The 134646-nt window shown below is 37.5% G+C and overlaps 10 protein-coding genes and 2 non-coding genes across 15 annotated transcripts in view; 6 read left to right on the top strand and 6 right to left on the bottom strand.

The window, feature by feature from the left end:
* commd9 (COMM domain containing 9) overlaps positions 1-1728 on the bottom strand; it is a 4686-nt gene extending 2958 nt beyond the window's left edge. Inside the window, exons 1-2 of the mRNA XM_005795808.2 lie at positions 1623-1728; positions 492-608 (exon numbers count right to left, since the gene is read on the bottom strand). Coding sequence (XP_005795865.1) covers positions 492-608; positions 1623-1676 — 171 coding nt within the window. The 5' untranslated portion in view covers positions 1677-1728. The remainder of the gene's footprint in view (positions 1-491; positions 609-1622) is intronic.
* A 580-nt stretch (positions 1729-2308) lies between these two features.
* Positions 2309-10858, top strand: LOC102236550 (endophilin-A3). 2 transcript variants are annotated; one of them, XM_005795901.3, is made up of 10 exons: positions 2309-2957; positions 4272-4340; positions 5330-5402; positions 6269-6412; positions 7144-7277; positions 7400-7558; positions 8466-8569; positions 9199-9323; positions 9913-9966; positions 10168-10858. In XM_005795901.3, exons 1-10 carry the CDS (start codon positions 2913-2915, stop codon positions 10377-10379), a joined length of 1119 nt encoding a protein of 372 aa, XP_005795958.1. In that variant the 5' UTR covers positions 2309-2912; the 3' UTR covers positions 10380-10858. The 2 variants fall into 2 exon arrangements, with proteins under 2 accessions (XP_005795958.1, XP_023202427.1); XM_023346659.1 differs by lacking the exon at positions 2309-2957 and having other exon boundaries at positions 5266-5402.
* A 2243-nt stretch (positions 10859-13101) lies between these two features.
* On the top strand, positions 13102-17237 carry rps17 (ribosomal protein S17). Its single transcript, XM_005795807.3, has 5 exons — positions 13102-13148; positions 14112-14263; positions 14353-14458; positions 16082-16147; positions 17036-17237. The coding sequence occupies exons 1-5, from the start codon at positions 13146-13148 to the stop codon at positions 17111-17113; spliced, it is 405 nt and encodes a 134-aa protein (XP_005795864.1). The 5' UTR covers positions 13102-13145; the 3' UTR covers positions 17114-17237.
* Positions 15186-15312, top strand: LOC111606597. The gene has a single exon (XR_002752132.1). It is a non-coding gene; the product is annotated as a small nucleolar RNA SNORA71 (small nucleolar RNA).
* On the top strand, positions 16833-16961 carry LOC111606598. Its single transcript, XR_002752135.1, has one exon. It is a non-coding gene; the product is annotated as a small nucleolar RNA SNORA71 (small nucleolar RNA).
* Positions 17238-18000: 763 nt separating the features above from the next.
* LOC102233725 (cocaine- and amphetamine-regulated transcript protein-like) lies at positions 18001-21549 on the bottom strand. The gene is made up of 3 exons (XM_005795806.3): positions 21299-21549; positions 20489-20572; positions 18001-18249 (listed from the first exon to the last, which is right to left on the bottom strand). Exons 1-3 carry the CDS (start codon positions 21413-21415, stop codon positions 18142-18144), a joined length of 309 nt encoding a protein of 102 aa, XP_005795863.1. The 5' UTR covers positions 21416-21549; the 3' UTR covers positions 18001-18141.
* Positions 21550-27764: 6215 nt separating this feature from the next.
* On the bottom strand, positions 27765-31887 carry c2h15orf40 (chromosome 2 C15orf40 homolog). Its single transcript, XM_005795900.3, has 4 exons — positions 31582-31887; positions 30015-30150; positions 29809-29936; positions 27765-28727 (listed from the first exon to the last, which is right to left on the bottom strand). Exons 1-4 carry the CDS (start codon positions 31885-31887, stop codon positions 28638-28640), a joined length of 660 nt encoding a protein of 219 aa, XP_005795957.3. The 3' UTR covers positions 27765-28637.
* Positions 31888-40224: 8337 nt separating this feature from the next.
* LOC102233466 (synaptic vesicle glycoprotein 2B-like) lies at positions 40225-68560 on the top strand. The gene is made up of 15 exons (XM_005795805.2): positions 40225-40400; positions 47332-47815; positions 49676-49902; positions 54231-54411; positions 56173-56324; positions 57048-57181; positions 58694-58783; positions 59603-59716; positions 60873-60961; positions 61511-61586; positions 62053-62141; positions 64448-64581; positions 65380-65580; positions 65655-65814; positions 66727-68560. The coding sequence occupies exons 2-15, from the start codon at positions 47580-47582 to the stop codon at positions 66908-66910; spliced, it is 2067 nt and encodes a 688-aa protein (XP_005795862.1). The 5' UTR covers positions 40225-40400; positions 47332-47579; the 3' UTR covers positions 66911-68560.
* A 781-nt stretch (positions 68561-69341) lies between these two features.
* LOC102236040 (aminopeptidase Ey-like) lies at positions 69342-86393 on the bottom strand. The gene is made up of 23 exons (XM_005795899.3): positions 86105-86393; positions 85590-85687; positions 83971-84087; positions 83128-83314; positions 82918-83060; positions 81404-81540; positions 81110-81236; positions 80861-81015; positions 80673-80786; positions 79264-79407; positions 78144-78209; positions 77978-78043; positions 77701-77873; positions 76373-76449; positions 76164-76294; positions 75991-76046; positions 74296-74443; positions 74115-74206; positions 73024-73134; positions 72358-72525; positions 71477-71617; positions 71141-71222; positions 69342-69916 (listed from the first exon to the last, which is right to left on the bottom strand). The coding sequence occupies exons 1-23, from the start codon at positions 86242-86244 to the stop codon at positions 69761-69763; spliced, it is 2829 nt and encodes a 942-aa protein (XP_005795956.3). The 5' UTR covers positions 86245-86393; the 3' UTR covers positions 69342-69760.
* Positions 86394-88770: 2377 nt separating this feature from the next.
* anpep (alanyl aminopeptidase, membrane) lies at positions 88771-104553 on the bottom strand. Its single transcript, XM_023326416.1, has 21 exons — positions 104220-104553; positions 102894-103197; positions 101897-102039; positions 101543-101676; positions 101266-101392; positions 99574-99728; positions 98789-98902; positions 98554-98697; positions 97629-97694; positions 97461-97526; positions 96409-96581; positions 96202-96278; positions 94737-94873; positions 94606-94661; positions 93713-93860; positions 93523-93614; positions 92285-92392; positions 92032-92199; positions 91676-91816; positions 91154-91235; positions 88771-89804 (listed from the first exon to the last, which is right to left on the bottom strand). Exons 1-21 carry the CDS (start codon positions 104527-104529, stop codon positions 89655-89657), a joined length of 2895 nt encoding a protein of 964 aa, XP_023182184.1. The 5' UTR covers positions 104530-104553; the 3' UTR covers positions 88771-89654.
* Positions 104554-110639: 6086 nt separating this feature from the next.
* dnaaf4 (dynein axonemal assembly factor 4) lies at positions 110640-121121 on the top strand. 3 transcript variants are annotated; one of them, XR_002753677.1, is made up of 10 exons: positions 110640-110872; positions 112054-112201; positions 114321-114454; positions 114760-114961; positions 115039-115184; positions 115590-115699; positions 116154-116307; positions 116934-117039; positions 117508-119259; positions 121052-121121. XR_002753677.1 is itself a non-coding variant. In XM_014471974.2 (9 exons), exons 1-9 carry the CDS (start codon positions 110750-110752, stop codon positions 117624-117626), a joined length of 1242 nt encoding a protein of 413 aa, XP_014327460.1. In that variant the 5' UTR covers positions 110640-110749; the 3' UTR covers positions 117627-119445. The 3 variants fall into 3 exon arrangements, 1 of the variants encoding a protein (XP_014327460.1); XR_002753678.1 differs by lacking the exon at positions 121052-121121 and adding an exon at positions 120047-120091; XM_014471974.2 differs by lacking the exon at positions 121052-121121 and having other exon boundaries at positions 117508-119445.
* LOC102235276 (homeobox protein DBX1-B-like) lies at positions 119839-128506 on the bottom strand. Its single transcript, XM_014472055.2, has 4 exons — positions 128153-128506; positions 127210-127287; positions 120976-121187; positions 119839-120286 (listed from the first exon to the last, which is right to left on the bottom strand). The coding sequence occupies exons 1-4, from the start codon at positions 128475-128477 to the stop codon at positions 119999-120001; spliced, it is 903 nt and encodes a 300-aa protein (XP_014327541.1). The 5' UTR covers positions 128478-128506; the 3' UTR covers positions 119839-119998.
* Between the last annotated feature and the right edge of the window lie 6140 nt (positions 128507-134646).

The following is a 134646-nucleotide window of genomic DNA, read 5'->3' as shown; positions in this document are numbered from 1 at the left end:
CATAATTTATTTTAACCATTGTTGTTTACATTGTTTTATTTATTTTGGATATTTTACATGATTTTAATTTCCAGTGTTAAATGTTCTTCACCACTGATCTTCCAGAGGGAGTACTTGCCTTTAATATTATTATGCTAATTGAAAATGGTCTAAAAATTTGATTATCAATAAACACGATAATTTCTGGGACAATTTCTTCTCCAGTAAAATTTGTTATGGAGGCAGGCCTATTAGTATGCAAACTACGATATAAGAGATGATGGATGTGGATCTAAAAATCTCAAGCAAAAATAACTAATTAAGTTCAATTATAACATATTAACAATTAATTAAAACATTAAAAGCAACCATCTTGATTAATGTACAGAGCAGTTTAGTGCACTATTAATGCTATTAATGCTACTGCTAACTTCAATTCTCACAGTGCAGTTGAGTAAACTGCGTGTGTGTGTGCGTGGGGGCGTGTGTGTGTGCGGGCGTGTGCGTGTTACCTGAGCTGCTTGTGCTGCAGGGATGCTGAAGGTGGCTGCAGTGTTTTCCGTCAGCCTCCGGTTCGGGGTTCTGTGGCTCTGAACACAGACATCTCTCACTGCGTCTTTAGATGGAGCCTGAAACACACACACAAAAGAAAATAATCAGAAAATAAACATAGCCTTCAAAGGACTCTTTCACTAAAACCACAATTCAGAAATCCAGGAGGTGAGATAAAACCAGCCTTGACATAAGGTGATCAGTTGGTTGTGGTTTTACCTGTTTCTGAAAGACCAAACCAGTATCAGGGGTGCAGCTACAAAACTTAAAAACATCCTATTCATACCGTCATTTGCTCAAATGAAAAAATTTGAAATAAAAAATGAACAGAAGTAGTAAATATTAAAACGACAGCAAATTTATTCATGTTACTCTGTTTTTGTTCCACATCTTATCAATATTTATAAAGAACTAACATGACAATAGGTCAAGGTTCAACATAAGAACAATTTTCAGTACCTAGTAAAGATTATACAATGTAAAAATGAACATGTATTAATGACTAAGATCCTTAAATAATTTTACTTAAGTTTAACTTTCTGCTTGAGTTGCCATGCTTTTATGTTGAAGGGACAACTTCCTGTTAACTGTTAGCGCAAATGGAGCTTACCGGAAATCTAAAGACAAGATAACTTGTAAAAGAGCTTAAAATGCATCTTGTTAAAAACAAGCTTCTTGATAGAGGCACAAGGTATGTTTATGACGTAAATAAGAATATGTTTTAAATATGATCGATCTGACTGAACAAATGAAGCTCCAACGTTTCAGCTAGCTTCTTCAACAGGCTAGCTGAAGGGGATAAATCGCCATGGTAACGTATGAGCTACTGCGTTTATGAAACCGAGTCGAGATCTTAATTCAACCGGAAAATCCAGGGTTAATCCGCTATCCTGGTTTTGTGAAATAACCCTCCTCATAAGAACAAGTCTTGTTTTCAATACAAAAAACCGCAGATAAAGTGCTTAGAGCAGATTAAAGTAAGCAGATAACCGATATTCCTATTTTAACCACGTTTTCTAAAATACTCAGAAGACAATTACACGTTTTCCATCAAGTCTCAGTTAAAAACAATCAAAAACAACGTTCATTACCTTTAGAAGGAGCTGCAAGTTGGTGAAATCTTCACTGGTTAGCGCAGCAGCCATGTTGACAAGAGAAGAGTCATGTGACGCAACGCTGGCTGGAGCTATGACTGATGGGAAATGAAGTTTTAACCAAGATGTAGGTCAACTAAGAATCAGGAAAACATCTCGTTTAGCAGAAAAAGAAAAGTAATTAAATAAAATATATAAAAAACAAATCAATAAAACTATTAACCACAACTGGTGTGGATGCAAATGTCCATGTGTAACATCCCACATTTTACAGTTTATTTTGTAATTATACTAATAATTTCAACAAAAATTATACATTGACTTACCAAAAATAATTTTGGTCAAAACAACAGGCAATAATAATAATAATAAAAAAATACAAATTAAACCTAAAAATAAAACAAAATTAAAACATCTATTAAAATAACTAATATTAAGCATATTAGGCAGAAAAAAGATTAAGCTCGACAATATTTCAATAAAATGCGATTCAAACTTTATTGACAGACCTCTGATAAACAAATTAAAAACAACACAACATAAATACCATAATAAAAATAATAACATAATTAAGGATATAAAAGTAATTCTATGTTATTATAAGAAGTATAATATTACTATGTAATATCTAATTCAGTACAATGTTTTGCTGATTTTAATAACTTTATTTGGACTGAAAGACAAAAAAAAAAACAGAAGTGAGAAAAAGTTGTAAAATATTATGTTTTATTATATTGTTTTGAATCCTACTATGTCATAGGTTATTTTATATAATTTCATTATATTATATGATGTTATCTCATTTTTCATGCACAAGGACAGGAAATTGAAAATCAAACTAATCACAGCTACTGTGTTTTATAAAATACATAAATTATGTAGTTGTTTTAAGCTGATTTATGAAATAATTGAAGTTTAATAGAAGATCAACAAGATAAATTATTGGAAAGATTGGCTAACTTTAAATGAAAAGCAAATAAACAGATTTGACACAGAAAAAATAATAAATATGAAACATCTGGCAAACTTCAAACTACAGCATACAAAATGAAATTAATTAGACTGTTACAAGCTGCAGAACTTTTTCTGTCCACTTCTTCGTGGTAGGAAGTGTTAAACGGAGTTGTTTCCGGTCCAAATTTCCGGTCCTGACCTCGTTGTGGTTGCCGAGGTGTGGGCAGGTCCCTGCAGAAACTCCCTGCGGGGGGATAAAGCATCGTAGACGGGCTGAAGGCTGTCCGGACCCCGGCGGTAGCAGCAGCAGGTCCGCCGCTTGGAGCCGTCAAGATGTCCGTTTCCGGAATGAAGAAGCAGTTCCACAAAGCCAGCCAGGTAAGAGCCGAACCGAGCCGAACAGAACCCGGTTAAAACGAGTGGAGATTCAAGATGTAGGCCGTCGTGTTTCGAGGCTCCACTGCGACACAGGGCCTGGTACCGATCCACCTGGAAACCTTCTCCCCAGGAAAGATGCAGGATGAGGGTCCGCCTTGTTTATGTTTATTAAGGTTTTTATTCCCGGTACATCAGAGTATGATGCAGGCTGCACTTTGCACTTTGTTAGGGTTGTAATTATAGGTTAAACATTAATTATCAGAAAGAGATTATGCGTTTATCCGCTCCAAAAGGTGGAGGGAAAGATTATTTTAAAGCTCTGATTTTGATTTAACAAGGCCATGCAAACTTTTCCTCTGAACTTTGTCACTAAAATATCACAATCTGACTACAAGTAAAAAAAAAATCTCCTGAGCTTCAGTGTCACAGTGGCTCTTGTAAGTTGCAGATTTACTCCTGAAATAAATAAGATATTAAAAACTTAAAAGTTTTCCAAATTCTAACAACAAATGTGAACAAAAGTCTGAGATAAACACTTTAATGGGCGCTCTGTTTATACTTTTTTCTCTTCTTTTCTTAATTTATCCTTCAATGCTTCAAATAAGTAAGTCATTAATGTTTCTGGTGACAAAGTTGCCTTTGTCACCAATTCTGTCCATAACCTTTGTGGACAAATTTTCTTGATGCAGTTGAGGTGTTGAGTGTTGCGGTGCAGCGATTTATCGGCCAGCCGATTTATTGGCGCAGCTTTTCTTAATTTTGGAAGATCGGTGATACTTCCATGTGAAGTTGATCTTTTCTACCTCTAAAAATCAGCCGCTCTCCTCTTCTGCTCTGCAGTGGGAGAGGTTTGACTGACAGACAGGTCATGTTTGCAGTTAACAACAGTCACCCCCACTGTTACCAACTCAGCGCCTTTCTTGCTATATTTAACAACATTTCAGACAAAAAAATTGGCATTGGGCAAAATTGGAATTGACCAGTCAGCCTTTTTAAAGATCGTTAATCGGTGCTCGACAAGAAAACTGCAATCGGTGTAGCCTTTGAAGGAATGTGGTTCTGTTGGCTTCATCAGACTGTCATTTCCAGTTTATCTGGATCAGTTCAAAGCTGAGTGATCAAACGCTTTACAATGCAGTAGTTCATACAGTTTGTGTCAAGCTAGAGCAGTTATCAATCTAAATTTGAGAAGATTTTCCATCTTTCGGGACTTTCAGAGACTGAAAGTTTCAGGAATTTAGTTTTTGATTGATTTCTGAAAACTGACTAGTTTTCTGGAGCTCTGATGTGTTTTAACCTGATTTTTGTTGGCAGCTTTTGAACGAGCGCCTGATGGGAGCTGAGGGAACCAGACTGGATGAAGATTTCCTGAAGATGGAGAAGGTGAATATTTGAGTTTGTCTTTATTGAGCAAAGTGTAATAAAATAATAATAAAAATATAAACAAAGAAAATAAATTTAGTACAAAAGCAAACAAAAGAACAGCAGTAAAGTATATTTACATGGTCATGTTACACAAACCCTTAGCCCTGAAAACCTTCACTGTAAAAACACACGTCTTACCAATCTTATTCTTTGTGTAGCTTCTAGTGTAAATATCTTAGTATACATGAAATAATACAAAACTAGCTTTCAAGTTATAGGAGATCTTATTTTGCGCCAGTAATTTCTTAATATTGATTAAAAAGTACTGGGTCAACTAGAAGGGCTGCACGGTGGCGCAGTTGGTAGAGCTGTTGCCTTGCAGCAAGAAGGTCCTGGGTTTGATTCCCAGCCCGGGGTCTTTCTGCGTTTTCTCCCTGTGCATGCGTGGGTTCTCGCTGGGTACTCCGGCTTCCTCCCACAATCCAAAAACATAACTTTTAGGTTAATTGGTCTCTCTAAATTCTCCTTGGGTGTGAGTGTGTGTGTGCATGGTTGGTTGTTCTGTCTGTTTCTGTGTTGCCCTGCGACAGGCTAGTGACCTGTCCAAGGTGAGCCCGCCTCTCGCCCGGAACGTTAGCTGGAGATAGACACCAGCACCCCTCCTGACCATCCATGTACAGAAAATGGAAACTGAAACTGGCAGATTTTTTTTACGCAAGACATTTTTTCCATTTTATAGGTGAATAAATCTGCCAATGGAACTAGTACCTTTTTTAAAAAATCAATACTAAGGACTAATTGATCTAAAACAAGCTCATATCTTAATATCTCATATCTCCTAAAAAGTTAGTTTTAAGTTGTTTTTTTCTTATTTCAAGTTTACCAAGATATTTGCAATGGAAACTAGACCAAAAATATGTGGTGTAATTTTGTGTTTTTGCAGTGTACCTCAGAGATTGAAGATAAAAACCCGATTGAACTTCTTCCCTCTGTGTGTTTTTCATCAGACTGTCGCAGTGATGAATGTTCTTCTGGGTGAGCTGATGTCCAGAACCACAGAGCTACTCCAGCCAAACCCAGGTACCAGATGATTTAACACACAAACTCACAGTCCAACCAACATCTGAACCAAAACAGAACTTGTAACACATTTTTACATAATTACATGAATAATGGAGATGCACCAATATGAAAAATCTTAGCCAATATCAGTATTTCATATTGATATTATGACTAATTAGTGATACCTACTGATATTCAATTGATATTTTATATATTTTTCTATCCTTTCAAAGTGGAGAAAAATCACCCATTGCTTCTCCTACACTGTCCAAACACATCATCAATAAATACCAATGTTGATGCATAAATGTTGTGCATCCCTAATTAAAAAGACAAAGTTCTGCTTATTACAGATTCTGACAGAAATTAGCTTAAAAAAAGTTAATATTTGGAAGGTTGTGAGGTGTAGACATGAGGAATAGATTTCATAATTTCAATATGAAAGCCAAGCTGAATAATGATTTCGGTCCAAGTCTCTATGCATGAAAAGCAGAAAATCTCCAAATTAGCACCAAAAATGTGTGAGAAAAAAGTTTATTATTGAAGGATCAAAAGAAATTTGGATGTTTCTCCATAGATCAGAATATTACTAATTATACTTTAGATTTGAAGGAATATGGAGGAATTTAATGGAGAAATGTAACTACATGGCATGACATTTACAAAGCCACATACAGAAATATAATTCTTGGGAAAATATTCCCATTTGAAATAATCTTCTTCAGGATGTCACTTATTTAAAGAAGTGGGATTTATATCACTAAAATGCACAATAAAGCCCACGCTTATCCTCAGTGGCAAAACTTCTTTTTCTTGAAAGTTTTGCATTCAGAAATGAAATTGATGAGACAAATTAAAATGATTAAAATGTTTTTGTGTCTCAGCCTACAGAGCTAAACTGAGCATGCTCAGCACAGTGTCCAGGATCCGAGGACAGGCGCGGACGGTGGGATACCCGCAGACGGAGGGAATGCTGGGGAAGTGCATGTTGTTCTACGGCCAGGAGCTCGGACCGGCTTCTGAATTTGGTACACACAAATTAAAATAATTTTAAACAAATTAATGAGCACATGTGGATAGAGTACCTAAAAACTGTACTCAAGTAAGGGTAGCACTACTTCAACATATATGAAGTAGTGGTTAAGTAAAAGTAAAAGGTAACCATCCAAGAAATTACTCAAGTAAGAGTAAAAAAGTATTTGGTAAAAAGTCTACTCAAGTACTAAGTAATTGATGAAATTATCAATCATTTAATATTTAAAAATTACATCATCAGACGGACCAAAACATAAAGTTCAGTGGAAATTTGGGTATTTTAAGGACCAAAATGACATTTTCTCTGGCCTAATTTATTTTATTTTTTTTATTACTTATATAAATAAGTGTTTCCAAATCAGTTTCTTTCAATACAAAAACTGAAAATGAAACTTTTACAAAAACTGCAGGTGTGTGTCTGTGTCTGATTAATTTTTGGTTAAAACATGTTTTTTTTTATTCAGTGGGTAAAAAGTTAGAAATTTTACTCAAGTAAGAGTAGAGATACTTCATAATAAAAGTACTGAAGTAAAGGTAAAAAGTACAGCTTAGTAGAAATATTCCTAAAAGTAAATATTTTCAAAAATGTTACACAGGTTAATGTAACTAGTTAGTACCAGACTCTGTTAATGAGGCACCTGCAGATTTGTTGTGTGTGAACTCTGCTAGTCCTGACTCTCCTGCTGTTTTTCTGCGGTTGTCCTCTTCCTCGCCTCCTGATCAGGCGGCGCTCTGACGGATGTGGGCGGAGCTCTGCAGAAGGTCGGCCAGGCCAAAGACGTTCTGGACGTTGGCATCAAGCGGACGTTCATTGACCCTCTGCAGGGGCTGCAGCAGTCAGAAATGAAGCAGATCAAGGTGAGCAGCCACTAAATCCCACCTCGAATCTTTTTTCGAACTGAATTATATGAACTCATTTGTTATTGGTGCTAGAATCTAGACCAGCAGGAGGTCTGAAGCTTGTTTGATTGGTTCCTCAGTACCAGCTAAAGAAGGTGAACGGCCAACGGCTCGATTTTGACTATAAGAAGAGACGAAGAGGAAAAGTGTCAACGGAAAGTGTTCGGCTGGCGTGGGATAAGTTTATGACGTCCAAAGAGTTGGCAGAGAAGAGCATGTTCGTCCTGCTGGACAGTGATGTGAGCTGGAAACCAGATGTTTATTCTTTTACTATTTCTGTTTAATTTTGTTCAACCTGTACTGTAGGAAACCGTAAGACAAGTCTAAAGAAAGTTTGGGACTAATTACCAGAAAAAAAAATCTTCATGACCTGGTTTCCGGAAAGACAAACCAGGTCTTTTCTGCACTTTGAATCCCCCAAAATGTCCAGCCATTTTGATTCTTCTCTAATTTTCAAAATAAAATTTAAAAACGGTTTTATCGAGTAGGAATTTGAAACGCTTCAATCCTTCATAAAGATTTATTTTCACCAATTTTATTTTATTTTTTTCCGAAGAGTTTTTGCGGCGCTACTGGCTCGTATTTTTTGCGACAGTAGGCAGACAGGAAAGAGGGCGAGGAGAGAACATGCGGCAAAGGTCGCCGGGACTGGGAGTCGAACCCACGACGTCCGCGTCGAGGACTAAGGCCTCCAAACCCTCCGCCACCACTGCACGCCCCATTTTCACCAATTTTAACCACATTATAAGCTCTTAAAGCCTTAGTCAATTCAATTTAGACAAAAAAGATCATGCAGAAGGATTCAGTCAGTTACAATAATATAAATAATAATAATAATAATAATAGTAACAATGGGTTTTATTTATAATACCATTTATATCTTTGGATCTCAAAGGTCAGCAAAATAAAATTAATTTAAATAAATAAAATAATCATTAGTTGCATTTCTTCACATGTGCTCCAATTATTGAAAACATTGAGAATGTCCCAAATGTCCACATCAAACTAGGAAAGAAAATCAGTTTGTCTGTCTGATTAGCAGAGATGACTCAAAGGAGAAAATCCTTAGAAATGATGAGTTGGACTTGATTCATGCATGGAGTCAGGAAGCGGTGCTACCGATCCGCTCTGGTGTTTCTCCTGCAGGTGGATCTGATCCGCCCACTGGCTGCTCTGATCGCCTCTCTGCTCGATTTCCACCACAACGCCCAACGCATGTTGCTGGACCTGCAAAGCGACCTGCAGGCCAGGTGAGTTTGGCTTCATGTAGGAATGCACCGATCCACATTTTTCACTTGCAATATCGATATCTGAAGTTTGGTATCAGCTGATACCGATGTGATTGAGAGAAACAGTGACTTCAAACATTTCTTTTTTAAAAAAACCAGACATAAATGTACTGAATAACAACAGACTTAAAAACACAAATAACTTCACAAGTTTGGTCAAACGTGTAAAAACAAATCAACTTTAATTTGTTCAGTCAGAGCAATTGGGAGTAAACCAGCCAATGTAAAATAAATAATAAAAGAAACTGAAACAGACAAAAACAACAAGTTGACTACTTTGGTCAAACATGTAATAATAAACTGCTACAAACTTTCTTTCAAATGGTTCAGAAAGTGTAATTACAAACTTTAAATATAGTGTAAGAGAAATCATGAAGCATGGATTGGATACATCGTCACCAGTGCCAATCTAGAATTGTTTTCATTTTCATTTCCGATACAGATATTGATATTGGATCGATGCGTTTCTATTGTAGTGAGACAAAACCAAATGTTTATTGATATCCTCTTCCACGTTTAATTATCAGAACCATCAGAATTAAAGTGTTAAATCTGTCTCCACATAACCTTTGACCTCTCCCTTACATCAGGTTGACTGCTGCCAGTAACAAACCAGCGCTCCACTTCAGATCCGAGAAGATTCCCGTCGGAGCCGACCCCAGCAGTACTGTCGGGTTTTACTACCAGCTGTCAGCTGCGGCTCCTCGGTCCTCAGGTCTGTTCCAGATACTTCCTCCATGTTGAACCTTTTTAAAGGTGTTTAGAGGTCAACTTTCTGAACCTGAACAAAAACAAAACATCAATTACTCAGGTTCTGGAACAACATCATCTCACAGATGCTCTGGTTTCCAGTCAGTTGGATAATAAATCAATAACAATATGTATTACAGTAGACATGTGATTGATGTCAACAGACAATAATCAATAATTTCACTGAGCTGTTTGATCCAGAATGGCACAAAATTCTGGGGGAATTACAAAGCACTCTTTGGTTACCTAGCAACTCACTCATTCTTTGGTTACCTAGCAACGCACTCATTCTTTGGTTACCTAGCAACTCACTCATTCTTTGGTTACCTAGCGACAACCTGTTGAGTAACTGGCGCAGCAGCAGTTAAATGTTTTGCCACAAATACAAAAACAATGGTGTGGAGTGAATAACAACTGAAGGTCGCAGTTTTATAGGACTTAGGTGAGCTATAAAATCATTCTATGTGATTGGAAAACTCATAATACTGGCCTTTAAGGCTGATCTGCAAATGTCTTGTAAAACTTACTTTTGTTTTCATCTAATCTGGTCTCAGGAGAAGAGACCTCGGCGATAACATCCAGCCCAGACAGCTTCATCTCCAACTTTGGTGAGAAAACATCTTTTGGCTGTTTTAGCAGAGACCAGTTACCCCAGTGAGATTCCAGCGTCTTCCACTCATCTTGTTTTTTTGTCTAAGAAGTTTCAGAGTTTTCAACCTGAGTCCAGCATCAGCGATCAAAACATCTGAAGTTTAACTGGAGGTTTAACTGCATTTTTTCTCTCTTTTGTCCCTCTGATTTCCTCTCAGCTGACTGTAAGCTGCTCCTGAATCAGCCGTGTTGCCGGGCGATTTTCTCCTTCACGTCAAAACGCGACGACGAGCTGGACTTCAGCGAGGGAGAGGTCATCATCCTCACCGGCCAGGTTGACGGCGACTGGTACGAGGGAACGCTCGGGGAGCGATCCGGGCTTCTACCCGTCAGCTACGTGGAGGTGCTGGTGCCTCTGCCGTTACCGTGACAACGTCTCATCGAACTCTGGAGCTGGATGTCGGGTCCGACTTCTGATAATATGCAAGTTCTGACGCTTCTGTTTGCACTTTTCTATAAGTGAATCAGTTATAAAGAGAAACAGGGTCGACGGGTGCCTTCAGAGAATCCTTCTCACTGCGTTTTTGTTCTTTTTTTTATAAATCTTAGTTTATAAAAACACAAAGAAAAAAAAACTTCACATAGAGTCTGTTGAGTTCCCACTGAACCTGACTTAATGCTCAGCTTTTGGTCTTCAGAGGTACAACTTCTACAAGTACCAAGGTTTTATCTCTTACACTGAAAACACTCTTCTTCTTACCAAATATTGTTTGATCTAGTTTCTAGTGCAAATATCCTAGTGCACTTGAAATAAGACAACCCACAGGTAACTTTTTACCAAGATATAGGAGCTTATTTTAAGTAAATGTTGATGAAAGAGTACTAGTTCCACTGGCAGATTATTCAACTTATAACAAGTTTTTAATTGAAAAAAATGCCAGTGGAACAAGTTCTTTTTCATCTATATTAAGGAATTACTGACTTAAAAGAAGCTCTTGTATCTTGCTGAAAAGTTACTTGCAAGTGTACTAAGATTTTCGAGCTAGAAACTTGACAAAAAAATACTTGGTAAGTATAGTTTGGCCTTCAGTGGGTCAAAAAGTGGCTCAAACTAAAAAAAACGATCAAATAAGTGAGCAAAAATTTAGAAACTATGTGTGAAACACTTAGTTCACCACAGGATCCATCAGCTGGTAGAGCCACATCCAGCAGGAAAAGCTTTCAGCAGGATTTTTTTTACTTTCCTGTACTTCTTTGAAGGTCTCATTGCAGCATTTCAATCAAGTTGAGGTCTGGGCTTTGAGTAGGCCAGACATACACATTGATGCTGTCTTAGATTTGCTGCTGTGTTTGAAGTCATTTCCATGTTAATGACCAAACTTCAGTTGTTGGACGGGTGGCTTCACACACCTTTGTATACGGAGGAGTTAATGGTTGCCTTGGTAACTGCGAGGTGGCCAGATCCTGGTCCTTATGGTGAATTTGGTGGGTTTTCCACTTCTTAAAAGATTTTTGTTTTCATCAATCTTTCTCCATGTAGAATGATTGACTTTAATCTGTAAATAATCTTACCTTGCAACTCTTTCATGGGTAGCAGCAGTTGTTTCTCTAAAATCATGCTGATGTCTTTCTGTCTTGGTACTGTATTAAAACGCACCCATGTGGTTCATAGCAAAGAAACTGCCAACACTCTTTCTTTTAGTACTTACACTGATGGCTACCGGTAAATCAGTACATCTGATGGCTTTATTTTTCCTTCTGAAAACTCAAAGCAGCAAGAGTGGGGCTCTTTCAAGGAGAGCTCAGGGAAATCCTGATAGAATTAGACCAACAGTAAAGCCTAAATGGAGGAAGCAGTTGGACAAAACCAACTAAAGAATGGTTTGTAAGGTAAATAAATCAACGTTTGCTCTTAGGAAGTCGAATCACTGAAAAATCCCAATGAGCCCTGCAAATGTAACTCTTATTGGTCCATTTTGTCTTATTTGCATGTATTTTTCCAAAAAATCAAACAAACAATGTTTAATGAGTTCTGTTTTTCTTGTATTTTTTCTCAGTTTTATACTTAGACTCCATTGCTGTCACATTATCTAGATGAATTGCTACGCTTTTTTTTGTTTAATTTGTGTGACTTCCAATAAGGTGTTATAAAGGTAAAAGCACACATTACAAGAACAATGCATGAGGTTTAAAAACAGTTGAGTTCTGCAGAGGCTAAAATCAGGGAAATATGTGGTTTGGTTTATTGTAAACGAAACTAAATCTCAGATCTGTTCAATTATTTTATTTTCATTTAAACACTGAATAAGGTACAAATGATCACTTAGAGCCAGAAACTGTAAATCATGCAATAATCCTGAGTATAGTCGCTGAAATGTTGGACTTTCCCTTTAATAGAAAGCTACTGAATGTATGTTAGCTAATATAATAAGCAGTATTGTTGTGTACATGTTTTGTAGATTTATTTTACACTAAATAAATGAGATCACATGACTATCGGATTATTGTGGTGCATTCTTATTCATATGTTTTTTTTACTTTGAAAGAGTTCCTCATAAATCTAAACAGTAAACTGTTAGAAATTGATAAGGAAAATAGGACAATGGTTGTAGCCAAACTGCAATCATTATTACCATTTAAGCAGAAAAACAAGGTACTTTCTGGATAAAAAATGACATACAGTTTGCCACTTGCACAGGAACATCAAGGTATATGTGCACTGGAATCGTAATACTATAGCATTCCCTGATACTAACAAACCTGCCTAATTATTTTATAAATACCAAACAAGTAAGTGAAAGCCCCTCAAATCATCTAATTTACATTCTGGCTTTGCAGTATTAAGGGTTTTGCATATTTCATGGGAGAAGGGATCAAACTGAAGGACGGCCTAATTGATAAAAAGGGGTATTTTTTATGTCAAGTCCTGTAAGAATTCTAGATATTAGAATACCTGATCCTGATTTGTTTGAAAATAATATTTTATTTCCTACAGTAGGGACTTTTCTTCTTCATACTAGTACCACTGATTGAAATTAAATCACTCTGAAGTGTGATTTAATATTTTTAAGCGTTATATGGCTTTTGTTTTTGTAGTTTCAGCTTTTAGCCACAGGGTGTCACTGCAGTTAAACCTCCGTCGGTTTTAAACTTCCACCGGAAGTCTTCTCGGTCTCTTCTACCAGGCCGATCCAACATGGTGGGTGATAATTTCACGTCTTTCTGTTTTATCCACGTCAATCCTTCCGTTTTATCTCTTTATTCATCCTGATAGTCATATTGGTAAACGCCGGAATGCTGAAGCTTGCGATTCACCGCATTATTGACATTAGATTATATAATTTAAGCAAATTATTGTCAGTTAAACCTAGCCGACGTTAGTCTGAATGAGCCTCGGGTTCAGACGTAGACGAGGCCGCAGGTATCAGGTTCTTACTTTTGTGTTTAACACCGGCTCGTAATGTGGTTAAATCAAAGTTGCGGGAGTGTTTCGGTCTGCCGCGGAGACAGCGGGCTCGGTACCCCGGACAGAGTAGCCGGAGGGCGGATCAGACCTGGAGCTGTGCTGCGGAGGAAGTCTCCTGGTTTCACGTGAAAAAGTATAAAACGTGCCGTATTTAGACGTCCTATATCTTGTCAGGTTAGATAAAAGCTACTGCACTGGTATTAAAGCTGTCAGAAATTTATTTGAAGATTTGAAGCTATTTTACTTCAAACTGAGCTTCTTTTTTTAATGGTTTTCCTGATGCAACCTTACAGATTACAGCAGGGTGATACGGTTTACATGCAGCTCATTTTTTGAAAATTACAGCGTTTATGAAGTTTAAAAGGCGGAATAACATGCTGTCATTTTAAAAATCTAGAAACAAACTGGATTGGAAACTCGGAAGCATTATTTCGGATTGATAGAAGTATCAGGAAGAGATGCTCCCGTCATGCTTTGTTCCAACAGTTTAACCTGTAGGGGGCAGTATTATTATCTATAGTCTGCAGGTAGAAATGTTCTGAGGTCAACTGATTCTGAGAATACTACATGATGTGCTGGTTCTGTTACTCTTTAGTGACCTGAACATGCATTTAATTAAAAATGTGAAGGAATAACGCAGGAGTATTTTCCAACATGTCTTCCTAATCACCGAATCTGAAATCTTTGCACCTGCAGGGACGAGTCAGGACCAAGACGGTGAAAAAGGCCGCCAGGGTCATCATCGAGAAATACTACACCCGGCTGGGAAACGACTTCCACACCAACAAGAGGGTGTGTGAGGAGATCGCCATCATCCCGAGCAAGAAGCTCCGCAACAAGATTGCCGGGTGAGTCAGCGGATCGTAGCACGACGGTCAGATCGCAGCGCGGCTGCGGACAGGAGGAGCTAAAAACCAGAGTGTGTTTACTCCTGCAGGTATGTGACACATCTGATGAAGAGGATCCAACGCGGTCCCGTCAGAGGAATCTCCATCAAGCTGCAGGAGGAGGAGAGAGAGAGGAGGGACAACTACGTTCCAGAGGTCAGTGAATGCATCGTTAGAAATGTCGCTGGTGATTCAGGCGTTTTGTTTTTGTTGGAGCTGTTTTGGATTTTTTTTTCTTTACGTCCTTCTGTCATTTATTTCCTTCCCTTCCTTCTTCCTTGTCCTTTTACTTCCTTCCTTGTGTCCTCCTTTCCTTTACTCTGTTTTCTCCTTCTGTCTTACCTCCATGCCTTTTGTCCTTTGTCCCCTCCCTTCTTTTTGAAACTCATTCCGTCTTTCATGTTCTTACTTTCCCTCCTTTAGCATCTACTACTTTACTTCCTTTCTCTATTCTTTCTTTCCTTCAATCTTATGTTTTTCTTTTCCGCATCCCTGTTTTAGATGTCTTGTCATTTTTGTAGAAATGTTTTCCACAAGTCAATGGAGAAAACTTCAGTGTTTTATTTTATTAATAAACGTAAAGGACTGAGAATTGTAAAAGTCTGGACTATTTTGCATGAAAAATCTCGACTTGCAGATAATTTGTAGTTTTTAGTTCAGAGTTTGGCCCAAACACGTTTTATTTAAAAAACAAAAAAGACTGTATTTGCATCCTGTCATTAAAACTTTTCACTCTTTGTGAAATAAAACTTTGTATCAACATAAACAGTGGAGCTGTTTCCTGAAGTTCTGTTTAATATCGGCCTGATTCCCTGTAAATCCATTCCTTTATATTTATTCTGCTGGTTTCTGTCTGGTATTTCTGCTCCTGCCGACAAGGGGCTCCTGTATCGAAAGTGATCATGGCGTGTTTGTTGCCAGGTCATTGATACTACAGGTACATAAACCTGGGAGCATTTCCCGTGTTTGAAGGACTTCCTGTTCCTCTTGAACCCTGGCGCTTCCAGACAACATTTTAACTATCAACGTTTAAAACTGCTGAGAAATGCGGCATTTTTACTTTCTGAGGATTTTAAATAATGAAACTAATGATTATTTAATCACCACGATTAATCGGATTTTAAAAATTAATATTCTGCATATTTTTTTAACTACGTAACTTTTATGTATATATCCTAGAAATGCATTAAAATACGCAAATAAATTCCTATTTTAAATGAAAAAAATAAACATTTTCACAGCATTACTTCAGTAAACACTTGTTTGTAACAAATGATGCATCTGCAGTTAAAAAATACTTCTAACATCTCAGACCTTTCTGCTTGAATTAATATCAGTACTGTAGAGATGATCTGTTTATCGATTAATTAAATTAACCAAGTAATAATTGGATAGCAAAAGGTGCTTAATAGATTTTTTTATATATATGTACATTTTTACAGAATTGCGAAAATAAAACTTCAGCTTGAAAGCTCTGGATAGACCATATTTACAGAAAATGATTTTTTTTTTCTTTTTAAATGCAAATTGTTTACATTTTTGTACAGTTTTGGCTTAATTTATGCTCTGAATATTTAGTTTTTTGTCAATTGTTGAATTGTAAAATCCAGTTAATGATTTATCAATTAATAAATTAGTTGACGATTATTTAAATAATTAGTTAATCGCGATTAATCGTTTCAGCCCTGTGTGAAGCGTTTCACTGTTTATCGCCGGTTTTAAGGCTTCAGATCCTGCAGATCTGCGTTGTGACCATCTGCTTTCCGTTTACCTGTGCAGGTGTCTGCTCTGGACCAGGAGCTCATCGAGGTTGACCCCGACACCAAGGAGATGCTGAAGCTGCTGGTAAGTTTCCACGCTCGTCTTTTCCTGGATCTCTGTTGGTTCTGGACCGGATGAGTTAAAAGGAAATACAATTTTTAAAAAACTCCCAGAAGATTAAAGGTGCCTCTGTAAGAAGTTGGCGTTTGGCGGCGCTGAAGGATGGTCGGGTCGTTTCTGTGCTCATTAGCGACATCACAGACGGAAAGTCGAGGGTTTGGATCAGACATCAGAACCTCGGGGAACATTCTGTGAAGTCCGCTTGGAGATAACGACCCTGGATGTTTTATTACTGGTTGTCTAATGGCTGTTGCCGTGGTTATAGAGAGAACAGATTTTCTCTTGTTTTTGACTGGGAAAAACCTACTGGATCCAGTTAGCTCCCAGTTAGACGCATTCAGAAAGGCTGAAGTTGTGAGATTAAGGAAGAGAAACTTAATTAATCCTCGACTATAAAATAAATAAAGCATTATGTCGCTCAGAGCACAAAGCATAGAATTAGACTGAATATATCCGCCCTTATAACGCATCAATATCCAATCTAGAATTTTTGTCCAATATCGAACCGGTACAGATATTAATATCGGATTGTTGCATCTCTTGAGAAAATGTTTGTCTCTTCTGATTTCAGCTGCAAATGTGGTTCAATAATGATCTAAAATGAGATTAGGAGCAGATTACGTCTAGTGAATTTGTGTTTGTTTTGTCCGCCTGTATCGAAAGGTGGTGGCAGCGTCTTCGTAGCTGCTGTCATTTATTACTACAGGCAGATCAAACAGAGAGCTTTCCCGTGTTTGAAGGATCACTCGTTCCTGTCAGACCCTGACGCTCTCTGACAAATCCTGTCCCAGGAAAACCGCTCACCTGTCCATTTCTCACACCTGTCCACGTCTTCTCTCTGTCTTCCTGCAGGACTTCGGCAGTCTGTCCAACCTGCAGGTCACCCAGCCACCTGTCGGCATGAACTTCAAGCAGCCCCGAGGGGTCTAGACGTCTGTAAACTTTATTCCTAATAAAATCCGTTTGGGACAAAAAAAGCGTTGGCTGTGCGGGACTGCTGATTTCTGATGTGTTAAATTATGTTTCACTGGAATAAATTTAGATGGAGTTCGAATCCTGTCACTTCCAAGATCTTCGAATTGACGTCTTCAGCTATATTCTATACATATACAGAGCAAATCCCAATCTCGTTGTAATCTGTCGATGACGATGACAAATAAATCTTATCTTATTCAGTATGTTTTATTAAAACTTTTAACCAAACTTGTTTGTTTTTTAATGTAGCCAGTAAGGCTGGGTGATAAATTGATTTTATTGATTGTACTTTTATCTTTTGAAGATTAAATCTTGTTTTTTCACCAATGAACTCCTCGGGTTTCCGTAGTTCAGCTATGTCAACACGCCCAGAACCGCCATCTTGTTTCACAAGCGTTTATTACAACTTCTGTTTGGACTTTGAATTCAGGTTAACTTTACAACAGAATATCAGGGCCAGGCTACAATTATTATTTTTTAATTACAAGAAAAAAAGTTAAAATATTTAAAAAAAAAAAAACAGTTGGAATAACATGAGAATAAAGTTGTAATATTAGAATAAAGTGTAATTTTACAAAAACTCCAACATGAAAAATAAAAATATTAAAATGAGGAATATTGAGAATCTTGTAAAGTTACACTTTGGTATAAGTTTTACAGATACTATTTGATAGAAATACTTAACTTTTGAAAATATTTTCTGTCTTATTAAAACAAGTGAGGGAAAAAAATGCATCTGGTATGTAAAAATCAGTTTATTTTGAAACCATATCGCCCAGCCCTAATAACCAGTTAAATTTCTGTTTTTATCCAGTTCATGTGGATTATAAAATGAAGCAGAGTTTCAGTTTAAAGCAAAAACATCTTTAATGCACAACACACAGTGATTCCACACTGAAGGCTCCTTACATGCAGCCTGGATGTTTGTCTTTCTAATGGAAAATTTACAGCTTTACAACACACTCTTGATGACGTGTTTTGGCTCATAAGCACTTCAGCAGGAAGAAGTTGCAGAAAGCTCCTCTGGGACAATCGCACATCTTCCCGATCCGAGATCCTTTCCTGATGGCGCAGTGCTCCCCGAGGTCACACTGAACACAGAGGAAGAAATAAAGAGTCAGGTCGCGTGTTGAACACCTGAATAATGACAGTTAATGATGTATCTGATTTATCATACAGATGTGAGCACTAATGATCAGAGGGAATGTAAGACATTCATTTTTCACGGTGGAATAATAAAGCATTCAACTGAAATTATTTTAGAAGACAAGAATTAGGTGCTCAAGTTTGAGTTTGGGGGGATTTCTTAAAAATCTAATCCACATCAAGGATGCACAATATACCAAAGTTAATATATCGACATTAACTTTGGTATAAGCTGATGTTGGTCAGAGAAAAACCGTAGTGGTTCGATAAGGGAAAAACATCGTTACCGTTTATTTTTTGCAGGGTGTCTTAAATTCCTGTATCTAAAATTAAGACCTTAAAATATCTTACATTTATTAGACAAATATAAGTTGACCTTAAATAATCACTATTTTAAAATTTTGTCATAGCAGGACTATTTAATCTCGCATAAGATGTAATTTTTTTTATTGTGCAACTTTTCTGTCAGGCGAAAGTTTAAGTCACCTGCAGACATTTTCATTACGTTTTGTGTTTCAGGCTTCCGCTAACTAGCTGCTAGCTAGCTGGCTTTTGCTGTAACGGAGGAAAATACTTTTTCGAACGCAATCACGTTGTAACGTGATAATTATATTGTTTAATAGTGTTCAAAAAGTATCTTCCTCCGTGACATCAACACGCTTCTGTACTTTATTGTATCTCTGATGTAAATCTATTGGCAGTCGGCTAAACAACGTTTGTCTTCCCCATTAGACCACTTCTGTTGCCAACTCACATGTTGCTAGGTGCATTCTGTGCTAAAAACTTGGCACTACCATTATAAAACATTTCTGTTGAATATTTCAGTAGTTATATAGGTGTTAGATTTAATTTGTAACGGTCTTAAAATGGTTTAAAATTGACTTGGTGAAACCTGAAGAAACCCTGTTCTGAACGGGGTCGGCCATTTTGTTTCGCAATGTTAACAATCAGATGGTCCAAGGAACTTAATGAATACCGCAGAGGGAGAACTGTTGATTAGATGAATTGAGAATATTTTTGTAGCCAATTTTAAATCAATTTCAGGTTGTTTTATATAATACTTGGGAATTTGGACAGGATGGCCAAGTCTGAAAACAACTGGAACGCCAGTGTCCATTTTTGCACGGAGCTCAAACACTTAAGTTACAGATAAAAAAAATAATAGCATAAATCAGATTGAATGGCACAATTAGTAGTATCTGCTCTAAATTCAAAGCTTTCAGCTGTCCAGATGGTCAAGCTTGATGACTTCAGGGGAAAAGTTTTAGGGTCTGACAAGACAAAGATTTGAGCTGATTGTCCTCGAACCTAAGAACCTCAAGCCACCTGGTGGCTGCATCATCCTGTGGGTCTGTTTCACTACCAATGGTACTGGTGCATTTCATAGTGCAAAGTCTTCACCTAACCTCTAATCTACAGTTAGTTCAACCTTGGACTGAGGTGGATGTTGCAACAAGGCAATGATCCCAAGCTGGCATAAGACTGAATACAGTAGAGCTAACATTTAGCTTAAGTGTTAGCTTCCTGAAGCACTCAACTCTGTTGAAAACTGATGAATTACGGTTAATTAACTAGTTTAGGTGAACTCTAACCATCACACCAAGAGCAGAGGTCAATTATCCACCCAGAATGAAGCTATTTTATTAGCTAGCGAAAGTTTGGATAATTTTAACAACGACTGGATTTGATCAAATCCATAAATTGTGCACTCAGCTTTTGTCTTTAAAAATTATTACTATGTTATGCAGTCATTCCGCTTTGGAAAAAGAACGATTCGCATTCAAAGTCATTAAAAGACAAAAATGAATAATATTTATGCTGATCATGTGCAGCTTTAACACATATAACAGAGCAGGGAAACCTGGACATAACCTGAGGTATTAAATAATTATTCAAATAATTTTGCCTTCATGAAAGTGACTGATATATTCATAAAAACACAACACTATTTAAACCTAATATTGGTTTTAATTGTAAAATGTATGCTTTCACGCCATCTACTGGCAAAATTGCGGCATTGCAACTGGTTGAAACAATTTTGTTGATTTGTTTTCCAGATTGCTTTTAATAATAAATCTGATGCGATGTTCTGGATTCTTTTGTCAATAATGTTTCAGTTTTAGTTGTACACTGAAAATTTCTGAATATTTTTCAAGTTGAGGAAAAGGATCTGCAGAGACTCACAGAAGGAACCTGTCCGTATTTCTTCTCCCAGGGATTGATCCTCTTTGTCTGCAGCTTCTCCAGAACTTCATGCAGCGCTCCGAGCTGACAAGAAAAGACAAGAAAAGTGAAACTGCAGAAGCATTAAGGCAAGAAATACTTGACTCAGAAGAGTTTTTGATTAGAAAGATGCTTCTTTCTTGGAGTCATAAAATCAAATTTTATTATTCTCCAGTTTATAAAGTATTTGAAAGAAGTTTAAACATATTTCCAAATAAATAAAATTTACATGTTTACTATTACACTTGCTCTTTAAATACTTTAATTAATTTATTTAATGCATTTTAAAATATATTTCCATGCTTTTTGCTTTTTAAACTAAGAATTTAAGAAATTTAAACAAATAGAAACATCATTAAAAAATAAAACATTAATTAATACATACAAAATTCTTATGATTGGAAGTAAAAATAATATTTTATAAAGAAGTGGATAATCTGTGTAGGGAGCAAAACATTAATAAAAGCAAATTATTAAAACTATTTTAATTCTATAGTCCTTTTTCGTTAATGTATATAATCTTTTGAGAGATGCGTATCTTATCTCCTATCAATAAAGAATTATTAGTCAAAGAAAAATATTTTTTATAGTTTTGAGACATAAAATATAATAATATAATCTAAAAATGACTATAAAAAGGCAACTTATGTAGTTTTAAAATGTATAATATTAGTTTATGCAAATGCCGAGATTTAATTTTAAAGAGATTAAACTTCTATATGCGTCTCTTAAGTTTATTTTTAATGCATCTAGTTTTTAGGAGGGGCTCACCAGTCTGTTGGAGTTGCTGTAGTCCTGCACTTCTCTCTCGTCCCTCTCGGCTTCCGTCGAGCCGGCCGGACACAGAACCGACAGTAGCGCCGCGCACAACACAGCACGCGCCCACATGCCGACAAAACAACAAATAAACAAGCAAGCAAACAAACAAACAAGCAAAGTGCGGGAAAGTTAAAGGTCAGATCGCGAGTTGACTTCACCTTCCTCTACCTGGTGTCTCACGCACTGAATGCCGCGCGCTCCGCACCGCGGGGCATCTTTGGACCCCCTGATGACGTCATCGACGTGACGCAGAGGCCGTTTTTTTGTGTTGTTTTTGTTGCATTAAATCAAACACTTTGACTTGTGCCTAAATCTAAGCACTAGTTGTTGTTTTTATTAGAAAACCTCTCAGTAGAAAATACAGGAGAAGAAACAGAATGAAGATGAGCTTCAGGGAAATAATCTGGGTGTAGATATTCTCCAGAAAGACAGAAATCCAGATATAATCCTTAGGATTATTTCACTTACAAATGATGTGACAAGCTTGCAGAGTCAGGTGGTTGTGTGACATAACAATACCAAGATGGACAGGAATAAGCACTTAGAGCAGAACAGAAAAGAATAGAACTATAATTTATTGTCCCACAGTGGAGAAATACAGTTTAAGGTAAAAGAATCACAAACTAAGATAAAAGAAAATAACCCAGGTGTTGCAAAGACCTAATCAAAGTTCACATGCTGCTAATGGGAGCTGTGCAGAAGTTAATGTCTGTCCTAAAATGCTTCTAATAATTGTGAATGCTTTTAATTTGTTTCAAATTAATTAACTTAATTTGCATCACTCAAGAAAAACTAATTGTTCATAGCTGCTGCACAGAAATGGAATAAAAGCTGATATCTTTGGTGCAGCAACATGTTTTCCTTCCTGATTAGCATCAGACTGATCCTCTAAGAAGCAGCTTGTTTATGGATGAACCAGTCAGCTTTGAGAAATTTACACACATTACTTCTCAGACACTTTCTGCGATGAAACAAACATATTCAACTCCCTTCTTATAGAACAAACTTTGAAACAGTGTAAGAGACGTGCCAGTCACTTTCTGGCTGCAGCACTTCTATTTATATTTCCCATCAGTTTGCTGGGATAAAGGTATTACTGTCGGCGCCATTCATCTGAACACAACTTAAACCCTTCTGACAGTCAGAGGAGCTGCATCTGAAAATCCTCGCCTCTCACACCGTAAACAAACCAGAAACTGGAGGATGTGTCAGTCTGTTGATCGCACCTCATTCATCACTGTCACAGCGTGACGACAATTAGCTTTACAGGACAAAAACATTCAAAATTTAACTTAACTTCTAGATAAGTTGTGCATTTGCAACCTTTCTTTGTTTACCTCAAGTCCAGTTTGACTTCACGACAGACACGTTCAGGTTCACTGTATTTATTCAAATAAGACAGAAAATCAGTATCTGTCCAGCAGTTTCTGCCAATCATTAAATAAAATACAATAAATAGCCCTAAATAAGCTACAGAGCAACAGAGCAGTTCAGTGAGCCGCTCCACTGAACCGCCATGTTGGTAGGCAAGTGCAGTACAAAGCATAGATGAACCATGGCTTTGAGACCAACAAAAGGAAAGTATATGGAAAAAATAAAATGTTAATATTGTTTATAAGTTAGACAGGACCCAGACAAAGCTAATTCTAAGCTTGTGCCTTGGTTATTGTTGTCATAGCAATTCCATTGTAACCGAAATGACAGTTAGTTACAGTTACCAACCAAGATGGCTGTCAGATGCAAAGTTCCCCGAAGTGTGACATTGTGTCAGATGAGAAGTATGAACAGTTCAAGGTAACTGTAAAATTAAACAGTTAAATTGCAAAACACATTATGACAAAAATAAAATAATACACAAATCATGTAAAAATGTTACATACACTGATTAAATTCAAATTTAAAATGTCAAACTATAATTTTTGTAAAGAAAACACAGTGTTGATCCTAATGAATGCTGCGGGTACAGACGTCAACAGAAAAAGGGGAAGGAGGTGTCCGTTACTGGTTGCTATGGTAACCACCAACCGTCAAGAGCAGCAAGAATTAATGAATAAATTTCGACAAACTTCAGATCTATAATATTATTAAAATAAAACCCTGTTGCACACTTTTCTCCCGAAGGAGAGGTGTTGAAAGAAGGAATGTAAAATCTCCCTTTTGTCTGTCAGATACCAACAAACCCACAAAAAAGAAACAATGAGATTTAAACCAGTCCTACTGTGTAAGTGAGAATAATATGACTTTTCAGAACATACTCTTTTTAAATATTTTGGCCAAATATTTTTTCTCTATTTCCTCTTTCTCTTCCCCCAAAATATTTAGTTCATGTTTTACACGCATTCATAAAAATATTAAAAATATGTGAACCTAAATTGAAAATACTCTTCTTCTTCTTCTTGTGTTATATAATGGTGGTTAGCAAACTACTTATTAGTGCTGTACCCCTCCTTTAAGTAGTTGATCGTAATATTGCTGTGGTATTTGCTGAAATTAGAGGTGATGTGCCACAGCTGTGGCTCCTGCAGATTGAGGTTTAACATTCAGCTGAACATTCGGCGTGTTTCTGTGGAGCCGGCTCCTTTGTGTTATGGCCTTGTGGTTTGGAAAAGGTGAGAAAAATTAGAGTGTTGTCAGTGATGTTCTTAGGAAGGTGCTTGGGAATTTGTTAATTCGTCAACCGTCTCAGAGACAGTTTCTACCCGATAGCAATAACAAAACTAAATGCAATCAAAAACAACCATTAATCATCATAAATGATGTATGTGAGAATGTGGCTGTTCTTTTTTATTTTTTTGCCAGTTTGTTGATTCTTGCGTTGTGTGTGAATTGTGAGACAGTTATTTTTTGTTTTTGGGCATGTGCACCGACTGATGGCACCCTTTGAATTTTGTTGTCCTTGTGACAATAAAGATTTATCTTATCTTATCTTATCTAAAATATCCTAACTAAAATTAGTACTCATTCGATAACACTCTGATGGGGTGTGCATAAGATTGACAAAACTCCTGTCATGGACGTGAAGGAGTCTTTATGAATGCCCGACTGTTCTCATGAAGTGTCATTTGAGAAATGGCAAACTATTTCTCAAATGACACTTCATTGGTACTTTACTTTCGTGCCTTGAAAGTAAAGTACCAACGTTGCATTAGTCATATTACGAAATGATGCAAATTTGGTAACGAAACAAAATTATTGTCTGCAGCACAACTGGCTACAAATGAAATGGAAATTTTAAGCGACACCTCCCACAACGTGCCAAAACATTAAACAAATTCTTAAATGCCTGCTATCACTGTCTTGGTGAATTTTTATCTGCTGGGGAACTAAGGCAGATAAAAGTCTGCCTTAGTTGAACATCAGTTGGGTTTTGAGGTCTTAGGCATTTCTGTATGCTATCGACTTCCACACTCTAAATCTTTCAATTGTTTTAATCTGAGTACAAATTGATCCGAATGTTTTGGGTTTCATTGCATGCCTCAAAACTTGATATTCCAGTTAAACCCTTTGCACATACAGGTCCAGCTTGGAACACAGGCTGATCTTAACGGGGACTTTAACTGGAAAATCAAGTTCAGTGTTAAATCAGTTCTGGGACAAATTCTTGGTCAGCATTAAATCCAAAATGGAAACTTAAACTGGTGCATTTTGGCTCCATCCTGCAGAGCTGATCTGTTTGACTGAAATCTATTTTGGCACAATCTGGAAAGGGTTCAAGCTTAGGTTATTTAACTTCACAATTCTGACAAACTGGCACCGTAACAGTTTTTGAGCCCAATATGTTCTTTTCACATGTAAAATGTTGGAAATCAAACTTGCAGTTTTCCTTGAGTGAAATTTAAAGTTTGAAACATTCTAACGTTATCTAAATCCATCAGACTGTCGGCGCTTACCGTCTTCTTGATCAACTTCCTCATTTTCATCCTAATCGCCTCATTCAGTCCTATCTGCATGGGCCGCTAATAACCTCAGGCTATCTTTTAATTGCATTTAACCAGAGTGACCCATCACTTTGGAGAAACTTCAAGGTTTTCAAAAATCCTGGATTACAAACATGTAGAGTTTAAAAGGTCACATCCTACACCAGACATGAAACCATTAAATTTCACAAGTGGCGTAAAATGCCTGTAAATTAGAGCATTTTTTGTAAACTGCTTTTTGAAAGACATGTGGCCAACTTACTTACTGTTTGTAGTAGTTTCATCCAAATCCTCTGGATCTGCTAAATCACTGTATTTTCTTGTCAGTCACATAATTTAAGCAAAATCTCTAGACCATTTGAGTAGAAAAATCGTTTCTGAATCGAATCGCTTGACACTTAAAGATTTGCATCTCCAGAAAAATGTCTGAATAATCTGCCAGTGGAACTGGCACTTTTTAAAAATCCAAATTCAGTAATTTTTTACTTCAAAGTCCTATATTTAGCTAATTTACTTCAAATCATATTTCAATTGATATTTGCCCAAGAAAGTAGACAAACACATTTGGTACTATCTTGTGTTTTTGCAGTGTGTAGCAGAAAATTCATGAGTTTGAATCTTTATGGAGTTTGATGCATAGATATGAATTTGATCTTGCAGTCTTATAATATGGTGCTGCATAAATAAACTACTACAAACTCCTACAACATGTGATGATTCCATGTTTCATAAGAGTTTAAAAAGAAGCGTTACATGGAGAAATGTTCATCAGACGCTGCAGAGGGTTTAACTTTGGCTTCTCCGGGACTCCTGGGGTTTCCGAAGACTTGAACGCCTCCTCGTTGCATGCATGTCTGATCAGCATCAAGTCATCAGCCTCTGAATCAGAGAGCTGTGAATTAGTGAAGCGGTAATGAGGCTCAGATTGTTCCTGTTCAAACTAAAAGGCTTCAGAGAGCGCGACATGAAAGGCCTAGCAGATAAGGACCGAATATCAAAGGTCCGCTGACTTTCTTTCTGCAGCCAGCTCTGCAAACAAACTTTCTGCTTGGTTTAGGAAGCTGCAGGATTACATAAGAACCACCTCAGAGTTAGTTTTTCCTCAGTGTCTGTCTTCCTCTGCTGATCCAGGATCAGCAGCTTTACGTCTGCGACTGTCAGGGTGACGAAGGTTTTCAGACTTTGCGCTAAGCCTCAAATGACTGAACAAACATTTTTCCTCCCAAATGTAAAGGATTCAGAAGCTTATGTGCTCAGAAGCTCCTCATCGGCTGCTGCTGGACCGTGGATCATCTCTGCAGTCACTTAGTGAAGGTTTCATCTTGGCATGTCTGCCGTTCAGCTGAAACTCACTGAAGGAATGTATAAGTAATTAGAAAGCTATAATAACATGGTTGCATAAGCGTTCACAGCTTTAAACAAAAAATGTTTCTGAAACGCCTTTAGTTGCAGCATTTAGTCGTCTGGATTTTACAACAGTGAATTTGAAGAACCAGAAATAAACCACAGCTGTGCTGGCAGGCAGCATTCCTTTTTTAAAATTTGCTTATTAACATCCTTTAAAAATAGTTTTGCAGAGAACTTATAGAAGATCTGAACATTAGTAGAGATGCACAGCTCTGATATTAATGCTTGAGTATCGATATTGAAAAAAATCTATATTGTGTATCAGTGCCAATGTGCCCCAGCCATATGGGCGAATCTATTTAGTCCAATTCTATGCTTTGTGCTCCACGTGATGCTTTATTTATTTTACATCATATTTATAATTCTAATTATACTTTCTGAACCATTTGAAAGAAGGTTTGTTGCAGTTTATTTTTGTCAGTTTGACCAAATTAAAGTCGTGCTGTTTTTGTAGGCTTGACCAAACTTGTGAAGCTATCTGTGTATTTAAATGTGCTGTTCTGGTGCAGAGTCATCAAATTTTGTAATTGAAGACATTTATGAAATTCAGGATAGTTTTTCTGTATTAGATCCGTATTGGCCAATACTAAACCTTAGGTGTCGGAAGTGGAAAACAGGGATGGTGCATTCCCAGTATAAAAGTATCTATCTGGAGAAAAACAGATGCCTTTATATTCCAGGATGTTGCATGTATGCCTTGGTACAGTGAAGGCTACCAATAATAATTGGAAATAATATGAAAAAACAAAAATATTACAAAAATCCAGGGATTTCTCCAATTTGATGAAAGTGGAGATGTTGTCAAAGTAGCACAAAGCTAAAATCTGTCAGCTAATCAAATTGCTTCAAAACAACCACAATTTCCTGTAAGGAATTAACCTGGTGCCAGATAAATAGGTTCAACTACTTTTAATTAGCATATTAGTATTTAAAGTTAATAAAACACAAAGCTATGTCAATTGGAAATCATGTCAAAGCAAATATGTGAATATATTCAATAAAACAGAATTAATTGAGTTTGTGAAAGAACAGAAAGATACATTTAATGTTTTTAAAAATGTATATTTATTTAGTTATATAATCAATTTGCTGTAGCTTTAACTTAAAATAAATCAAGCAACTGGAGTTTGAAGTAATCTAAAGGAATTTTATTTCACACTTACATTATAAACTTACCTTTTATAATGTGAACAGAAATTTAAAAAAGCAGTGAAAGGTGCTGGTTGAGGATTTTCTTTGGTTGTATACCAGCAGTGCATTATCGCCACCTACTGGATTGGATTTGTAAAAGCTATCATGTGTCATACCTAATAACCTTCAGAATTAAGTTTTGAAGCGGGCAAGTGATTAAAAAACTTAAAATCTTACAACAAAAATAAGTCATGAACCTGGAGCTCAGTTAAATATTTATTTGAAAATGACTTATTTCATACTGGAGCTCAGCTTGGGTTGCTAGGTGATGGGCAGAACTCTGCTGGAACTAGGGGTCACTAGGTGAAGGTCAGTGCCTGCTGATTTGAGATGTTGCATTCGGAAGGTTTTTGAAAATGGCTCATTTTCAAGACACCAAAATATATGAACTTATTACCAAAAAACATCTGGGCATTTTTAGAAGCATCAGAGATCCAAACGGAAGTACAGAAATGTGAACTTTGTATAATAGGTTCTGTTTTTAAGGATGGAAATCCACCTGTTTTCCATGATTACACACAACCCTTTCCACATGACTCTGTGGAAAAGCTCTAACCAGGGTCATGTTGCCACTTCAGAGACCTGACAGTAGTTTTCTTCTCACTTCATGTTTTTCCAGCTCCATCCTCGGAAGAATCTGTTATTTAGAAAATTGAAGGATGGAAAGATGATATTGATCTCAATGTGGGAGAAGTTCCAGTCCCACAGATCCATTACGGGTCCAGCTGACTGTTCATAAGATAACTAAAACCCTTCTTCCACCCAGTCTTTGCCGATCAGCTGGCTGCCTGCCGGAGCCTCTTTAGCACCTCCTCTGGATCCAACGAGGAGTCCACCTTGATGACTTTGTCTCTGGATCTAGAACCCTACAGGGTGAAATGTTGTTGATCCATTAGAATAAAATTCACAAGTTAAAAAGAAAAAATCTAAACAAGGAAAAAAGAGTTAACCCAAATAACGAGGCATTAACTGTAGCTTAAAGAGCTGCTGACTGAAAAGCTATCCAGTAAATATTAGTTATGCTGAATTTTATGAAGATAAACTCCTAACTTTATCTATATGTCTTTACGTTTTAAATATGGCTGTGACTTTAACGAATTAAAAAAATTAACTCAATTAATCACATTTGTTGTTTGTATTTTTTCTTTTAATGCAAAAGTCCAGAGTCGGAACCTTTGCTGCGTGTTTCTGGTACACCCGTAAATCTGACGCACAAGCGGAATCTGCGAACAGTAATGGAAGATAAAGCAGCTTTTCTAGTAAGGGTAAATTTCTGCTTCAAAAAATATCTGATGTGACGCTGGAAAATACTTTTGTTGTGTTGATGTTATGCTAAAAGGGGTTAGCCTATTAGCAAAGCTATTCAAGCCTAAAGTAGCATTTATGCTAACCATGTAGCAGCAGAAGAGCCGCCCCCAACGCCAATGTTGGCGTCCACATTTATAAACACGTTTTTATTTATTTATTTATTTTTTTTAAAGAAAGTTACATGAATAATCAGGCATTCCTGAAACACTTCAAAACTGAATGGGTTTTGAAGTGAAGTATAAAAGTACGTTACACCGATCTGACGGTTGAATAACTTAAATAATAAAAATCTATATGTTGAGTTCATATATACATTTTTTTTTCAATAGTTTAGCAATAAAAAGGATGTTTTAAATTAAATGTTTGTTTTTTTGGCATAATGTTTTTAATTAAAAGTTGATTAACTTAAACAGATTGATAAAGGTAAATATATTTGTTGCTGAACTCATGTCTGTTCAATAATATAGCTGCAAAAATGTAAATTAATTAATGACTCAGTTGAGTCCTACCATTAGTTTTTAATCTGTCCTGTAATCTTTTGAAGTGTTTTTGTTCACTCGTATCCCTGGAAATGTTAGACTCCAATGATTGCTGAATAAACACATTAAAAACAAAAACAGATGTAGGAGTTTCAGAAACCTTGTCCAGTGAAATTTGGCTCTTCTTCAGCTCCAGGACTTCTGCAAGGTAGCGGACAAGCTCTGTGTTTGCTTCTCCGTCTGTAGGTGGCGCTGCAATGGAGACGCCAACAGCCTGAGTGGAAACATCTGGAAGAGAGGCAGAACAAAGTGTGACCTCTGTTTTAGTAACAACAGATAAGATGTTTAATGCAACGTGAGGCCGACCTGTGATGCTGCTGTGTTTGGAGCCCGGCTTCGCGTGCACTGTGATGGATACAGATCCGCTCTTGTCACGGGTTACCGGACCAGAGTCCGGTGTCTCTGCGGTTCCACCTACAGCTGCCTTCACCTGTCCTTTCATCTGTTTAACAGCACAGAGGTTACTGGATAGTTTTATTATATCGATCACCACGTTGGTAATACCCTCACTGTGTGACTGGACTGGCTTTTCTTTGTGTCGTTAAATTTATCTCAGCCTCCTGAAGCACAGTTTAATTTTTAATGTAAATTCAAGACTATTTTAGTCTTGATTATCCTCGAGAATTTAAGCTTATTTTGGAATACCTTAATACCTAACATTCACCCAACTTATCTTTTAGTTCAGCTTGCATTTAAGCCTCCGATAATGTAGCTTAATATGTTTTATGTATATTTGTTTTACTTGAACTTGCTTAAGGTTAGCTCTGCATAATTAATTTTTCATTATCATAGCTTAGCATATGCTACCTTATTCTAGCATCCCATATTTTGGTCACTTGTTTTCCAAACTAGTGTTGTGTGGTTTAGCTTATTCACTGTAGCTTACATTATCATAGTTTATTTGTTTTCATTTTAACTTAATTTGTCTTAGTGTAGCTTATTTTATCTTCCTATATCTTAAGTTATGCAGCTAAGCATTTCTTTGTTTTTATCCTGCCATTAGCTTGGTGTACTTTAGCTGATCTTAAAACAGTTTACCATACCTTCGTATAGTTTGTCCCATCTTAGCTTATTTTAGTTTATTTTGATTTTCTACATATTAGTCTAACTTCTTTTGGCTACATTTGTTTTATTTTCTCTTGTTTTGGTTAACTTGTTGAATTTTAATTTATCTGTGTGTCATATTGTGTCATACCATTTTAGAATCTTTATTTCTTTTTTACTCAGATTATTTAATATTAATTAGTCAGGAAACATGTGAGGCTGTCATTAGTTTGATCATTTGCATAAAGGGAAGAGGAAATTTTCATCAGTGCAGACAGTGCATGTGCATTGGTTAGTATGTAGTAAAGTAATGCTGTTACTGGGTCTTGACTGCAACATCTAAGTAGAACTTGTGCTGATTCTGCTGGAGTGACACATTTATCACTGCATATATGCTGTGTGTGTGTTTTAAACAACTGGAAGTAGTCTGTGGGAGTCTGGTTGAGCTAGAGTTAAAATGTGCATGCTGTAGTTTCAGATGAATAGGAAGGAGGGGTGCTGGACAGTTATTTTTGTTTTATTTATGTCTTTGCATCTTCCTACGCCACTGAAACGCGTAGTGTCTCATTTTAAAACACATATTTAATAATTAGAATAGCTTTCTACTGCAGGAGGTGCATTTGAATGCAACATGGAGCTGCAAGCATCTTTTCAGTTTATTCGGCGTAGAAAGGCACAGTTCATGATTAATCAGATTCGGTTCGGATTCAACGAAAATGGTTAAATAGCCCTTTAATAACAATGGGGAATTAAACGAGGATCAGTTAAAGATCCTGACAGAAACACCGAACCATCCACGCTTGAAGTTCAGACTCAGATTCTGACTAACCTCTTTCTGCTTCCGGGGCATCGCTGTGGTTCTGGAGGACCGGCGGGTGGACCAAGATGAGCAGCTAAACACCGGGACGGAGTCACCTGCAGGAACACCGGTTAGAGGTTCGAACCGAATCTGCTTGAAACACCTAATCAAACCACCGCCGAACCGGGGAAACATCTTCTCCAGGAGACCGAGAGCCTCTTCGCGTAGCGCCCTCTGCTGGACTGGAGGAGAACTGAACAGGTTCGCTCTGGGAGGAGATCCGGATACATACCAGCCTAGAACCGTTTCGGTTTGTATCCGAACCAAAAGTAACATCTAGTTTATCTAAACTAGATGCTAACATACAAATACATTATAACAGATTTAAAGATAAATAGTTTGGATATTAAATATTAGAGTATGTAAGAAATAAGGACCTGCCGTTTATTCTACAAAGATTTATGAGTTTCTTGATGCCTGAATCTTTTTCTGACCAGTAAATATTGGATAAAATTAAGCTTTTGTTAACAGTTTCTTCATCTTCCTCACTTATTTTGCAGCACCATGTGAGGAAAACCTGCTCTGACATGTACAGCTGGACCAGCTGTACTTTTTAGGAAAACGTTTAAACCTGCGGAGAAGCATTTTGGTTTTGATAATCAAACCAACATTTTTTCTTGTTCAGAATAATCTACAACCTGAATCTTTGTTTGTCAGATTGTGTCATTCGTCCTGTTCATTCATTTCTGGTTTCTCAAATCTTTTTTTCATATTTAGTTTGTCTTTCAGATTCAGGAACTGGTTGATTTTTATCTGTTTATCACGGAGCTGGTCTTATTCTCCTTGAAATGTTTCTTCTTTTTGACTGATTTGATTTACATTTGTTTAGTTTTTAAGTTTGCTCCTGGGTTTTTCTGTTCTCTAACAAGATATAAATCTGTGTAAAAGACCACAGATCTCCCATTTATTTAATAAATGTTCTCATTTATTGAACATTAAATAAACTAGTAAACTCCGTTTTATTTAGTAACTTTAATCGTTGATGTTCTCTGAATCAGGCTGTACATGTCTTGAGTTTTAGCAACGCCTTGTGGACTAAAAGGAAACTGCTTCAAAAGTGAAATTTGAAAACCTTTCAGGAAAATGACTTTAACCTTCCCTCCCCCCGACTTTTAACTTTACTATGATATAAAAGCAGTTTATGCTATTAAAGCATAAGGAAGAGTAATTGTATAACTCAGACTTTCCTCACTTATTAATTTGACATAAAACAGAAAATCTTCCAAGTTTTTGCTTGAAATCTGATCAAATGCGATTTCCTGTCTACTTCCCATTCTAATAAATATTGTATTTTACTATTTGTATTGCATTTTAGATCATCTTTGACATCCTGAGTTTCAAGTGCAAATATCTTAGTTCACTTGAAATTAAACAAAACTAACTTACAAATAACTTTTCAGCAAGACACAGAAGCTTGTCTTAAGTCAATAATTCATTAATATGGATTTTAAAAAGCATAGGTTCTGTTGTTAGATTCTTTCACTCATAACATGGGAAAAATGTTTTGTTGTAAGTGAAATAATTTGCCAGTGGAACTAGTATTTTTTATAAATATGCTAGGTAACGGTGCAGTACCTGCAGGTTTTTGAAATGACTCATTTTCCAGAAACTAAAAAATATTAGCTTATTGCCAAAAAACCTGGTGGGAGATTTTGTTTATCTTTAAGCGGTTGGGCTGTTTTTAGAAGCATCTGAGACCCAAATGGAAGTATAAAAACGTGCAAAATGTGATTTTTGTATAATAGATCCCTTTTAAAAATATAAATTTCTTCTAAAAGTTCTTTTAAAATCACATAAAAAATTGGTTTGGTTGAGGCACTGACTGAGCATCCCTCAAGGTCAGGTCCAGAATGGCATTTAAATATTCCTCAAAATACCAAACTTTGTCTGCAGGTAGCTTGAATAAATAAGAGATTATAATGAATTCTCAGAAGCAGCTGATTTAAAGCTGCGCTGCTGTGCAGAATGAGGTGGAGCGAGCAGGAAACCCAGGGAGCTGATAAGTATTCAGACCTTGTCTAGACTGCATCAGGACAGAAACGCCTCCCTCTCCTCTTCCTCCTCCTCCTCCTCCTGCTTCTCTCTCCATCGATGCATTGGGATCTCCTTCATCCAGGCAGGAGCAGAGGGAGGAAACCGAGGGAAATCCCACTCCTCTTCTCTCCGTCCTGCACTAAAACAAGGCAAGTAATCGACCTCTCTGTCATTTTTCATCCCTGCTCTGCGGCTCTCACTCATTTAAATATTAATATTTAATTTTTCTTTGGGAACTGCCGCATTTGGCTGCTTTAAATCCACATTTAGTTTGGATGAAGTTCTTTCCTTGGAACTCGCTGCAGTGATGCATCAGGAGAAACCAAACGTGTTTTTAAGATGCGTCTTCCAGCTGTTACGTAACGTGGCGTTTTTGCTCGTTTGCATGGAATAAAGAACAGCTGTTCTGCTGCTCCACATCTGTACTAAAACACACATAAAGCCGACTGTCAGGGCCATTTTTAGGCTCCATTCTCATTAATCTGCAGGCAGTAACAGCAGCTTGAGATGTTTATAGATGGCCGATATTATAATTGAAGTAGCTGCACTTTCTGTGGACTTTGAATGGATTTCTATGAATCAATTGCTCAGTAAGAGACACAAATTTTATTATATGATTAAAAAAAATCTTATTTCCAGAAGCTTTTTAAGGGGTGATAAAACAATTTAATGTAAAAAATGTCACTCTTTTCAATAGATAATGAATGTTCTTTTGGTGTTTTTTGGCTCTTGTCTGTAAATTTTCTTCCTTGGTGCATTTTGAGAAACTTCCAAATCTAAATTTATGATAAATAAATGGGCAGAGAGCCATGTTGTTTGTACTAAAAACAGTTGCTGTTCATAGGAAAGTGTTAAAATAATTTAAAACCAGTTAAAGCTTAGACAGTTACATAAAAATTGGAAATGCTAACTCATGATTTTACTTTACTTCTAAATATATCCATATATATATTTGTTTTTGATTTAAATCTTTTTTTTGTAATCTTCTTTTACACTTGCAGACAAAGCAGAGTTTGGTAAAAAATTGTACGTTTTATTAAAGTGGTTGCAATTTGTGATCACATCCATGAAGGAATAAAAATGTAAGAATTATTTTCTTACAGCTACTTTTTTCATTCAACACTTTTGTTTATATCATATGTGAACGAAATAAATGCATTTAAAAATAATACAGATCTTTATTTAAAATAAATAAAAAATAAGTGCTTCACATAAAAATCTAATTTAATCATAATATCAAATAAAATAACACATATACTACTAATAATAAATAGCTTCAGTGGATATATGTATAAAATAAAATATTTTGATTTTAAGAACATAAAGTTCTTAAAAACCTTGAGTTTTGTTGGCTTTTCACCAAAGACTGAGGGTTGTTCTTGGTTTTCAAACAGCTTTATTATCATTGCATTAATTATTCAAGCTTGAATTAATAGCCTGGCTCTATTTTTTTGCCTTTCTTGATTCCCAAGACAGGAAATTTTACAAAACATGTTGTCACAAAAACAACCGTTAAAACGATCGGGATGAAAAATATAATAATACAAAAATAAATAAATAGTAAGAAATGCAAACAAATAAATAAAAACACAGAAACTATTATTAGAGCGTGGACATGTTTTATTAAGGTTGGTCACTAAAAATAAAATAGGGTCTTCTGAGTTTCACAGTCTTCCCATTTGCTCCATTTTTTTATGCCATCTCTTTAATTTGTGCTTTCAAAACTGCAGTCAGGTGATACTTTACCTTTAAGAAACCAGTTTGGGTTTGTGCAGCAATCTCTTTTAATCTGCAGCTAGACTAAAAGGGGGGAAAAACCCCAGATTTTTAACACGTCATGGATTGTTTTAAAGGAATCCCGCTTCTCTGAATCTGCACTCCTCAATTAATGCCTGAGTTTTCTGAGGAGTGAGCCGACAGGACGGGGGGCTGCAGAGAGCGCTGTTTGGGCTCGGCCTGATTTATAATGCATGGAGAGGAAACAGACGGGGGGCGTAGTCAGAAGAAAAGATGAAGGCGGAGGAGGGGAGGAAAGTGGCTGTGAGAGGAAAGAAAGAGGACGGTAAATGTGGGTTTTATGATCCATCTGCAAGAAAGTGATGTTTGACACCGGAGGAGGGTTCAAGCAAACAGATACAAGTTCACATCAAGCACTTTTATGTTTTTATTAGAATATCTGCACAATTTCTGCCCATTTAGACCAAGAAAAAGTAAAATAACAGAATTCAGATGAAGAATAACAAAATGTGAGCAAACTTGTACTTGAATTAACCAGGTTCCCCTGGTTGAGGGGAGACCTGATGCATGATCCGAAGGCCGAAAGAAAGCAGCCAGCAGGGATTGTTCCAGCAGAAAAAGGGAGGGGTTGTATTTTAATCAGCATCCTGCTCATTGATCAGCGTTCGCTGCCGTCTGCTCGGGCTGCAGAATCACTTGGCGGACCGGTCCAATCCAATCTAATGTGCTGAGACGAGCCAAATCAGGGAGATCAGTCTGAGAAATTCCAGCTTTCTGGATCCATGACAAGAACTAACGTCCAGAGTCATGGATTAAGGCTGTTGCTAAAGTCAAGAAACTCAGTTTTGTTTTTAGCTCACTAATTAAGCTTCACTAATTAACTATGGGAGCCTGGAAGCTTTCAGTTCAGCTGCGGATACAACAGAAAAGTAAAGCATCTGCATTCCCTGTGATATTGAGAGAGTGTTTATGTGTTCAGACATAATTTAAAAGGACCAGTTATGCAAACTTCATTTTTTACGTTTTATACTTCAGTTTCGGTTTCAACTGCTTCTAAAAAAAAAAACCACCCAGCTGTTTTTTGGGAATAAAATCATGTTTTTTTTGGTGTACGGAAAATGAGCCGTTTCAAAAGCCTACAGAATATAACATCACAAATCAGCAGACATTGCCTGTTACCTAGCAACCCCAGCAGAACTCCAGTATGTTTGGTCAGCTGGTTTTACTGCTGTGTGCGCTGTACAATGGCTGCTGGAAAAGACAAGTGTTTTGTTGTTGACTTACCATCCAGAGACCACTTGCTGCATTCTTGTTGAATGTGCAGGAGGCTCTACTAATGCCTTTCAAAGATGTATGGTTGTATAATTTCCAGCCATTTTCACATGGGAGGTTAAACGTAGAGTTGGGGGACAGCAGCAGCTTATTTGGATTTAAAGGGACAAGACGCCCTAAAACAGCTGCAAGGTGTTCAAAGTAGGCAGAAATGGCCAAACCGAAGAATGACTTTGTGCAAAAAACGTTTTTTAAAGATCATAGCTCTCTCCTCGGTTGTTCAAGGAAGCATAGAGGGTCACCTTTAATGATGTCAGGAGTATCTGTATCTTCAGTCCTTGAGTGCCACTGTCCTGCAGCTTTTGGATGAATCAAATTAATGGTTAATGACCAAGTCTTTGCAAACTCACTTACATGCCAAAGAGGTAATTCAGCCTCTTTGATTCAGGTGCGCCGGAGCAGGTAGACAATCAACAGTTGCACTCGAGGAGTGGAGTTGCATCCCTCTGACCTGCAGTGACGCTGAGGTTTACAACTGAAATCCTGTGAGGTCACATGTGACACAAGAGCAGCGATTCGCTGTGATCTCGTAGAGTTTCCAGTCCGACTGCTTACATCCGTGTAATCCCTGCTGAAGTGTGGCGCTGGGATTATGGATGTTCCCCATCGCCTGGTTGTGTGTTTGAACGTCCGCAGCTGGTGGTCTGACCGCAGAGAGATTCCCTCCGATGGGAGTGAAAGGATTAGGGTCAGCTGGTCCAAACCAACTGCTTTTACTAGAGGGGAGGTCAGTGAGCCAAACTGTATGATGAACTTTAACCTTTTCCAGGATCAAATCTGGATCACGGAATTTTAATGTCCAGGGTGTGGATTCAATTTATGAGTAATAAGTAAATAATAATAATAAAACATATTTTAAATAGTTAAAATCACTACGTTTGGTTCCTTAAAGTGATCCTCAGTAGTCCTAGATGTATCCTAAGTGCACTAATGAGTGTTAGAACAGATCCTTCCACCCAGCAGTAATATCACTGCTTCCAACAATCTCAGAAATTAGTATATATTGAACCTAGTTATCCATCTGTCTAGATAACTAGCTAGCTTTTTGATATATGCACTTCTTAGACATTTTTTCACTAAATTACTTCACTGTAATATTTTTTTTATATCTGAGTATGCTATTATTTAATAACTGGGTATTTTTATTTTGCTGTGAACTTACTGTACGCTGTTCGGTCTTTTGTTCTTGTTTTTCATTCATGTAGTGTTTCTTTCTCACCCTGCATTGATTTGTTTTTAATTTTTAATAATAAGCCTGTTTCTCCTTTTTGACACCTTTTCCTCCACCTGAAGGTGAAAACAGCATCAGCATGATGAGCCCAGCAGAGCGGCTCCACATGGCCTGCTGTTAGGAAGGAGGGTTCGCTCTGACTGTAATCACTCTTAAAGCAGGATACAGACCCCAAATGCAGACTTCAGAGATTTTTCACCTTCAGATTTGATATGATTTGATGCATACAAGGTCAGAAAACTGCTATAACTCCAAAAGGAAAGATCTGAGGAGACAAACTGGGCTGTTTTTAGTCACTTTAACATTAAAATCTCTAAACATTAACCACTTCTACTTTCCATAAAGGGAATTTGCTGCCGTAGAGATGTCAATAGCAAATATCACCTTAAAATCAGTTCATAAGGTGGAGCAGCAGCTTCCACCTGTAAAGGTCAGTAAATCCTGTCTAAAAACAGACATCTGGGAGCCTAATATCACTTTTATTTAGTTGATTTCACTTTCAAACTGGTCACAGGGTGCTGCGCGGTCGGCAAGGATGCAAACCAAATGTGTTATTTTATTGTATAACTTTTAATGAGGAAAGATAAGGTGGCGAATGATGGCAATCATGACCTGCAGCCGTCGGTGTAACCGCGGATTTACAGCGAACACTTTTTACAAGGTAAGAAGATTAACTTTCTAATTCTGTATAACTAAGTGTGACTAGAAAGATATTAAATATCGCATTATGGAGAAGGTACATGTCTAATCATTGGTAACCATGGAGACGATGGCCCACCATCATGTAGCCTATATGAAGAAAAAAAGCATCTCGAGTTCAGTACGTTTTTAAGGCCTCTCCGGTGTAAGGAGAAACTTATGACATAGTGACATAAATCATGTTGTGTGAATTCAGGTAAAGTTGACAATTTCTTTACCTGAAAGAAATTCAGGTAAAGAAATGGCCTTTCTCCCCAAAGCACCTGCACTTCCTGTACTTCCTCCCTCCTTTGGTACAAGTCGGTTTCAAAGCTAGCTATTTAAAACTTTTATAAATATTCCAAGTGTGTTACGTTCACAGACAAATTAGCTTTAGTAGAACAAGTAGAAGCCACGACTAAACTGAGAAAAACAACTTGGGAAACCGATTAGTTTTTTTCTGTTAATCAATTCCGATGTCCATCATGGCGCCTTGAGTCAAGTGATGAAATGGCTACGTTCACATTGCAGGCTGAAGTGACTCCATTCCGATTTTTTGTCAAATCGGATTTTTTATTTATTTTTTTTGCCGTGGTTGTTCACACTTCCAAATATATGCCACCTATATGTGAACTGCAAACGACCTAAAAGTATTTAGCATGCGCAGTAAAGGGCGCGATAACGTCACAGATAGAGAGCGTGCTCAGTGTTTTCCCATCCATCCATCCATCCATCCATCCATCCATCCATCCATCCATCCATCCATCCATTTTCTAACACTCTTGTCCCTACTGGGGTCCCGAGATGCTGGTGTCTCTCCAGCTAACGTTTTGGGTGAGAGGCGGGGTCACCCTGGACAGGTCGCCAGTCTGTCGCAGCAGTGTTTTACCAACCGCCATATAAAAAAATGAGTAGCAGTAGTGCTCAGTGTTGGTGGAAGTAATCATGGATGCAAATGGTGAAGCATTTTTTACGATTTTGAAGTTGTTGTCCGACCGGAGCCAGCACATTAACAACTTAATCCTCATTATGGTTCCATAGTTGTTGTTTTTCTTCCCGTTTGTCGAGTATCAGTGACGTTCAGGTCGGATGAATGCGACCTCGCTGTACAGACGGGGGTCATATTTGAGAAGATTAGATATGTATCGGATATCCAACTGGCCTGGGTCACATTAAAAATATCCGATCTGTGTTGTTCAGACTGGCATGAAAAGATCCGAGTCAGGTTGTATTAAGAAAAAGAAATCCGATTTGGGTTGCTTCAGGCTGCAATGTGAACGTAGCCTAGTGTTGATGTGGATATGCTCGACACAATGGTGGTGACATGTCTGGAACGAATCAGTAAAATCAATCACTCAATCAAGAAAAGAGGGGGGAAAAAATCAAAGTGGTGATGCTTTTATTGAATCTAGAGCATCTCTACTGTAAGTCAACACATCTGTCATCCCTCCATCCCCTCCCACCAGCCAACCATCTGCCTCCTCAGGCCTCTCCTCCCCCCTCCTGGCAGGAACATAGCACGCTCCAGCTCATCTCGGTTCTCTGAGGAGGACTGAACCACTGAGGGCGTGGCAGGGTGGAGGGGTGGGGGGTCGTCGCTAGCAGGGAGGAGCGCTGCAGTGAAACTGGGAAAGGCTGGCATCTTCCTCCTTTAGTAATCCTTCAGTCCTGCCTCAGCGTGGGATGCTCTCTCTTTAAAGTCCACGGCAGATTTTTAATTTCCTGAAAACAATGCCACCAAAAAACAAACGGATATACTTCAAGATTATTTGTCCTGGTAAGAGAAGTGCTTTGTTGTTCTTCATTGTGTCAGTTGGAGGTTTTAAATTCTGTCTGGCTTTGATTTTATTCTGATATTTGAAGCATGTGAGATCTGCATCAGAACTTTTTCCTCTTGGACTCTCAGTTTTATATCTCAGATCTAATCAGAACATGGATGTGTTTCTGATGAGCCGCTGGAAGCTTTTGAAGCATCCGTTCAGCAGGGATTTAGTACCGACAGCCTTATGTAATCACACACCAAAGCAAACACTATTCTCACGTTTCAGAAATCCTTTTCATGCTCCATGCCAACTCTGAAAGAAACAGCTACTGTTCACTCGTCTGCTGTTTGCAGAGCAGAGAACAGAAACCTTTCTGGATAAGCCAGGGCATCTTTTTCTTTAGAAGCAGGATTCCCCGGTTTTACTCTCCACTGATGACCCAGAGAAAATCGGTGAATTTCTAGTTGCTGTTAGAAATTCAGAGATTTTAATGACATCTACAATTTAAACTCCCAGAAAGTTCACAGAGACTTTAAAATGAGTTCAGGCTTGTCACAAAAACATCACACAGTAACCAGTTATGAAACAAACAGTAAACATTACATTTGTCAAATAACATCATCAAATGCATCAATCAAATACACATCAAGTATATTGATCAAAGCTCCAGTTATTATTAGTCAAAGGGAATTCTAAACAGGCCTTGATTTACAGAAACTGTGTTTTGGCAGTTTTGCAGTTTTCTGGAAGTTTGCTCCATTAGAAGAGCATAGAAGCTGAATGCTGATTCTCCATCTTTGGTTCTGATTCTGTGGATGCGGAGCAGACCAGAATCAAAAACCTCTGAAGAAGACAATGAGCGCAACCTCCTTTTTCACAAAATGTAAACAAAAATGGAGTGGCGTCTGATTTTAGCGGTTGCAGTATTTCTCTTTGGTCAAAAATCCCAAGTCATTTCCCCACTAGTGCTAGACTTACATGTTTGCTTTGGTTGTATTTACCCAGAATGCACTGTGCTTTCTGGGTAGTTCACTTCCTGGTTTTGGAGAGGTCTCTGATCCGCTTGGCGTTCACATGTTCCACACCACAGTTCACTTCAACCGGATTGAGGCTGAGGTGGACTACAGTTAGCTTTGTTGATCTACGTCAGAGTTTGATGACTGATTCACAGCTCCTCAAAATAACCAGGCTTTCTAGGCAAACAAGCCAGAGTTCAAGTAACGCTAACTAAACAGTACTAAACAGTACTGTTCCTATATTATTAAACAATAATAAGAGGAAAAAATAAATTTCTAAATACTTTTTAAAAATGTGTCTCTGGTTAAGCCTGGCTGCGCTATGTGGCTTAGTTATGAAAAGACAAATACTTTGTGATTCACTAAATATTTTTTATTGTAAATTTTTTTATCTGTGATAGGTTTACCACAATTTCAAATAAAAAGTCTTCACCTGCATCCACCACCGATCCTGGACGGGACCAATTTGAATCATTCTTGGATTGCAGTTTGGGGCCACCAAATTAAGTCCAAGAACCATACAAGGTCCCGGGCCGCACTTTACACACCTCTGGTCTAGATAAAATTCATGTATGAACTTAAGCTTGGTATATCTTAATTTACTGAAGCTAACATTAGCAGAGCTTATTCTATTTTTGTTTAGCTTTTTTTTAAGCCAACAATAACATAGTTTAATTTGTTTACATAAATTTGTCTTATTTTTTATTGCCTAAGGTTAGCCCTGCATAATTTCTTTTATTTGGTTATGATAGCTTAGCATATGCTATGTTATTATAGAATCCCATATTTTCCACTTTCATTAAATTAAATTGCCTTTTGTATTATATTAAATTGTATTTCAACACGGGACACTTTTAGCTTTTCTTAGATTAGTGTGTGGTTTAGCTTATTTCCCTTAGTTTACATTATCCTAGCTTAACTGTTTTCATTTGAACTTATGTTACCTTTACTTGTCTTATTGTAGCTTATTTGATCTACTTATATCTTAACTTCTAGCTAAACATTTCTTTGTTTTTATCCTGCCATTAATTAGCTCGGTGTACTTTAGCTAGTGCTAGCTTGGTGTGCACCGAGGTAATTGGGAGGGAAGCAGGGCTGACATGACTAAGCTTATCCCATTTTCGCTTATTTTAATCTATTTTGTTTCTCTACATATAAACCTAGCTTCTTTTAGCTACATTTATTTTATTTTCTCCTGTTTTGGGTTAGCTTGGTGAAGCTCTTTGCCAAGCTGTAAGTTTCTCGGTCGGATTTAGCCTGCTTTCATCAACAACTGGATGTTCTTCTAAATGAGGTCATGTGAAAAACGTTGAAGAAAATCCATCCTCCGTCCGTTTAAAGCAGCTGCTTTCCTTCTGCTCCACTTTGAAGCAGAAAAGCGCCTTCAGTCCATGTAGAAAGAAACTCGATGCATTATTAATCTGCTCTAAATGACGGGGCTGACGCTGCTCTATGCAGCTGCCTCAGCTTCGCTGTGCTGTCTCTGGAGCGGGAAACAGGGCCAGGTGTTTTGGTGCAGGTGTTACTTTTATCTCCCAGAATGACACGGCTCTTCTTTGCTGATGGTGGTGTGCTTTGCATTCAGTCTGAACCCTGTTTCAGTCCTGATCTTGGACTAAAACTCTTCCTTATTGGTATAAAACACTGTTTTGGTGTTGAAGCATTTCCATGTCATACTCTTGGGCAGAGTTATAGGGAGTTTTCACACCTGATAGTCTGGTAGACTCGGTTCAATTGGGACCAAACTTGCAACATTTGTTACATTTTCAGCTGCTGTGGTTCGCTTTCACACTGAACTGTGTCAATCAAACCAAACGCTTTGAAAAACTTGTTCCCCTCTTCACCTGTTGGGGCGCTGCACCAAGAACCGCTGAAGGAAACGCATGAAAACCTCTGAAGGAGACACTGAGCGCAACTTTCTTCTTCACAAAATGTCAACAAATGGAGTAGTTTAGGTTTTAGCAACTGTAGGATTTCTCTTTTGTGTTCGATAAAAGACCACAAGGCATTTCTCCCACTAGCACTAGCCTCGCATATTTGTTTTGGTTGTATGTACCCAGAATGCCCTGCGCTGCACTCCACTTCCTGCTTTTGGAGCAGTTTCCAGTCCACTTGGTGTTCACGTATGCATTCGCATCAGGGTTCACTTCAACCGAACCGAGACTGAGGTTTGTAGATGCATCAGAGTTCACTCGTTTGGTTCGCATCAGAGTTTGATTCTGCATTCACACCTCCACAAATAAACTGCACTTTCTAGACAAATGAACCAGAGTTTGGTTGAAGAGGACTGAACAGGTCTGGTGTGAATGAACCCTAAGACTCTGCTCTCTACATCCTATTCCTTCTCCTTTCCCTTAGACTGTATCAGTCTCTCACGTTGTTGCAGAAGATTTTTCATCCTTTCTTCCTTCCAGTATTGATTTGGTTCTTTGAGGTTTTCAGGCATTTGTTTCTGCACATCTCTCCAAAGGTCCCACAGCAGCACTTCAATCAGGCTGAGGTCTGGACTTTGTCTTGATTCTGTTGTTTTTCAGACAATCTGCTGTGTTTGGGATCCCTGTCCTTTTGATGACCCATTTGGGCCACGCTTCAGCTGTCAGGCAGATGGCCTCGCATTTGACTCCAGAATTAAACAGCATTATGCCGTTGATTACAGGGTTTCCCCCAGTGTATTATAAGCCTGGCGGGCCACCAGGCTTTACTTGTGCTCCCACCAGGCTAAGCATTGCTTATTTACTTAATGCTTTTTAAAATGTTAGTATTTTTTAACATTTTGGTGTTCACATATTAATCTTCCAATATTTCAGTAACACATGATTATCAAGTGATATTTTTCAAATTTCCTGTCAACTTTAAACATTTTTTAACTCAAAAACACGACGGGGTGCTGGATAAATGACTGCACTCACACCCAACCACCGGGCTTAGCAAGTTTTCTGGGGGAAACCTTGGATCACAAAGCCGTCATGAACTGTAAGGGCTAACGATTGTGGCGTATAAAGAACAGACAGTAGGAATTGTTCAGCCATCTGATCTGCGAAATATGTTTGTCAGCTAAATTTTACAGTGGCACCCCGTCTCTTGTTTATAAACTGCTGAATGTAATGAAACACTGGACCTGCATGAGGATCATGTGGGGTTTCCCCTGTGGAAATCCCTAATGTCTTATACAAATGAATGATGTCAGTTTACTTTGTACTTTTTAATCCATATTCAAGAATTATTTACTTAAAATAAGCTCCTATATCTTAATTCAAGTGTACTGAGATATTTGGACTAGAAATTAGACATAAATACTTGGTAAGATTTTGTGTTTTTGCAGTGATCTCTTCAGTAGACATCGTTAAAAATGTTTGGGATTTGTTTGCTTCTTTTGTTTCTGTTCCTTTTCTTTCTTTTGTTTGCTTTCCTACTTTTTTCATGTTTATTCTTAGTTTCTGTTTTTACTTTTGATCAGTTCTTCTTAGTAGTTTAATTCTTTCGGTGCTAGATCATGTTTATTTCCTGTGTTTAGTTATTCTTTGTCACAGTTAGATTCATGTTAAGATGCATTCACACCCTCTTCAGTTCACTTTACTCAAACTCTGGTTTGTCTATAAAATCTGATTTGAGGAGATGTGAAACATGCAATTAAGAGTGCATCTAAAATCAACATTATGTGTACCGCCTGCAACTCTAAGCCAAACAAATTAAAAGTTGTGTTTGCTGGTGGAAAATAAAACTTAAATGATTTTTGTAAGCGATATTGCAATGCTACAGACCCCTTAACTAGTCAATATTTGATCAGCAGAACTCGATTGCTACTTTTCCTAGATCGTGTAGAGCTGTTAATTCCTGAAGTTATTAGCAACAAAATGGCAAATTATGCATTTTTCTTGAGAAACAGTCCGACTGAAGCGCTGTTCAATCATGTGATACATTCAGGATGAATAAGTCTGTTTTAATTTCCTGCTGAACAACCCGTGGCTGTGTCATTGTTGTCAGATGGTTTCACTAAAGACTTCCTTTATCTCCATCTACCTCAATTATTTGTTTATTTACTTGTGTTCTGTGATGCCTTTTATGAATTTAATATTATGACAATATTCGTCCTCCTTTGGTTCATCTTCTCCTTTGATTATTGAAGCTTTCAGCTGTAGACACATATTTGTTTTAGTAAGCCTCACTGTAAGTATAAAAATAACCAAATCCTCATTATTGTCACTGTTAAATGCAATAAGTTTCCAAAGACCTGAAATTTATTATTAAGTAATTAACACCTAAAATTATATAATATATTCTGTATTTGTGAATTAGATTCAAACAAACCAGAGCAGGTAAATAATTAATAATTAAAATGCAACTATGCGCATTGAGACATATTTTTGTTTGCCTTCAAGCAAACAAATAGCACACCTCCATTTTTTTTTACTAAGCATTGATCTAGTTTCTAGTTCAAATATATTTGTTCACTTGAAATAAGACAAAACTAACTTACAAGTAACTTTTGAGCAAGAAACAGCTTGTTTTAAGTAAAAAAATGTCTTAATATTGATGAAAAAGTATCAGTTCCACTGGCAGATTATTTCACTTATTACACTGGAAAAATGTTTAGTTATAAATATAATAATCTGCTAGTGGAACCAGTACTTGATTTATTCAGTATTAAGAAATTACTGATTTAAAAGAAGGTCGTGTATTTTGTTGAAAAGTTACTTAGAAGTTTGTTTTGTCTTTCAAGTATACTAAAATATTTGCACAAGAAAATAGATAAAAATGCTTGGTGGTGATATGTGAAAAAATGACTAACATCGGCCGATACCGATGTTGCATTCCTAATCTGGGGAGCAGAACCAGATTATGGAGGAAAACCCTGAGGGCAACACTCCGTTGAATTAACCCAACAAACCTCGGTGGGCGGATAAATAATGCTGGTTTGTGAGGAACAAAGTGCTGCAGTAACTGCAGCACTTCTGACCACTAATGGTTCTCTGCTGTTAACCTAATGGCATAAAGCTGTTTGATCACCAGCAGCTTTGGGAGGGAAGAAAAGAAACCGCAGAAGCTTATTGTTCTTATGGTCATCTGTTATATTGGGGACGAACGAAGTGGAAAACTGCTCAGTGTATCATCTTAACTCTCACCCTGGAAAACATTTGATTTATTCTGTGTGTTTGTTGAAGAACAACAGCCTCAGAGTTTGATGTAATCTGATATTGCTTCCAGATAACATGAAACCAAATATCCCATATTCATTGCCCCATTTCATTAAATTGGGATGAGAAGGAAGTTTATTTATAACATGGTTTGAGCCTTATGTCTTGTTTCCACTGAGATACACCATTTTGCATCCTTCCTGGCCATTTAGTTGTAGGTCCATTGAACAATAATAATATGTACAGTTAGAGTGGAGCTAAACACAACATAATCCACTGAATATCATCATGTTTGTATGGTGGTCTAGTAGGGACACTGCAAAAAGAAAAGGAGGAGTAAATTAACACAAAAAACTAGAAAACGTGAGAAAAGTCTGAGACATTTTCCAGAAAAAAATGAAAATGTTGGACTTTTTTTTGTTGTTTTTTGATTAAATTTTTGAGCTTCGTCTAAAAATTTCAGATTTTTTTCTTGCAATTTTTCAACCTTTCAAAATCTGAATTTTGTATAAATTTAAATCGTACAGAAAATTTCAGAGATTAATTTAAAAAGTTCCAAGTTTGTTTCTAACAAATTTGTCGCTTTTCAAACTCAGAAATATCCACAATTTTTTTTTTAAATGTCTGAGCTTCATTTAAAAATGTCAGATTGTTTTCTAGCAAATTTTTGACTTTTCAAACTCAGACATTTTCTAGAATAAAATTAAAATTTCTGACCTTTTCTCAAATTGATCTTTTGCTTTAGGCATTGCTGTTAAGGGAGAATTAACTAATGGGTATTTTTCTGTTTCCAGGGTCAAACTGATAAAGACTCCAGACTGGATTTTTCACTTTCCTCCAACAATACGTGACTGCAGCAACTTTGACTTTCTACTTTCAACCAAATAAAAAAACAAGCAAATGATGAGAGATCTCTGTTAGTTTTTGGTCACCAAAAAGTGCAAACAAGGACGTCCATTGTGTTACCTTTCTGCTAGAACATCAGAAGAGACAGCAAGCACGCCTTTTAGTTCCTGCATTATTAAATGCTGAAATAGCTGTAATGGCGGACCATTACCAGAACAACGTGTACCACCAGGGAGGCGGGGACAGCTATGGGAGTTACGGAGAAGGCGGCGGTCCTGACGGCTACGGTTACCAGGCAGATTATCCTCCTCAGGAAGAGGACGCAGCGAGCGACGTGACGGAGGGACACGATGATGAAGATCAGATGTACGAAGGAGAATACCAGGGGATTCCACATCCCGATGAGGTGAAGGCCGCACAGAGAGCCGCACGGTGAGGCACCACTCTTCGCTCTAAAGCTACAGTATGAAACTTGACCAAAAAATGTTTTTTTTTTACATATTTGTTAAAACTGTCACCATGTCGTGACAGTTCGTTATGAGTAAGACTGTTGAAATGAGAAATAAATCAATTAGTCCAATGACAAATTAAAACAAATTTGATAATTTCCATTTACATTCTTTATTGTTTTTCTCTTTCCACCAAAAACTGGATGATAAAAGTCTTCAGCCTGCTGCTTTGTCTCAAATAGTTTTCTCTTTTTGGAGGGCAATTTGGTCTTCATAATTAATTTGTGGTTTCTGTTGTTTTGTTTATTTTGTATATTTTAAATGTCTTCCAGTTCCGATGTTAAATATTCATTAGAATTTAACATTGATCTTTGAGAATGTGTTCTTGCATTATTATACCATTACATTATTGAAAATGGTCTCAAAACAACAATATTATCGTTTATTGCGAAAACTTCTGGGACAAGTTATAGTCCAGCAAAATGTGTTATTCTATATTTGACACAGATAATCTGTGAAAAGATCAATATGCTCCACTTCCTCCATGAGCTGCTATGACCGTCTAAAGAAATACACAAAAACAACCGACCAAAAACAACCAATCAGAGGCAGGAGGAGGGTCTTAGCGCTGTCAATCAATCTCATACTGGCATAGAAACATCTTGCCATTACAGGAAAACATGGCCTAAATAAATGAAAAGCCATTTAGTTTACAAACTAAATATTTGTAAACTAAATATCTAGTTTACAAATATTTAGCTAAATAAGCAAAATAATATTTAGGTTATTATAAATATTATTTATTTATAAATAATATAAAAATATTATTTATATTTAAATAAAATAAATATTTTATTTATATTTATATTATTTAAATATAATATACATAATACATTATGTATATTATATAAATAGTAATAATTGATAATAACTATTAATATTAGCTAATATTAATAAGTTTATAAACTTTTGCATCAAACTAAATATCAGTTTCTGTTGTGATGAACCAGCTGCAGCATAGCGGATGGAAAGGGGAAGGGTGTGAGGCGATTGTACTCGAGGATGATTGTCAGCACTAAGATTCTCCTCCTGGCTCTTACTGGTTGTTTCTGACTGTATTTCAGGAATTAGTACTGGGAGCTTATGGGACTTTTTCATATATTGTCTGTGAAAAAAGATATTTGTTGTCATATTTATGGCAATAAATATGTAACAAACATATTTTTTATTAAGTTTTAAAATATGTTTGGCAGCGTCTGGATTTGGCCTGAATGAGATGAAGACGAGGATGAGGCAGAGTAATTGCGTTGTTTATGGAAACAATGCTTCAGGACAACAGAGGACTACGGGTGCACCGGTTGAAGTTTTCTGGCCTATCACTAATTACTGATCTTTTAAAAGCCTGACCTGCCGATTCCGGTTTTGGCCGATACGGATGTTTTTTGGTCTGAAATGTTGCTAAATATCGCAAGGAAGTCGCTAAGTTGGAAACAGAGGAGAGACTATTGGTAACTTCAGCAGGCATGATCTGGTGGGCCGGTCTCAGTCAAACCTCTCACGGCAAAGCAGAAGAGTGGTTGATTTTTAGAGGTTTGGTAAAGTAGGTAAGATCAGGGGATACGATCGGCTTCATATGTAAGTATCGGCCCATCACAGATCTCACAAAATTAAGAAAACTCCTAAAGAGAATCCGTGAGAATCAGAAAAATAAGGCCGAAATGTTAAACACGCAGACGATACAGAGCACATTTTAGTAGAGCTTTCTGTGATAATACAGGGCATTATGAGATTATTCTCAGATCCCATCTTACTAACCATAGAGTCCAAATGTTTTCTGTGTCAGGGCAAAGTCCAGAGAAGGCGGCAGCGCCGCGTCCGAGCTGGAGGAGTTATCGGAGCAGTATGAGGACATCATGCAGGACTGCGGCCACGGGAAGTTCCAGTGGATGCTCTTCATGGTGCTGGGTCTGGCTCTCATGGCCGACGGAGTCGAATGCTACGTGGTGGCGTTCGCTCTGCCGTCAGCCGAAAAGGATCTTTGTCTGTCCAATGCGGAGAAAGGGATGCTGGGTAAGAGCTGAGATCATAAATCCCACTGAATTGATTTACTTGCAGCTCCTCTTTTCTGTTTAAATCAAGTTTTGTGACTGAAAGAACGACATCCTGACGCCTCCTGAATGAGTCTCTGTGGTGCTTTTCCAGTCACAGGCTGTGATTTAGTTCCTGAACAGGTTTTAATTAAGCTGCTGGACATTTTCCTCTCTTGTTCTTAGATTCTGGAGCCACTTTTCCCACTTAATTTATTTATATTTTATTACATTCTCAAAGGATCCATATCCAACCTCAATGTTTGAGTAAGTCAGTGTTTTATGTACGTCTTTGTGGTGTTTTATTTGATTTTACTTGGAAACTTCTACATAAAGGTAGAGAGTGGCCTTTGCAAAGTTAGACAATCAAAGATTAACAGCAGTAATGTGAGTTATTATAAATAGGGAATGGTTTTCACTATGCTGGTATATTCTTCTAAATTATAATTTCAATCTAAATATTTAATTAGCAAGTTAAATATTTAGTTCACAAACTAAATATTCTGATAAACAATTTGTTAGTAAGATAAATATTCATATCAGTATTTGTCTTTTTTGGTTAACAAGCTAAATTTTCAGTCTGTCAACCAAATATTTAGCTTTCTAACAAAATATTTAGTTTAGTTTACAAACTAAAATTTAGTTTGCAAACAAATTATTACTTCAGAGGTAAATATTTTGTTAGCAAATGTAATATTTATATCAGAAATATTTAGCTTGTTTACTAATTATTTAGTTAACAAGCTAAATATTATAGCAAATTAAATATTTCGATCCAAAATAAATATGTAGCTTCAATCTAAATATTTATTTAGCAAGCACACTATTTTGTTTAATAACTAAATGCTTAGCTCAGAGCTAAATATTTTATTAGCAAGCTAAAAATTTAATTTCACAAAGTAAACATTTAGTTCTTTAGTTTGGAGCTGACTATTTAGTTAAATTAAATATTTGGTTGGAAGCTCAATATTTAGTTTTTAACTAAATATTTAGTTTGGAGTTTATTTATAAATTAAATATATTTTCCAGTTGAGAAACTAAATATTTTGTCTCTCAATCAATATTTAGCTTGCTAATTAAATACTTATTTTAATGAGCAAATCATTGTAAATTAATGAATAACATGGTGAAAATATGACTTAACATAAACTTACATTTTTGTCTCTTATCACAGGCTAACTAATGCCAATTATTGCTGTTCATCTTTGATTGTCTGACTTTACAAATGGCTCCCCTTATAAAGGTACCGAGTAACAGAGCCTCATTTTGGACCTCAGGTTGGGGGTTCTGGGCAGACCCAGAACTCTCTGGACTCCTTCTGATTTTCCAGTTTCTGAGTAGAACCTGGAAAATAGGATTTTTATTTCTCTAAAGTCGTTAACCTGCAAACATTTCCTCAGACAAGAGGAAGTTGATTGAAGGGTGAATGATCTGAGAGTCAGAAGTCGTCCTTCATAGGGAGCTTAATTTGCTTTACTGACACAAACACAAACAAATTTACTTGAAAATTGTGAGTAGATCTAATAAAGTCTGAAAACAGAGTGGCTCTGATGTGATTGACGCCCTGAAAGCTTTTCAGAGGGAGCTGTTCATTTGCTCCTGCAGCTTAATTAGCTAATGAGCAGCAGTGACTCAGCCGGACGGATGGTGCAGAAAAAGAAGTGCGGCAGCCGTCTTCGACTGCTTACCCTGCTCACTGAGAGAGTTTTTATTTAATGCTGCTGTGGCGAATCTTTGAGCGTCCGTCCATCCATGGTAATCGTTTCATTTATTTTAAAAAAGGCTTTTGCAATAACTGGTAGTGAACAATGTTGACCCACTCTTATTTGGAGAATTATTCAAGAGGGTTTTCGAATAAATTTAAGTTCAGAGTCCTTTATTTTGCAGTGTAATATTACTATAACTTACTATTTTACGTATTTATATGGCAATAAATAAACTTCAGTCGCCTTATGGGCAAATTTGTGATTCCTCTGAGTACTAACCTTTCAGTACTCAGAGTCCTTGCTGAAGATTGTATGTTGAGCCATAAAGGACTTACATCCTTTTGAATTTTGGAGATTACAAGTGTAGCAATGTGGATAATGCGTGGATATCAGTATTTTATCAATATTATGCAAAATTCTCATTTTGCTTGTTTTTATACTTCCATTTAAGTCTTAACTAAAAACATCCGGCTGTTTTTTGGGGCAATAAGTTCATGTTTTTGGTGTCTAGAACGATGGGCCATTTAAAAAAATTGTTTGATTTTTGAATTGAATGTTAAGTCACATTTTACAGGTACTGTGCCGTTACCTAGCAACCCCAGCTGAGCTTCAGCACATTTGGTCAGCTTGTTTTACCGCTGTATGCGCTGTACAATGGCTGCTGGAAAAGAGAAGTGTTTTGTTGTTGATTTGCAATCCAGAAACCACTTGCTGCATTCTTGTTAAATGTGCAGAAGGCTCCACTTCTGCTTTGTAAAGACATGTGGTTGTATAATTTTGCATTTGTTTGCAGCCATTTTTACATGCAAGTGTAAATGTTGAGTTGGGGGCCAGCAGCTTATTTGGATTTAAAGTGACAAGATGCCGAAAAACATCCAGTCAGAACTGATCAGACTGAAATCTGATTATCTAAGAATAATTTTGTTGAAAATAATGAGAAACAGGTTTTGTGTAGGACATAAACCTATCTGAACTGGTTCATGAAAGCACAATAGGTCACCTTTAAAACATTTTCTCTGTGCCAGCTTGCTACAATAAAAGTCAAATTTGTCATTTGACTTTTATTGTATGTCTTTCTTTAGGAAGAAATTGTATTCCCAGCATCTTCTCTAAACAACAACTCAGAGTTAAGTCTTGCCTCTTCATCCTCCTCTTCATCTATCAGATAGGAACCCTGCAGGGATCAAACTCTGTTCTGAAACTCTGATCTCCTTCTTGCTCGTCTGTCCCATGCCTCCTCCGTCCGCCCACCTTCCAGCGCTTCGATCCAGAGCCGATTCCACCTCCTTCTGTGTTTCTGCTCTGACTCAGCAGCGGACCGATCGATGGTGACCTTGAAAGGAGCCGTGCAGAGTCTCCTAAAAAACAAATACATAAAGAACGGGGTTTCATAACCTGGGATTCGCGCGCTGACTCACAGCGTCTGTTGCCCCCTGTTGCGCCACCATCTGACGAAACGTCGTCCACCAGCTGGTTTCTGGCATCGATCGGGTTTATTCTTGGCAGACAGGTCTGGAGATTTCAGAAAGAGCTGAGCGAGCAAACGTGACTCAGACTTGATGGGTCGAATCAGCCTCACCGTCTGACGAGATGAATAATGGTATTGAACTGGGTCGAGTTCATTTGTAAGTTCTGTTAGAGCACTTCGTATTTAACCAGGGGGGGCAGAGAGGGACTCTTTTATGTAAGTAAGAATATTACTGCTTCAACATGTTTTTACTCAAGTACAAGTAAAAAGTAGCCATCCAACAAATTACTCAAGAAAGTATTTGGTAGAAAGCATACTGAGCAACAGATCAAATTATCAATCATTTAATATTTAAAAATGACATAATCAGACAGATTAAAATATAAAGTTAAGTGGAAATGTTGGGATTTTAAAGACAAAGATAATAATCCATATAAGTAACAAATTCAGGCAAAATAACATTTTTCCAAATCAGTTTCATAGCAGAAACTGCAGGTGTGTCTGTGTCTGGCGAGTTTTTGGCTAAAACATGTTTGTTCTTCATTCAGTGGGTAGAAAATCCAGAAATTTTACTTAAGTAAGACAAGAAATACTTCATAATAAAATGACTAAAGTAAAAGTGAAAAATACAGTGTAGTAAAATATTCCTAAACTCCTGTTACTTTACTCACCCACCCAGAAGAAAACTCATAGAGAACCAACATTTAGTTTTATACATCCTGAATCCAGAGAAACATATATTAGTATATAAATTATCAACTACTTATTCTTATTTTTATTAAACATGGGGAACCAATATTTAATTTAGTACTTTAGCTTTTTGTCTTTCTTTTTTGTTTTGTTTGTATTTCCTTCTAATTCATGTACAGCACTTTGAACTGTCTTGTTGATGAAAATGTCCCATATATGTACCTTACCTACGTTTTTTTTCTTCCAGAAAAGTTACTCAAATAAATGTAATTGGGTAAATGTAACTTGTTATTACCCTACTCTGTTTTTAATGGATAGAGTTATTTCAGGCTGGTTTTTCTGAGGCAGTTTGATGCGAAGCATCAGTTTCTGCACCAGATGATCAGACATAAAACAAGACAAAAATAACTACATTTAACAGCCTTTAATGTGTGTGTTTCTGTGCAGGTCTGGTGGTCTTCCTGAGCATGATGGTCGGAGCGTTCCTCTGGGGCGGTCTGGCTGATAAAACCGGCCGTCGGCGCTGTCTGATTTTAGCTTTAGGCATAAACTGCATCTTTGCCTTCCTGTCATCGTTTGCTGGTGGCTACGGCTTCTTCCTCTTCTTCAGGCTGCTTTCTGGGATTGGGTAACTAAACTATCATTCTGTTACGTTTAATGTCTCTATCACCTTTATTTAAAGAAGACGTATCGCTTTAGTGCTTCCATTTATGTCTCTACTTCTTCTAAAAACAGACAAACGCTTTAAAAAACCACCCAGAGGTTTTATGGCAATAAGCTAACGTTTTCTGGTGTCTGGAAAATGAGCCGTTTCTAAAACCTTCTGAAAGTAACGTCACAAATTAGCAGCCACTACCTGTTACCTAGCAACCTCAGTGGAGCTCAGCCTGTTACCTAGCAACCCCAGTGGAGGTCCCAAAAACTTGGGACAAATTTCAATGGAGTTGTAAAATATATAAAAATAATTTTTAATTCAATTTATTGATACTTTTATAATTATTTATTTGAATACTTATACTTAATTGTCATAATATATTATCTTAGTATTCCTTTAATTGATTTAAACAATTATAATGTATTGAGTTCTGGTCCAGGAGAAGGGATTTTACAGACACCATCCACCTACTACAAAGTTTAAAGTACAAAATATTCAGCAAACACCAGGAAAACATACATTGTTGTTGCTCACATGGCCCAGGTTAGTTTAGTCAGATATTAGAAAAAATTATATTTTGTGTATATTTTATTCAAATTTTGTGCTTTATCCATAGGACCTGTTTTGTCCCTCTTCTCAGGAATCACTGAATTACTTCAAGTGAACTTATTGCTTTACACCTCTGTTAAGGTGTCCATGCTTTGCTATGTTAAATTAATCTGCATACGTACATATGTATGGCAAACTTATTGTCAGTAAATCGGTGTTGATAGTTAAGAATAAATCTTATATTTTATATAATTTGCTTGTACAGGTGTGGTTTGTAATCGAAATAGAAAAATCAGTGGCTGGTGAAATGTCTGAGTGGCCGGTAAAACCAGCCACTGTGGCTGGTAGAGAAAGTTTTTAATTTCCACCCCTGCTCATAAGTAACTTTTCAGGAGATGTTTAGAGTCAATAATCACTTAATATTGGTTTAAACGTTTTTGCTCCAATGACAGATGGAAAAAATGTTTTGTTAATGAAATAATCTGCCAATGTAACCAGTACTTTTCAATGTAACTAGTACTTTTCCAATGTAACTAGTACTTTTCATAAATATTGAAGAATTATTGACCTAAAGCAAGCTTCTACATCTTGCTGAAAAAGTTACTTTTAAGTTAGTTTTGTCTAATTTCAAGTGTACTAAGCTATTTGCACTTGAAACTAGACAAAAATACTTGGTAAGAGTTTGTGTTTTTGCAGTGCATAGTTGAAAAAGATACACAATTTAAAGAATTTTCTGTTCTTTTGTGAAAGCAATGAGAGCTGAGCTTTGTGCATGCAGCTGCAGCCGAGTCGGTGTTGGGTTGCAGTGATGCAGCAGAGTTGCTCTCAGAATAACTGTGATCCGCTGGGACTGAAAAACAAGGTCACAAACTGAGCTGAACAGTAAAAACCGTCTGCAGAGCCACTCAGGCATGCACAGTTTGCCTGCTGAATCTGACAGATAACATAAGGTTCTGACACAGAAGAGTCAGAAACACATCTTTACATTATCTTGGTTACATAGAATATCTTAAAGAAAACAACTACAGAATCCTCACCTTGAATTTGTCTTTCTTTTTTTACATCTAACTTGATTTATACCTAATTTCTTTCTGTTTTCCTTCCTGCTACCAGTACTGCATTTCTCCAGTTAAATCCCTTTCCTGACAGTATTTTATTGTCTGTGTTTTCTGTTGATGCTGTCAGCATCGGCGGCACGGTGCCCATCGTCTACTCTTACTTCTCCGAGTTCCTGCAGACGGATAAGAGAGGGGAGCATCTGTCCTGGCTGTGCATGTTCTGGATGTTCGGTGGGATTTACGCCTCATTCACCGCCTGGGGAATCATCCCGAGATACGGTACGAATCCATGCTCAGGACTTTATAATAAGATGACCATGACTTACTTTGTTCCTATTAAATTATCTGTATTGTATGTATACATTGCAAAAACACAAACTCTTACCAAGTATTTTCCGTCTCATTATACTTGAAATAAGACAAAACTATCTTACAAGTAGCTTTTCAGCAAGATAGAGATTGTTTTATGTCAATAATTTGTTAATATTGGTAAAAAAAAAAAAAACACATCAGTTTCAATGTCAGATTATTTTACTTAGAGCACTTTCCCATGCTATAAGTGAGATATTTTGCCATGAGCTGCGTTTCCATTGACAATTTTTAAAAAACTCACATTTTCCATTAAAAAGTGTTTGCAGTTGTTTTTCAGCTGTATTTTCCATTTTATCTTGTTTTATTTCACAATTGCTGTGTTTCCATTGAATAAGAAACTCAATTTAAATCACGTGAATAAGTTTGTTCACACGACAAGTCGTTAACAAACAGTATTTTACTTCCTGTCGTCGTCTTTGTCATTTCTGCCAGTAGTAACATCCAGTTCATGACGATCACATGATGTGATGCGAAAAACGTGTTTCTGTTCAGCTAAAAAAACAACTGCAAAAACTAAGATATTTGCACTAGAAACTAGACCAGAAATACTTGGTAAGAGTTTGTGTTTTTGCAGTGTAGAGGTGTTCTCTGATTGGCCGTCATCCTCAACATCGTTGTGTGTTTGAGCAGGGTGGGGGTTCAGTATGGGCACAGAGCTCCAGTTCCACAGCTGGCGGGTCTTCGTCATCATCGCAGCTCTTCCGGCCGTCACGTCTCTGGTTGGACTCACCTTCATGCCTGAGAGTCCCCGCTTCCTGCTGGAGGTGAGACCCCGCGGTTGCACCTGCTGGGAGCTTATTATGTATATGACTTTACTGCAGCTGCTGCCTTCAGGCAGCTTTGATGGATGTTGCTTTAATAGGAGCTGCATTAAAACTCTCAAAGTAGTTTTTAAATCATGTTTCTGTGGTTTCTGTGAGGAGTTTCTGCTGGGTTTTAATGTCATTTCCTCCACAGTTCACGAAGAGTTTGCTTTTTTCTGTTTGCTTTTAGACTTTATACCTACAGACGTTTGCTGTTGACACCAATCACTATGTTTTGACAGCAAAGTGCGCTCTAGTTTTACATTTTTACAAAATTTTGTTAGACTCGATCAGCTTTAATAAATTTGAAGTATTAATAAACAGAAAGTCTTACTTCACAACAAAACTTAACAAAACTGAACTTAAATTGCACCAAGAAACTGCGAACCTGGCAGACGATGCTAATATGAAGCAACATGTTTCGAAAAAATACTACTCAGCTGCTAATAAACTGAGTAAATTTCCACTAAAAATCTCAGATTTAAAAATAATTATGGAAATGTAAGAGTTTCATTTCAGTTCAACCTCTGGAGATATATATATTTTTTAATTGGTTAAAAAAATATACTGTGCTTCTTTCCGGGTGGACAGTACGATGACATATTAAGGCCACCGTAGATTAAAAAAAGAGTACGTTTCCACCACAAATCTCAGAAATTTACATTAATCTCTGAAATCAGAAAATTCCTGAGTTTGTAAAAGTTACAAATTAGCTGGAAAAAAAACTCAGACATTTTTAGATTAATCTCAGAACTTTTGAGAAAAAACATGGACATTTTTTTTTTCAAAAGTCAAAAATGTTGGACATTTGGAACTTAGAAGTTTCCAAATCTTTTCTTGAAAAAAATCTGTTTTTTTTTAAGATAATTTAATATTTTTATTTATTTAGGCAAAAATTTACTCCTGCTTTTTTTTAATTTTTTTTTTTTTTTTACAATGGCCATAATACATCATTGTACGGAAGAGGATTAGGGCCACCGGAAAAAAAAAAGAATTCTGAGATTAAAGTCAGAATTCTTTTTTTTTTTTTTTTACAATGGCCATAATACATCATTGTTTGTAAAAAGATGTATTTTTGTAAAAAGCCTCAACCTAGAGCCCCCAAAAATATAAAATATAGCAAGACATTTTCGGAACCAGTACTTTTTCATCAATATTAAGAAATTATTGGCTTAAAACAAACTCCTACATCATCCTGAAAATTTACTTGTAAGTTAGTTTTGTCTTATTTCAAGTGTACTAAGATATTTACACTGGAAAATAGACAAAACAAACATTTGGTAAGATTTTGTGTTTCTGAAGTTTGTTGTAAAAATGTAAAACAATTCACTCAGATTTTTGATGAAATAATGTGTCTCGGTCGTAGTTTGGTGGATTAAACATCGTCCTGAAATTTTCCTGATATACTGATAGACGGTGTGTATGCGTGTGTGTGTGTGTGTGTATGCGTGTGTGTGTGTGTGTGTGGAGCAGCATGCCAAACACGATGAGGCGTGGATGATCCTGAAGCAGGTTCATGACACCAACTGGAGAGCCAAAGGGAAACCGGAGAAAGTCTTCACTGTGAGTTCATTAAAATCATCAACAGAAAATCACAAGCAGGTGCAGAATCAGATAATCAGGAGATTGTTTTACAAATATTAGGAACCAAAAGATATAGCTGTTTATTTTTTAAAGCAAAGCACATGTTTCCGACTCAAAATAGATTCATGCGCATTCCTGCTGTCCCAGTTTTTACCTGACAAATAAAAGGAGCGGCTCGCCGTTCCTGACACGTTCGTACATCAACGTGATGTATTTTTAGGATTTAGATGCTTTTTTCTTCTGGCTTAAAAAGAAAGAGGTGCATTTTCTGTATTTGTGTTTGAGTGGATCTGCACATGCAGGGGACGTTAATAAGAGCTTTGCATTTATGCATTTAAATGCATAGCCATTCTTGTGCTTATAAGGTTTTCATTGTAATTTTAAAGCTAAAATAATATTCACTTATTCAATATTTATTGCACACTTTCATTTTCTTCTTTTCAGTTAGAATCTTAGAAAATTTGACAAAATTAGTTTTTTTTATTTAACTGTACAGTAAAATTTGTTTTTAACCATGTTTAACTTGACATTGATGGTAATAAAAAGTAAAACATTCTTTTTATGGTGCTTTTTTTTTCACAAAAAGCTATTTTATTGAATAAAAGACAGTTTTTGCATTATTAAAATGAACTTTTGGATTAGTTGGATTCAGAAAATAATTGTTTACTCCTTAATCTTACCTTTAACAGAAGATGTTCCATCAAATCACATTTCAGGTGGTGAAGGGGAAACCAGTTAAACCAGTTTAATTCTGGTCTGAGGCTCCAGTGAACCCATTACTTTTCTCCTGTTTCCCAGGTGACTCACATTAAGGCGCCCAAGATGGCCGAAGACGAACTCATCGAGATTCAGAGCGGCACTGGAACACCGGTGCAGCGCTGGGCCGTTCGCTCGCTTACACTGTGCAAACTGGTACGCCCGAAACACAAACTGGTTCAGACTGGTCTGGTTTCAACTGATTTCACAGAGGAGACACTCTTGATAGAGCGCTGAGCATCTTCTTCCACCTCTCTGATCCAGTATTTCATCCGACATTTGTACAATATCTTTCAATATCTGCTTTTATTTGACACGGAAAATAGACTTGATTAGATATTACTAATATATTAATTACATCCTTACAGAAAAGGATGAGGAAAAAAAGAATTTAGAAATTTTGAAAAATATCTGAATTCTGGCTTCTTTTTTCCCCCTCAGAATCAAAATTGTTTACATTTTTCTTGCACCTTGAAGGAAATCTAATCTTAAAACTCAAATCCACCAAATCTAACTGACAGGCTTTCAGTGTGGATAAAGTGCAAGTTTACAAATCCTAAGACAAGGAAGAAACAGTTTTCATGTACAAACAACATAACTGACATGCTTTTAAGAATATTTGGTCATTTATTGGGATTTTGATATTGATTGACACGGTTAAAAGTATGAGATTAAAGCCAGAAATCTGAGATTAAACTCTGAGAATTATGATGTGTTCACACCAAAAGTGTTTTGAGCGTCAGGCGCGTCTGGTTTGCATTTAAAGTCTATGTGGAGGCGCATCGAGGAGCGTGGAGGTGCGTCTCAAGCATCTGGCGCGGCGAGATTTGAACCGTTTGGAGTGTTTGAAGCATCCAATGGAAAACAACAGCCAGAGCTGACGCGTCTGATGCGCCTCCACATGGACTTTGAATGTAAACCAGATGCACAAAACAACAGGTGTAGAGCAAAATGTCAAGCGTCTGCATTCAAAGTGCACACACGTCGAACTTGAAGCGTCTTTTGACGCACGTAACGCTTTTGGTGTGAACGCACCATAAAAGTCTGAATTCTGATAATTAGTCATAATTTTCTGAATTGTTTTTGTTGCCTTTATCCTTTCCTGCACATTCTAGTCCTTCAGGTGCGTAAATATACATAAAAACTTTCTTTTTGTTGCCCGATTTTAAATGGGACAAACTGGATCAAAGCTGGGTCCCTTCAGACCTTTGCTGTGTTTTTTCTTCCCTCTGGTATTTGGCTGTGTTCACACCTGACGACCATCCAGGTGGAGTAAATGTGAAATGAACAGGCTCCGGTATGTGTGCTGCAGGTGCTGAGGAACATTGCGTCCCTGCTGTCTGCAGAGCTGAGGTTTGCCACTCTCTTCATGGCCATCATCTGGTTCTGCATGGCCTTCAGGTGAGTTCAACATTCAACATCCAGCCTGACTGCAGCTTACTTTACAAATGAGCACAAAACTTTATGATGTTTTGATGTTGAAAAAACACAATTTTGCAGTTGCAGTGTTTTGATTAAAGTATTAACACAATTAAAATCACATCTGAATAAATTTGCTCACTTGATAGTAATTAAAAATCATGGTCCGCCATCATCCTCTTCCCACTTCCTGTCGTCTTCTTCGTCATCTCCACCAGTAGTAACATCCAGTTGTTGATCACATGACTCGTGTGAAGCGAAAAAAGTGTTTCTATTGCAGTTTTGTAAAATAAACAAATTTCAATACAGGTGAAAAAACACGTTTTATCAACAAAACGTTTTTTTTTTTACTTAGCAAATTATTTTTCTTAATTCCAAGTTGCGCATTTATGAAGAAAGGAAAAGCATCTATGCTATAAACACAGAAAAATAATTCTGTTTTCCTTTAGTTTATCTCCAAATTTTCCCAAAATAAGTTAAATTTGTGTTGTTTTAAATCGCATGCGGTCGTCTCTGTTGTGTTTTATCCAGTTATTACGGCCTGTCTGTGTGGTTCCCCGACATGATCAAACACCTGCAGTACGAGGAGTACGAGACCAAGGTGAAGGTGAGCAACTTATCCTAATAAAAAACATGTTTTTTTATATTCTTCACCGAAACCCCAACATGTTTTCATTATCTCCTGACAAAATGACCCAAAATCTGAGTAAATCACAGAATCCTGCAGCAGCTTTCAGGTTTACTTTGAATATGAATTTCATAACTGCAGAGGCCCTGAAGTGCAAACCGCATCAACAAAACATCTTAATAAATGACAGCAGGCTGTAAAACCAATGAGTTAAGATATTCACTGAATGTACTGTATGCACAAATACATGATAAAACCAAACATGGAGCAAGCAGCCATCATAAACCTGACAGAGAAAACAAATGTTTAGTTTCCAGAAGCTTCTTGGTTGAAAGAGGAAATTCCTGCTGCAGTGAAGACCTAAAATCTGAATATATTTTTTAAAAAACTTTTTTTGTTTTATAGAAACCTCTGCACAGATTGATGATGTTTTCTTTCTGTTCAGACGTTCCACAGAGAACGAGTGGTGGACGTCAGATTCGACTTTCCCTTGAAGAACCAGATCCACAGAGAGGGAGAATACAAACGGGACACGTAAGTCACGGCAGACAGGAAGTCCTTCATTTGATTTCCTTTCTCCCTTCAGACCTGCACTGTGAACATTAACCAGCCAGCAGATAAATGCATCTTCAAATCGGTGCCAAATGTTTGCACAGCAAAAGTTTCTGTTTGTGCCGCTGTCGTTTTAAAGATATTGTTAAATGTTTCTAGAGGTCATGAAAGGTCAACCATCCCCCACTGTTGTTCAAATCAGACAAAATTAAATTTATTTTAAAATACCTTGTCTACAGAAATCTGACTGCTTGTTGTGTGTTCAGTTTACTTTTTATTTAACAGCTAAGACAAAACAAAATAGTGTTTGCTATTAAGGTTTTGTGGCCCCTGTAGTTCTTTCCACTTTACATTTTTGGCCCCCATGCCAAAACGTTTTGACACACCCGACTTATATTATTGGATGAATTCATGTCAGGAATATTTTTCAGTTTTTCAGATGAATTGCTGAACTTTTGTTTGGTAAAGCTTACCAAAAAGTAGCTTATTGAATAAATGCCATAAGAAACTAACATTTTTATTCCAGGCTGTTTATATTAAGACGTCGTTTTAATGTGAGTTAAGTTAGGAGGTCTCTGACTGTTAAATGGGTTTTCCTCGGAAAAAGTCTGAGAAACTCTGGTTTACAGAGATGATGTGATTAAATAAGGTTAGGAATATCCGGGTAGTGGTTTGGATTAAGCAGTTACTAAATGAGTGGAAGTCGGATTATTCTGTGATAATTTACTTGATTTTTGACACGTCGTCACCTCGGTTGACTGGGAAAAGTTTCATATCTAAAATGTCTTGAAAGCAAATTTCAGTCTGTTGTTTCTGCTCTGTTTTTTGCTTCCTGTTTGATTTGAAACATTCATGACTCATTCATATTTTTATAGTGAACTTTGACCTTTGCTGTAATGTCAGCTTTTCTATGGTTTGTTTTAACCAAAGGATCAGAGACTTTGCAGATATACAGCAGGTACCACTGCTGTATATTATGAAACTTCTATGCTTCCAGCAGAATGCAACAGACCGAATGGGCCCTTTACTGGGATTACAGCAGAACTTCCTGTAATCCACCATTCCCAGCCCAACATGCTGCAGGAACATGAAACATGTTGGCGTTTCCACGCTGGGCCTGTTCGTTCATTCTGCAGCAATAGAAGTCAATCTGGCCTTTCTCAACCTGCGTTACGCTCTCCACTCGTGTTCTCTGGGATTTATAAAACGCTGTTTACTGTAGTTGAGACAATTTATTTTATCACGATTGTAAGTAAAAAAGGTAAAAATAAAAACAGGCATTTTTCTTCTACTATACAGTTCTTGATAAAAGGGGAAGTTAAGTATTATGACTATGCTAAGAAAATAAAAAAAATAAAATTCCAAGACGAAAGTCATAAAATTATAAGAATAAAATCATAATATTATGAGAATAAACTCATAAGAGAATAAAGACACAATATTTTGAGAATAACATCACAATAATATGAAAATAAAGTCATAATATTATACAAAAATAGTCTGGTACTATTACGAAAACAAAGTGATAATATTTCGACTTTACTCTGGTAATATTACAAATTTCTTCTCAAAAAATTAAGACTTTATTCTCATTTTAGCTATATTCTTGTTTATATTCGGATGATATGACTTTATTCTTATAATTTTACGACTTTATTTTTGTATTTTACTTTATTTTTTCTTAGTATTGCCCTAATACTCTGCCATATTTTTAAAATCTGAAATTGAATGCCTAAAATATTAACTAAGATAATCCAGATCTGACTTTTCCTAATGTTTCCTGATGATTTGAGTGGTTAAAGAAAAGAACTGAGGAATTCAGTATCTCAGAACCTTTTTAAGACAACAGCCGCTAAATCTCTCAGTATGTTGGATATTTTGGATTAGCTAATCTGCTATTGGTGGACCAAAATTGTTTTTTTCTTTTCTCTTTAGCTAACATTTATTGCACTTAATTGTTCTGGCTAAATACTGAAACGCTAATTTACTTCGATGTTTTGTAGTTAGGTGTTAGACGCAGGGTGAAGTTCTGTTTCCTTAAACAACAAAATTTTGGTATATCATGTATATACACATAACCTGAATCTTAACTCGAGTCGAGCAAATCTCAATCTCGTTGTAATCTGTTGATGACAATGACAAATAAATCTTATCTTATCTTAAAACTTTTCCACTCTCGCTCCCGGAGGCTTTGTTTCACCTGAGATCCCAAAAGCAGGAGTTGGAGCTGTGCACTGAGAAAGGCCCTGTGTCTGTCTGCTGGTGTGTGTCCCATCCCATCCTCATAGGTTCATCGGCATCGAGATGAAATCAGTGACGTTCAAAGACTCCCTGTTCGATAATTGCACCTTTGAGGACATCCGGTCCACAAACACGGTGTTCGAGAACTGCACCATCCTCTCCACCGTCTTCTACAACACAGGTGGGTTCATTTGATGTTCTAACTAATTATTTAACTTCAAGCTAAAACTATAATTTGCAAGCTAAATGTTTAACTTGAAGACAAATGTTAAGCTTAAATAATTAACTCAAAACTAATTATTTGACTTGAAACTAAATATTTTAATCCAAACTAAATATTTAGTTAGCTAAAGTATTTGGTTTTTATTTTAGCTGAATATTTGGCTACATATTTAGCTAAATATGCAGCTAAAAGTTGCTACATATTTATCTAAGTATTTAGCTAAATACTTAGATTCATGCTAAATATTTATCTCTAAGCTAATTATTTAGCTTCTAGATAAATGTTTTTGCTTATTTTGTTAGCAAGCTAAATATTTAGCTAAAGTATTTAGCATGTATTTAGCTACATATTTAGGAAAATATGTAGCTTAAATTAAGCTATTTATGTAGCTAAATTTTGCTACTTATTAATTTAAATATGTATTAATCTTCAAGTTAAATATTTTTCTCTCAACTAAATATTTAGTTAGCAAGCCAAATATTTAGCCTAAATCTAAAGCTAAATATTTAGCTTGAACCTGACTATTTTGCTTCAAACTAAATCTACAAATAGGAACTTGAATTATCTGCAAACAATAGTTGTAAACAATAACAACCTTATTTACGTGTGATTTTAATGTTTCTTATTTAATGTTTTTTTTTTTTTACATTAGTGGAATATAGGCAAAGATTCGTAAACATTTCTAAAGGAATCGTAGCTACTAAGGTGCTGAGTTTGTGTGCTTGCTGTTCCCCTGAACCTCCTCCCTCTCTGCAGACCTGTGGGAGGAGAAGTTCATCGACTGCCGGATGGAGAACACCACGTTTGAGCACAACAAACATGGCTGCCACCTGGATTCAGTGGAGGAGAACGACGTGTTAATCTACCTGGTCAGCTTCCTGGGCAGCCTGGCCGTGTTGCCGGGCAACATCATCTCTGCGCTGTTCGTGGAGAAGATCGGCAGGGTCAAGATCATAGGTGACGGCAGAAATCCACGAGATCATCACTGAGGGTTCACAGATTACAGCTCTGTTAACCTCTGACCTCCTCAGGTGGCTCCATGCTCATTTCTGCCGGATGCTCCTTCTTCCTGTTCCTGAGCTTCAGCCAATCAGCAATCATCGCCTTGCAGTGCATGTTCTGCGCCGTCAGCGCCGCTGCGTGGAACGGCATCGAGGTGGTGACCGTGGAGCTCTACCCGACTTCGAAAAGGTAACTTCTTCTCTACATCTAAAGTATCGTAAAGCTAAAATACGAAACTTTTATAACGAATATATTTTTTACTTATTTGTTAAAACATCATATCGCTATGAGACAATCTGTGAAAAGATTGTCTGTCCTCCACCTTCTCCCTGAGTTACTCTTGCTGTCTAAAGAAATGCACAAAAGCAACCAATGAGAGCCAGGAGTCTGGTCTTAGCGCTGTCAATCAACCTCATGTACTTGCTGCGAAATGTGCTAATGGCAGAGAAGCAACGTACCGTTACAGGAAAACCGTTCATCCGCCTTCGTCAGTGGCTACGCTTCTGACAACATTAAATATATTTTGTGACCAAGTTATTTAGCTTACAAACTAAATACTTAGTTTGCTCCTCCATTAGAAAATGGAAGAGGAGCAATCTCCTCCTCCATTTTCTCCCTGAGTTACTGAAAAAATGCACCGCCACCGACCAAAAATAACCAATCAGAGCCAGGAGGGTCTTAGCGCTGTAAATCATCTTTATGTAGTCGCTGCTAAATATGCTAATGGTGGTAAGAGTAGAAATACTTCATAATAAAATTATTGAAGTAAAAGTAAAAACGTAGAGCGTAGCAAAAATAGTCCTAAAACTAACATTTTTCAAAAAAGTTACTCAAGTAAATGTAAATAAGTAAAAGTAACTAGTTACTACCCAACTCTGACTGCAGTTCAGTGTTTTCGGTGTCGTTCTCTGACTGTGCTACAGCGCCACCAATTGACCCGGCAGATTTACTGCACCATTTTCTGTCTTGTAGATGGACATTTCTTCTTAATCGTTTACAAAAATACGCTTGTTTCCATGTGAACGGGGCCTAGAAGTCCTGCTGGCCATCAGATTTGGTCCTGCAGCACCTCGTACCGACCCGGTTGTGTTTTTGTCGCAGGGCGACGGCGTTCGGCGTGCTGAACGCGCTCTGTAAGTTGGCCGCCATCCTCGGCAGCTCCATCTTCGCCAGCTTCGTGGGGATCACCAAAGCCATCCCTATCCTTCTGTCCTTCGCCGCCCTGGTGTGCGGCGGCCTGGTGGCCCTCAAGCTGCCCGACACGAGGCAGAAAATCCTGCAGTGATTTCCGCCGCGGCGTCCGGAGGCAGAAGAAGCGAGTCCGCTTCACGTTGGAAGCTGTCGGACTTCATGTTGCTCTCTGCAGAAGGCGAGAACAGAAACACCGCAGCTGTTCAGGTCCAACGCCAAGCGCTCGTTTCTTCACGTGAACCACATCCATCTGTACAGAGTGGAGGAAGGAGGAGTTATTGTTTCCGGCTCAGTCCATCACCCGGCGGTGTAGCTACTGATGACTGATCATGACTCGATCCATCCTCTACTTCCTGTCAGCAGCAGCTCCATGCATGAGGAGGAACTTCGCCTTCCAGCAGTTTCACAAACTTCCTGTTTGTATGTTGATGCTGTGAAAGATGCTTAAGTTTTCAACCCCTGAAGTTCAAAAGCAGCAGTTTCTAAAATCTAATTTACTCTAAAATCTGCCAACAAAGAGAGTTTATGCTCTGGAACCTGGATTAGACGTTAAAGATCTTTGAAATGATTCAAAACAGATCTGAAGTCACTCCTAATAAACAATGTGTGATTATTAGTCACTGAAGTAACTCTTTAGTCATGATGTTACACTGCAAAAACACAAAATCTTACCAAGTAACTTTAGTCTAGTTTCTAGTGCAAATATCTCCGTACATTTAAAATACAAAAAACTTGACTTACAAGTAGCTTTTCATCCAGATATAAAAACTTGCTTTGAGTCAATAATTCCTTAAAAGTGATTAAAAAACTACCAGCTACACTGGAAGATTATTTTATTTAAGACATTTTTCCCTGCTGATTTATGTGATTTTATCTGTCTTCTATGACAGTCACATTAATTCCTAATAAATATTCCCTGATTATGTTTTGAAAACCAGAATAATTAGTGGGTAAATAAAACATCTTCCAGGAGGAGTGATTCCGGATCTTTTATTCCAGAACTGTGGTTACCAACCAGCTGAATTTAATCGTATTTAATTGCAGTTTTAGCGATTTTTCACAAATTATAAGGTTAATTTCTAAGTATTAATATCAAATTGCAGCTGCTACATCCCACAGACGGATTTTAACTCTCATCCCATGAAACTAACCGGAGCTTCTGATCAAACAGCTGTTTATCCGTCCCAGAGTCCAGCTGTGTGTCTTCCTGTCCTGTGTGTCCTGCATGAGAACCTCCGTCCTGACTGTGCTGGATCTTCTCAGAAAGACAAACCTATCTGTGTGTAACTTTAACAGTTTCTGTGTGCTCGGAGTTGATTTTGTTTTCACCGTCTAGCTTGTTTTTTCTTCTGATTTCTGCTGATGTGCGTTACCGCCATCTTTGGTTTTCCCCCCTCACATTTTCACTCAAAATGGAATCGATCTGAATGTTGTTACAGTGCCATCTAGTGGACAAAATAGACAATCATATCCAGGACTGAGACATTTTTGAATTTCTTTTAAATCAAAGTTTCCCATCGGCCTGTTGCTTGTTTTTGTGTCTGTTGGGGTTTTTGACTCTGTGGCACACGTATGTTTTATTTATCTTGTTCGGTTCTGGTTCTGGTTGTGTAGGTGGCTGCATGTCTGTCTGGTGTTTTCTCTTGGCTCTGCGTTTTCAACATAATATGTAAGTGTAACGTGGTCTGAGTGTGATCTGTGTTTTTACTCAATAAAAAGGAGAGATGAGCACCGGAACACCAAACCACAGCCCGGATCTCTTATTTTTGTTCTTCCTGATGGAGAAAATGGTTCAGTCCGACAAAAAACGGCCTAAAACGTTGTTAATATTCCGCTATTGTCAAAAAAAACACAGTTTCGCAATTTTGGTGTTTCCATTAAATAAGAAACGCAATAAAAATCACACGTGAATAAGTTTGTTCACGCGAGAAGTCATTAAAAACATGCCCAACTACTTCCTGTTGTCTTCTTCGTGGTTTGTCAAAAGTTAATTGGTTGTTGATCATGTGACTCACGTGATGCGAAGAAAATGTTACTGTCAGTTTTGGAAACAAACCAATTTTGATATAGTAAAAAACAAGCACGTCAACCTTGGGAAAGATTATTTTTTTTATTGGTGTTTCCATTCAGAAAATTCATTTTAAAATTGTCAAATTGTGCATTGTCAGTGGAAATCAGCAGAAATCTTACCCAGTATTTTTGTCTAGTTTCTAGTGTAAATATCTTAGTACACTTGAAATAAGACAGAACTTAACTTTTAAGTAATTTTTCAGCAAGATATGGGAGCTTGTTTTTAAAGTCTGTAATTCCTTAATATTGATGAAAAAGTTCTAGTTCTACTGGTAGATTATTTCACTTATGGGAAAATGTTTTATTATTGAAATAATAAATCAATAATTGTTTCTTCTTCTTGTAACATAACAAGCTGAAACATTTATTAGGGTGTCAGTACTTGTACAGTACCCGATATCTTTACTTTACATGGTTGAATTTGTGTCTTCAGAAAGAAACCAAACAAAGTTATCTGTATTTTATCATTTATATCAACTCCAATAATACAAGTACAGTTAAACAATGAAAAACTTTATAATAATTAATTAGTTTTTGACATTTATTTCCATGTGTTGCTTTTCTGATGTCACTGTAAAAAAGAAAAGAATAGACTCCAATTCAATTCAGTTAAATCCAGATCATTAACACAGGACTGAAACACTTTTCAAAACAACCACATTAAATTTACTGTATATACAAGAATCTATACTATATAAAGCTGGTTTTGGCTTTTGCATTGGCTTTGAGAGGAATTATTATTTGTTAAGCCTCCCTTTTTGTTCTCTGTGGACATTTATTCTTTCTTTATGATTCTGATAAACACATGTACACCTTGAGGCTGCTCTTCATCATCACCACCTCCTTCCAGACTCACAGCGCCCAGTAAGCTCTGCTAGTTTCCAGTCTGGCTGCGGAACCATTGCAGGACCTCCTGTTTGTTCCTCTGCACCCACTTGATGTTGGCCTGGGTCCGCTCCAAGGCCTGATCCACTGCGAGCGCCGCAGAACCGAATCCTGCATCTTTGTGCTCCTCCTCAAAATCCAGCAACTATCAAAGGAATCACAGGACTTCAGACTTCAACAGGTCAGAGTAAAGTTCAGATTATGGTAGAATATGAGATTCTTTGGTAGAATATGAGATTCTTTGGGAGTTTTCACACTCGATAGTTGGGTAGATTCAGTTTGATTTGGGATCAATCAAACATTTTCAGCTGCTGAGGTTCGCTTTCACACTCAAACAAACCAAACCTTTCGAAAAATCTGTTCCCCTATCACCAAGAACCACTGAAAAAATCAACACCAAACCTCAGTTGAAGACATTGAGAGCAACTTCCTTCTTCGTGAAATGTAAACCAAAATGGAGTAGCGTCAGATTTGCAGGATTTCTCTTTCGTAAAAGGCCACAAACCTTACTAGTGCTAGAGTTGAATGTTTGTTTTAGTTGTATTTACCCAGAATGCCATGTAGTTTGCTTCCTGCTTTTAGAGAGGTTAATCACATATGCATTCAAACTGAACTAGAATTCACATCAACTGAACCGAGACCTAGGTTTTCAGGTGGACTAGAGTTTGTGTTTTTGGTCCGTGTCAGAGTTCAATTGTGCATTCATAACTCTCCAAACGTAACGAACTCTCTAGACAAACAGACTAGAGTTCGATTAAAGCAGAGTAAACAGGGCTGGTGTGAATCAATCAATCAATCAAATTTTATTTGTATAGCACATTTCAGCAGCAAGGCATTTCAAAGTGCATTCATTTCAAAGTGAATGCACCTTTAAGGGTTGTGGGTGCCCCACATTGGGCACCAATTAGTCAGGAATCAATCAGTGACAAACAAAAATCCAATTACCACACAACACTCAAAATTTTGCGGACCAAACTGGGAACTTTATTAGCACAATTTTTAATGTGTACCGTTTCTTTGTTTCCTGTTTGATTCGTATAGAAGTACTCTGACACTGTGAAAGACGCATCTAAATAAAATCTACTATTATTAATATCTGCATATGTTGCACATCTTCATCAAACAAACCCCAGAAATCCCAACTTCTTATATTTGTAGCACATCTTCTAGAGGTTCTTTTGCATTGTTGGACATGAAAACATTTTAGTTAATTCCAGCCAATTCATCTTGTCAAATTCTAACAAAACAACTATATCTATCTTTCTTTTGATAAACCACATTCAGCAATTATTCACCTACCAGGTCAGACTGCAGCTTTGACTGTGGATCAGCTCAAATTGTATTTGTTAGCAAAATCAAAATCACACACCTGTTGCAGCTCCTGAGGTGTGGAGAATCTCGCTGTGACGCCACTGATCAGAGAAGCAAAGGAGAAGGAGCCCACACCATACCTGGCAAAAACCCACAAAATTTTTTTAAATCTTACAGCTGCAAACAATTAAACATCTCAGATTACTAAAGCGACGTCAGTAGGAGGTTTGTAAGAAGAAGAAATGCTCTGACAAAAGACAGAATGGTTAAAATGGTTAAAAACACGAAACTTGTCGATCAAAAACTTATATACGTCAACAGGACTAGAAAGGTGAACAATAAATAAACCAATAAATACATAATGCTTAAACAATCAACACCGTCTGACACTCACTCTGTGAACATGTGTTCCCAGTTCTTCGTGACAAATTGCCAGGTGAGATTTTGTCCCGCTCTGTTATTGGCTACGGCGGTGATGACGGCGGTGGCGTCCTGTTTCCGGATCTTTGCCGGGTCCAACGTGAACTCCAGATACCTTCAAGTCAGTTTGAAATGGATGTGGATGAGTTCGTATTCTGTGAAAAAGTAACCGAGGATTTGGATAATCTGTTTTTCACATGTGAAATTGTATCGTGGATCCTCACCAGTTTATCTAAGGTTTACAGATATAAAGATCTAAAACTGGAGTTTTTATTAACGACCATAAAATTGACTATGGTACAAATAATGTTTATTTGTTTATTTAAGGGCCTGCATTAGCCTCTACCACAGCAGAGACAATTCTTCCTGAAGTTCACATCAGACATTACTATAACGATCCTTTACAAATATTCATAAATAGACATAAAGGTATTTCTGAAAACACAACCAAAATTAAATTAAACACAAAATTCAAATCAACTGCTTCAACAACTTGCAAACATTTCAAAAAGACATGAGAAAATACCTTACCACAAACTATTTCAACCATATCATATGTTTTCCTACACGGTAAAACCTGCAATTATACGGTAAAATTCTGGCAATTTTACCGTGTTAAAATTCAATCAAAGTTATTTTTATTATTATTATTTTTTACAATGTTAATTCTATTCTATTCCAATATTAATATGATAATAATAAAAATCACACTCGTTTTTTCATTTTTAATTTAATGAATTTTATGGTCCACCAGTAGTTTAAAGTTGCCAGTTTGGACACCAGACTGGTTTCCGTTTGGTTGAGCTGCTGGACCATCGGAGGCCTGAACCACGAGGCAGTTTAGGCGACGCTCACCTCTCCAGCAGCTGCGTGTTGTTGCTGCAGGCCAGAGCCAACATGAGTTTATTGGCCTCGCTGGCCACCGTAGCGTCCTGAAGCTGCGACCATGTGAAGTTCCACTCAGCCTCGCCGCCGGCCGCCACGGCGCTGCAGTACACCGCCGAGCGAAGGTTCGGGTGGATGCTGAAGGAAGGAACAGATTAGTTTCACTTGTTCTGGAACAAACTTCCAGAAAACTGCAAAACAGCTGAAACACTGAGTTTCTTTAAGTCCAGACTAAAACCCCTCCTGGTTAGAGCTGATTTTGAATGATAGTAAATGAAACATTGACCAACATTTTGATGTGTAATGATGGAATTTGGAAACATGAAATGTTTACTGACTGTATTTGTGTTTATGATGTAAAGCAATTTGAACTCCTTGTTGCTGAAATATGCCATACAAATAAACTTGATTGGTTAAATGGATGGATGGATGGATGGATGGATGGGTGGATGGATGGATGGATGGATGGACGGATGGATGGACGGATGGATGGACGGACGGACGGACGGACGGACGGACGGACGGACGGGTGGGCGGACGGATGGACGGATGGACGGATGGATGGATGGACGGACGGATCTTATTTTCACACACATTGAAATAAACATGATGAAATGTTGCATAAATCAGACCCACAGGTTGTGTTCAGGGTCGTCCATCCACTGCCGGAACCACATGCGGATCAGGTTCTGGCACTCCGGTAGTCCGGTTCTGCAGGCTGTGCTGAGTGCATTTACCTGATTGTACCTGCAGGGAGAGACAAAACCTGTTAGAGCAAGAAGTTCTGTGACCAAAGGGGGCGCTATAACCCATAAAGATGTGGATTTGTGTAAAGAGTAGTTCTGTCTTTATGACAGTTTTAGTGCCACACAAAGAAAATAAAAAAATGTAATTACAAGAATAAAGTCATCATATTTTGAATTTATTCTCATAATACTATTACTTTATTCTTGTATTATTTTGACTTTATTCTCGTAATTTAATTTTTTTTTCTTTATTTTATTTAGTATGGCCCTAATACTCGTATCTTTTAGCCTCAGAATTACATATGGCAATAAAAGTATCTAACGTATGTGGATTTCTCATTTCAAATAACATCCTTGTAAATATTTGCACAGTTGTTTTAATTTCTTATAAATGTTGTTTCATATGCACAAATATACAAATCTTTATCACATATTTTTTTTCTAATTTACCTACTTTATTTCAGTCTGGGCATGCTGTATTAAATAGATTATTTGATCTTACCATACACTTACTTATTCTCGTTTCTGTTTTAATATATGTTTAACCTTAGTTTGAATGTGCAAACTTCCATTTTGCCTTTACTTCCTGAATTTCCCCACATTTGGACAATAAGGACTATTTCTATCTTGTATCTTCTATACTTGTATTCAAAACCTTCTCATCAGAAGATAAACACATCATTTCAGATGTGTAAACCTTTTCTAGAACTCTGTGTTCAGTAATAATGATGATAATTTAGTAAATAATGACATTGCGGATTACTTTGCATGGAACCACTTTTGCTTTTCAGAAAGAGCGCGTTCTGGTTATTAGAAAAAACTAGTGCTCGCTATTGCAGTTTCTGCAACATGTTGCTGATTTTGTTTGAGTGCCATAATCACCATAATCACATTTCTGTACTGAACATGTACAGATTAATGAGAAATAACTGGGTGAAAAGGATCAAATACTGTTGTTTCCACTTATGTGAATAAACTCACTGGTCAGTGTGCTTCTCAGGAACTTTGGTCCAGTTTGACGTTATACTCCTGAAGTACAAGAAGAGTGGAGTCACCTGTTTCCTGATGTATTCCTGATGAATCCCAGAAACAGGAAAAGATGGAGGTTTACCTGTTAAAACGCTCATAGCATCCAAACAGCCAACATCTGAGAAGTCTTCACCTGCATGGGCTCATAGACTTCGGTTTGGTCCAGCATGAGGTTGAAGTAGTTCAGGTTGTTGAGTGCAGACTGCCAGGGCATGTACTCGGTTTCCTTGGACAGGTAGGAAGTCGTCCTGAGAGCCAGAGTGGTGGAGAGCAGCTGAGCTCTGCAGAGGACAGATATATAACACATCCAAACTGGAGATAACTTGTGTTGCTTTGTCAACATGCTGCATTAGACCAGAATGATCATGAATATCATACAGCTTTTTTGCCTCTCGTTCTTCAGGCTCTTCAACATGGATGTTGAAACCTCCCACAATTATTAAGCAGTCACATTCAATGCATTTAATCAGGGCCTAAGTGGTACAGGTTTTTTTAAGTATTGATTTCTATGTGATCATATTAACAAAAACACACAGTTTTCATTATAAAGTTGTGATTTTTTTTTTTACAATAATATATATTTGATCATGTAGAAACCATTCTTTATCCACTTCATTCCTAGACCCCATGATGCTTTGCGTGAATTATGGGCGCAACTTCCGCCGCAAACCGGAACCACCATTTGTTTACATCTTAGCAACTCCCTGCCCGGCTTTCGTCAGACGTTTTAGGCGATAACATATGTAGGATGTGACAATATTGTGACAGTTTTGTTTTACCGCTACTTACAGCTATTGAGGGGTGGCATGATGACTTAAAGAAGTAGTTGCAAATAACCCGCACTAGCATAGTTAGCTACTTCTTTGACTCAGTTGCTTCGGATGCAGATGCGGGTTTTCTTCCGTTGGGTTTTTGTCCACACAAGTTTCACTTTGGTCTGATTATTAGAGTACAGCCACGAACATCTTCGTAGTTATCCGAACTGGCAAGTCGCTCTTTAACAGGTTCAGGCAAAAGTAAAAAATTCATTGCTCTTGGGAGCCCCCTGGTGGGCGCGTTAGGTCACAGTTCACCGGTAATGTGAGCTGCCGTGCGATGTAAACAATGCCGCAAAAAAGGACTTCTGCTTCAGGGACAGAGAAAAGAAAGAAGGAAATGAGTTGATTGTATTTGTATTATTTATTTTTTTGCTTCATGATGTTTAATAACTATAATTAAAACTTCTCAATGTTTGACATTGTCTAAAATGTTTTTACATCAGACTACATGGGTACTGCATTAACATATCAATGAGTTACTCTGAGCTGTGGTTGGGTGTGTTTGCTGCTGAGCATGATACTTTATGTGGCTAAAACAAATATTTTTACATCAGTTTGTGGAACTAGTACTTTTTCATCATTATTAATGAATTATTGACTTAAAACAAGCTCCATTATCTTGCAAAAACTTACTTATAAGTTAGTTTTTAAGATATTTGCAGATAATTACTAATATTTTGTGTTTTTGCAGTGGACTTCATATGATGATTTGATTGTTACAAAGTTTTAAGCTGGTAGTTCTATAGGAATCACATTGTTTCAGCATTAACATGATTTTCTGTCAGTCAAGATGTGACATCTTTAAAGTTTCCACAGAGAACAAAGGCAACATTTACAGGTATCTGTTCACACAGATCTTAAAGATCCAATTTGACATTGGTTTCTTTAAAATAATCCGGTAAACATAAAGGTAAAATGAACCAAGACTTGTTCCCTGATATGTATTTGTAAACAGAGCAAGTATTTGTAATTTGCACTAAAATAAATACAACTGACTTGACTGGTCCTACCTGGCCAGGTTGAACGCGTCGTCCACCAGTTGGGCTCTGTTGATCAGTGGGATCACCTAAATCGGGTTACAAAGTCAGTCTGCAGAGGCTGAAATATTTCTGGAGAATACAAAATAAATCTATCAGCTGGCAGATGCTCTGCTAGCTCCATCAGGTAAAGTGTGTTTGGTAACCTGGTGGTCTGTATTGAGCTGAGAAAAGAGCCGCTCCCAGTTCCCCAGGTCGTAGTTCACCCGATAATACCCCGTCACATTGATGTTAGCCAAAACCCAGGAAGGCCCAGTCCTCATGTCCACATTCAGACCTGACAAACACATTTTGAAGACATTTTATTATATTCAGCATACGCTTTCTGCACATTTAATACACTATAATTGCACACCTTTCTTTTCCAAGAGCCACCAAATGTCTTTGGTGGCTCCGTCTTTCATCCAGCGCACAGGGATCATCCACTCGTACCTGAAAAACCCAAAGCTGTTAGAGCTCAGTCTGCAGAGCTGCAGTGGGAAAAGTGTTGCTGATGCACAACGACTGGCAAAAACACAAAATCAACACTGTCTGAAGATGGTGCACTGCAAAAACACAAAATCTTACCAAGTGTTTTTGGTCTAGTTTCTACGGTAAATATCCTAGTGCACTGGCAATGAGACAAAACTAACTTACAAGTAATATTTTTTGCAAGACATAGGAGCTTGTTTTTAGTAAATAATTCCTTTATATTTATGAAAAAGTACAAGTTCAACTGGGAGATTTTTTTACTTATAGAAAGACATTTTCCCCATGATATATGTGAAATAATCTGCCAGTGGAACTAATACTTTTTCATCAACATTAAGAAATTATTTACTTAAAACAAGCTCATATGTCTTGCTGAAAAGCTACTTAGTAAGTTAGTTTTGTCTTATTTCAAGTGTACTGAATTATTTGCACCAGAAACTAGACAAAAGTAAGGCATAAGAATTAAATGATTTTGTGATTTTTCAATATAGTATCTATATGTTGGAATCTTAAAAATGCTGATCAACAAACCTCCTTTCCATTAATGGAATGAGAAAAATTTGCATTTCCTGCAGAACTCCTCATTACCATCTCCTCTGCTTCTTCAAGCAACATCTGCTGCTTTTTTCTACAAACTCCGATTTAGGTGTTTATTCCAATATTTGTTTATTTTTATATTACCAATTCATCAAAGTCAGTGACTCTTCCGTTTTATCTCACAGAACCTTCATTTATTTTCTTTAAGTGTCTAGTTTTTCTAGTTTCAGACCATTGTACTAGAAGTTTTCTTTACTGATGATTTTATTTTGCCCTGGTCCAACAAGATGCTTCACTTTACACAGGATTCAAACCATATACTTGTAATTAAATCCCATTTTTTGAGAGTGTTTGAGCTATTTATTCATTTTTATCACTCTGAATTTTGTTAAAATGTATTCTTAGTTTACTTTATATTTTGTGGGTTATTTATGAGGTTTATTTGTAGGTTAATGGTTTCTTATTTTATTCATTTTTATTCTTTGATTTCTCCAACGACTGAATGTTTCATAGAATAGTTGGTTTGACAAGCAATTGCCTCTACAGAGAAATAACAAAAAGAATGAAAATCAATATGTGACCATTTCTTTTGGAAGAACTATAATTTTTTCTTATGATTGATCGGCAATCTGCTTTGCCAGAAGTTGTGTTTTAAATTGTCTCATGTTTGCGTACTTGTATGGCGATTCCACAGTGACATTCGATTCTGGAACCAGCAGGAAGTGATTCTGGGAAACAATGCCTGTGCTTGTGTCTATGGTAACCACCGGGAAGCCCATCTGACGCACCCAGCGGTTCATGATGGCGTCAACTTGACGAGGAAGAGACACGTTGTTGTCTTGCACTGCCTGCAGAAATCAAGTTACGTCTAAATGAAGGATGTTAATGCGATCGATCACAGGAAACCTAATACAGATATTGGAGACGTAGAAGTCAGAAGTCTTCATCTCACCGTTTGCAGATGTTTCCACAAGTCACTCCCAATTGTGTTACCATAGGAAAAATGTCTGAGATAACTCTGTGGACAAAGGGGGAAAAAGTTGCTTTTGGTCAAATAGTTTTAACCACAATAAGATAAACTAATCTACTGTTTTTGCTTGGAAAGAACAAACTCATACACTGAGTCCTTGTTTGAAGACCGACTCTGACAGGAAGTCTGACAGCATCCTCAACACCGCGGCTCCCTGAGACACAAACGGAGAAAAGGAATCAGGTCACCTATTCATCAGCTAAAGACTAAAGTTTACCTGACTGTGTTTTGAAGTTGCACTTAAGAAAATGTCTGCCAATAAATTAAAAATGGCATGTTTTTATAATCCGGCTTGTTGAACAATAAAGGCAGAACGATGGATTTGGATCAGGTTCCACAACGAAGAACCGTTTGATGATGCTTTGTTTGTCCAGAGAAAGGCTATCACTGATGGTGGAGGCACAGAAACTAGATAGATAGATAGATAGATAGATAGATAGATAGATAGATAGATAGATAGATAGATAGATAGATAGATAGATAGATAGATAGATAGATAGATAGATAGATAGATAGATAGATAGATAGATAGATAGATAGATAGATAGATAGATAGATAGATAGATAGATAGATAGATAAAATCAATAAAACATGTTTTTAGGAATAAGTTCCATCCTGAAAAACAAAAAGGGATGGCTTTTAACTAAAAAATGTCAGATTATAAACCAAGAAACTAAATGTCCTAGTTTTAGACCCACTGAATCTCAAGAACCAGAACCAAACACAGAGAAGCAGCATTCAGTTTGTGTACCTCAAATCTGGAACAAACTTCCAGAAAACTGCAAAACAGCTGAAACACTGAGTTCCTTTAAATCAAGACTCAAAGCCCATCTGTTCAGAGTTGCTTTTGAAACATAATAAATGAAACGTTGACCAACATATTTGAAATGTATTGATGATTTTAACAGTCGCACTTGACAAAATGCTAAATGTTTTTAGTTTTCACAACTGTTGACTGCATTATGTGTTTGTGATTTTTTAAAAAAATATTAGCACAATGTAAAGCACTAAAAACTGAAATGTTGCTGAAATGTGCTAAACACATAAACTGTATTGACTGTCACGAAAAAGTCAAGAAAGATTTCAAATTTTTACAGGTTAGGGGTTTTACCTTGTACGGTTTAATTAACTAGTTAAGGAGCTGATTGTGTTTGAGGAGACTTAAACTGCCATGTTACCGTTTGCTGGAGAGGTTGGCTGTGTGTACCTTTCTGTAGGAAATGGTGTCAAATTGCTCCATGATCTGTCCTGGCAGGTTGATACTGTCTTCCTTAGAAGTCAAAGGATGAGAAGATACCAAGGCGTCGACTGCAAAGACTTTCTGCACGTCGTCCAATACGATCAAATCTTTCTGAATCAAACGGATGGACATAAAGTCACTTAAGGTAGCAGTTGGATAGAGATAACCGGAGTAAATACAAAGAGCAGTTTTCAAATTAGAATTTCATTAATTAAGGGAAACAAACCTGGATCTATGTGTAAAAGGAATCACCTTCTAAATATAATAAATAGAAATGCCTACCTTAGCAACAACAACTGACATCAACATTGCCAGAGGAATTTGGACCATTCTGCTTGGCAGAATGTTTTTCTTCAGCCAAACTGGAATGTTATTGAGTACAAATGTCGTGTTTAGGGTCATAATACACTATCTGTATTGGATCTAAGTCCAGACTTTGACTAGACCACTCCAAAACTATTTTTTAATCATTCAGAGGCAGCATTGCTACTGTACGTTGGATCATTATTCTGCTACAGAACCAAGGTGTGATCTGGCGAAAGCTCCAGCACCAAAGGCTGGTTGTTCTGCAGGATTTCCTGGTAGAGAGCAGAATTAATGATTCGGTTATAGAAAGTCGTCCAGGCCTTCAGGAAGCAGAACAGCCCAGTAACGCCACCTTCAGCGTGTTTGATTGGTTGGTTCTGGATCAGATGGAACTCACCTTCCAAAAAGGTTAACTTTTATCTCTTCAGTCTTAAAAGTATTTTCCCCAAATGTTTTGGTAAATGTGATATGGGCCTTTGTGTTCTTCTGCTGGTTTTGGCCTAAGAAAATCTCCCATGCAGCCTTTCAATCTTATTGCTAACTCTTGAACTCTGACCTTAATTGAGTCAAGCTTTAGACATTATTCTGTGTTGTTTTGTGACTTCCTGGGTTAATTATCAGTGTCTTTAGACTGATGTTGTGTCTCCTGGAAAGGCTCAGTAGTGCTTTTTGTTTTCTCCAGTTGTGGTTTATGACTCTCACTTTGGTTCACTAGTATACCAAATAGCTTCATACTGCTTTCCACAATGATAATTGCCATTTACTTAGTTTTTCTACCATTTTTGGATTTTGTTTTAGTTTTTAATGTGCTGCTTTTTCAGACATTTTAGCTGTCAGAAAGGCTCTGTTTAAATTAATTTTACAGCTCAGGTGATATTCAGGCACTTACTTTGCCCTCTGGTCATCTGGGAAGGTGGTTTTTGGATAGTTTTTTTTTTCCCCTTAGTGAATGAAATCATTTGAAAACGTATTTTTGTATTTACTTATGCTAACTTTATCTACCTTCAAGGCAAAAATGGAAAAATATTTTCACATCACTGTATGTCCTGAGCCCCTTACTGTCTCCTTACCACATTCCAGTCTGGTTCTGCATAGTCAGCTCCCAGGTAGGATACGTACGAAGCAAAGCCTTCATTTAGCCAAACCTCATTCCACCAGCGCAGCGTCACCAGGTTACCAAACCACTGCAGCACACCAGGGGAAAGTTTGTTGGCCCACTAATCTGTGAAGTTTTCAGTTTAAAATGGAAAAAAGTTACCATGTGTGCCAGTTCATGAGCAATGATGGTGACTGTGGTTTCTTTATTGCTGTTAGAAGAGGTCTCAGGATCATAGAGGAGGTTGGTTTCTCTATAGGTGACCAGTCCCCAGTTCTCCATCGCCCCAAAATAAAAGTCTGGCAGAGCGATTTGGTCTGTGAATCAGAGTTGAAGGATTCAGGACAACCTTTGGGATTTGTCTGTGTTTAAGGGATGAGTTTTCTGAGCTTCACCATGAAGAACACTCACCTGACTTTCTCAGGGGATATGAGATGTTATAGTAGGACTGGAAAAAGGCCAGTATGGGTCCAGTTACATTGAGAGCGTAGTTCCCCTGTCCCTCCTCGATGGCCTTTTTGCGAGCCCAGATTCGAATCTGCAGACACAAAAACAAATTTCAGTGAACAATCAGGAAAAACTACAAACATAACAGAATTAACACTGGTTAAAGCTAAACTAAGCAGCGTGAAACCAATGACCAATTTGATTCCCTGACACTCCTTGAGATAGGACTACATGAGACGACAGAATAAAATGTCAAACTTGAATGTTTCCTTGGGTTGTGCTCAGGTGAGCATAGTCAGACACGATGATGGCCAACAGGTAGGTGGACATTTTTTCGGTGGCTTCAAACGTTGTCTGCAGCAACGTTTCTCCGTCAATAGTGATGGTTCCGTTTTCTAAACAGTGGAAACAGTCGAGGTTTAAATTACAAAAGTGGGTGCAAATTACATTGTTATGATGTTGCAATTAAATGTAAAAGAAAAGGTATTAAGGATTAGTTTGCACAAACCAGAGCATATATCCAACAGCATCATTACAATCATAATACTTGAACTGAAAATTCCGACTTTAATATTTGTGATAGATTGATGGGCGTATCTAGAGGGGACTTCTTGTTGCTTTTATGGACTGGGCCCCACAGAGCCTTAACAATCAATGCTTTAGACCAAACACTCCACTTTAGTGTGCACTGGACCACATCACATTCGAGTGTTGAGGAAAGGAAAGTGATGGAGCAGGAGATGGATATGCTTGTTTAGACAGTATGTACAGTAATTGGGATACTGCTTTGAAGAAGAAGAAGAAGAATTACTTTATTCATCCCAGCAGGGAAATTATTTCGCAGTTACAGCAAGAATGTTTTATACACAGATTAACACACACACAACAGGAGCTGCGTCTGCAGGCAGCCAGCTGAGCCGGCGCCATTTTTGAAGGAGGACATGCAGCAAAGGTCGTCGGGACCGGGAGTCGAACCCGCGACGTCCGCGGGTCTAAGGCCTCCAAATGTGGGGCGTGCTAACCGCCTTGATGATCAAGAAGCTAAGCTACCACTTCTTGGACTAGTTGATCTACATTGCAACCCTCACATATGGTCATGAGATTTTAGTTACTAGAAACTTAAAAGAGATTCCTCAACAGGATGGAAGGGTTGACATTGGGAGCTGCTCCAAATAGAGCTGCATCACCAAAATGAGCCAACTGAGTTGGGTCTGAGGTGAATTCTTCCTGAAAACTCTCCATTGTTTTTCCTTTGACTGTCCCACTAGGCGGCGATCTTGTGGCAGATGCAGAATTCAGGAAGTTGCACTTGTTGTCTAGAATAAACAGGGTTTTTTTCACTCTGTGGTTTATTAAAGTACTTAATTTATTGTTGTAAAAGCTGACTGACATTAGCAGCAATAAATTAATTCTCAAGGGCCAATAAAAAGGAAGGACAGATGCTTTGTAGCTTTTTATGGCTTGGTCCCGAATCAAATGCAAATTTTTGCTCTCAAGTCCCTGATTCTCACATTTTCCTTTGCTGGGATTTTCTGGTGTGGGTCTCTGACCACAGACAGAAAGTTACTTAAAGGACATTTAAGATTTCTCATCAAGGTTGAAAGAGATTGGTTAAATATAGCATTATAGTTGGTTTGCTCCAGACTGGCTTTTGTAAACTAATACATAGATGTACTCTTTCTAGTCAAGCCCATAACACAATAATATTTTTGTCCTCTGGGAGCCATTTTAGGACTAAAGCTGCAAGTTTGTGCAGTCATACTCTTTCTTACCCATTTCCATGCCGTTGGACAGGGCGATAGTTCCTGTTGGGTGGATGAGGGTTATGTGGAAAACGGCTTTCATGGCCGGCTCATCAAAACAAGGAAACGTTTTCCTGGCATTAGTGGGATGCATCTGGGAGGTTGCAACAATCCTGTGAAGAGTTTCAACTGTTTAAAAAGTTAAAAACAAAGATACGTAAACAGGGTAGAAAATCTTACTTTGTGACTCCATCTTCTTTATATTCGCTTCGGTAAAATCCAGCCAGATCATCAGCAAGCTCTCCTGTGAACTGGGCATGCAGCTGGTACTTCTGTCCTGGAGTTAATTTACCCATCAACTGGATGACCAGATACTGCGTTTGAAGCTGCAACCAAGTTGACTTGATGTTGGGGACAGATACACCTTCTGGAAAAGACATTTAGAGTGAGAAGAAAGCTGTGAAAAATGTTTAAAGTAACGATCCGACAGCTTGAAGAACCACCTTTAAGGCAAGAAGCATCAGTAGTTGTTTTCTGTCTCACTTTATTGGTCTCTGACATTAATTTAGACTTTGTCCTACTTTACTTTCTAAGATTAACGTTAGCAATAGCAGACTGTTGTGTAAGGGGGTTTGTCATCTTCAGTGTCTATGTGAGAAATTTGCTCCAGCAAGATCCAACGTGTCATCACCAGACACCAGACATCTGTTTTGGGCTTTGCACTCTGAAGTTCCTACAGCAGCATTTCAATCCAGACAGATTGAAACCCAGCCATTACAACAAAACTGTAATGATTTTTTTTTTTTAAAATTCAGTATTTAGATAGAAAAGTTTCTCAAAAGGATTTTGTAGCACTAGTGGCCTTTATTTTGCAGAATTCAGACAGGAAGTGTTTGGGAATTGAACCCCTGAAAACCCCAGCCTTGGTGGATGGGGCACACGCTTGTATTGGCATTTCACTATTTGATTGTTATTCTTTTAAAGTGCCTTGACATCACATTTATTGTTGTAAATCAGCATGTTATGGACAAACTGAATTGAGCTTATCGAGAGAAACGTGTTTTTCATGAATGTTTTCTGTACCTTCAGAGGTCAGGCTGACGAAATGTTCATCTTGCATCTCTGTATAGTTTAGCTTGTTAGAGTGAATCAGAATCAGATCTGTTGCTTCCAGACATTCAAACTGAACGGCGGACCAACCTGAGAAAATGGAGACATGCAAGGTCAACAACGTTTAAACTGATCCTACCAACACAATAGACAGGACAACATCCAAACATTTTTTTGTATTTGATCTGCTGATCACCTGTTGAATCTAATCAAGGGACAATTTGTCAATTAGCTGGTGCATGACTGTAGGATTATGGAAATGTCTAATAGCAGGTCTGATAAGGCTATGTACACTCTAGGTTATTTAAGATGGGCTGTGAGTAAGTGAAAACAATCTTGTTTTAAAAGTCAAATTTCTTTCAGCAGCACATACGTACACAAAGCTAGGATATTAAGTGTCAGGGTCTGCATTAATGAGGTTTCCCCTTTGAGCCTACCCCATTGGACAGGACAGGTGGTGATCAGGTGACAATTCTCCCTCTTTCTTTCCCCAAGTGTCTGACAGATATGGCCTTATGCTTGGTGGCATGATCGCAAAATAGACAATTGACCCAAGCTAGCCTGGTACCTGGCAGACATCTGGGTCACCCTATACATGGCAATGGTTGCAATTAGCAAAGTGGCGTCAGTGATGGTAGGAGTTCATCCTGTAATCGGTAGGTGGCCGTTTCGAGCTCCCGCTCTGTCCATGTCTTTTGTTGTGTCCTTAGGCAAGACAAAACGCTTCACCCACATTGCCTGCTGGTGGAGGTCAGAAGGACTGATGGCCCGGCATGGATACAATGTTGAGTGGCTTCAATCCCACAGCTTGCCACCGTCAGTGAATGTGAAGTGGTGCTTATATGGGAGTAACTGATTTTATTGTGAAGCATCTTTGGGTGTACAGAAAAGCTCAATATATACCTGATGTCATTTCATTTCATCATTTGCGTCCACATGATGATTATTAATAACCTAACACCACAGGGAGACCATGCCTCCCTCTCACAGCCCTCTTCATTACTCTATCATTGCCTGCAGGGTCTTAAAGTCCTGAAGGAGCACAAGGGAATCTTGAGATGGCACTCCGCCCAGCACATCATCTAGATCAGTGTACTTAAACTCCAGTCCTTTAAGGGCTGGCTTCCTGTAACTTTTGGTTATCTATCCGAAGAGCTTGACTGCATTCTAGTGATGTAGTTTCGTCATTTAATCAAGGGTGTAGCAGAGGAGACAGATCAAAAAGTTGCGAGACTCAGGCCCTTGACGATTGCAGTTTGAGATCACTGCTCTAGAGACTCCAGGAGGGCTGAGTATTCTCATCGTTTGTTTATCACATAAAATATATACCATCTGTCTGGTGCCTTCCTCTCTCTGGGACACTCAAATTTCTGAGTGGATCCATGGCCTCTTGAGGAGATGAGCAGATCCCAGGCTGTGGAGGGGACTCCAACTATGTCTGGGTGGCCCAGCCTCACATGACAGGCCAGGCTCCTAGCCTTGCAGTAAGGAGGCATTTCATGCTCCTAGAGCCAGATTATGACTCCAGGAGTCAGCATTCACAGCCTCCCACCCGCGCCTGGGATTCGGCTCACATTGCAACTTTTACTCACCAGTGAAAATGTAGAGGTTGGAGTTTGGGTTGGGCTTGAGTCGAGGCCACAGAGTGATGTTGTAAAACTCAGGGACTAAATATCCAGGAAGACGATCCCTGAAGCGAGAAGCATAAAAAATGAAGTAAAACGACATTGAGTGTGATGGCAGAGCTGCAACCTAAATGCAGATCTGATTAAAGTTTTCATTTTGTCTTTGTTGGTAAATCTTCTCCAGATTTTGAATGAATTTCTTTGAAGTGTTTGTTGCCACTCTCAGACCTTCAGCTCTGCTTCCTGGATGTATTGCTGTTATGATTTGTGAAAAAAGGAAGCATTCTCCTTTTCATTATTGTAATTCAGATGCATTTTTCTGAATCTGTACAAAATCAAACAGGTTTTGTTGATGCCCAGGTAAAGTTTCCTTGAAAGAAGAGAAACTCTCATGTTGCTTTGTGATGTGACTCTGGATATCCAGCACCTCTGCGTCTTTCGTCCAAACATCCTGTTGTGTCATAGTGTCGTTGATATCGTACCTGTCCCAAGGAGCTGTGACGTCAACTCCTCTCCCTCCTGTGATAGCGATAGTCCACAACGTAACAATGGTTGCCACAGAAACCAGGGCCAAGACGACGCAGAGAACATACAGCCAGCTGACTTTGCATCTTTCCCCCATGGTGCTCCGATCTGCTAATGCAGATTAAAGCACAGCTTCAAGCTCAACCCCTGCTTTGCTGCAGACGCCTGAACAAACCTGAGCTTGTCTGGTTAAATGAGTCCATGCAGGAATGAAAAACAGAAGTGCCTGTCAGCAGTTTAGCTCCCCCTCTCCTCCTCCACAAGGAGCTGTCACTCTTGAGGAATGAATGGATTATATATTAGGTCAGGGTAGCTTTGGTGGGAACTATCCATGCTGATAATCACTGATAAACTACTCAGAAAGTTGTAAAACTCTGCATTTCTGCCAAGAGTTCACACACGTGAACACTTGTGATGCAGGGATTTTATTGTCTATTTGTGGGAGCAAATTCGTCAAACACACTGAAAAAAATAACTTTGGATGAACATAAAAAAATTATGGAAAGGATTTCCACCTGATTACTTTGCTTTATTTCAGCACCATGTGATTCTGTTACTCCTATTTAAAGCAAATGTGTTAGGTCAACTTAATTTATTAAGGTTATTCCAATGTAAAGCAATTGTGTTGGCTTAACTGATGTTATTATGGTTATTCTAATTTAAATAAAATGAGTTGGCTCAACTTAATTTATTAAGGTTGATTCAACTTGTTTACTATAGTTGGACCCGATGTAATTTAAAAGAGCCAGCCCAACTAATTTGCAATGTTTTGGACCAAATAATTTACTTGATTAAGATTAATGCAAATTTAGAAAATTGTATTAGTTGAAACCAACTTCTTTTTTTTTTTCCTTTTTTTTCTCCGAAGAGTTTTTGCAGCGCTAGTGGCTCGTATGTTTTTTGCGATAGACAGGAAAGAGGGTGAGGACATGCGGCAAAGGTCGCCGGGAGTCGAACCAGCGACGTCTGCTTCGAGGACTAAGGCCTCCAAAACGTGGGGCGTGCTAACCCCCTGCTTCACCACCGCACGCCCGAGAAACCAACTTATGTTACAGTGGTACATTCACACTACTTAATGAAGTCGATCCAACTCATGAAAGTTAAGTTAGCTCAACAAACATGCTTCATGCTGAAAGAAAGCATTAATCATGTGGAAATCCTTTCCATGATTTAATTACATTAATTCAAAGACATTTTTTTTAAGTTACATCACATTAAGTGTTTTAAGACAGGACTGGGTAGAAAGAAAACTCAACAATTAGAAAAGGTACAACAGAACTGTATTTTCAAAACCCAGCCACCTTACTGTATTTTCATGCTGTAGTTTTTACAGAAATTTGTTACAGTGCAGTTCGTAAATGCCATTAGAGCTCTGCAGAGAAAAACAAATATCTATAGTTTAATGTGTAACTAAAACCGCTTTGAAGTTTTCCCAGGCAAAACAGTTATGTCGCGTGATCGTCCATAATCTCATGTGATCCCCTGATCTCGCTACACCCTCCTCGGAGGGAGATCAATCTGACTAAATTGAATCACGTTGTCTCAACTTGAATACATTTTATTCAAGTTGAGACAAGAAACAATTGTCTCGTGTGATATCCCGTGATTTCCCATGCTCTCGCGTGAACATGCGTGATATCCCGTGATCTCGCTCGTCGTCTCCAGCACAAGATCAGTCTGACTATAATGAATTATGTTATCTCAACATGATTACATTTCATAAACGTTAACTTGTTGAATTTCTTGTTTATCCAACATGATTGTATGACGTTTTTGTTTGAAACATGAAATATTCTTTTGTTAATGTAATAACCCCCTAAGTTCATTTTTTTCAGTGCACTTCAGAAAGTAAGCACACACACACAGACCTGCCTGGATGAAACGTTTCTACCGTCTTTCTGGACATTTATTTCTGATTCTTCATTTGTCGTGTTACAGAACTTTGGGTGTGTTGATGCAAATGGAATCAAGTTTGCCCAGATTATTGATTTTGGGGTGAAATTGTTTTACTATGTTTATTATGAATTTTATTCAAAATGCACTTTTAAATGCATTCTTATTTCTTTCAATATCTTATATTGATAGCTTTAAAATGTCATGTTATTCTTTTCCACTTATTCTTTTGACCAACTTTTCTGGGAGGATAGAAAAAAATCTATTTTTAATATAAAGCTAGACACTGAGTCCATAAAGTAGAAATGTATTGTGCAGAGCTCAGTGTAGCAATGATGCTGTTTGTGGATTCAGAGAGCTTACACATGTACATACGGTTTATTTTGAAAGCCAGAAAAATAATTACATATTTTTCTATTTTTAGATCATAGAAAATGATTCATCTTAACTTTTACGAAGGAAAAGAAAACTCTTTATTCTATACAATAAAGCAACATATTGAGCTTTTTGCAAAAATATGGGACATGGTGAAAGATTTGAAGCCCACTTCAAAATATAAAACATTGCAGATTCCCACTGGTGGCCTTAAGTAATAAGTATTCAATGCAAAAACAGAAGAAATGCTAAGACCAGATTTTCTTATTGTTTTCATTAAAATGACTTCTTAAAGGGTTTTATAAAAGCCACAGTGGATAATAGTAGATGTGTTGCAGAAAGAAACAAGACAAACAGCGACTTAAATAGTTTATTGTTTGGTTGTTTTTTCAACTTTGTCAAATTGTTGCTTTAAGATGTTTAAATACACTCACTTTCAGCTTTTTAATAAAAATTAGAAGTAGTTTCTTTTCTAAAGAACTGAAAAGGGAGGATTTTTGGTTCAACTTACCAAACATGCTGGGGGGTTTACACACCCAGTTTGATTTCTGTACAAACAATTTAATTATCTGTTGATTCATGAAATGTCCAAAAGAATTTACAAAAAACTCTTCATGATAAATTACATGGAATTCAATCTGAAACATCTTGGATAAAATCAAAGGACGGTAAACACATGAACTCAGTACATAATATTTTAAATTTAGACACAAGATATCATAAAATACACTAAGATTTATTCCCTGTCTCCATATAGTCAACAACAGGTAAAAGAAAACTGCTGGTTCAGGCTGATATGACGTTTGAAGACAGCTTTCATTACCAAAACAAACCTAATAAATAAAAAAATCTGCTTTTCATAATATTCCACTTTCTGTTGACTAAAAGTTTATTCCCTTAATTGTTTTAAAACATTTAGAAAAATTTGAAGGAACAAAAACAACTTTTCTCTAATCTCATGTTCACATGTGGGGGTCACATTTGTTTTAGTTTTATATTTATCTAGGTACTTCTCAGTTTTCTTGAAATAAAATATGTTTTTTATTCTCTCAATGTGAAACAAGTTGAACAACTTTAGTGGTGAAGTTATAGATGAAAACCACCTAAATGCTACTTCAAGATGTAAAAATAATCGTTGGACCATAAGAAAGTATGAACTTCTTGAAAAAAACGGGTTATTTTTATGAAAAAGGCATTCCTAATTAAATAAATAGAATAAGATTTTATGTTTGTCATGATCTAAACTGGATTCTGGAACCATTCCAGAACACTGTCTTTGTTCTCTTTGATCCATTTGATGTTGGCTTGTGTTCTCTCGATGGACTGGTCCACTGCCAGAGTCCCGGATCCGAAACCCACTTCAGCATTTTCCTCCTTGAACTGATTCAGCTGAAACAAAACCAGAACATAATTGATTAGGTTTGCTCTATTTATGGCTTATAAATTGTATTTTAAGTTATTTAACAGACCACATATGGACATCCAACCTGCTTTTGGCAAAACAGGCCTGATTTTTGATAAAACATACTTCTGCTACCTTTTCTACAGATTTTCTGACTTTACAACCTTTAACAGCGTAAATGTTCTCTTGTAGTCTTGTGTGTTTGTATTTCTCATGTCTAGAGAGCCTAAATCTACATTTGAGTTTCTTCTACTTTTGTAAAATCCTTGTGTGTGTGTTTGTCTTCATTGAGAGCAAAGTGGAATTGAAGTCAAATTTTTTGAGTGCACAAACTCTCCAAGTAAAGTTTCTGATTCAGATTTTTTGAAAGCAGGCAATCTTAACCAGCTAATTAAAAAGTTTGTTTTGCTAACCCTAAAGCACTAATAATAAACATTAGGTTTGCTAACACAAACATAAGCTAATGCTAAACTGCTAATGTCACTTTAAATTATATCTGCCCCTGGAAACCTTCAACGTTCGAGTACCAATTTAATTTGATATTATAATTTACATGTCCTACAATACCCTTAGATATTGCATTTATGTTTTATGTTAACTGCTGCGCTTTCAACCTTCAACAACTTCAAAATAAGAGCATGAATATAAACGTTTAACTATTTGAGGAATTTTTAACAGCCGACGACCAAAACTTTGACTCCGATGTTGAACTTTATTCAGCTGAATGTTCACAAATCAGTCAAGTAAATCAGAGCTTTAGAATTTAAAGCAGTAAAACCAGCTGACCAAACATCTTGGAGATTTACTTGGGTTGCTAGGTGACGGGCAAAACTCTGTTGTGGTTGCTAGGTAACGGGCTGGGCTTCGATGGTGTCATAAGATGAGAGGCAGCGCCTGCTGATTTAGGAAAGTTTTCTAGGAAGGTTTTCTTAAACGGGTCATTTTCCAGACACCAAAAAACATAAATTTACTGCCAAAAACTGGCTGGTGGGGGTTTGTTTTTTAGCGCTTTGACTGATTTTGGAAGCAGCAGAAACCCAAATGGAAGTAAAAAAATGTGCAAGATGAGAATTTTGCATAGTATGTCCTTTTTATATCTTAGCTATCATCATTGTGCAACACCTGAATCCTTCCATCATTCGAGCTACGGTTCTTTATCTCTAAGAGACAAACAACACATGATCAGTATCCTCAGAAATCCTTGAGATTTTGTCCTGTAAGGAGCACAAACGGCTGATACTCGGTCACCACGAATTAAAACACCTCATCAATCAGCTGATTATACAAATTACAATATGTCCGCAAAAATCTTTATCATTTCAAAATGTTCTCTAACCTGCTTAAGCTCAAACTCTGTGGAGAAGCGTTTTGTGACTCCGTTGATGAGGTTGGCGAAGGAGAAGGATCCACCGCCATACCTACGAGAAGAAATATCACCAGATATGAGAAGAACAGAAAAAAAATTCAAGCAAAAATCTGTAAGAAAAAATATTCAGACTTCTTTCACATACCTCCAGCATCAGCTAACCTAATACTCCTCTTACGTACATTAGTCAATAAATCTGACGGCTGTATCACACAATAAATCTCTCTGTAATTTCACTCTGTCATTGAAGCTCAAGCTTTTATCACATGAGTCTAAAAGAAATACCAAACGTTACTACAGATGGTTTTATGAGGATCAAAGATCAGATGAGGACCGTCTTGATCAATAAAACCTTTCATTGATGGTAAACAGCCTCATAAAAATGCCCATCTCCCTTCATAAAGGCGGACTTTATGGTTTTTAAGTTGACAGATGTTACCGAACAGGTCATGTCTGCATGTGACTTTCACATGGCATCAGTGTCCCACTTACTGAGTGAAGATGTAATTCCAGTTAGACTTGATGAAGTACCACGCCAGAGACTGACCGTCCACGTTCTGGGCAATGTAGACGATGGTGGAGGTGGCGTCCTGCTTCCGGATCCGGCCTGGATCCAGAGTGTACTCCAGATACCTGAGGAGCAAAACCAGCGTGAGACAGAGAACAGACTTTAAAATACTTCTGTTAGTTTAAAAATCTGTGATTGTTGAATCAAACTCCCAGACCATGGTTGGCCCAAGACCTTTGGGGCCCTAAGCAGATTTGTAACATGTCTACATGAGATGCTTCATCGTTCCTGATCTAATGGTTGTGAAATATCTCCTGTCATTAGCATCATCTGAACCAACCTGTTGAGCAGCCACGGTGTTGTGGTGCAGGCCATCGCTGCACGCAGTTTATCAGCTTCAATAGCGATGGTGGAGGTGTTGAACTTCTCCCAGGCAAAGTCCCACTCTTTGACGCCCCCTGCTGCGATGGCATTACAGTACACGGTGGAGCGCAGGTTGGGATGGATTCTGGAGAGAGACAACGTCACCATGATGACGAAGCAGCCTTAAAGCACGGCCTTTAAGAGGACTGACTTAATGTTCTGCCACTCACGGGTTTTTGTCTGTGTCCATCCACTCTTTGAACCACGACTGGACCAGATCCTGGCATTCCTTCAGACCGGTCTTACAGGCCAGGCTGATGGCATTCACCTGATTATACCTGCAGGAAGATTACAGAAGACTTGGAGTTTAAACTGAGGACAAGCCAGTTGGTGGTGACAATCAGAAATCCATGTTTTATTTACTGGCTCCTAAACACAACTTTAAAAGTTACAGACTGTCAAATAAGACGATGCTGGTTTGGTGGTAAACCCATGACAAAAAAACCTTAAAGCGGATCTATTATGCCTTCTTGGACAGATTAGGATATGTCTATGGACAATAAAAAACATGTTCATTACATTTTTTTGCACAAAATCATTTTTAGATAATATGTTGAGCTGCTTTTAGAATGAGCTTTTGTATTGCCTCTGTCACTTTAAATCCAAAGAAGCTGCTGCTGGCCACACCCCCACAACTCAACGCTTCGCTGGGGTTGCTAGGTAACGGGTCGGGCCTAGCTGGGGTTGCTAGGTAACGGGGCAGTGCCTGCTGATTTGTAACATTAAATTCCGAAGGTTTTTGAAACAGTTCACACACCAAAACATTGCCAAAAACCTTCTGGATGTTTCTTTAAGAGCTTGAGCTGTTTTTAGAAGCAGTAAAGATCCAAGTGGAGGCATAATTTTCCTATTTTATTAATGAAAACCGTCTTGATGCAAGACACACCCCACTATTTGAGAAGTACTGCATTAACCTTCCCAACGTTTGAATTTTTTTGGACTCAGTTATTTGAGCCTGTGTTCTCAGAATCTGCAACTGTTTAGAAAATGCAATAAAAGACTGTTTCCTTTTGGAAATCTAAATTTATCCATAGATCTGCCATGAGTTCCTTGAGTTGTCCTGAAAGCTGGTCAATCCAGACTGTGTGGTTAAACAAATTATATTTGCAAAGCAAAAAGAAACTACCAGCTGCACTTAAACAAAATATGCTGAGCCTGTGTGCATAAATTCACTGGAAAAACACAATATCTTAGTACATTTGAAGTACAACTAACTTAAAAGTAACTCTACAGTAAGTAATAGAGGCTTGTTTTAAGTAAATATTTCCTTAATATTGATGAAGTAGTACTAGTTCCAGATAGATTAACTTATAGCATGGGAAAAATGTCTTGTTGTAAGTTAATCTATCTGTCAATGGAACTAGTATTTCTTCATCAATATTATTATATCATATTATTATGTACTCACTGGTCCATGTGACCATCTGGTACGTTGGTCCAGTTACTTGTTAACTCTTTGTAGTGCTGGAACAACGGGGTGACCTGATTCCTCAGATATTCCTGCAAACATAAGATCCACAGTAATAGGTAATAAATATTAAACAAAGGTTGGGAAACGTAAAGAAACGTTCATAGGTTAACGTAGGAAAGACGAGCACCTGTATGGCTCCGTAAACCTCGCTGCGATCGAACATCAAGAAGAAGAAGTCCAGGTTGTCCAGAGCAGATTTCCACGGCATATATTCCCTCTCGTTCTTCAGGTACAGGGTGGTTTTTAGGGCCTGGACTGTTGGGATGATCTTAGCTCTTTGGGGAACAACAGGCAGTGGGATTTATACATACTCGCTCAGATGACAAAAAAGGTCAATTTAGGAAATATTTGTTTCTGAATCTGTGTTTTAACAAGCTCAAAGCCGTACGTCTCTGCGACGATGTTTTCAAATTCGAAATTTGAATAAAATTTGAATTAGCGTTGTTATAGATAGAAAAAAACAGCAAATTTCTCAAACACTTTGAGATTAATCTCAGAAATTAACTATAAAAAAACAGAAATTTCTGAGTTCAAAAAGTCAAATTACTTGAAAAAACTCTGAAATTTTATAATTAATCTCATAATTTACTAAAAAAAACAAGGAAATTTCTGAGTTCAAATACTCAAATTTTACTTGGAAAAACTCTAAAATTTTGAGATTCATCTTAGAAATGTACTAGAAAAAACAAATAATTTTCTGAGTTTGAAAAGTAAAAAGAAATGCTATAAAAAACTCAGAAATTTTCTTGATAAAACATGGACATTTCTGAGTTACAAAAGTTGAACATTTTCTAATTTTTGAAATTTTCTGAGTTTGAAAAGTTGAACATTTTAGATGTTTGACACTCAGAAATGTCCATGTTTTTTCTAGAAAATTTCTCAATAAAAAAATTGTTTTTTTTCTATCTACAATGGCTCTAATTCACCAGTTTCTAACAACACTATGAGCTTTTATCAAATTATTCCTGAATGCAACACAGGCTGTTCATCCCTGTTTCTGTCTGTTAGCTCCAGACTTACCTGGCCAGGTTGAAGGCGTCGTCCACCAGCTGAGCTCTGTTGATCTTTGGAATGCTCTTAAATACAAACGGCAACATGTCAGGTTCAGTTGAACCACACAGATGGAAAAGCCTTCAGGAAGCTGTTCCTACCTCGTGGTTGTTGCTCAGAGCGGCTAGTAGTTTCTCCCAGTTGGCAGCATCATAGTTGACTCTGTAGTATCCAACCACATCACGGTTGGCCAGCACCCAGTCAGAAGCCCCCGTCACCTTCATGTCGTCATTTGTAGCTTCAGGAGAAATTATTTTTTACGTTAAGCGGGCAATTTGATTTTGTTTCATTCTTGTGTGTCAGTTTGCTGAATATCTGCAATTTTATGCCACTTCAAGTGTTAAATATGCAGCTTTGATTTAAAGAAGCAATGTCAAAGCTTTTTTATCACATGAAAGTCTTTTGGGGTCATCTGCACTCTCTTTTTCTTGCCTGAGAGCTGTATAATCGCCTCAGAAATAAGTACAGCATCTGGGTCACTCCTATAAAAATCTGATGTACTAAACCAAGTTTGACAAACTGATTAAAACCAGATTTGGATGCAGCTAAAACTGGTTAGTTTAAGTAGAAAGCAAAAACTGCTTGTTTATTGGGGCTTTAAATAAAAGTTGGTGCAGTGGTGCTTTTTTACAGCTACATGGAAGCAGCATTCACGTTGTTATCAATGTAAAAAATATATGTATGTATACAGAAAAACACTTGTCTTTTCCAGCGTACATTGTACAGAGGTAAAATCTGCTGACCTAACATTTAATTAATATGAGTTTCACTAAGATTTAACTTCCCTTTGGGATCCCTTAAGTATTTTTGAATTTGAATGCTAGTGCTCCGCTTGGGTTGCTAGGTGACAGGCTGGACTTTACTGGGGTTGCTAGGTAACGGGCTTTGTTGGGGTTGCCAGGTTAGCCATTACAGGGTCAGAATAACTGTTCAGTGAAAGAACAGATTTGCTTTTTGGGTCAAACTAGCTCTGGGCTTTTCTTTCCTTCTCTATTAAATATATTACATAACTTTAGAGTTCAATTAATCCTATGCTTTACCCGTTTTCTCACCTCTGCTCTAATTAGGCTGAAATTACTTCATTAAATGTTTCCCTGAAAATTAATAGCAACATGTCTGAGCTTTTTAGAAGATAAAAAAAACGCAAAGAAATCTCAAATAAGCTTTTTTTTAATCTTCACTATTTATTTTGTTAGTGTGGTTGCTGATAATATTTACCCTATTTTTTATCTATAATTGGTGTAATTACTGTAGTTACTGTAGACAGAAAAAAAGGAGAAATAAACTTGTGAGAAAAGTTTCCCACAAATTTTTAACTTTTCACATTTTTATTGCAAGAAAATTCTGAGATTTTTTTTTTCTTGCAAATTTTCCACCTTTAAATCTCAGAAATTTCTGAATTTTTTCTTGGAAATTTGCTCTTTAACTATGGCGTTGTAATTTGACGTCTAAAGTCTAACTTTTATCTATTCCAAAAACATTAAAAAGAAAAACAAACCAGCTACTAACTGGCTACTCTGCGAGAACAGAAATTAGTAAATCACATGGTCATTGATATTTTCATACCTGATTTTTCCATCAGCCATATGAGGTCCTGGTCGGTTCCAGTCTTCATCCATCTGATTGGAACGCTCCACTCATAACTGGAGCAGAAACCGCTCTGTTAGTACTTTTAGACCCACTTTTTTATGGACAGTAAAAGGATTTTGGGGGGGAAACAGTTTGTGATAGCATAGGCATTCTTGGAAAAATATCAGAGAGCTGTTTACATACTTGTAGGGAGATGGAGTGGTAACTATGGAGTCTGGATCCAGGAGGAAGTGCTTCTGGGAAACGCTGCCGGAGGCGGTATCTATGGTGACCACAGGGAAGCCCATCTGCAGCACCCAGGTGTTCATGATGTCCTGGACACTTTTAGGAAGGTCGACTTTAGCATCATCTACAGCCTGTTGAGCATCAGAAAACATAAAACAAGTTCAGTTTGAAAACATTCTGAGACACAAATGAAATAAAGATGTGGATTATTTTATTTATTTTTTTTACAAATTCTATGAAAAATGTTTTTGGTTTTATTTTATGCTGTTGGTGAAGAGACATGTGGGTTTTTGTGCTTTCTTAAATTGTTGTGTTTTTGTGTTTATAAGTATTTTGCACACCCAATCAGGGAAAAATTAAATGAACCATTTATAAAACCACCTTTACAGAAATAACTCTCATTACAACATATTGATTCTTCTCTCCCAAAACTAATTTCTGTTGTTTTTCTGTTGATGATCCAATTTGCACTCATTCTGGACTAATTGTCTCACATTTGAATCAAGAATAGTTTGGTAGGCATCATGACTGAACAATATGGCTATTAAAACGTATCACAATATAAGCATCTCATATCAGTCGAGATAGATAATTATTGATTCGTTTTTTGTTTTAAATATCTGAAATGCTGCCTGACGTTTCTGCCTGCATCCACAGTTTTCACTCCACACTGTTGTTGATTATTTTTAAGCATTTATGACACACGTTGGCAAAACCTTAAACTGCTCCTGTGCAAGTTACTCAGCAAGTTGTTGCTAGGCAACCAAAGAGAGGGAATTAGTTGATTCCACCCACATAGCTTAGCTCGCTGTGAGAGATTGAAAGGCTAAACTCGTTCCTCTGCCTACATCTCCCAGAATGCTGTGTGGTTCTGGATCAGAGTTTAGTGAATATTTTATTAGATGTGTTATCTATTGATATAGATCACCAGTTGTTTTTCTAATTGAAAAAGCATGAGCTTTAACAGAAAAACATAACCTGAATGTTCAAAGTGTGTGAAGACAACATACTGCCTGCAGATGCGACCAGAGGTCTGTGTAGACGGTGTTGTCAAAGGCGAACTCCCTCAGGTAGCTCTGCAGAACAGGGAAAGATGTTAAATCTCCATGTTTTAATAAATATATTTTAACAGCAGAAAATCCAAAAACTAATGTTTGATTATATTTTCAGGAAGTCACCTGGAGTCCTTTGGTGAAGACCGGTTCAGTCAGGAAGTCTGACAGCATCCTGAGGACAGAGGCTCCCTGAAGATAAGAACAATATTCATTTAGATAGATCTTATTACACACCCTGGCTCAGATATTAGAAATGCGGCAGAGGAATAATGTCAAGATGCTACATGCACAGTGAGTCATTTTTATCCTTCTTTGTTTACAATTTCTATAAGTGAGCTGTAATAACAACCTAAATATTAAGTTATGAGCTAAATATTTAGCTTACAAACTAAATCTTTAATTCACACATCAAACTGAAAATGTAGTTGCAAATTAAATATTAAGTTTCATATATATAGCTTAGCTCGCATGCTAAATATTTAGTTTGTGAAATAATTAGCTTGTAAACTAAATATTTAGGTCTCAGCTAAATATTTATTTTCCAAACAAAATATTTATTTTCTAAACTAAACATTTCATTTCCAAACTAAATATTTAGTTCTTAGCTAATTTCTTAGGTTGCCAGCTAATGCTAGCTAAATATTTAGCACGCAAGCTAAATTAGATCTTAAACTTAATATTTAGTTCTAAAACTAAAGTTTTAGGTTGCTAACTAGATATTTGGCTCGTAATTAAATATTTAGGTTGCTAGCTAAATATTTAACTCGTAACTAATTAATTTGTTAGCCACACATTTAGCTGACAACTACATACTTAGGTCCAAGCTAAATGTTTAGCTCATTTGCTTGCTAAAAAGCTGAGGTGGACTACTAAATATTTAGTTTGTGAATTAAATATTTAGTTTGGAATGCTGACGTTTATAAATGTGAAAAATGAACGCCCACTTTTTTTCTCTATGGAAGGCTAAATAAACCAAAAGTATAGCTGTTCATTTTTTTCGGTGTTACTTCACAAATGGCATCCCATACGCTTGCGTGCTCTTCCTGACCTTGCTGTATGAGATGGCATCGAAGAGCTCGCTGATCTGAGCAGGTTTCTGGATGTCGTCTTCAAGGGAGGACAGCGGATGAGACGACGCCAGAGCGTCAACGGCAAACACTCTGTGTACATCATTGAGGACTATCAGGTCTGTCTGCCAAGAAACAAGAGGAAGGTGACTCCATTAAGAGTGTCATCGAACATCTGAAATGATTATTAGCATCAAACGTAGAGAAAATTCGTACCACGTTCCATTCGGGTTCGGCTTTGTCCGCTCCCAGGTACTCCACGTATGAAGCAAAGCCTTCGTTCAGCCACAAGTCGTTCCACCAGCGCAGAGTGACCAGGTTACCGAACCACTGCAGGGACAAGATGAGAAAATTACATCTATAAAAACTAAAATAAATAATAACCGAGCAGTCTGGGTCCTACAGAGCCCCGTATAGGACATGGGAGAAATTTGTTACCTCACCAAAGTACGATGGAGCCATATTGAGAAAAAATATATATATAATGATGAGAATGAAGTTATATTACGAGAATAAAGTCATAACATTGTGACTTTATTCTCATAATAGAAATATAAAGATTATAACGTTATAATATTAAGTGTTATGGCTGTTGATGACTGTTGGTATTTTTGTGCCATATTATTTTAAATATGTAAAGTAACTTCAGCTGATAAACACTGAATTTATAGTAAACAGTAAGTTTGATGTCTTCTATTTCCCCAAATAGAGGAAACAGCCAACAACAGGAATAGATCAACCTAAGATTTGTGTAACTATAAAAATAATAGAAGTTGTTTTTCCATTTTTCTATGCGCATTTAGTTTGTGCAAAGAAAATAAATCCTCCATGTCCACTGGGGGGCTCCGTAGAGCCGTACTGACATCCTGTTCTCAGAAGTCTGGTTTGTAATAAGAGAAGTTTGGTGTATTTTGCTTCCAGTTTTTATTTTTAGTTTATTTTCCTCATAACTCATAACAATCTGTGAATGTCTCTGCATCTTAGCATTTCTCTGAGCTCACCATGTGGGCCAGTTCGTGAGCAATGATGGTGGCTATCCTCTCCTTGTTGGAGTTGGAGGCGAAGGCGTCGTCATACAGCAGCGCCGTCTCTCTGTACGTGATCAGACCCCAGTTCTCCATGGCTCCTGCGTTAAAATCAGGGATGGCGATCTGATCTGCAGGACAGAGGAGGTTTTAAAGAGTCAGGCAAGTTTCCAGTGGACACAACCTGCAAATCCTCACATTTCTGTTATGAACTTTTTTGACAAAAGTGGTAAACCCTGGACAGGTCACCCTATATGCTTAAATTTTAAAGATGTAATCAATATGGCAACATAACAGCTGATGCATCTCATTAATTAAATGGGTATTTAAGTATCTCATGGGTTCTGTAACGTCAACATAAAATAATTTTATCTGTCAAATTCACTAATGAGCAGGGCTAATTATTTAAATAAGCTTTTGAGTGTTTGCATTTTAATAATATTGACATATTTTATAAAATAGTTGTCTATTAAACAAATGATTCAAACATTTAAATTGACATTTATTTATCTATTGGTACATTTAATTAATAATTTAATGATGTGCTGAATTATTCATTTAATTTTGACTCTTTTGGCCTTCCGTAAATTCTTCACTGAACCTGAAAGAGCAGAAAGAAGAAACAGCTGTCTCTGTGTGAGCTGGATCGCTCAGGTTGAAGCGACGACTGTTTCTATTTTTAGATCCGGCCTTGTCAGGTGACAGAAGGAAAGTAAATCGTTGTTCTTTTCAGATGTGATTACTGCCATAAAATGTATTTACTGGACGAACAACTGTAAATCAGAGAATCAGACTTTATCTGCTCAACCCTGATGTTATCATATCTTCACAGAATGCATCATAAAAAAAACTCCCAGCCAACAAATAAAAGCTCTGCTCTGACTTCCGGCCTGACATTGAAACAGTGAGAACAGATGATGAAGATATATATTTTTTTAATTAATCTGAGAAAAGCTGATGAAGCAGCTTCACTGTCTTCATTGAGTCATCATCATAAAGGTAAATCATTCAGAGAGTTGGCTGTAAAAACGCTATAAACCCTCAGAACAAATGATGACTGAAAAACAAGGTAATTATGCTCTTTGTGACGCCTCATAAACCAGCACGAATACAGGCATGTTTTTCAGCTGTTTCAGACATTTAATTCCTCATTTCTTGTATGTTTCATGTTATTTTGAAAACAAATAATCCCTCACTGAGACAGAACAACAAGCCAGAGGCTAAAGCACAGCATGCCAGCGGTTCTCTCCTGGTACAGTCTCATTAAAGCAGTGGTGGGCAAAGTGTGGGGCGGGAGCCATTTGTGGCAACTGAATATGTTAATCTGGCCATCACCTTCCTAAGTGTTTCAGGTAAATTGTTCTGGATGGATGGATTATTTATGGATGATGGATGGATGATGGATGGATGATTATAGATGATGGAGGTTTTAGATGATGGATGATTCATAGAAGATTTTATGGATGGACGGATGGAGGTTTTATGGAAGATGGATGATGAATATCTAGATGGAAGGATGGACTAATTGGTCAGATGAATGGATGGATGATACCTAAATGGATGGATGATACCTAAATGCATGCATGGATGGATGGATGGATGGATGGATGGATGGATGGATGGATGGATCGATCGATCCTAAAGCCAGTCTTAGGGTGTTGAACTGACCCGATTTGGGCAGTGGGTACGTGGAGTTGTAATACTCCTCAAAGAACTTCAGGATGGGTCCGGTGATGTTGAGGGCGTAGTCTCCTTGGCCAGCAGCGATGGCGGGCTTCCGAGCATAGATCCGGATCTGAAACGGACACAAAAATACAGTTCTAACCCATAAACCCACAGATTTTAGACCTGATGTCAGACCCGGAAAGTGTTAGTGTTACAGTGATCCACATAAAAGATCCAAACAAATTCAGTAAGGTTAAAGAGACTGAAGGCGGTGAAGTACCTGAACCCCATCAATGGTGTTGATGTAGTCGTAGTCGCTGACAATGAAGGCCAGCAGATAGGTGGACATCTTCTCAGTGCGCTCAAAGACCGTCTGCAGCACCTCTTGATCATCCATGGTGATTAATGTGGTTTCTGTACGACAGCAAAAATCAAATCTACATTTTATTTATGATGATGTTTGAAGAGGATCCATCAGCTTTGAGAAGCAATTCCTGGTTTCCTAATTTTAACTAGACCCAACAGACTTTCAATCATTTCCTATTCTCTTTGTTTTATTCTACAGTGTTCTGGATACTGTAGACCAGAGGTTCCTTGTTTAAAGTTGTGCAGCGGTCAGACATATGAAACTGACCTTTTTCAGCGCCGTTGGACAGAGCCACAGTTCCATTCTCGTGGATCAAAGTGATGTTGAAGTAAGCTTTCAGCGCCGGCTCATCAAAGCAGGGGAACGACTTCCTGGCATCGGTCGCCTGCATCTGGGTGGTCGCAATGACCCTGGAAGGAACAGAGCAGCTGGGGTCAGACATCCAACCATCCATCCAACCAACCAACTAAACCAATCAACCATCCATCCAACCAATCAACTAAACCAATCAACCATCCATCAAACCAACCAACTAAACCAACCAACTAACAGACTAACCAACTACACCAACCAATCAACCATACATCCAACCAATTGTCCAACCAACCAATCAACCATCCAACTAACCAACCAACCAACTAACAAACTTACCAACTAAACCAACCAATCAACCATATATCCAACCAACCATACATCCAACCAACTAAACCAATCAACCATACATCCAACCAACCAACCAACTAACAAACTAACCAACTAAACCAACCAATCAACCATACATCCAACCAACCATCCAACCAAACAAAAAAGCCATTACTTCCTCGCTCCTTTTTTCCTTTCCTCCTTTGCTGTGAGCAACACTCAAATTCCCAACAAGAGGTTTTAAAGATGTCTGTTTATGGCTCATGTTGCCGTGGTTACGTCCATCCATTAGACTGTTATTATATAACAGAAGGGCAAAGTTCTCTGGGTTCCAGTGATAATGGAAAAAGTCCATTAAGTTGACAGAAACAAGACAAGAAAGATAACCTCTGTAAGAACATTTGAAGATCCCTGATTCTTAGCGAATGATTTGTTCTGTGAAAATTAAGCTAAAAATGTTCTCCTCTGAATGATCAACACAGCTTTCAGCTGAGTCTTGAATAAGGAATTTTGATTAATAATCAAAAGAGAGCAACATATATGTGCAGAACATTTAACAGCAGCATTTCAGCTCAAGGTGGAGAAGAGCAACGTTTGAAACACAAACAGAGAATATTCTTACTTTTTGACTCCATCCTCTATGTACTCGCTCCTGTAAAAACCTCCCAGATCGTCGGCCAGCTCTCCAGTGAACTCGGTGTCGAGGCGGTACGTTTGTCCTTTCACCAGTTTACCGTCCAGCTCCAGAACCAGGTACTGAGTCTCCGTCTTCAGCCAGGAGTTCTTGATGGCTGGTGCGCTGCCACTGCTGACGGCTGAGAGCGTTGCATGCTTCTTATTTGAATCCAGTGTGTAGTTCAGCTTGTTAGAGTGGATAAGAATGAGATCCGTCTCCTCCACACACTCAAACTCCACAAATGAGTTTCCTGAAACACAAAAAGGCCGTCAGAAATGTTTCAACTTCTGACTGCATGAAGACAAATTTAGCACCTCATCCAAACATCTTTCAGTTGCAGATTTTTGCACATATGTTTCCCACTGTGTTGAGTTGAAACTAAAACGTGCATCTGGACCCAATAATCAAACTAGTCCTGATCATTCAGTTTTCCAGAACTCAGGGAACTTTTTCTATTTGTTTTAATGGGACTAATATCAAATAAATAGTTTTTAAACTACAGTAATCTCAGATTAACAGACAATCTTTTATTGTTTTTGCGGTGCTAGTGGCTCGTATTTTTTCGACAGTAGGCAGACAGGAGAGGGGAGAAGACATACAGCAAAGGTCGTCAGGACCGGGAGTCGAACCCGCAACGTCTGCGTCGAGGACTAAGGCCTCCAAACATGGGGCGTGCTAACCCCCTGCGCCACCACAGCACGCCCCATCAGATGATCTTTGACCATTTCTGAGTTTGAAACCTCCAGAGATTTGTTTAAAAAATTCTGAAACTTTCAGAACGACGAGCTTCAGTTTTGAGATGTCTCTCTTGATACCATCTAAATGAACTAAACTATATTCCTTCATTAGCCATGGCAAATTAAATTTGTGTTTTCCCACACGCTTTAGCCTTTTTAGGTTGTTTTACATCAATGAAAGTGAAAAAATTATTTCTAAGAATTTTATATTTAAATATAAATGTAATTATTCCTTTTAAAAATCTTGTAAAATTCCAAACTGTGTTGAGGTAAATTATAAATGTTACTCAATCTGTTTTGTTTCATAATTTAACTGAAAAGCAGTAGATCGCTGCAGATGTTGCACATGTTTTTTCCACTTTTGACTCAAGCTGTTTGTAGGTTTGAAACTTTCAGTCTGCATCCATTTTAGTTTTCCTACACTATTTGGTTTTATTTTTAAAAATGATACTGGGCTCAGTCCTTGTGGCTGAAGAAAGGCAGATTTAGACCTTAACTGTGATCTAGACTGAAGGTTTCCACCGTCCAGCTTTACCTGTGAAGATGTAAAGCCCAGTCACCGGATCTGGTTTCAGTCGAGGCCACAGAGTCACGCTGTAGTGGTGTGGCACCAGGGTTTTTGGCAGCCGATATTTGTCCCATGGTTCGTTGGAAGGAGAAGGAGTTGTAGGTGTTGTAGTGGGTTTAGAAGTCGTTCCTCCTTCATGAGTTGGTGATGCCTCGTTGTTCTTGGCTCTTTCCTGAGAGTAAACAACAGACAAAGCGATGATGGTGGACAGGGCAGCCACTCCTACTATGATCCCTCCGACTGCAAGATATTTACTAATGAAGATGCCTTTCGCCATGGTGTCAGTCTGCCTGCACTGAGACTCTAAGACGTGATGCCTGTTGAACCTTTATTTGTAACCATTAAGCATCTGCCCCTCCCAGTCACAGCAACAGGTGACATATTAACAGAGACCGGAACACCTACCTGAGTGGCGACTCCCTGAAATGAGAAACTTTAGAAACCCCACATTTAATTTGAATTAATTCTCATTAAACATTCTTGCCATTTAATTGAATTATGATAAGCTAAAGATAATATCTTCTTTTCAGATTTTGCTCCCTCTTCTTGGACAGTTGCAGAAATACATATTTTAGGCTGTTCTTACTGATTTTTAGAAGGAATAATCTGTTTGTAAATGTTTCAACAGGATATTTTAATTTCTTTATTTATTAATGTTCTGCAATCTCTGTGTGCTGCTGCCAGTCTTGACCAGGATACGCTTGCAAAATATTTTTAATCTCAGTGGGGTTTTCCCCTGGAGAAATAAAGGTTAAATAAAAAAAATCAATCAATCAATGATCCAAATCCACAGTGACTGTTGATAAGTGGTTCATGATTGCATCAGGACCCACTGATGTTATCTACATTGCAGCACCAAATTTCAGAACCGCAGTAGAAAAACACACACAAAAACAGCTAGCTTGATAAAACAGTGAGAAATATCAATTCAGGAGACAAAGACCAATAATCAAAACCGAGGTAAACAAAATGCAGCCAGGCAAAAGACATCTAAAGCAAGCTAAGTAAAGTATATTACTCTAAACTAAAGTGTATAGAGTAAAGTAAGCTAATATACATAAAATGTTGCTAATTTAAATTAATTTAAGTGCATCTAAAATAAATAAATAAGCTAAGCTAAAGTGAGGTAAGTTGTTCTAAACTAAGCTAAGCTAAACAAAATGCAAGTATGATATTCTAAACTAACATGAACTATGCCAAACTAAAAGGAAATTAACTCTACTAAACTAAGATAAGCTAAGCAAAACTACACAAAATGCAGCTAGAATGGGAAAACCTACACAAGCTAAGCTAAGCTAAGCTAGCTTCTTTAGATAAGCAGAGCTAAACTAAACTCAGCAAAGATTAATTAAAGTAGAATGGAAAATTATATTCTAAACTAAGGTAAGCCAGGCTTTTCTTACAAAATCTAGTTAAGATATGCAAAATGAAACTAGGCTAAACTCGTTTAAACTAAGCTAATGTGAAAGAAGTAGTACTAAACTTAGCTGGTAAACTGAAACAAAGCTAAGATAAGCTAAGCTAAATTAAACCCAGCTGAGATGACCGAAGCTAAAATGATGTTAGCAATACAAAACGTGTTAATTTACGGTAAACTTAACTAAACTACCAACAACATGTTACTGAGCTAATGAAAAGAAAACGTGGCTTGGAGGCTAACAGAATTTGTTTCTGGAAATTGTTTCTGATAGAAACTCATTCTGGGTTTTGTGTTTTCATAAAACAATAAAAGCAACAAAAAGAGCTAGATAATCAGTAGAAGAAATCTACTTTTCATTTTGAGTTTACAGCATCAGTATTTCAAAAGAAGTGAATGTGAAACGGAGGATGTGAAACACAGTTTTAAACTTTTCTATTTGTTAATGAGTACATTTCCACCAGTTTGTATAATCAGATTTTATCTCATGGGTTGGACTTTAATAGGTGGGCAATTTTCCATCATCATTTTATTTTATGAATATCATTTTATGGTTTTGAAGCAGTAAAGCAGAGTCACGATGAGTAGGTAGAAGAAAGGTCATGAAACATTAGATTCAGCTTCAGTCCTTAATCCTTTTACGTAGGATACGTATCTCCAGTCATCCTATGGCCAATAATCTCTGAAGAAGAACTAGGATGTAAAGGAAATTATCTCCCTTCAAGGCTTTAGTTTAATTATTTATGTTCATGCATGTTACAAACCAATTAAATTGCTGTGCATCCAGCTTGACCATTTGTTGCAGTTTAATTCTGTTCTGTTTATCGTTTTCAATGATAACAGTGAAAGTTCATGACATTTTGTTGCTTAGTAAAAAATATTTCATTTTATCTAAACATTAATTTAAGTTTGTAATTTATTCAGTTTAATTCTTGTTTTCTACAACATTTCAAGATCTTTGTTCTTTGTGCTTGAAGAGAACAAAGACAGAAAACACAAAGAAAATTAGGGGACCAAACAAACAACCTTGAGGTTCTCCAGTGCTTGTTTTACTAAACCTTTGATGAACTGAATGATCAAATCAGCATCCATAATTCATTAGTTTTGACTTCTTGCTATTAACTTTGAGTTCTGCTGCTTGATTTTTCCTTACATAACAACATACAATCATATCACTAGTAAACATCAGGTTACCTTAAATTGGACAAACTTTGGGAATAACAACCTAAAGCCAAACACACAAGCTTGAGGTACACCAAGCCTAATATTACGTTTAACAAAATGATGATCTGTGCAAATATATTTTGATCCTTACAACCACTTTATGGTGACATCAACTTAAAAAAGATGTTGTAAACTATATTCTTTTGCGAAGACATTGCTCCTGTGAAGGAAAAGTTTATTAACAATGTTTAAATAAAATTGAATGTACACTTTATGATGTTTTTATTAAAGGTTTGCACTCAGTTGCAGCTCAGCAGGACATACAGTATGTCCTTCTGACCCTCCTCTAATAAGTGAAGAACAGGGTGTTCAGCGGTTAGAAATGTGAGACATTCTAAGGTGATGAGCCTGTTTTGTAGAAGTTCAGTTTCTAGTATCTGTTTAGCCATCAGCAGATAGGCTTTTTTGGATAAACGCCTAGAGTTGAGCTGTGAATGTGTATGAAACTCTTGTCAACTGAAACTTACAGATAAGTAACTTATATATTTTTACCTGACACTTGAGCCAGTGACTAAGTAATGTGTGATGTATCCTATGTAGATGAGGGGACATTCAGCCCCAAGTCAGAACTCGTCCGATTCTCACTGAGATGTGAGCTTTGTATGTTTTCTCCATTTGCAAATGTTAATTAAAGCTGTGTTTGTTTTCTCCTAAAGCTGAAGTTTGGTCTCGAATTTTGTGCAACTTAACACTCCAAAATATCTGCTTTTAGAAGTTTGTGAAATATTCTGTTAATGTTTCAGTCAGATTGTTCCTGATTTTTTTGTGACAGGAAAAAAATGACACTGAAAAACCTGGATGTGACATTAAGGACATTTTGTTAAAACTAAAGATAATAACAAACACAATGTCCCCTAAACTTAACTACAGCAAATATTTTATCACACTTCCCTATATATATTCCAGTTTTAACAAATTTCCACCTCTTTTAAATACCTTTAATGTCATCAATACGGCGCTCTCCTTAACATTCCCAACTGGATAATAACTAACTTTAGAGTTTGCTCTAAAGTCAGAGCAAACCCTAAATGTTCTCACGTGAGGTTTTTCTCACGTCATGTGAGAAAAACTCTCCTTTCAGACAGGGAAAATTATGAGGTCATATAAAGCATAACATGTTCGATTTCCATGTATTTATTGGAAACCAAGGTTGAATATTTTTCAGTTATGATGACGATAAATGTCAGTGAGCGAGTCTGAATGCAGAGGTTTCACAAGCGACTGTATGTGATTATGTTGCTGCTTATATCTTGCTTTATCGCTCATGAACATTTTTATGACTCATTACCAGCACAAGCCAAAGATGAAAGACCTGAGATTGCGTATAGTCATAAGTTCAGATTATTAGATAAATAAGTGTTTGTTATTTGAAGGAAAATAAAGTACATAGTTCAAATTTGCAACAAGGAAAGTGTCAGTTTTTACAGTAATAGCAGGATTTGTTTAGCTTTTTTAGCTCAATATTTTAAAAGTAAATATACCAAAATATGCTTCAGCTTGGTGACACTCCAAAAGGTAGAAAGAAGTAACAACCTGATCCAAACAAAATACCATTTTGTTTGTATTATGGCGTATACAATGTATATATTTCACACCCGAATCTGTACTCTTATTGTGAAGGGGAGAAGGTGAGGTGAGAAGACACCAACGGTTGTACTACATTTTATTTTTGGTTTGGATTGGAAGACATTGAGAATAAAACAAGACTCAAATTATATTTTCGTCTTTTTCTGCTGACCTCCACATTGGTGACCCCGACGTGACCTGAACACGCAACCTTCCTACCCTACGCCACAGTTTTGTTAATGCTTGCAGGATATCAACTGTATTTTTTTTAATGGTACTTGTATTCTCAGGCAAATGAGCATACCTGCAGGGTGTTCCAGAAACGTTTGGGTACTTGCAGGACATCAACTCCGTTGTTTCAGCGTAGAACACCTGTGGTGTATTTTTAGGTGATCCACAACATATTTGGTGAGTAATTTTTCGACACAGGGTTTTATTTTAACAGAATTATAGATGTGAAGTTTGTCAAAATGTGTTTATTTATTCTTCAAATTCATTTTGTTTAGTCATGAAGTTGTTTCTCCAGACATTTATTCGTGTATTAAGTTTTGTTACGCTGCTCTTGACTGGTCAGTTACTGGTTGCTACGGTGGTTACCGTAGCAACCAGTAACTGACAGTTTGCCCCCCATCTTCTGTTGCCGTCTGTATTGGGATCAACTCTGTGTTTTCTTTACAAATACTATATTTTAGTATATATTTTAGACAAATTTAATCATATGCAGCATTTCATGAGTAATTTTTGCCATGTTTGGTATATGTTTTTAACTGTTATTATTAATGTTGTGTATTTTACCCATGTTTAATTTTACAACTGTTTGCTGCTGTCAACTGATAATTGGGAGTTTGTTTAGGGTTATTTATTGCATTTTGTTTAAAGTATAGGGGCAGAAGCTGCTGGACTGATGTTAACCACCGACTTGATTTCCTCTTTTGTTAGGATAAATACAGGGAACCTGAGTGTGTCTGTTGTGAAGTCAACTTACTGGAACTGAGACAAGCAGAAGGGTTACGCAATCAATCAATCAATCGATCAATCAAGTTTATTTTATAGCACATTTCAGCAGCAAGGCCGTTCAAAGTGCTTTACATCATAAAAACTCAAAAAATACAAAGTCATGAAGGACATAGTCAACAATTGAAATGACTTGCAGGATACCAACGGGGCACATTCATACGCAAACTGTTAAAATATCATAAGTATACTTTAATTACTGAGGTGTAGACTGAAAGTTGGTAAGTTTAATTTATTATTTTTGTCTGTATTTGACTCTTAGTTTTCATTTACAAACCGTATTTAGACATTTAAGGCCAAAAGTTTATGACTTCTGAGTTTCGCAGTGTTTTAAACGTCACACCATCCTGATAAGCATACACAGTGCTCTTTACTCCAAGAGGAGTCAATAAAGATAAAAAAGTGATGGTGAATTGGATAAAAAGGGCATGAACCCAGAACAAATCCCCAAACTCACACCAGTTTCATTTCTCAACTGTTTGAACACACTGATCTAATTCTGCAGAAACCACCGGAAAGGGTGTACTTTCATCTCAACAACATAGATGCCACAAAAAATGCAAAATGTTTTATCTTAAGCTCATTATACATCACATCAAATCTGCCAAAGAATTTTGAGTTAAAATTTTAGATATCCATTAATGTATATTTATTTTAATTTCTTTGGCTTATCCTTTAAACATCAAAAATACTATATTTCAATTTGACTTCTGCTTATTTATTTATCTGTAGTCTCTTCTCTACGGTCTTTATCCACTTCTCTCTGTAATTCCTAGACATTTACCTCTTTATGTTGTATTGTTTTCCACCAATTAAATATTGTTTTCTCGCAGGCCTCTGAGGTTTTTCATTTATTGGCTGTCTGATGAATATTTAAAAAAGATCAGGAACATTTTGACGAAAGATATTAATAAAAATGATCAAAAAGAGCTGGAAAAATGTATTTTAACAGCCAAATTCTTGCTAAAGGTAATATTAGATATCCATTAAAGATTATTTTAGGTTTTGTATTAAACACCAAAGGCCGACACCTTAAACAATCCCTGTTTTTATAGTTTTCAACGTTATGGCGTCTAGATAACCGGTGTTATAAATGAGTAAAGAGATGAAATTTCCGACGCTCGCGAACGCAACACGCCGTTTTTCTTTTGTCGCTATAGCAACAGGACACAGGGAAACGCAGGGAAACTGGGTGGCCCAGAATTTTATGGAAAGGTGAAATTTGATAACAACATTTGTGTTTTTATCGGCAGCACCAACACGCGGTTTAGCTGACATGCCACTGCACGTGACCGACTACACGTGGACCCAGACGGACTCCACGGTCCACATCAGCGTGCCTTTAAAGGGAGCGACGGCTGCTGGAGTGGACATCGTGTCAACGGAGGAGTATCTAAAGGTGAAGGGTCAGAGGGCTCATACTACTACAACTACTACTACTAGAACTAATAATAAGTAAATAAATAAATAAATAAAAGTAATAATAATGGTTTATTGATATTTTTTTGGATTGGTAATAACAGAGATTTAATGTAAACAAACAGAGATTGTAATCGTGGAGACCAAAATGTGTAGGGAGAAGAGTTACCAAAAGAAAACTATAGCAAAATAAGCTATGTATATATTAACAAAAATATTAATAATGATAAGTACAGTTTTTTGGTGTATATGAACTTAATTCAATTTAGTTTATTGATATTACGGAGGCCCCTAGGGGACATGGAGGATTTTTTACTTGATTAACTGTATTAATTGTATTTGAGCTATACTTCAATATCTCAAGTATGATACACTACTCACTGTGAGTAACTTCACTGAATGAAGAACAAGCTTGTTTTGACCAAAAATTCACCAGAAGCTGCAGTTTTTGTTAACATTTCAGAAGTTTCATATTGAAAGAAATTGATGTGGAAAATTCTGCTTGTCCTAATTTTGTAATTTTCTAATCATGCTACATTAATTATTTTCATTTTGGTTCTTTATAACGCTAAAATTTCCACATAACTTTAAATTTTTGGTCTGTCCTATGATGTAATTTTTAAATATTAAATGACTGATGTTTACTTTTTCACTCTTATTTGAGTAATTTCTTAGATGGGACATGAATACATGGAAAATGTTTATGTATTATACAGAAAAAGAGTTTTTAAAACATTTTGTGGCTCGTTCTCTATAAATCACCTTAGACCAAGTATAGAGGAAAAACCATAAATCCCAATGTTCTCAATACCTAATCATGGTTATTTCACAAGACACTTTAAGTTATACCTTGCTGTTCAGAAGTTATAAATCTGACTTAAATCATCTCTTAAATCTCCAGAAGTTAAGAATATATCTAGTAACATTTAGAAATGTGTTTAGAAATTCAAAACATATTTTACACAAAGATTAAAGATTAGTGGTGAGGAGACGAAATGTTCTGTTGAAGGAAACATTTGTCAAATTTAATGATATTGCAATTTTTCTTCTGGCTTTTTGTTGAAATATTTGATCAGTTTGATAAATGAAAACATGGCAACATGTTTCCTGTTTTGTAGCTGTAAATACGGATTCATCCATCCTTGTTCTCATCCTCCTCAGGTCCATTTTCCTCCCTTCCTGTTTGAGGCCTTCCTGTTCGAACCCATCGATGATGACCGAAGCTCGGCGAAAGTCGGAAACGGCGTCGCTGTTTTCACTTTACCAAAAAAGACTCACAAAGTCTGGGAGCATCTGATGATAACCACAGGTCAGATTTTTCCAAATTATTCCTAAACTGGAATAAAAGATCAGAATTGAATGTGTTTTATTCACTTAGACTTAGACTTAAACTTAGACTGACTTTATTGTCATTTTGCATGCACAGGGTGAATACAGAACGAAATTTCGTTGCATACGGCTCAGGACAGTGTTTTGAGCTTCCAATGTTGTGAGGTTACTCCAGAATAAAATAAAATACAGTATAAAATATGAATATAAATATAAATATAGAATATAAAGTGCAGGAGTGACAGTAAAATATAAGTTATTTAGCTCTGTACATGTGCAAGGTATAAAGTGGAGACCAGATTTTAAGTGCAGTCCAGTTAAGAGTTCAGCAGTCTGATGGTAAGTGGGAAAAAGCTGTTTCGGAACCTGGTGGTCCTGCACCGGATGCTGCGGAACCTCTTTCCAGAGGGCAGCAGGAAGAACAGTCCATGGTGGGGGTGTGAGGGGTCACTGATGATGTTTCGGCCTCGGGACACGCAGCGCTGGGATGAAATGTCCTGGATGGAGGGAAGGGGGGCCCCGATGATCCTCTCCGCTGTCCGCACCACTCTCCTCACGTTCTTCCAGTCGGAGGCGCTGCAGCTTCCACACCACACAGAGAGGCAGCTGGTCAGAATGCTCTCTATGGTGCTTCTGTAGAACGTCTTGAGGATGGGTGGGGGCAGGTGTGCTCTTCTCATCCTCCGCAGGAAATACAAACGTTTCTGTGCCCTCTTGGCCAGAGACGTGGTGTTCACAGTCCAGGTGAGGTCGTTTGTGATGTGCACCCCCAGGAATTTGGTGCTGCTGACCACCTCCACAGCCGAGCTGTTGATGAGCAGTGGAGCGTGGCTGGGCCGGTTCTTCCTGAAGTCGACGATCATCTCCTTCGTCTTGTCGACGTTCAGGATCAGGCTGTTGTCTCTGCACCAGTCCACCAGCTGCTCCACCTCCTCTCTGTAGTCCAGGTCGTTGTCGTCTCTGATGAGGCCCACCACCGTTGTGTCGTCCGCGAACTTCACGATGTGGTTGGTGGCGAACCTGGGGACGCAGTCGTGTGTCATCAGAGTGAACAGCAGAGGGCTCAGGACGCAGCCCTGAGGGGAGCCTGTGCTGAGGGTGATGACATCGGAGGTGTGTTGTCCGATCCGGACTGACTGAGGTCTGTCGGTGAGGAAGTCTAGCAGCCAGTTGCGCAGGGGGGTGCTGAAGCCCAGGTGTCCCAGTTTTTCTGCCAGATGCTGTGGGATGATTGTGTTGAACGCTGAGCTGAAGTCCAGGAACAACATCCGCATATGAGTGTTCTTCTCCTCCAGGTGAGCCAGGCTCAGGTGTAGGGCAGAGGAGATAGCATCCTCAGTGGAGCGGTTTCGGCGGTAGGCAAACTGGAACGGGTCGAATGTGGAGGGGAGTCTGGAGACGGTGTTCTTTTACCAGCCTTTCAAAGCACTTCATCATGATGGGAGTCAGTGCCACAGGCCGGTAATCGTTGAAAGAGGTGACTTGAGGTTTCTTTGGCACCGGAATGATGGAGGCAGTTTTGAGACAGGCTGGCACTGTGGCTTGGTCCAGTTAGGTGTTAAAAATGTCTGTTAGGACACCAGCCAGCTGACCTGCGCATTCCCTGAACACCCGCCCAGGTATGTTGTCGGGGCCTGGGGCCTTCCGTGGGTTGACTCTGTTCAGAGTCTTCAACACATCGGCTGTGTCCAGGCAGAGTGCCTCCTCTTCCTGGTGGGGAACAGTTTTCTTTGCCGAAGTACTGTTCAGTGCCTCGAACCTCCCAAATAAGTTATTGAGTCCATTTAGAAAGTCAGCATCAATTTCACCCACTGGGGGGGAGGATGGATTGTAATCTGTGATCGCCTTTATGCCTTGCCACATACTTCTGGTGTTGCTGGTGTCGTGGAAGAACTCCTGTATTTTTTGACTGTGGGTTCGCTTTGCTAACCTGATAGCACGGTTCTAGTTGGCTCTCGCTGTCCTCAGTGCCTGCTTGTCGCCAGACTTGAAGGCTGAGTTCCGTGCTTTTAGCATTTCACGTACCTTCTTAGTCATCCAGGGTTTACCGGCAGAGGTGTAAATGCTGTGTAATAAATAAAGTTTATCATGTGTTTTAGATGATAAAGAAACAAAGAAGGAGATCAGAGCGAGAGCTTTACTGACACAGGAGCAGAAACTTTCTGCAGAGTTGAAACAAAAAGCTGAGAAACGGCAAGCAGAGAAGAAATATGCTCTGGAGACAATGATGAAGGTAAAAAAGCACATTTAGGGCATCAAAAACATCTGGAATTGTGTTGATTTACTGGAAACCTGCACTTAAAACGAGAATGCAGCTCAAACTAAAAAAAAAAGACTTAACTGGGTCACAAGTAATTTAATTTAATTTATCAAACTTACTTTATTTACATTTGTTTACCTTGATAACTTAATACACTTAATAAATTAACTTGGACAACCTTGATTTGATTTTCTGGGAAGAACTAATATTTTAAAGTTTGAGCTGCATTCTCTTTTTTACAGTGTAATGTTTAGTGACTTAAAATGATTTTAAATCAGCTGGAGAAGGTGGAAAGAGACAGAATCCAGCAGATGAAGGACGCAGAGCGAGAGAAAACGACGGCAGAGCTGGCAGCGTGGCAGCTGAGGCAGAAACAGGAAGCAGAGAAAGCCCAACAGAACCAGAACCATCAGATCCAACAGAACCCAGACACAAAAACACCCGGAAGCAGACAAACGGATATCAGGAAGAACAAACAAGGTGAGACCCTTCCTGCTGATCAAACGCCTCCTCCTGATCCATAAAGTCAGATTCAATGAAAATCTTCCTGCTTGTAGTTCACAGCGATGCAGAGAAGAAGAAGAAGAAGAAGATCCGAGCCCAGCTGCCTCCTCCCAGAACCTGCGGAAACATTCCAGTTACGTTCACCCCTCGAGTTTTCCCGACAGCTCTCCGAGAGTCACGGGTTCCCGAAGAGGAAGAGGTGAGTCTGTGATGCTCGACGTTTCCCTGGAACACTGTTAGAATCCAAACATTCCTGCTACATTTTCCACAAAATGTTGTTTGTTTCCCACTTTGTGATGTTCCCACTTGTTCTCCCAACATTTAAACAGGCCAGCAGTGAAATGTCTTTCACTGGAAAAACACAACATATGACCAAATATTTTTGGTTTAGTTTCTAATGCAAATATCTTAGTTCACTTGAAGTAAGACAAAACTAACTGGCAAGTAACTTTTCAGCAAGACATAGAGGCTTGTTTTAAGTCAATAATTTCTTAATATTGATCATAAAAAAAGCTTTCCTCAATCTCTGCCTCAGCTTTTAGGAGCTTTAACCTTTTGTGATTGTCTGGAGCAGAAAAAGCAATTAAGTTTTGCTTCTAAACAGTGGCTGAAGAAGCAGGCTGAGGCAAGGCGAGCGATGAGTGCGGAGCTGGAGGAGCTGGAGGACCTGACGGAGGAGGAGAGGAACCCCGACTGGCTGAAGCAGAAGGGCGAGTGAGTAGAAGCCTTACAAATGAGCGCAAAACTTTGTCAATTTTCCACTCACATTGAAAAAACACAATTTTGCCATTGCGGCTGTTTCCATTAAATAAGAAACGCAATTAAAATCACGTGAATAAGTTTGTTCACATGATAAGTCATCAAAAAACATCATCCTCCTACCACTTCCTGTCGTTTTTTTCATCATTTCTGGCAGTAGTAACAGCCGGTTGTTGACCACATGACTCGTGTGATGCGAAAAAGTGTTTCCATTGCAGTTTTGCAAAATGTGCTAATTTTGATACGACCAAAAGAATCACCACATGCTGGCGCTAAAACATGAGTTTTTTTCGACATTGAAACGTTCCCTCTAAACAAATTCATTTTCAGTTTGCACAATCATAAGGTCAATGGAAACGTAACTAGTGAAATCAAATCAGATCTAGTAAACAAACTCTCTCCTCTTCAGCAAGTGTTTCTCAAACGGAGACTACGTGGGAGCGGTGAATGCGTACACTCTGGGGATCCGCCTCAACAGGAAGTTGCCTGCTCTCTACTCAAACAGAGCGGCGTGTCACCTGAAGCTCAGGAATCTGCACAAAGCCATCGAGGACTCCTCCAAGGTTCGTTTGATGATGATCATGACGGGGTTTTTTTAGACCTCTACGTAGGGCTGGACAATAAATCAATAACAGTGCTTATCCCCATAGGCATGCGATCAATATTAATAGTTAATACATGTGATAGAAAATTCAATGATTTAACTGAACTTTGATCCAGAACCGCACAGCATTCTGATTGATGTAGGCGAAGAAAAAAACTTTCATGAACAGCTAAGCTAGGTTGGTGGAATCAACTAACTCACTCATTCTTTGGTTACCTAGCAACTCACTCGCTCTTTGGTTACCTAGCAACAACTTGTTGAGAACTTGCGCATCAGTTTAAGGTTTCCCCACCGTGCATCATAACTGCTTAAAAATAAAAAATAAAACAATGACATGGAGTGAAAACTGTGGATAAAACAGGAAATGTCACTTTGCCACTTTGACAGTAATTCCAATATTTAAAACAAGAAACAAATCAATAATTTTCTATATCAGCCGTTTATATAGTAATGCATTTTTCAGCCTTATCGTCCAGTTCTATGTTGATCTTTTCACATTTTTATGTTAGAAATATATATATATATTTTTTTTTGTAAACTTGTACAGCTTCTGATGCCAAATTTAACCCTGAATTATGTCTGCAGGCTCTGGACCTGTTGACCCCAGCCGTTTCTGCCAACGCTGCAGCCAGAGTCCGAGCCAGAGTCCGCCGAGGATCCGCATTCTGCCAGCTGGAGCTCTACACTGAAGGTCTGCTGTTTCCGTAAGGGTTTAAACACCTTCACAGTGCCTTACAAAAGTATTCACGACCCATTTTCTGTACATTTTATCCACATTATACTGAAAAAACACAAAATCTTACCAACTATTTTTTTGCCTAGTTTCCAATGCAAATATCTCAGTACTCTTGAAATAAGACAAAACTAACTTACCAATTAGTTTTCATCAAGATATAGAAGCTTGTTTTAAGTAAATAATTACTTAATATTAATGAGAAGCTACTAGTTCCATTGGCAGATTCTATTGATCAATATTTTCATCCATTATGCACCACTTTGGGTTGGTTTATCATATGAAATCCAAATAAAAGACACATTCTAAGCTATATCAATACATTTGATGGCACTGTGAATATTATTTGAGGACAGAATGCTGTATCTCTTTTTTTACTGGCGATGCAGAAAACAGGTGACCAGCTGATCAATCTGTTGTTTTCAGGACTACAAGACTATGAAGCAGCTCTGAAGATCGAGCCCCACAATGAGGCGCTGCAGAGGGACGCCCAGATAATCCGAGACATAATCCAAGGTTCTGCTGAACAAAATGGGACACAGTGAGACACAAAGACACGAGTCAAAGTCACCTGGAACAGAGAGACCGGTGGTATATATAGATTAACTAATACTTTAAACACAACTGGAGCATCAAAAGTTTTATTCTTAACTAAAATGATTTCATTTGTTGTTTTCTAGAGACTTCAGTGACAGAATAAACTTTTTAATAATTATTTGTACCTTATTAAAGGGTGTTTGGTGTTTAGTCAGTTTATTTTATTTATACTCAGTCTGTAAATGTTTTTTCTTCTTTCAACATTAAAGCAAAAATATTTAAGAATCCAGAAAAACTGATTAAGTTGGTTGGGATAAAAATATTCCTTAAATCAAAAAACTTTGTGTTGGTGCTCAGAGTGTGTTCTTAGCTCAGGAATATGCAACCTTTAAAATCCAAATAGTCCTTTTTGCCTTCAGTTCAGCTAAATAAAAACTTGTTTAGAGCCACAAATGTTACACGACCTTTCAGAAAAATACTTGTAACTGTTGATGAATATCTTATGTAGGGAACATATTACCATACTTGTACAACTTTTAGTTTTTAACAGAGGGGAAAACAAAAAAATAGCAAAAGGTGGATGGATACAAATTAAAATATTGTAAAGAAGCACAAATTTCCTAATCTAACAAGAAGAAAAATGTATCTACAAAAAAATACAGGTAATTTTTAGTCTCTTTCTGTTGTGGAAATGCAATTTAAAAAAACAAAACAGAAAACTGCTACATTTTTTATTCATTCTTTTTTTGTCAGAGCCTATTAAGAGGAAGGTCCAGAGAGCTGCAGGTTGCAGATCCCTGGTTTAACTCAATAAGGAAGTTTGTTGTTTCTGGTCCTTGTGCGACCTCATGTGGCGAACATCACCAATTACATCCGCGGGCAATGCATCTGGGTGAAACTGACCCTACATCATCATTTTTGACATTTTTGTTTCTCCACAACTTTCTTCTACTCCGCTACTTCAATTTGAACTTTGACTATGCCAGTGCATCACTTTGATAGTTTTCTGTGTGTCTGTTGTTGTGTTTAGCAAATGGACAATCATTGTCCATTGGCTAATTCACAGTTGACTCCCAGATAATCTTGTCTGTAAAACATAAACAAATCATCAGGCCTCCTCCTCCTAAATGCTGATGAGGTTTTGGTTCTAACATGATAAGTTTGGTTTTCTCCAAACATCTCAATTTTGGGATCATCTGTCTGCGATGTGGTTTTCAAGCTGTTATCGCAGAGCATCATAGATGGAATGAAGTATTAGTGGAAACTAGGGAGGTCGATTAATGGTTTATTAGATTAAAATTAGTTCCAACCGATTAAACTTTCTTTTGGTGTTGCAGTTTGGCCGCCATCCAGCAGGGGGCGCCGCTGGTCATCCGTAAGCAGAACCGTTGATGCAAAAACAAAGATGGCGGCGGAGCCATAACGGGAGAGAGAAACGGTCCAAGCAGTCCGGTGTGGGATGGAAATTGACTTTATGCGGTTCTGCTTGGAAATATAAACTAACGGCAATTTCCTTAAGTTGTTTTGAAATATAAATGCTTGTCAATCTCGTTAAGTTTGACTTTAATATCGCGCATTCAGCCGAGCTACGAGATGGAGGAATGACAACTTCTCCTTAAAAATTATTGATGTGCCACAAAGGTGAGGAGCTAATGACAGAAAATCAAACTGCGTAACACGATTTTAACAAACATGACGCAAACAAGCAAGGTTGATTTTGAGGTCTGTGGTGAGTTTTAAGTTTTAACATTCCTTCAAGAGCAACAACAAACGATTCTTATGAATATCTTTGTTAATGTGGAAGTGTTTAACATTTTATTCTTGCCATTTTTATTTGTCTATTTATCAGCATATTTCTGTTTTGTTATATTGTATCTGTATGTCTAAGTGTAATACAATTTCTGTTTATCCAGTCTGTATTTAATGCAGCTGATGCAAAAATAATGTTAAAATTGAATGTTTATTAAACATATTATGAAAAATTTAACCCTTTATGGAAAGACAGTCCTAAGAGAAAACTCGAGTTTTTAAGAAAATTCATGCTTATCAATTAACGATCGATAAGATCAATCAACTTTATATTAATTCATTATTGATAACTTGCATTTAATTAGCTAAAGCCAATGTGACCTCAGCTGAATACACCAATAAACACACAAAGGAGAGTTTTTTAAATTTATTTTAACAAAAATATGAAAAAATGCAAAACATTTTGCAACCTTAAGTTTGAAACTTTCCAATCTACAAATATTAAATCTAGAGCAGCACAGTGAACGTTATTTAGCTGCCAATAAACAGCTCTGTACAGGAACACGGTGAGTAAATACAGATATATACACAGCAGATTCAGGCACTTTGGAGCTTCTGACGTAACTCCTCTTTATGAAACCGTGATTTCTTCACCGTCGGACTCTGACTGTTTACTCAGATCTGATGGAAAGGATGGGATCTGGTGATGATGATGATGATGGTGGTGGGGATGCGACTCCTGGCTGTCGGCTGCACTTCGGGTCAGCCGCTTGCAGAAAGTGCTGCCCACGTCGGTCAGATCCGGGTGGGGATTGGTTTTGGTGGGGAGGGTCTGCTGGCGGCAGCCGCCCGTCGAAAGCAACTCGCGTTCCTTGGAGTTCCTCCACTTCATCCTGCGGTTCTGAAACCAGATCTTCACCTGCGAAGAGCGCAAACAGGGAGGCAGAGTTGGTTAGAAAGGACGCCATCTTTAAATTCTACACATTATTTAATAAAAGGTGCTTCTGATGAAAGGTATTAATTAACCAGATTTTGGGTTGTTTGCTGATCGTGAATCTGGGGAAATATTTAAGGTGGACGCAACATTTCCCAGAAAGGGAAAAGGTTGGCTAATTAACCCCGAGGTTAAAGAGACAATGATCAGAAAAATTACCAAAAACCTACAAGGATGGATGAATGGATGGATGGCTGGTTGTTGTAATGGATGGATGGATGGATGGATGAATGGATGGATGGCTGGTTGTTGTAATGGATGGATGGATTTGTTGTCTTTCAGATATGTTCCTTTTGAGAATCTTCTGACTAGAATCACAAAGTTTTAACCAGAAAACGGTGATAAATTTTTCTTCGTTGTTAAATAACGACTGAATTACAAACTTTAACTGATTAATTTGAATATTTTAAACAATCCACTTATATTAGACCTGGAAAAAACTATTATACTATTATTAGGTTTTCCGTCCCATAAATATGTCAAAATCTAAAAAAAAAAAAAAAGAAAAAGCCCTGCATTACATAGATGATCCAGTAGAGGGCAGCAAACCTGCACTTCGCCCTCACTGACTGCGGCAGATTATTAATCACTTCCGGAACTGGTCCCAGTCGTACCTGTGAGTCCTTCAGTCCCAGTTTACTGGCCAGTTTCTTCCTGTCTGGTTTGCTGATGTACTTCTGTTTCTGGAAGGTTCTCTCCAGCGCCTTCCTCTGGAGGTCCGAGAACACGGCCCGCCGCAGCATGCCCCTCCTGGGCTTCCCCCGGGGGGCCAGGGGCCAAGAAAACGTTCCTGGGACTGGAACCACAGAAGAAGAGGAGGAGGAGGCTGCAGGGAAGAAAAACAAGATCCCTTATCAAAGGAATATGCACTCACCTATGAAGTATGTCCTAATATATTATTTTCCCAATAATTTCTCAATATGTTGTAAATATATAAAATTATATATTATACAAGATTTTATATATTCATGTAATATATTGCAATATATGCTAATAATTGACACTTTCCATATATTGCAATATATTAAACATGAATATATAATGTATGTGTTTATATATCCCAAAATAAATGTAATTTTATATTTATGAATATCCACCATCATGTATTCAGATTTATATGGAAAATCATATTTGTAATATAGAAAAAGATATAGTGTCGCATGTATGTTGAAAAATGCATTATAATATATATTGTACAATTGTGGAGAGCGAGAGAGAGACGAAAGCAATATATGGTAGGATATATTTAAAATATGTGAAAATATATATAAATTATTTTAATTTTGGTGCCCAGAAATTGTACTCGAGTAACAGTAGCACTACTTCAACATATTTTTATTCAAGTAAAAGTAAAAAGTAGCGACCCAAGAAGAGTGAAAAAGTATTTGTTAAAAAAGTATACTCAAGTATTGATAACCGATCAAATTATCAATCATTTAATCTATAAAAATTACATCATCAGATCAACTAAAATGTAAAGTTAAGTAGAAATTTTGGTATTTTTTAGGACCAACATGACAATAATTCATAACAAAAAATATCAAAATCAGGCAAAAAAAAAAAAAAGTTTCCAAATCAGTTTCTCTCAATAAAAACTTAGGAAACTTTAACAAAAAGTGCAGGTGTGTGTCTGATTCTGTTGAATTTTAATTTAAAACATGTTTGTTTCTCATTTAGTGGGTAGAAAAGTCCGAAATTTTTACTCAATTAAGAATAGAAATACATCATAAATTGCCTTAAGTAAAAGTAAAAATGACAGCGTAGTAAAAATACTCTTAATAGTATATTTTTTACTCAAGTAAATGTAAATGAGTAAATATTATTAGTCGATTCTGCCCGTACGTGAGAAACAGAGATGCAGATTTAGCGTGAGGTCTTGTGAACTTTGTCGCGTGATTATCCTCCACGTTTGTCGGCGTTGTGAGCCTCTTCTTGTCTCCGTAATGAGCACACAGGCTCCCCGATGGTCCTCATAATATCCCCGTTCTGCCTCAAATCTGACGCTTGAAGAGCCCAATTTGTCCGGCGCTGGAAACACAGCCGATGCTAATGAGACGGGCCCTCCAAAGAGCGGCTCACACAGCCTCTAATGAAGCATGAAGAGGGGGGAGTGCAGCTTGTATAGGCTGCAAATGCACAGAGAAAGCTGATTGTGTTGTAATGAATTGAGTGGAAAAGGCCGTCGACAGGCCGGTATATTACAGGCACATTAAAGGCAGAGCTGTCAGAGAGTCTTTGCTGCTTCGCAAACCCGCATGTGCGTATCATCACACGTCAGCAGCAAATAAATCAGAGAAAACGCCGGAAGAAACTTTTTGATTCCTTTAAATGATTCTTTTTAATTTTTTCCCAGACACTCTGCATTGATGGATTAGAAATTGATTGAATCGATTCAAATTGATATAAATGGAAGATAATTAGACCTGTTCCGCTGTATGTTAAAACAGACGTGGTGTTAAAACAGGATATATGCTAAAATGCTAGCACGTTTATATAAAAACGGAAGTGACGCTAAAACAGAATATATGCTAAAATGGAAGTTATGCTAGCAAATTTATCATAAATTTCATATTACGCTAAAACAAAATTTATTCTAAAACAGAAGAAATGCTAAAATGGAAGTTATGCTAGCATATTTATGTAAAAACAGGAGTGATGCTAAAACAGAAGATATGCTAAAATTGAAGTTATGCTAGGAAGTTCATCATAAATTCCATATTATGCTAAAATGGAATTTATATAAACGAAAGACATAACTTATGCCAAAACTGAATTTATTCTAAAACAGAGGTGATGCTAAAACAAAAGATATGCCAAAATGGAAGTTATGCTAGCATGTTTATCATGAATTCCATATTATTCTAAAAAGGAAGTGATGCTAAAACAGAATTTATGCTAGAAGAGACGTGATGCTAAAACATAGGAAATGCTAAAATGGAATTTATGCTAGCACATTTATAAAAAATTTCATGTTATGCTAAGATGTTATTTATACAAAAATGGAAATTATGCTAATTCAGAATTCATGCTAAAACAGAAGTGATGTTAAAACATTGGACATGCTAAAATGGAATTTATACAAAAACAGAAATGAAGCTAAAACTGAATTTAATCTAAAGTAGAAATGATGCTAAAACAGCGGATATGCTAAAGCAGAATTAATTTTCAAACAGAATTTATGCTAAAAAAATAACTAATGCTAAAATAGGGGCTATGCTAAAATGGAAGTTATGCTAGCAATTTTAGGGCCCATTCCACTTTAAGTTACTAGCTTTAATTTGGTATGTCATAAATCAAACTGAGTTGAATAAAAGTGAAGTTTTATACACTTGCATATTCCAAATAAAACTTGGGTAAAATGTTGCAGTTTGTTTGGTTGATTATTATTATTTTTAATTCTTCATGGCATTAAATCTTATGCTGTGGAAAACTTGTTTATTCCCCCTAATTGTTGCTTCAGTCGTAGGTAAAATGCATTTGTGGGTCGACTATTTTGAATCAAAAATATTTGAAAGAAAATTCAGCCTGAGAAACTGAGATACTTGTGGTCAAAATGTGGCCAGTGGGCCATCTGTGGCCCTTGGAGTGATTTATTCTGGGTCCCAACTGCAATTAAAGAATGATACAGATTTATTTATTAAATTTTTATTTTTAATCAAGGTAAAATTATTATGGACAACATTTTACAGGTATTTCTTCGGACGGCAATAGTTCAGAGAGGATCAATCTTTAAAGGGAAACAACCAAATACACGATTCCTTACTTCTGACACTGAGAAGGCAGTACAAACGTTTAACTTGGAGGGCTGAAATAAGATTATGTACATATTTAGGCAGGAATTATTCAGATGAGAAATTGTAAATAATCTAAAAATATAAAGAGTCAGAACTGATAGATAAAAAAAATAGCTGAACTTGAATTTTAGACTTAATTCACTGGAATCCCAGAGCTGTTCTTGTGCTTGTATGTAAAAGTGTGTGTGTGTGTGTGTGTGTGTGTGTGGCTCTGCCTCCAATTGGTCACGGAGCCGGATGCTTTGTGGGCCGGCGGAGGGGGTTTGGTGGGAAAACGGCGGCGATCCTGAGCTGGGAAGATACCTGCCACACATTTAGAGGCATGACAAACGCCACTGATATGTTCAGAGCGGAACAAACTGGACTAATTTGTAGATTAGGAGAACTGGTGCTAATGTCAGCAGTCAGTGTTGTGGCTAAAGAGGCGTTCAGACCAAACAAGCCGATTCAGATCCATGGATTCCCAACAGGCAGATTAATGTTTCTCAATGGGATGATAATCATATTTAGACTCGCTGACTGTGTTTGATGAAATAAGTGTTTATTTCCTCATATTGACACTTTATGTTTTAATGCCTTAGACAGAAAATGGCCGCCATCCCTGAACAACCAATCAGAGCTTCGGCGACAGTTCAAGATGAAACCAAAACAGTCAGAAAACTTTAGTTATTGGATGAAAGATTGAAACACAAACAGACTGGGAGAACTGGGAGAACTGGGAAAACCGGGACAGAAGATCTGCCAGTAACTTTAAACTGGTGCTGAACTGGTTTGAAAAGGAGTGAATGATTCATCCATCTGTTTGTTCATCCATCCATCCATCCATCCATTTTTTGTCCTTCATCCATCCAACCATCCATCAGTTCTTTCATCCATTCATCTGTTCTTTCATCCATCCATCCATCCATCCATCTGTTCTTTCATCCATCCATCCATCCATCTGTTCTTTCATCCATCCATCCATCCATCCATCCATCAACCATCCATCCATTCTTTCATCCATCCATCCATCCATCCATCCATCTGTTCTTTCATCCATCCATCCATCCATCCATCAACCATCCATCCATCCATCAACCATCCATCCGTTCTTTCATCCATCCAACCATCAGTTGGTGAAAATCTTGTGTATTCTGAACTGGGGAAAGAAACTGATGATATGAGGGGCTGAGAACATCTAATGAATGAATGAATGAATGTAAACTTTTTTATTTTCCATCTTCCAGTTCTAAAGTTTTAATTCACCTTGAATGTTCTTATAATTAAAAGGTGAAGCTAAAAAAGAAACTTATTTAAAATTAAAGTTTTCTGCAGGTAAATCTGCGACTCGAAAACTTTTTGACTCCTGGTGGCAAAACCACCATTTCATTCAGGATGTTACATAAATGTATAAATATTTCCACAGCAGTTGACGGAAATAAACATACATTTGCTTAAAAAAGAAACATTAACTGAAGACATATTGGTGTTTCCATGGAGAGCAGGATTCACTGAGAAATTAGTTCTATCACAAACCTTTTTAGTCTGTCTGAGGTTTCACTTTAAAATCTGTGCAAAGATTACAATTTTTTAAATTTTCTTAATATACTATAACAAATTTACTTTCCAGCTGAAAATTAAATCATCATTTGAGCTCCCAGATGCTCCAAAAACTTTAAATAAACTTCAGGAAAACTGCGGATCTGATAAAACTCTGGCTGCACCTTTTATTTTACTGTAGCTTATTAATTTGATTTTAACATAATTTAAATTGGTGATGCAGTTTCACGTCATAAATGTGTCTTTTTACAGGATGAGGCCTTCAGGCACACATGGGTTACAAAAATGTTCAGGTAGCATAAGATTGATCAAAAATAACTCGGGCATCGTAACAGTAACCAAAGTGGTTCAACTTGAAAAATATTTTTTAAAGTTTTACTTTACAAATGTACCAGAAATTCTCATTTCGACCTTATGAATGTGGAGTTACTCTTGATTTATTTTGCTTTGTGTTTTCAGGGAGAAATTACCTGAAATAAACAACATGCATTAAAATATTTCCTAGAAATGTTTAAAGTTGAGGAAAGATCATTAACAGAATAGGGTTTAAATGTAACAGTTAACAGGGTTTCTAACTTATTTTTCATTCATTTATTCTGTGTTTTGTACTAATCTTTGTTACTGCAGAGGTGAATAAAATAAGTGAAACAAAACATTATTGGTTTAATCTGTAATATTCAGTGAATTATTTTGCAGAAATAATTCCTTTCTTTCCAAGTTTAATCCAATAATTGAAATTTTCTCGCAATTAAAACAAGAAACCTTCAATATTTTGTGTCGTCAAACAAAATGTCAGAGGTGAGCAGAATATCCAAAATTATACTAAAGTAAGAGTATCACTACTTCAACATACATTTATGCCAGTAAAAGTAAAACAAATAAAAAGAAATTACTCAAGTAAAAGAAAAAAATAATTGTATTTTGGTATCTTAAGGACCAAAATGACATCAATTCATACGAGTAACAAAAAATAAGAAACTCAGATAAAAGAAAAATGTTTCCAAATCAGTTTCTTTCCACATAAAACTTATGAAACTTAAACAAAGACTGCAGGTGTGTGTCTGTGTCTGGTGGATCTTTGGTTAAAACATGTTTATTTTTCTTTTAGTGAGTAAAAAATCCAGAAATACTCAAGTAAGAGTTAACAAAAATACTCAAGTAGGAGTAAAAATACTTAACAAAATTACTCAAGTAAAGCGCAAAACATAGTAAAAAATACTCCTTAAAGTACATTAGGGGGAAAAAAAGGTACTCAGGTAAATGTAATTGAGTAAATGTAACTAGTTACTACCCAACTCTGCATAAACTGTGATGGATAAGTCAAATAATAATAATTTTATTTGTCTGTTTACCAGAATCTTGAGGTTTTTGAGGAAGAAACTCATAAGAAATAATTAAACTCAGATTCAGTGTAGAAATGTGTGAACAGATTAGAGTGGATTAAATACGATCCTCAGATCTAAGCCTTGAATAAACTCAACGTTGATTTCAGCCGACCAGACGTCGGCGGCCTACCTGAGAAGTACGAGGCTCTGATGAGAGGATGAAGGTTTCCGTCAAAGAACGGCAGCGACTTCGTCTGAAGACTCTGAACTGAGGAAGAGGAGGAAGAGGAGTCCCACTCAGTCACATGAAAAGGATTAAAATCATCCAATCAGCATCTGGATCCCCTTTCTACTCACTGTTTGATTCAATTTGGCATTTTTAAAAACAGATTTTGATATAAATGTATATAAACTCATTAAATAAGCATCTTAAATATAAAATCTATGCCAAACATTGAAAAAAACAATAAATACGTCTTATTATTGCATCTTTTAAAGACATTTAAAAGAAGATTTTCCTCTTAATTTGTTGCAAAAATGGGATATTATTTAATTAATAAGCAGTAGTTATATCATTGCTCCTGAAATGATTTAAAAACCATATTTTGTTTGCAAGCCACTGAGTTCATTTGAAATGTTACTGCTTTTTATATCAAAACATTTGAAATCTCTTAATAGCTTTTATTAAATTAATATTTGTGTTTGTTTCATCACAACAGGTCTTAAATCTTAACGAGACAGTCTATAAATAAAGATAAGTAAATAAACAAACTTCCTTGATTCCAAAAGGAAATAAATTTGCTTTTGTAATTAATTTAAATTAATATTTAATTAATACCTAGTTTAAATATTGTAATATATATAATTTTTTTTAGAAATTTTCATTCATTTTATTCAAAAAATTAAAACCATTTATTTCTAATTTAAAAGCAGTTACGTCTACTTAAAATTTTTAAAACTAACAGTAACGAAATTATGTCGGTTTGTTTTTTTTTTTCAAACAAGTAAAATAATTAAGTTACTAATAACTAAATGTTATTATATTATGCTATAATATAATATGTCATATTATAGTAGACTAATATTATTATAGTTTATGTTAATTATTAGTTGCTAAAGCAACAGGAACTCACCACTCCGTGTGGACGGGGCCAGGATGGTACTGACGCCGAACTTCAGGTATCCCGAGTCCGAGCAGCCCGTGTGCGGCGACCCGGTTCGGTTCGGTGGTTCCGGGCGAGCAGAAGCTCCCAGCCCGGGGCCGAGTTGGATAAGCTCCCCGGGGCTCCCGGAAGAGAAGGCCCGGTGGATGTAGCCGACAGGCTGGCTCAGCCGCAGCAGATCCTCCACCAGGAAGCCGGAGGGCAGCGAGCGGCCGAGGGGCGAGGAGAGAGCCGCGGGAGGGCGCAGGAAGCCCGGGTAGAGAGGCGGCGGCAGCGCGCTGCACGGGAACATCATGGTGCTCCAAACGGGGGCAAATGTTTAAAAAACTCCTCCTCTGGTCTCTGAAGCTGCTGTAACTGGTTTTATACTGGAGTTACTCCCACACACCAGTACGCGTCAGAAGGTCCACCCTCACCTCCCATTAAGAGCTGAAAGTTTTAAACCAGTTCAGAGCGCTGAGGTGCGTGACAGGACTGGATAAGGGAACTGGTTCACCAGTTGGTTTCTTACAGGGTTTAAGGAAAATGCAGATTAAGAAAACAGGAGTAGATTTTATGGCAAGTAACTCGGTAATTTTGATATTAATCTCAGAAATTTTCAAGAAAAAACAAAGAAAGGTCGAAGTTTGAAAAGGCGCAAAAAAAAACAAAAACAGTTGAACTTTTGAAACTCCAGAAGTTAAAGCCAAAAGTCAAAATTATTTTACTTTTGATACTCAAAATTTTGTATTTTTTTCTAAAAGATTTCTGAGATTAATCTCAAAATTTCTGGATTAACAAATTGTGTCCAGATTCACCTGCATGAATTATGTCTCTGTGGACGGTTCCACAGAGACATAATTCATGTCATCCATCCATCCATCCATCCATCCATCCAACCATCCATCCATCCATCCATCCATCCATCCATCCATCCATCCATCCAACCATCCATCCATCCATCCATCCAACCATCCATCCATCCATCCATCCATCCATCCAACTCAAATAAAAAAAATTTCTTCTGTGCTTTAGAAATGAATACTTCATTTTCCAGCTTTGTTTTGTTTCCTTTTAGCTTTTATTAGTGAAACATAAATATTCACCACTGGCTGAAATCTTCAAACAAACCCAAAAGTTTTGGGACGAAACCAAAGAAAATCTAGAAACTTTCTTTGATGATTCTGTAAAAGAAATGGCTGCTTTTATCAAACCAATCTGTGTGAATCTGCGCAGCATTTTAATCCCATGAACGCCTCGTTTAAAGGCATAACGACAAAACGATCTGCTGCTCCACAAAAAGGAAGAGATCATTAAATCTGCTCCGCTCAGACATTTGACACCTTAACCAAAAAAACAAAAAAAAAGAGAAAGTGTTGCATTCAGAGCATTTTATTCGTTCAGAAAATCCCTCCATTGTGCTGAAGTGGAGCAGATGGTTGATGAGCATCAGCAGAACTAATTTGTCCTCCTGGTCCGACAGACTCTCCGACCTGCTGCTCCGATTCTTAACCAGAATAGCAGCTGTTGGTGATTTTAACACCAGTTAAGACTCATTTTAAGGCCATTAGCCCGGCAAAGTCTTACAACACCGACCCGCCTCCATTATTAGAGGCTGCGCCCATTACACATGCAAACAAGCTGTCTGCGGCCATAACTAGTTAATTCTCCCGTTAACTCTCTGAATCTGAACAAACAGACGCATTTATGTCACAAAGGAGCAGAAAAATCCTCCGACATGAAGGGAGAAATTTATTCCTGATTATTTTCTTTGTTATATTTGGGGATTAGCTGAATCTTTGTTTACCGTTTTTTTAGCATCCAGTGTCTTTTACCCTTGAATTTTGCATAAAAAAATTGCAATAAATGTTTACATTGCTGCTGTTATTTGCAAAGTGTTTCCATTTCTTATGAGCACTACTGCATTAATGTTTTACTTTTTATCGTCTTTAACCATTTCATGTTCACTCTGTCAATGAAAACTTCTTGGCTCACAGAAATTAACGCCTTCATGCATGAATTATGATCTTTTATGGCAGAATTTTTTATCCAGTGGGTTTGCTTTTCTTAAGACATTAAAAAAGGATTTTTTATCCAGTGGGTTTGCTTTTCTTAAGACATTAAAAAAGGATTATTTTTTGTAGGTGATTAGTTGTAATTTTCTCCAAATACAAAGTTGTTATTTGTAAAATGTATCAGTAGTTTTAGTCTGTAGGGGTTACCTGTAAGAGTCCTCTACAGAAGAAGGAGGGACTGGATATTCCTGAGTTGGTTTTCCATCTGTCGGCCATATTGGATTTAGCAAAAGAAATTTCTTGCACTTACAGTGAATGGCCTGTAGTTGGCAGTGTATTGTATGATGCACTATTGTCCACTTGAATGGTCTGTGTGCATTTATAGCATAAAAATTCACAAGAAACACAAGAAAATGGCTTTTAGAAAGTATTTTTGTCTGAAGTTTACCAGGAACTCTTTGTTTTCAGTTTTTTCAGCATTCAGTCGAAACTTTTTCATCTCTGCATTTTGCATCATCGTGGGGAAAATGTACATAAAAATCTGCTTTTAAAAAAGCATTTATGAATTATTTTTCTGCTTGAATAAAACATTTAATCTTTCTCAGAACTAAAAATGTTATGTTTTTTTTAGGTTTTTAAAACATTATAGTCAAAGGTTAGCAACAACACTGATTTGTGAGGCAAAAAGTGCTCCATACATTTCCATTAAAACACATTTTATTTAATTTCACTGCCATTATGGTGCAAAGTAATGGTGGTGATATTTGAATTTTTTTCTAACTTTTTCTATTAAAACTTTAATAGTTAAAATTCATTAAAAAAAAATTGTAATCGTATTATTATCTTCGACCTCAATGATTGCAAGAAATGTTATTTTTGTGTTTTGGTTTAGTTTAAGTTAGTTTACTTTTGTTTATTTTAGTTTGATTTCAGCGTAGACTGAATGTTCTTACATAAGAGTTGCTTCAGTAAAAACATGGCCGCCTGCCTTTGCTTACTCCAAAAATACACTTTTGGGTTGACTCTGCACCTGCAGCTAGCGAGTAGTCATTAAAAGAAGAAATTTGGTTTTTTCAGTTTAACAGGTGAATTTAGAGAGGTCACCACTTTATCTGCTCCTGGAAATAAATAAAACTAAACACAAACTAAAAAAAAAAAATCTTCATATTTCAACTTCTGCATGTGTTTCCTTCAGTTATTGCAGTTTTTGTAGTAAAAATCTAATGGCCAGCCATTTCTGCAAAGATTTTGTCATTAACTACTCGTGTGACTCAGGTGTGTTGGAGAAGAAAAAAGTAAAAAGCTGCAGGACTGGAATCGCAGAAAATATATTAAATTTCAGAGCTTCTTTTTAAAAGGAGATGCTGACATTGTGAGATGCATGATTTTCCATGACCTGTCCTGAATTACGGTACATTTGGTGATATTTTATTTAAATAACTGAACTTATTTTCATCTTTGTAATGGTGAGTAATAGTGAGGGTCTCTGAGGGTCTGAAAGTCGGTGGAACAGAGCGGATTAGCGCGGCCTTTCAGTGCAGCAGGGCAGCGACCAGCATTAAAGTCATATTAACTTTCTATTAAACATCGGCTCATTCTGTGCAGGCAGACGGAAAGCAGCTTACGCTGAATGTGTATGTGTGTGTGTGTGTGTGTGTGTGGGTGTGTGTACTTGCTTAGCTATCCCGTTGAGGTCGTTCTCTGCCATGTCCACTCGCCTTCTGAAGGTCGATGGGCTTTATGGGTCTTAATGCAAACGACTGAAGCGATGAATCGATTTGATCTAATTTTTGTTTTTTTAAGTCCATTTTTGGAAAATCAGGATTTGTTTCACCAATATGCTCCGATCCTCCATCCATCCATCCATCCATCCATCCATCCATCCATCCATCCATCCAACCAACAATCCATCCATCCATCCATCCATTCATCAACCAACAAACCATCTGTCCATCCATCCAACCAACAAACCATCCATCCATCCATCCATCCATCCATCCATCCAACCACCCACTCATCCATCCATCCATCCATCCATCCAACCACCCATCCATCCATCCATCCATCCATCCATCCACCCACTCATCCATCCATCCATCCATCCATCCATCCATCCAACCACCCACTCATCCATCCATCCATCCATCCATCCAACCACCCACTCATCCATCCATCCATCCATCCATCCAACCACCCATCCATCCATCCATCCATCCATCCATCCATCCATCCATCCATCAACCAACAAACCATCCATCCATCCATCCATCATCCATTCATCAACCAACAAACCATCTGTCCATCCATCCAACCAACAAACCATCCATCCATCCACCCACCCACTCATCCATCCATCCATCCATCCAACCACCCACTCATCCATCCATCCATCCATCCATCCATCCAACCACCCATCCATCCAACCACCCATCCATCCATCCATCCATCCAACCAACCAACCAACCAACCAACCCTCCAACCATCCATTTTTCTGTTGACTTGATGAACTTGATTCTCTAATCTTTCCATCAAAGTCATCTCAGTAAATATTCACCTTGAAGGAATTAATTTATAAATGTCAGTTTATCCATTTACAAAGTTGGAGTTTTAATATATTTAAGTGCTAATTTATTTTGAATGATTCTATTGAGTGTAAATGGAAAGTTAGCGTGTTTTCACTCTGGCCTCCAGAATGAACTGCTCAGGATGAAATGCTGTGTCGGCAGCGTGGCGCCCCATGAATTTTCATCAAGCAGAGCCAGAGTGTGAGAACGTCCTCGGCGTTTTGAATCCATACAATAAAAGTAAAACTTGACCGAAGCGATTAGCCCGTGTCGCTGACAAATATGAGAAATGGCTCGTCTCGGTGTCCCCATCGCAGCCTCAGGACTCCGGTGACACAGAGCACGCTCGCTGAATGCTCATTAGCTGGAGATTGGTCATGGGAGCTCAGAGCGGCACATCGCTGTGCTAACAGTCTCTCCCTTTATGTGCTCCTCCATTATACCATTCATGGCCCATTCTGCGCTAATCTTATTGGAGGCTCATGACGTTCTGCGGCCTGCAGCAGGAGGCTTAAAGCACCTGGCAGGTTGGTTAGAGGGAAGCTTGTAAATGCCTGTGGTTAAAATGGGTCCGAACACAAGCCAAGCCCAGAACCAGGGGAGCCGGGAGGAACCAAGGGAACTGGGGGGATGTGGTTGTCAGGTCCAGTTTAGATCTCTGGGTTGTCAGAGGAGAGGGGAAGCAAAGACGGACTAGGTCGTTTCACAGACCTGGGACTCCAGAACCAACAGCAAGCAGAAACAGGAACCAGAGGTCAAAGGTTAGAGGTTAGCTCGGCAACATTTTTGTGACAGAGCATCTGACTGGTTCTGGAGAAATCCAACCATCAACCAATTAACCAATTAACCAACCAACCTTCAATCCATCCAACTATGCATAAATTCATCCAACCAACCAACCATCCATCCATCCAATCATTCTTTAATCCATCCATCCATCCATCCATCCATCCATCCATCCAGCCAACCAACCATCCATCCATCCATCCATCCATCCATCCATCCAATCATTCTTCAATCCATCCATCCATCCAATCAACCAACCATCCATCATCCATCCATCCATCCATCCATCCATCCATCCATCCATCCATCCATCCAATCATTCTTCAATCCATCCATCCATCCAATCAACCAACCATCCATCATCCATCCATCCATCCATCCATCCATCCATCCAGCCAACCAACCATCCATCATCCATCCATTCATCCATCCATCCATCCAACCAACCATACATCCATCTATCCATCCATCCATCCATCCATCCATCCATCCATCCATCCATCCATCCATCCATCCATCCATCCATCCATCCATCCATCCATCCAACCATCCATCCAACCAACCATCATCCATCCATCCATCCATCATTCATTCATCCATCCATTCATCCATCCATCCATCCATCCAACCAACCATACATCTATCCATCCATCCATCCATCCATCCATCCATCCAACCATCCATCCAACCAACCATCATCCATCCATCCATCCATCCTTCATTCATTCATTCATTCATTCATTCATTCATCCATCCATCCATCCATCATTCATCAATCATCCATCCATCCATGGAGTTTTCAGATCTTTATGTGCTAAAATGTTTGAGTTTTTGGCCATTAAATGATTTATTTCAGACAGAACTATTTCTGATGCCTGCAGCTTCATTAGGAAACCAAACATGACTCAATAAAAACTTTAAATAAAAACCTCTCAGGTAAATATCTCCACAGCAGTAGTCAGGACCAATTTAACTGGATTTTCATAACATTCCAGGCCTCTTCTTCTTTATGTAATTTGTTTTAAAGTGTCAACTCTGCAACAGTCTTTATTGATGTTTTTTTTTTTTTTAACTATTCCTGTTTAAAAGAATGCTTCCTGTTGCAGAGTTGCCTGCATGT

This window comes from Xiphophorus maculatus, chromosome 2 (genome assembly GCF_002775205.1).
Source record: "Xiphophorus maculatus strain JP 163 A chromosome 2, X_maculatus-5.0-male, whole genome shotgun sequence".
Taxonomy (NCBI): domain Eukaryota; kingdom Metazoa; phylum Chordata; class Actinopteri; order Cyprinodontiformes; family Poeciliidae; genus Xiphophorus; species Xiphophorus maculatus.
Note: the sequence above shows the minus strand (reverse complement) of the source record. Positions and strands in the feature narration are given on the sequence as shown.

Excerpts from the sequence above, each read along its gene's own strand:
- LOC102236550 (XM_005795901.3), top strand. The coding sequence starts at position 2,913 with ATGTCCGTTTCCGGAATGAAGAAGCAGTTCCACAAAGCCAGCCAG. Across the intron at positions 5,403-6,268 it reads GCTACTCCAGCCAAACCCAG|CCTACAGAGCTAAACTGAGC; the intron begins GTACCAGATGAT and ends TTTGTGTCTCAG. Across the intron at positions 7,559-8,465 it reads TCGTCCTGCTGGACAGTGAT|GTGGATCTGATCCGCCCACT; the intron begins GTGAGCTGGAAA and ends TTTCTCCTGCAG.
- rps17 (XM_005795807.3), top strand. Across the intron at positions 14,459-16,081 it reads GGGACAACTACGTTCCAGAG|GTGTCTGCTCTGGACCAGGA; the intron begins GTCAGTGAATGC and ends TTACCTGTGCAG. Across the intron at positions 16,148-17,035 it reads AGGAGATGCTGAAGCTGCTG|GACTTCGGCAGTCTGTCCAA; the intron begins GTAAGTTTCCAC and ends GTCTTCCTGCAG.
- LOC102233725 (XM_005795806.3), bottom strand. The coding sequence starts at position 21,415 with ATGTGGGCGCGTGCTGTGTTGTGCGCGGCGCTACTGTCGGTTCTGTGT. Across the intron at positions 20,573-21,298 it reads ACAGCAACTCCAACAGACTG|CTCGGAGCGCTGCATGAAGT; the intron begins GTGAGCCCCTCC and ends TTTTCTTGTCAG. Across the intron at positions 18,250-20,488 it reads AATACGGACAGGTTCCTTCT|TGTGACCTCGGGGAGCACTG; the intron begins GTGAGTCTCTGC and ends CTCTGTGTTCAG.
- c2h15orf40 (XM_005795900.3), bottom strand. The coding sequence starts at position 31,887 with ATGTTACTTTTGGTTCGGATACAAACCGAAACGGTTCTAGGCTGGTAT. Across the intron at positions 29,937-30,014 it reads CAAACACAGCAGCATCACAG|ATGTTTCCACTCAGGCTGTT; the intron begins GTCGGCCTCACG and ends CCTCTCTTCCAG. Across the intron at positions 28,728-29,808 it reads GCCAAATTTCACTGGACAAG|GGTTCTAGATCCAGAGACAA; the intron begins GTTTCTGAAACT and ends TTCACCCTGTAG.
- LOC102233466 (XM_005795805.2), top strand. The coding sequence starts at position 47,580 with ATGGCGGACCATTACCAGAACAACGTGTACCACCAGGGAGGCGGGGAC. Across the intron at positions 54,412-56,172 it reads AGGCTGCTTTCTGGGATTGG|CATCGGCGGCACGGTGCCCA; the intron begins GTAACTAAACTA and ends TGATGCTGTCAG. Across the intron at positions 57,182-58,693 it reads GTCCCCGCTTCCTGCTGGAG|CATGCCAAACACGATGAGGC; the intron begins GTGAGACCCCGC and ends TGTGTGGAGCAG.
- LOC102236040 (XM_005795899.3), bottom strand. The coding sequence starts at position 86,244 with ATGGGGGAAAGATGCAAAGTCAGCTGGCTGTATGTTCTCTGCGTCGTC. Across the intron at positions 83,315-83,970 it reads CGTCAGCCTGACCTCTGAAG|AAGGTGTATCTGTCCCCAAC; the intron begins GTACAGAAAACA and ends TGTCTTTTCCAG. Across the intron at positions 71,223-71,476 it reads TGGGAACACATGTTCACAGA|GTATGGTGTGGGCTCCTTCT; the intron begins GTGAGTGTCAGA and ends GGTTTTTGCCAG.
- anpep (XM_023326416.1), bottom strand. The coding sequence starts at position 104,529 with ATGGCGAAAGGCATCTTCATTAGTAAATATCTTGCAGTCGGAGGGATC. Across the intron at positions 93,861-94,605 it reads GACGCCTTCAACCTGGCCAG|AGCTAAGATCATCCCAACAG; the intron begins GTAAGTCTGGAG and ends TGTTCCCCAAAG. Across the intron at positions 93,615-93,712 it reads AGGTTTACGGAGCCATACAG|GAATATCTGAGGAATCAGGT; the intron begins GTGCTCGTCTTT and ends TTATGTTTGCAG.
- dnaaf4 (XM_014471974.2), top strand. The coding sequence starts at position 110,750 with ATGCCACTGCACGTGACCGACTACACGTGGACCCAGACGGACTCCACG. Across the intron at positions 110,873-112,053 it reads CAACGGAGGAGTATCTAAAG|GTCCATTTTCCTCCCTTCCT; the intron begins GTGAAGGGTCAG and ends CATCCTCCTCAG. Across the intron at positions 116,308-116,933 it reads CCATCGAGGACTCCTCCAAG|GCTCTGGACCTGTTGACCCC; the intron begins GTTCGTTTGATG and ends TTATGTCTGCAG.
- LOC102235276 (XM_014472055.2), bottom strand. The coding sequence starts at position 128,477 with ATGATGTTCCCGTGCAGCGCGCTGCCGCCGCCTCTCTACCCGGGCTTC. Across the intron at positions 127,288-128,152 it reads GGCCCCGTCCACACGGAGTG|TTCAGAGTCTTCAGACGAAG; the intron begins GTGAGTTCCTGT and ends CCTCTTCCTCAG. Across the intron at positions 120,287-120,975 it reads TGGGACTGAAGGACTCACAG|GTGAAGATCTGGTTTCAGAA; the intron begins GTACGACTGGGA and ends CGCTCTTCGCAG.